At 39.3% G+C, this 144179-nt stretch overlaps 1 protein-coding gene across 1 annotated transcript; it reads right to left on the bottom strand.

Annotated features, from left to right (window-relative positions):
• Positions 1 to 53883: 53883 nt before the first annotated feature.
• Positions 53884 to 140593, bottom strand: PRDM5 (PR/SET domain 5; the record flags this gene model as incomplete). The annotated part of the gene is made up of 14 exons (XM_080627299.1): positions 53884 to 54048; positions 72056 to 72141; positions 90253 to 90346; positions 93481 to 93641; positions 97646 to 97739; positions 102936 to 103093; positions 104380 to 104464; positions 109947 to 110026; positions 112295 to 112416; positions 113771 to 113945; positions 114601 to 114784; positions 123466 to 123588; positions 135307 to 135390; positions 140501 to 140593. 14 exons carry the CDS (start codon positions 140591 to 140593, stop codon positions 53884 to 53886), a joined length of 1704 nt encoding a protein of 567 aa, XP_080483425.1.
• Positions 140594 to 144179: the final 3586 nt, after the last annotated feature.

Genomic DNA, 144179 nt, shown 5'->3' with positions numbered 1-144179 from the left:
TTATTCTATTATGTACATTTGCATTCAGTTTAGGAGTCTCATTTGTACCTGTATTTTGAGCCTGCATTTTTTGTGTCTGCAGTTGAAATTCAGAGAGAAGGTGTAAATAAAGGCACTGCTAACTATTTGTTTAGATAGTTCAGATACTTGGGTAATTGTGCTTGCATCTAACATTAGCAGTTCTGCACAAGAATAAACTATGTCATGCCATAGTTATTATTTGGTCATACCTCATGGTTAAAACTTAAACAGGGGAAGTTTAGATTGGATGTAAGGAAGAAGTTCTTTATAGTAAAGGTGGTGAGGCACTGGAATGCGTTGCCCAAGGAAGCTGTGAATGCTCCGTCCCTGGTGGTGTTCAAGGCCAGGTTGGACAGAGCCTTGGGTGGCATGGCTTAGTGTGGGGTGTCCCTGCCCATGGCAGGGGGGTTGGAACTAGATGATCTTAAGGTCCTTTCCAACCCTAACTATTCTATGATTCTATGATTCTATGTCATTCTGTGAGGGCATTTTTATTTGTAGAACTCACGTGCATGTAGAAGTATAGATTTAATTATGGTGGGTTGTTTTTTTTTCCATAAAATGGCACACAACAAAAAGGATATATTCCAACATAGGTATAGCTTTCAGTGAATTTTGCCAGCTTACCAAATGGCTAATCTGTTTACCATTAACACTGAATTGCATTTGCCATCTTTCAGTCTGGAAATTTCTCTATACAGATAAGGACTGCAAACCCAAGAGCTTAAATATATTAATTTTGGTGTAGGACCCTGTTTTTATTCAAGTTATGATGACATTTTTACTATTATTTTCTCACTGATTTTCAAAAATGTAACTTTCACATCCAGCTTTTTGAAATCTTTTCATCTAACAGTGGTGCAGTTGCATTTTGTCACACTGTGGTGTACATTTCAGGAGTTCAGAGCCATCCCATTTACCATTCAACAATGAGCAAGGGTAACTGTCATTCTTGAATACAACCGAGTACATTTTGAACCTAGGGAGTGGAATTTATTGATGCCATGTCCTGGGTTCAGCAGTAGCAGTCATTTTTCTCCTTAATAGCTAATGGCCTTTGAATACCCTTGAGACCTGCTTGCTGCTCAGCATGTTGGCACACATACAGAGTAGGTTTTACCCACTCCCATTTCGTCTGATCTTGAAAGTTAAGCAGAGTCGCGTTTGGGTCTTGTCTAGGGTTAGACGATGATATAGGAGGACCAAGAAATTTTCCCCGAGGCTGGACAGTCATGAGTGGCAGGGTGTGTGGGACAGTATAGGCAAGTATCTAGCCAAGTGGGCCCCTCCAGTGCTTTGGAACTTCACCACCAAACAAGTATAAAATCCAGAAAAATTAGCAAAACACTTAAATGAGGTGTGCTGTCATCCTGGTCATACCAGAGAGGGACAAATCATAGCAACGTGCTGGGACAACGGGGCCAACAGTCACGAACTAGAAGGTAGGAAAGCCAAGCAGCTGGGATCACTTGCTAGGGAAGGGGGAATTGACAAAACAATTGCAAAACAGAAACAGTCCCTCAGCCTTTGGAGGCAGCTCTTGGTAGCTGTGAAGGAAATGTTTCCCTACAAGGACGATGTTATGAGTTGTTCAGCCAAATGGACCAGGCTAGAGAAAGGCATCCAGTCTCTGAGAGAATCAGCCATTGTAGAGATGATGAATCGCAGGCCAGATGCTGGGAATGCACCTGTAGATCCAGATGAAGTCGAATGTACACATCACATGTGGCACAAAACTATATGGAGTATCATCATATGCCCACTCACTGGCAGCGATAACCTGGCAAGACATAGCACCACCAACAGTGGATGAACTGATTCGTCAGCTCTGAGAGTTTGAAGACAATCTCACCCCTTGCATCATTTCAGCTGTGGAAAAACTGTCCCAGGAGTTCAAACAATTGAGAGATGATCTATCTGATCTATCCATCTCGCCACATGTACCAAACTACATCTCAGCTATTAACAAAAGGAGTACTGCTCGAGAGAGAAGATATAGGAGGTACACGCAATGGGCCACCCTATGGTTTTACCTGTGGGATCACAGAGAAGACATGAGAAAGTGGGATGGAAAACCTATCTCAGCTCTGGAGGAATGGGTGTGTGGATTGAAGAGGAGAACAAAGGTCAAGGATGATCATCCTATGAAAGCTGCGGCTTCAGTCTCTGGTGAGCAGGTTCCCAGATGGAGCGGAAGAACTGATTTTACTCCAGCTCCTGTGATAATGAAGAATAATCCCTTTCAACACGACTTAGGTGTCCAATGTTGTGATGACTGTTAGAGGGGCCCTGCCTCCAGCCAGGTGGAGGTAGGGGACAATCAGATTTACTGGACTGTGTGGGTCAGATGGCCTGGCACATCAGTCCCACAGAAGTATAAAGCTCTAGTAGATACCGGTGCACAGTGTACCCTGATGCCGTCAAGCTGTCAAAGGGTGGAACCCATTTATATTTCTGGAGTGACAGGAGGATCCCAAGAGTTGACTGTACTGGAGGCTGAGATCAGCCTGACTGGGAGGAAATGGCAAAGGTACCCCATTGTGACTGGTCCAGAGGCTCCATGCATCCTCGGCATAGATTACCTCAGGAGAGGGTACTTCAAAGACCCAAAAGGGTACCGATGGGCTTTTGGTATTGCTGCTGACAGAGGAAATGGAGCAAGTCCACCCTGCCTGGTCTCTCAGAGGATCCTTCTGTCGTGGGGGTGCTGAAGGTCGAAGAACAACAAGTGCCAATCGTGACCACAACAGTGCACCAGGAGCAATATCGCACCAACCGAGACTCCCTGATTCCCATCCATAAGCTGATTTGTAGACTTGAGAGCCAAGGAGTGATCAGCAGGACTCGCTCATCCTTTAATAGCCCCATATGGCCAGTGTGAATGTCTAACGGAGAGTGGAGACTAACAGTAGACTATCGTGGCCTGAATGAAGTCACACCACCATTGAGTGCTGCTGTACCGGACATGCTAGAACTTCAGTACGAACTGGAGTCAAAGGCAGCCAAGTGGTATGCCACGATTGATATTGCCAATGCATTCTTCTCAATTCCTTTGGCAGCAGAATGCAGGCCACAGTTTGCTTTTACTTAGAGGGGCATCCAGTACACTTGGAACCGACTGCCCCAGGGGTGTAAATGCAGCACTACCATCTGCCATGGACTGATCCAGACTGCACTGGAACAGGGGCAAGCTCCAGAACACCTGCAATACATTGATGACATTATTGTGTGGGGTGATACAGTGGAAGAAGTCTTTGAGAAAGGGAGGAAAATAATCCAAATCCTGCTGAAAGCTGGTTTTGCCATAAAACAGAGTAAGGTCAAGGGACCTGCACAGGAGATTCAATTTTAGTGAATAAAATGGCAAGACGAACGTTGCCAGATCCCGACGGATGTGATCAACAAGGTAACAGCAACATCTCCACCAACTAATAAGAAAGAAACACAAGCTTTCTTGGGTGCTGTGGGGTTCTGGAGAATGCACATCCCAAATTACAGTTCGATTGTAAGGCCTCTCTATCATGTGACCCGGAAGAAGAATGATTTTAAATGGGGCCCTGAGCAACAACAAGCCTTTGAGCAAATTAAACGTGAGATAGTTCATGCAGTAGCCCTTGGACCAGTCCTAACTGGGCCAGATGTAAAAAATGTACTGTACACCGCAGCTGGGGAGAATGGTCCTACCTGGAGCCTCTGTCAGAGAGCTCCAGGGGAAGCTCGAGGTTGACCCCTCAGCTTTTGGAGTTAGGGATACAGAGGATCTGAGGCCAGCTATACCCCAACTGAGAAAGAGATACTGGCAGCCTAAGAAGGGGTTCAAGCCGCTTCGGAGGTGATTGGCACTGAAGCACAGCTCTTCTTGGCACCCTGGTTGCCCACTAATTACACAACAAGCTCGAACAGGAAATCCCAGTCGTCCAGGCATTCTAGAAGTCATCATGGACTGGCCAGAGGGCAAAGATTTTGGAATGTCACCAGAGGAGGAGGTGATGTGTGCTGAAGAGGCCCTACCTTATAATAAACCATCAGAAAGTGAAAAGCAGCATGCCTTGCTTACTGGTGGGTCCTCCCATACTATGGGAAAGGATTGGAGATGGAAGGCAGCTGTATGGAGTCCCCGATGACAAGCTGCGGAAACTGCTTAAGGAGAGGGTGAATCGAGTCAGTTTGCCGAGGTGAAAGCCATCCAGCTGGCCCTGGACATTGCTGAACGAGAAAAGTGGCCAGTACTTTATACTGACTCATGGATGGTGGCAAATGACCTGTGGGGGTGATTGCAGCAATGGAAGCGGAGCAACTAGCAAAGCAGAAGTAAACCCATCTGGGCTGCTGCACTGTAGCAAGATATCGCTGCCTGGGTGCAGAATCTGGTGGTGAAGGTACGCCATGTAGATGCTCACGTACCCAAGAGTAGGGCCACTGAGGAACACCAGAACAACCAACAAGTGGATAAAGCTGCTAAGATTGAAGTGGCTCAGATGGACTTAGATTGGCAACATAAGGGTGAATTATTTTTGGCCCGGTGGGCCCATGACACTTCAGGTCATCAGGGCAGGGATGCAACATATAGATGGGCCCGTGATCAAAGGGTGGACTTAACAATGGACGCTATTGCCCAGATTATTCATGACTGTTAAACGTGCTGCAATTAAGCAAGCCAAGTGGTTAAAGCCTCTCTGGTATGAAGGATGATGGCTGAAGTACAAGCATGGGGAGGCCTGGCAGATTGATTATATCATACTCCCACCAACCTGCCAAGGCAAGCGCCATGTGCTTACCATGGTGGAAGCAATCACTGAATGGCTGGAAACATACGCTGTGCCCCATGCCACTGCCCGGAACACTATCCTGGGCCTTGAGAAACAGATTTTGTGGCGACATGGCACCCCAGAGAGAATTGAATCAGACAATGGGACTCATTTCTGGAATAACCTTATAGACACTTGGGCCTTGAGCTTTTGCTCAGGGACCCAGATATACTTGATGGGTAATGCGGGAAGATGAGGAAGTCCAATGAGTACCTCAAGGGGATTTGATTTTAGGGAAAAACAGTCAATGAACTCAAATATATGCTGTTGCCTGCTATGTAGCACTTTTATAGCCCACCAGCTAGGTGTCTTCAGGTCACCAGTGACTGGCCCTGATTTCCCTCCAACCATCATCCCAACAAAGACTGAACTTTGACAAAACCAGACGAGTTCAGCAGTGACCAGATGAGTTCCGTGGTGTCATCAGCAGGCAACAATCCCACACTGCACACTGTCTCTCCTGCTCTGAAAGACTGTTACAAGAGATGGAGGTCAACATCACGGACCGGACGAACTCAGCAGCTTTATAGGGATTGGTCATGCACTACGGAATGATATCTCTTTGTGTGTGTGTGTGTGTGTGTATGTGTATATATATATATATATATATATATATGAGACGAGTGATGGTATATTGAAAAATGTGGGATTTGAGCATGATGTGAATGGTATGTGTAGTTTCGCACTACTCGTGTGGTGAGGGACGGAAGCACTAGTTCCCTCTGAACTAGGGTCAAGACATAGAGCACTCACGGAATGTGGGTCAACAACAATTTATTGCGCAGTTACAATTCCTTATATCTGTTGCCTAAGCACCTCCCTAGAGTCAGCTGGTTCCTGTCCCTCCTGGCAACTTCCTGTCCATGCACCAATCCCTACATCTCCCCCGCCTCAAGACTAGAAAACTCAGGGTTTTAACAGCTATTCCAGATAAGCAACTTATAACTCTAATTAACTAAGTAAGAAAGGTTTGTGCCACTAAGTATTCAAACATGGTGCGTATTACATAATCAAACAAGAAGGAAACAAACATCCTAATACTAATAAACACAGAGCGTCAGCCTAAAGGGACCTAGACGCAGGTGTTTCCGGCCTGACTGATGTCGTAGTCAACGGCTGGCTACAAAGCTCATAAGGCACGTCGTGATTGGATCCGTGAGTGAAGTCATCTGGACACATAAGGGCCAGGGATGTCATTTCACACCTCTTTCCATCACTCTCTCCCAGATACAGCCGAGCGTCAATCACCACCTGTAAAACATAGCTCAAATACAAACTTACAGACACAACTACAAATACGGTAATAAACATTTTTGCCGGTACCCACCGTAGCCCAGTCTCCCCCTCCACACAGGCATAGCCTCGCCCGTGAGGACATAGGGCAAATGGACCTATCTTACCCTTTTCCGGATCTTTCACCCGTACCTGTGGATATGGGGGTTTGTCTAGAGGTGGAGCAAAGTGTGAGCTCATCAGGGATTGTTCACTTGATCCACGCGAGAATTGATTTAACTAGTCAGAGCAGAAAGTTAAAGTCGGCGCACGCGGCTTGCGGGAGTTCCTCCAGGTACGGACTCCCCCGCCTCAAGACACACGAGGCGAGCTTTCAGAGTCCGGTGCGCGCGTTCGACGATAGCTTGGCCAGTGCTGTTATAAGGACAACCGGTCTTATGCTCAATGCCCCACTGTCGTAAAAACGAGGCTACCGGTTAACTTGAATATGCTGGACCGTTGTCGGTTTTGATCTGGCTAGGGACTCCCAAAATCGCCATGACCTCACACCAATGCAAAATGGCCGCCTTAGTGTCTTGCTTGCGTTGCGCCGTAGCCAAGATGACACTGCTACAGGTATCAACCGTGACATGTAAATAGCGCATAAAAACTGGAGCACAACAGTCAGGGACTGGCAGACCTTGCGCAACACGGTCTGCACTATTGTTACCTTCAGTTAGGAGTCCAAGGATGTGCGAATGACTATTTTTACAGTGTTTTGGGCAAATTTCAGCAGCTCGCTCAGACAAAGCCTGAAAAAGGACTTGCGCACACTCCGTTGTAGCCTCAATGGCCAATGGGGTCCGCAGACCACTGTCGTAGCACAGTAGCTACAGTATATGCTTCCAGAAATTGAACTGCTATTGGCTAGATGTAACCAATATCGATTCTGATTGACTCAGAAGTGCAGTCCACACGTTTCGAAGCAGATAACAAGCTAGCTAAAATTATCCATTCGCTACCTTTCTCACATAACTTGCAGTTTCACCATCCCACTCCCACATCTTGTTAACCTTGAGCAAACGCCAAGGTCCTTATTCTACTGCACATAACTGTCCTTTAGTAACCTAAGGCTAGGCATTGCAGCCTGGGTAACTTGAATTCAGACCTTGCAACTTAATTCAGAGTTTGGCTAAGAGCAAACAGCTGGGATTGCTCACATGTCAATTGTTCAGCTGTATTCTTCATAACCACCATCTCCTAAGGCTAAGACGTCTGGGTTGGTCACGAAATGTCCACCGTCCCTTAGCCACTCCACAATTCCCTCTTTTTGTTTTTGAGCAAACCAGACGGATGTTACATTTTTCTTAACCATAGATATCACACACCGCAACATAAAACTTGCTACTAATACAAATAAAACTAACAGACATAATAAAAATATACAGCAACAAAATCAAAATCGTTAAAATGACAATAAACATCATTAGTCCACCTTTTACTAGAGCAACCAGCCAACCTGTCAGTCCCCATTCACCTAACAAATTGTCCAGCCAAAAGGCTTGCCCATCCTCATACACCATGTGTAAGATCTTAGCATGTTTCCATATTTCTTCAACATAGGTCAATCACAGGCTGCTGGGTCTGCCCTTTTTCTCCTGGATGTCTCTCTGATAACAGGGGAGGCCATCCCCTCACATCAAGGTCTGGCATGGCATGTGTCCCCACCACTCCACGCCTGCTGGGTTGCAGCCAACAGCGGAGCTAAAGGTTCTTCTTGGTGGCAAACACAGAGGCCAACCCAGTCTTGCCCTTGACTGTGGCAGCAGGCATTTGGTCAACCTCAGTTCTTGTACCTCATTGTCAATGCAGAGTTTCACCTGCTTCATCCAGTAACAAGTTGCTACTGTGGCACACACAGATTTACATTACCAGAGTAACTATTACAGGTTACAACAGCATCTTGAAAATGCTGATGGCAGCAAGAAACCAACCAAAGAACTTCCTTACCAGTGGAGTTCTCCCACCCTCTTAATTTGTTCCATTACCTGCTTTATAACACTACCATTGTATTAGGATCTTTCTAGCTTTTGTCTTAGCATTTTCTAGCAGCTGCTGCAAATTTGCATGCTCTAACATCTTTTACAAGTAACAAGTCCACACAATACAAGGTATAGTTTCTCATTAGCAACTGGCTAGTAAATACAGGTGGTTTTATACACAAAATCACAGCCTCTAATAATAGCTACGTTACAAGCACACATATTCAAGTTGTTACTTTTCAGTTGCCCCCAAGTGATGTCCTGTAATCATTCATTTTTCTCTTCCTCTATCTCATTCTGCTCGGGGTATTCACTGTCAGCTCCTGTAGCTGAGGCATTGGGTTCCTCCACTTGTCTGTCCAGCTCATAGCAAGGCTTGACAAACTTTGCAGGCAGCTGCCATGGACCTGTAGGTAGGAGAACACAAACATACCCCCTCTCCCAGGCTATCAGCTCTTGAGAAGGAGGCCGGTTAAAGTGATTCAAAGGCATTCTGATGGGAAAGGAATGTGAAGCTACAGCTGCCTGCCTGCTTAGCAGCAGCCATAAATACCTGCCAGCAACAGCACTTTGCATTAACCTTTTCTTGTCCAAAATGTTAATCTGCTACCCATTAAAACTTTTACACAAACCCAACAACAAAAAATACACAGAACACTGTCCACCCTCAACACACACACACACACACGGGATCCCACAAGCACACTCCATACAATTACAATATTTGAAATACAAAACCTAGACAATCATTATTCCCACTATACGGTCCCTCATACAGAACGTGGCATAAGGACCCTGTGAAGACAATCAAGAAACCAGCTCCAAGCAGCATCATTACAGTGTGAGGTGGCAGGCTCAACTTTAGCGGGCGTCCCCGCAGAGGCTCTGCCTCCCCCACATCGCATGAGCCTTGGGCTTTTACACTGACCAAAATGCACACTCATTCCGATGCAGGTGGCCAGCCTACATCGGAAGAAGTGGTCAGCAATATCCATGAAAAGTCTAAGTACATGTGGATCACAGAGAAACTATCAAATGAGTTGTATATGGGGTCCCAAGTCCACAGTCCGCCACGGCACTCACACAACATGTTCAAAAGGCTATAAGGGTACATTAAATTGCTATGGTTTTTTCTGTTGTTTTTTTTTTTTTTTTTTTTTTGGTTTTTTTTTGTTGTTGTTGTTGTTGTTTTTTTGTTTCTGTTTTTGTTTTTGGTTTTTTTTGTAGAAAATCAAAACCAAACTGAGCACTCCAGCCTGGTAGCCAAGGATAAAGACAATGTCGTTAGTAGGGAGGATTCCCCCAGGGTAGGCTTTGAGGGTTGCTGTCGCTCGTTGTGGGAAACCCCCCTGTCCCCTGCCCTGTCGCACAAAGGGAAGTGTTACCAGGGATCACAACACTCCACTTCCCGTTTTCCTGCAGCTGCCGTTGTTGCTGTTGCCGCGGGCGCAGTTTCCGGCAGTAGCGCTGCAGCTCCGGCGCTGCCCGCTCGGCCGCGCGGCCCGGGAGCTCCGGCCGCGCCTCCCGAGGCACCTTCCTCCACAGCTCCTGCGCAAAGGTCTGCACCCGTGGCTCCTCCACTCGCAGCGCCTCCGTGTCCCGCAGCCGCTCCAGCAGCTCCTCTCCTGGAAATAACTTTCTCGATGGCACCCCACGTCTCCCCTAGATCTCCTGCTTTCTTTTCCCCAGGCAAGACCGCTTCCAAAAGCTCTTGGCGGATCCGTCCCCATCGGGAGGTATCTAATACGTCCATGGGGGCCTCCACCGCCCCCCAGCCTCGCAACCATTGGATGCAGTGGCCCGCTGGCCCGGCATACATCGCCTTCGGCAACCCAGCTTGCTGCGCGAGGGCCTCCAGTACCTCTACCACGTGGCTCCCATCCATCGCTTATCACGTTGGGGTCACCACTTGTAGTTTCTTGCTACTCGTTTGGTGAGGGACAGAAGCACTAGTTCCCTCCGAACTAGGGTCAAGACATAGAGTATTCACGGAATGTGGGTCAACAACAATTTATTGCGCAGTTACAATTCCTTATATCTGCCACCTAAGCACCTCCCTAGAGTCAGCTGGTTCCTGTCCCTCCTGGCAACTTCCCGTCTATGCACCAATCCCTGCAGTATGGAATAACGGGTGGATACTGTCCTGGGTTCAGCAGTAGCAATCATTTTTCTCCTTAGTAGCTAGTGCAGTGCTGTGTTTTTGACTTTCAGCCTGGGAACAACGCTGATAACACCCATGTTTTTAGTTGTTCCTAAGTAATGTTCACTCTGACCAAGGACTTTGTGAGTCTCATGCTCTGCCAGGGAGGAGGAGAAGCCAGGAGGAAGCAGAGACAGGACACCTGACCCAAACTAGCCAAAGAGGTATTCCATACCACAGCACACCATGCCCAGTATATAAACTGGGGGCAGTTACCCGGAAGGGCAAGATCGCTGCTTGGCTCGGGCTGGGTATCGGTTGGTGGGTGGTGAGTGGTTGTATTCTCTTCCCTTGTTATTTCCCTTATCATTACTATCATTGGTGGTAGCAGTAGTGGTTTGTGTTATACCTTAGTTACTGGACTGTTTTTATCTCAACCCTTAAGAAAGAAGGAGTTACCTTCTTTTGATTCTCCTCCCCATCCCTCCGGGAGCAGGGGGCGAGGAAGGTGGGGGAGGAGTGAGCAAGCGGCTGTGTAGTTCTGAGTTACCAGCTGGGCTTAAACCACGACATGCCAACATATTGTAAGAACTATTTTCCCCTGATATTTTATCTGTGAATACATCTGATTTTTGTGCCTGGCTTAACACAATCACGACATAACAAGTGTTATATGTGACCTCCTGTCACCCCAGTTTCTAAATGCAACAATTAACAGATATGTTCTTTCCCACAAGTGCACATTTGTGCAGCACTGACAACTCCCCAAGTCCCACCTTTCTTAGTATTTCTCTCTCTCTCAAAGAAGTCACACGGAATTACCTCATACTACTTGCAAAGCACTCCTGTCTCTATTCAGTTCACTTCTCCACCTCAAATATTTCCTTTTGATGTCTCAGGACACACAAGAATCCTTACTTAGAAAAGAGATCTGCTACCTGCAACTGTTAGAAGAAACTTACTCAGAAAGAATTAAAAAAATACCACCAGGCAGCAAAAAGTGTCTACGTAATTTGGTACAAGCAGCAAAATGGGTACTTGATAGTTCTTGGTGTCCTTGTTTCACACTCAGAGTTGTCTGCAGGTGTGCATATATCCCAGTTCCAAGTTGTACAGGAGGCCTCATTCTTGAGCGCATGCCTGTCCTGGAATCCTGTAACAAAAACTTCTTACTGTTAGCTGTTTGATTTCTGCAAAACACTTCTAACTACTGTCTTTTCTTATCTGCATGATAGTGAGAAGAGCTGGACTGCTGGGGCTTAGAGAAGACAAGCTCTTTCTCTGTCATACTGAAATAGAGAGTACACATGCATTTGACATGGCTATCTACAGACTTTACTTTGGAATAATGTGCCACTTCTATCATTTTGGAAATGTTTAATCCTGGAAACATTAATTCTAGAAACAGAAAAATGATTTTAAAAAAAGTGTCTTCAATTGCAATCTCAATATAAGAGAGTCCCAAGTTTGTTTTGAATACTTGATAATATTGGAACATGACCAGATATACAAATCTGTTTCTCTTTCTGGCACACGCCAGCAATATCTTTATGAGAGCACAAATTAGAAGTAAAATATTGATAGCGGGGGAACAGAAGAAAAGCCTCGAGAAACAATGCAAACTATACTTACACAAGTACATCATAATAAAAATACTATCTTGGACTCCTCTTAGCTCTTTTCCTTCCCCAGTGAATGACCACAGCTAGTGAGAGAGAAAGAGATAATTTCAGAGCTCTTCATGGTAAAGAAGGAGATTTGCTATGATCTTGAAATAAATGCATAAATACACGAGGTCACTTATGCTGGTGGCCAGACTGGCACATACATATGGATAGAACAGTGTGTCTGTATGATTTCCTTCTCTGCTAAAAATATTAAGAGTAGGACTCTTAATTGAAAAGAAGTAATACAGATGTAGGTAATAACATAGGATAAAAATCTAGGATAAAGTCATAGGACTTTATCCAGTTTACAAACTGGATGAAATAATGGAACAAAAAATAATACCACTGGAGAACCATTTAAAAAATCCTTTTAAAATCTGACAGCGTCGTATCACATATCCAAGAGATATTTACCGATGCTTTCCTTCTTTGGAGAAGCATGAAAGAAACTGAACTTCCAAAGCCACATTTAATTTTTCTTGTATAACTGTAATTAGATTACCCTACTTGGGTCTAAAAGATTTAGCTACACTATTATAATCTGCATCTGCCAACTACAGATTTTTGCTTTAGAAGATAAAACAGTACATTGAAAAGTTTATTAGCATATGAACTATATTACTTTTAGAAAGAACTGCCTCTTTAGGTGCTGTGTTTTCATATTTATATATAGATACCCATACACACAGTTTTAATTCCTCTGCTCTCTTGTTGTCAGCTGACAAACAAAAACTTTCTGAAGTTTTTCTGTTGTCTTGTTAGGGAAAAATACAATAACCCACGAACACCCTTGCACAACCCAGATTGTTAGTTACTTCAACACTTTAAGCCCAGACTTAGATTAGCAGTAATTATGAGGGGCAAAAAGTCTCTGACATTAGTGGGAATCCCACCACTAATACCACCGAACTGTGAATCAAGCCATGAAACTTGTTCTCACATTTGTTAAAGCCTGAATTAATAAACTGTCCATTAAAACTGCATAGAAAGAAGTCAAAACCAGATATGTACTCCTGATATTTACAGTTAATACAAACAATGAGAAATATGAGACACACAGTGGTGTCATTTTTAATTTTCTGATTGAATCCTATATTAAATCCTATATTAAAATAATATTATTGGTCAAAACCAGCTAAAACCAGCAAAACATCAGTGGAGTTTCCCTAGTCTAAAACAACCAGAAATGAGATTAGAGTAAAATCCAGAATGTGCTGGAGAAATTGGAAAAGAAAAAAGATTAAAAAAAAGATATTTCAGTGGCATTTACCAGCAAGCATGTACTTAAATGACCACTGAATCAGCCAATGCTTAGTCTGAGGTACAGAAACACTACTTCCTTTCTGTTCTCATTCAGAAGGCAACATTTACAAAACATTATGTTAATGGCTGTTCAGGGGTGCTTGTCACTGAACACCACATATATTTTTAGCTAGCTTCCAATGATTGTAAACAAAAGACAAAACAATGGCTGACTACTGAAGCCAAGAAAGATACTTTTTAATTTGAAGAATAAACTCTTATCTCATGACTAGTATAGAACTTGTGGAGCTTTGAGAGGTATCCTGAGAAAGCACAGATTGTGCAGATCATTTTTATTCAGAGATTGTTTTCTGTGTTTTTTGTAAATGACCCCATCTTCCCACTACATGTACATAAATCAGACACACACTTTCTTAATTATTGTAGGGAGTGGCATTATAAATCTCTCCTTTTCCTGAGATCTACAACCTCACAGAATTAGAATAACATGCATCATCTCTCTTGCATAGCTTCTGGCATGTCATTTTCACCCTCCTTCCAGCGTAACTGAATACTCTGTGGGTTGTAGCAATAGTCATCAGTCTCTCTAATGAAAGAAGCTTGGAAAAAAATATGTCAGCTTAACTATAAGATGCTATTTCATAAAAATAAATCCTAATGTTTTCCAAATACATATGATGTTTTTAATATCACTAGATTTGGCTGTATTTGTGAAAATATTTGTATATTGGGCCATCAGTACTGAAGCTAAAACTATTTGCAAAAAAGATAAGTGAGGCTATACATACAGTCCTAGAAGTTCCATTTTGCCAAGGTCTGACATCTTTTTTGTAGCCTAAAAGGGAATAAGCTGCAGAAGGAAATCAGTGGGAAGGTGCTTTGTTTGTCACCATTTAAATCACAAGCTACTGGAAGCAACATCAGGCAAAACCAGTGCATTTGGGCAGCCAAGCAATCATCCTCAGCAGTAACACACCCCAGAAAATGGACCAGACTCTCAGCCAGCATCAAGGGTCAACTACAGGACATGGGCTGACAGACCTTGGGCTTTGAGGAAGAGATCAAGGCTCCTACCAACAATACTAGCTTTCAGGATTATGCAATCGGGCTTATAAGGTCATATATCAGGAAAGGGAAGTGCACAGAGACCCCAAACCAAAGGACCTCTTTAGTTCTGCAGGAAATAAAAAAAAAAAAGGCTACATTAGTGCCACCCCCTCATCACCAGCACAGTATTTTACTACAAACAGGACAATGGCTACTCCATGTGAGCAGGAGCTTGAAACTCAGCTGGCTTTTAAGGAATTTGACAGCATGCCACTCAGTGAGTCTCTATCAAACATCTAGATAGGATCTCTCTTCTTGTGTGCCCAAGGCTCCTAACAAGACCCTCTGCAAAAAAAAAAAAAAAAGGATAACATACTCAATATAATCTTTAATCATAAACACATTGGACACAGTTCTTGCTCTTTTCTCAGTGCTACTGCTACTCTCACCACAGCTTTAGACTATAGAATATTTTAACACAGCAATGATCCTAACTGCAATGCAAAGGACACGCAAATCATAGAATCGTAGAATCATAGAATGGTTAGGGCTGGAAAGGACCTTAAGATCATCCAGTTCTACCCCCCTGCCATGGTGAGGGCAGGGACATCTCCCATGGCTCTGTCCAACCTGGCCTTGAACACTGCCAGGGATTTACCACCCCTTTGGGCAACCCATTCCAGTGCCTCACCACCATCACAGTAAAGAACTTCTTCCTTATGCTTGTCAAAAAATGCTAACAGAAGCCCACAGAGGCCCACCTGGGGCTTTCATCACCTCCACCTGCTTTTTTATTCATTTTTAATCTACAACAAATTTCTCACTTTTATAGGTATCAGTCACCAGGCAGACTTTATCCACAAACTAAAAGCTTTAGCGTAATGTTATTTCCTTTCTCTCCACTGCTATTCTCACAGTTTTGCAAATCTATTCTCGCTTCTAAACTTCAGCCATTCTTGCACACTGACTCACCTCCTCTGCTAACCCATTCAGTGAGACTTACATCAAGCTTGAAGGCCAATTTCTGTCCTGTTTCATGCAAATCTAGTTCTAGAATAAAGATTTACATTAGTAGGGATTGCCTACACTGTAAATCTGTAGGCACATGAACTTCTAATGCTAGGTGGTATTTATTTACACAAGTGACCTTACTGGTTTAAGTCATATTTAACATGGGTAAGAGTCTATTCCTCGGGTGCAAAATTTCATAGTCCAGAAAATAAATCACTTTCCTATTTTAGTTTCCAGTTAACAAGCATTTTATTGACTTGCTTATTGCTTTACCGTAATAATTCCACATGCATTGTGTTAGTATCTGGGAGCTGCTCTCAGCTCAGTTTAAGTTTCTATTTGAGTACACACTACTATTTTTATTAAGCTGTTCTTATTAGAGAAACTATAGAAAAAGTACTATTTACCAAATGTGGTAGTAAGCAATAAAGATAAATCTCAGGCATTAGGACAAACATAGTATAATGTAAGTTTGACTGCATTTGACTGGAGATGTTGCCACATGAGAGCTACTCTAGATTCTTGAGTAATTCTTCCTTAAACTGAAGAACAAAGAAACAAAAGCCCTCTCTTTGCATAGTAACTGACTTCCCTGAGGTCAGTTATAATGAAACTGCTCACGGGGAGAGTAAGGCACCAAAATACATACAGCTTTGAAATGTCTAAAATCCAGATCTAATGCTTTAGATATATATTGCTAGTAAAACTGTTTCTTTGAATAACTCAGCTTTGATTTCCACCAGAAGCACCCCTTCTTATCTCCTACTTTTACTGTAGCTTCTCATCATATTCATTATCCAGTATATTTGATCATGCAAATCACCACGCTCAGTACAGATGCAGCAGAAATTAAGGTAATAGGAAACTCATTCTTCCAACCTTTTCCATGACAAACACAATGTTCAATTAATATGTCTCCACTGCCCGACCTTTTTTGTGCTCCTTCTGAGCATGACATATTTTGCACCCATGAAGTCAATCAAATGCCAATGTTATTTTTTCTTTTATTACCCACAACTGGTAGAGTAGTTTCAGTAAAAATAATTTATACCAACTGTTTCCACTTAATGGAAATTCAAAGCCTTCAGACAGTGTTTTTTATTTCTGGTGCTTGAATTCTCAGAGAAATAGTGAAGTATAATTGATACCATATGCTTTTTATTGTTTTCCACATGAAAGAAGCATGATTTTCAGTGGAACATCAAATTATATTTTCAGCATTGTGCCAAATCATCAAACAGCAAGGTCACATGTGATGAAGGTACAGCGTTCAAAATAGAAATAGCATGTATCGTATCTTTTAATTGAAGGTTTCTCTGAGTAAACCCATCAACAAATTTTCTAGGGTTTTCCACAGTCTAAAAGGCATCTCCCTGCAAATTACTGGAGCAAGTCCAAGAAAATGTGCGAATATTCATCACCAAACAACAGGATTACAAAACACTATCACTTCAAAGAGTACATTACATTAGAGCTAAGCCAGTTGCTTCAGCCACTTCAGAAATGCTAACAGCTATCAAACACGAAAATACCTGCAGCTGCCATATAGCAGGAAGATTGCTGTAATACAAAAACAGTCTCTTTCTCCTATGGTTGTGCCTGCTGAAGCATTACATTCAGTAATTGTTTTGAGTATTAATTTATCTGTTTTACACATCTGCTTCACAAAATCACATCTAAAGGAGTACTTTTAGAAAATCCTGCAAAGTTTCGAACTTTTTAAAAAAAACCCCAAAAACCAAAACAACTCTTGCACTTCGCATGCAAGTCTACATCAGATTCAGTAACTGAATTTTTTTACCATTCTTTGACTCATTTTGCAATGCTAATTCACACCTTCTGTATCATTTCAAGCTGAAAACTTGCTGGAAGGAGAACATCACCTTCATGACACGTCTTACACAACAGACCAATTGGGCACACATCCAAGAATTACAGCACCAAGTGGCAGTCAAAAACTCTAAAGTTTGCAGCTAGTTACAAAGTCATTGCAGTACTTCAAGTTTGGACTGTGCTTTAACTTAGAGAATTCATCTTCTATTCTTGGAAAGTTTGCTCTTCACATTAGACAAGGAATAACACAACACAGTGAATCACCAGGCAACAGCTATAAAGTCTGAACTACTTACAGAGGTTTGCATGTGCATTTTCATTGCACAGCAACTTTTATTTTTAATCTAATATAAAAAGCTGTTTCTTAAAACATTAGCACATAGCACCAAAATAATTCACCAGAGGCTGATGAATTAAAACTCTCATTTAACAGTTCCAGATGCAAATATGATGGACTCGAGTGCAACTGGCATATTTTATCCAACAGTAGGATTTTTGAAGAGAAACAGGAAAGAAGGCAGATCTTATCTCTCAGTACATCTCAGGCAGGAAATTTAATTTTTCACCTTCTGGAACGGTTTCAGTTGTAAGGACTTCTGAAGGAACATAATGGCAGTATGATCTAAATTGATAGCTTCAAAGAGAGGAAACACTACATTTATGGCAGGGACCATGCTATAATCCACTATCTTGCCTTTGCTACAGACAGAACAAACACTGCCCTGGGGTCTGAATGACTTTGTGGACAATCTTCTTTGTCACCGTGGCTCTTCCAGGTCACAGATGAATTTATGAAAAGAGCAACCCTCCTTCAAAACCCAAGCAGTCAAGGAAGACTGAGGAAGAGGCTTCTGCACACAAAATACAAAATGGCAGTCTTGGTATTTTAAAGTTCTCCCTACATTGTGCCTCTGTAAATACTATCTTGTTGATAAATAAATCATCTATATTAAAAGATTCATTTATATCAGATTAATACCAGAACTCTTAATGGCACATCTCTCCATCATTTATTAAGCCCTTTATCTGCTGCTCAGACCAGAAGGAGAAAGCACAAATAATGGGATGAAAAAACCAACGACAAACCCAATTCTAACTGATGTTCATTCTACAGGATTTTTGGATTTGACTAACTGACCTTGAAAATCGGACCACAGTATGATCAATGATGTTGCATCCCCATCAGGATAACATCAGATGTTTGCTCAGGCTGTCAGTCCTCACTAGAATAGTGTAAAATATTTCTGGTCCATCTTGAACCAACTCTGGTACACCCTGGGTGCAGTGTTCGAAGTGTTCTGCAAACATGGGCTAGGACAGTTGCAAAGCTGTGAATCTGGTAGCCCTTCTTCTTCTCTACCTAAAGACCTTTCCTGCAGCCATCTGACATCCGGAGTGAAATGTGGGAGGGTAGGCCATGAGGTTAATTTCACAGAATCACAGAACATTAGGAATTGGAAGGGACCTCAAAAGATCATCTAGTCCAATCCCCCTGCCAGAGCAGGAATACCTAGATAAGGTTACACAGGAATGTGTCCAGGCGGGTTTTGAATGTCTCCAGAGAAGGAGACTCCACAACCTCCCTGGGCAGCCTGTTCCAATGTTCTGTCATCCTCACTGAGAAGAAGTTTCTTCTCAAGTTTAAGTGGAACCTCTTGTGTTCCAGTTTGAGCCCACTACCCCTTGTCTTACCATTGGTTGTCACCGAGAAAAGCCTGGCTCCATCCTCGTGACACTCACCCTTTATGTATTTATAAACATTAATGAGGTCACCCCTCAGTCTCCTCTTTTCCAAACTAAAGAGACCCAGCTCCCTCAGCCTTTCCTCATAAGGGAGATGCTCCACTCCCTTAATCATCTTTGTCGCTCTGCGTTGGACTCTCTCCAGCAGGTCCCTGTCCTTCTTGAACTGAGGGGCCCAGAACTGGACACAATATTCCAGATGCGATCTCACCAGGGCAGAGTAGAGGGGAAGGAGAACCTCTCTCGACCTACTGACCACCCCCCTTCTAATACACCCCAGGATGCCATTGGCCTTTCAGGCCACAAGGGCACAGTGTTGGCTCATGGTCATCCTCCTATCAACCAGGACCCCCAGGTCCCTTTCCCCTTCACTGCTCTCTAATAGGTTATTCCCCAACCTGTACTGCAACCTGCGGTTGTTGGTTGGACTGTTCTTAAATCCCTGAGGTAACATTGTCCAAGTGAGCTGTGTCAAAGGACAAGCGGATAAACATATGGACTGATTCCAAATATGCCTTTTGTGTAGTTCATGCACATGTCAGGGTTTTCCCATTCGAAAGCAAACAAATTTTGACTTTCTTTGGACAGGGGCAGACAGAAAAATGCATCCCCCAAGCCCAGACCGGCAAACCACCCTCGATTCTTAGTCAATCTAGTCAATAAGGTATGTGGATTAGCCACCACTGGATGAATATCCTCCACAATTCTGTCGATTGCTCTGAGATCCTGAACGAATCCGCAACTCCTCCCATTGGATTTCCCCACTGGCAAGAGAGGAGTATCACATTCTGATTCACATTCAACCAATAATCCGTACCCCAAAAATCTATTAATGATTTCCTTGATTCCCTTCCGATCCTCCAATATTAAGGAATCTTGTTTTATTCTAACTGGGCAGGCCCCCCTCCCCATTTCTACCTTAATAGACAAAGCATTCCCTGCCCCACCCGGAACCCCAGACGCCCACACCCCCAGACACACCCGGTTAAAGACCTCCTCCACTTCAGGAAGGTTCTCATTAATTTTCTGTTGGATCAAAAACAAACCCAGAATTTCAATCAACCGATCATCCCTCACCCTCTATTCCATCCCTCCCCCCCTAAACGCCATCACTGCCTCCAAATGTTCCAACAAGTCTCATCCCAATGTGGATTTCAGTGAATTTGGCACACACAAGACATTTAAGGAAGGTTCTGGGATTTGACAGCAAAATGGAGGTAGCTACCACAAACATTTTCCATTACAAAATGAGAACTTACACACCCTAGAAACATTACCTTTTCGTTTCACAGGATGATCAAGGCAAGAATGAGAATGCTTCATTTTTTTCTTGAGGGAGCAGAAAAACACCCAAGATAAAGAGAAGCAGTTTTATCCATTTGTCACCTCCACAGAGCAGTATTTGTTGCAAGACAAGATGCAAAAATAGCTATCTTTTAGTACTATGCATATATTCAGTGCAAATCAAAAGTTCACCTATCATATACGTACACGTGCAAGTACCTATCGAGTGCAAATACCTACCTACTAAGTTTTACACTGAGAAGACATTTTACATTTGCCTCTATCTTCTGGAACTGGTTATGAATGCAGGATTGCCCTTGTACTATATTCTGCTTTTCCTCCCCTATATATATTTTTTTTTAATTACACATTCCTGGGTGTCTGCCTAAGGGAATTTGGATGTTCTCAAAGAAAGGGAATGCTTAGGTCTGTCTCAGCAAGGGAAAATGCTGGAAATTGCTACAGGGAAAAGAAAAGGATTGGGGAGGAATATGAAGTATTAAAACTCATATAAGTCAACTCCCTGTCTTGAATTCCACAGCAGTTTACTGCCAGTTTTGATCTGTGCGTCCTGCCCTCATTTTCCAAAATAATTTGCATGTATGTTGAACACATACCAACTTCACCCTCTAAAAATGATAGAACTTTTCACAAATGAGCTTCTGTGTAAATACTTTTGGATAAACAAATACTCAAAAAAACCCAGACACTGTAACAAATAATTGGAGATGATACTACAGCCATGAAATGTTTTTGCCAGGGGCAAATAAATTAATAAATCTTGCTGTTGTACCTTATCTTCTGCAAAATGCTTGTCTTTGTCATGTGCAATGAGATATGAAGCTATGGTTTCTGTAAAATCCCCCAGAGGAAGCATCAGGGTTTTCTTTTGTTGCCGTGTTCTGTAATACCCTTTGTATGTGTTTCCCAGCTCTACATATATAAGGTTAGAAACAAAACAGATCAGTTCTCCAGCAGAAATTTTGTCATGTGGCTTGAGAGGTGGCAAGGCATTCCTTAGTGTATTGTCACTGCACATTTCCTGCCTTCTGGAAAATTTTATTTGGAGGTACGAACTAGCAGTAATGATACGCAATGGTGATGAAGCATCACTTTCGTAGCAGATTCCACTCCTCCAGGTGTATTCTGGAGATTAACAATGGGCCCCTATGCTAAATGTACTTCCAAACTATAGGTATACTCTTTGTTTCTCTATGTTGGCATGTATCCCTTCTCATAAAGTACATTCCCCACTTGTAACACACAACCCATCTGGAAACACTTCCAAATGCACACAGTTCCTATTTCTTTATTGAATACATTCAACAATATGACCAAACCAAATGGGAGAAAGCATAAACTTTTAAACATAAACAAAGCACAAGACTGTCCTTGAATTTGCATGGCTTGTTCAGCCCATCCATCTAAGTAGCTGAATTAACAAGTTTTACTGGACATCTAAGTACTCTCTGACTTTTCATCTACTCCTAAGCAAATGCAACTCCACCTTGTTACTGCTACATATCCATTATACACATCCACTATTTTCTTTGTATTTCTTGGTAGCCTGTAAACAACTCTGGACTTTGGGGCCAACAGCATTAACGTAATTATCCCTCTCCCTTTTTCCTTCATGCTTTCTTGTGAGAATATCCTCAGCCATCTGTTGTCAGCACTAGTATGTCTGCAGTCCCTGTAAGTGTGTAAATCAGTTAAGGGTCAAAGAATTTAAAAATCTCTTTTCCCAAATGTTGGTCATTGTGTTGCCTTGCAAGTCACACCTGTCACCATCCCATCCCAAATATGCTCTACGCCCACAACTCATCACAAGAGCCACGAGTTGCATGGTTCAAAGGTTTTTATTTTTTTTTTTTTATTTTTTTTTTAATTTATTTTTTTTAAGAGTTCTCACAGTGAGTCAGTATAAATTCTGAGTGAATGTTCTGTTCATTTCTAAAAGGTATGTGTTTCCTTGCTGAACTCAGCTTTAGTACTTAATTCACTTCAATGCAATTAACCACAGGAAAGAAACAGCCCTTTTAAGTATGAAGGAATGATTCCCAGACACCGCCACCACTGCTAATAGACGGAGCTGTCACCAAAGCAAGTAAGATTTAAATCCCAGCTGGGACTCCCCAAAGCAAGCCAACCAGGACACAGATGATGAACTAAATCTCCACTTCCCGCTTAGCCATGCTATGGAGGAGATACCCTGACAGCTTTTGCATTAAACAGCTCCAGGCTTCAGTCAGATACAACAGGTTTAGAAAACCTAAGCAAGGACTGAAAGCTGGGGCTATAGGTTGCCAGACATGGATTTTGGATTTCTTTTTTTTCTTCCTGACAGAGGTTACAATTTACTGCCAAAAAAGCCTAATGAAAAAATACCTAGGTGCCAGAGCATGCCTTGCTCACTTTTTAAGCAGAGAAACAGGATGGGACTTGGGAACAATGTCCTCTGACAAGGACTTTGAATCCTTCTTCAAAAACTCTGCTTAGCTTAGGGAAATATAGACTGTATATCAAAAATAAATCAAAATGTCACAGTTGTCTCTGGAATGAGATGGAATTAAAATACTATACTAAAATACCAATGGGGAAGATCAAATTCAGTTTTTGCATGCTAAACCTAACTCTGCAGCATTAGCACATTTTTTTGGCTCCCTTCCGGCTCATTTAGCCAGTAGCACTGACTCTGCAATTACATTTTTCATTATGGTAAAGTACTAATTATCTCTCCCTTTTTTATTTACATTTATCAAAGCAACTTCCAATCAAGTGCAGAAACTTTTTACAAGATAAATGTGACTGAGCAAATCTGAAATTCAGCATAACTTCTCCCTCTCTTTCAAGGCAGCAGACAAAGACTAAAAGTGCTCCTGGAAGAGTAACTTGATTAATAAAAACATCTGTAGGCCCAATGCTGAAAAAAGCAAAACTTGCTCCCTTATCCTTTTACCAGGAAATCTACCAATAAAGACTGATAAATATCCCATTTTCCTAATAAAATAACATGAATAAAACAGCTGAGATATGTAGAGAAGCTACAAAAAAAAAAAAACAAAAAAACCCAAAAAAACCCCAAAACCGAACAGATAAGCTAGAAATGTAATATTGTGTTAATGAGGAACTATCACTGACAAATTCTGATTATACTAGAATAGCTACATGAGAAATACTTAAACATCGGCACTGATCAAGCCATTTAAAAATTCATTTGATTACATTAATCCCAAAATAGATAAAATAGGAAACTCTACCACAGGTCCAGACAAGCAAGTATATCACAGGTTTCCAGACAAGCATTTGATAGCATGAATGGCCTTTTTAACATCTTGCAGCAGTTCTCAAAAAAATTCTGCTTGGAACTAGCAACATCCAAAAGGCTTGAGATACATATAAAGGGCACTGATATAACAGACGGATATAAATCCTGTCCCTTTCAACAAAAACCATGAGCACTTCAAGGATGTCTACTTCCTCTCCTTTTAACTTCTCCTTGGAGACAGGCACTTATGTATATTAAGTCCATATTACATTTTATGCTTCAGGTAAAATACTGTCTGGGCATCAGAATAGCTACAATCAATATCATAGCCAATATGATGTGACTGAGAGAAAACATAACGCACTTTCGGGTGTTTTCTCTATTCTGTTCTAGTTCACTTAGGCGACTTCCTGCACTATCACCATTCATATACTCATATATTGTATAAATTATATTATTATTTTTCAACCATGCATGATGCTGATTAAGCATATTGTGGAATAAATCATGGCAAAAGATGGGGAGATTGTAACAGCATAATGACAAGAGAATAGTGAAATCAAGTACACTTGTAGATAACAAACAAAACAAAGAGCAGTTTTCATCTTGGTTGTTTTTTTGTTTTGTTTTTTTTTTTTTTTTTTTTCTGTTGTTTGGTTGGGTTTTTTTGTTCGGTTTTGTTTGTGAAATTTTTTGTTGCGTTGGGTTTTTGACAGTTTTTTCAGCATATATTCTACCTTCAGTTTCCCTTTTCCCTCCAACCTTGCCCAGCAACAATGCTTGTCAAGCAACGCTTTTGGTCAGCACACACCAGAAACTACATTTCTCAGCACAGAATTCAGGCATACACGTCTTCTTAGCAGGTACTGACAGGCTGCCTGTATGCCAAGTATTTAATTTCAACTCTTCTGCCTGCTGTCTACAAAATTATACATGATGAGATTTTTAAAAACATCGATTATTGTTGTCCAGTCTCAACTTCCATCATACCCAGGACAGCCTCCCTGATGTCTTTAATAGGAACAGAATCTGGCCAACAGAGCACTTTTTAAAATCCTCAGTGACAGGAGGGAAGCACAAGCCACCATAATCACATTAAGAAATATCAGAAACATATAAGCAGTCTGTTTAGCAGATCGTTTCAAGATTAATACCCCCACCCGGCCAAAATGATAGACAGACAGACCTCTGCCCCATGTGGAGATGATCACAGGCATGAGGGCTGCATTTCTAAATGAATCCTTATGCACCCTCCGCAAAGACTGCATAAGACAAGGCAGAGAACAAAAAAACGGGGCCAGAAATGCAATTTGTTCCATATTCTCAAAAGGAATATATTCTCTTTTGTTTTAAAACATTCAAGTCCTCTTTACCCTCTCATTACTCGCTCTAAGACCACTAAGAAAACAAGACACAATCATTCAACTTCCAGATGAACTCATATTATAACCATTTAGGTTTATGACAGAAAGACAAATATCCCTGTTAATGCTTGTTATTTTGCTAATTGTTCCTATTTTGTTGGGGTTTTTTTCTTTTCTTTTTTATTTCTGGCAAAGAGCAGGATTCACAAAAAGTGGAAACCATCCTCCAAGCAGCACATTATTCCATTATAAATGCAAGGCTTCCTAAGTGGCAATAATGTACAACAGAGCACAGGAGTCACTGGTGTAAGCTGCCGCTTCTACAAAACTGGTTGAAAAATGTTTTAATTCCCCTCTGGCAGCATATGTGCATGCTGTGAGCTGAACAACCAAGCTTTCATCAGGAATTCTGCCTACAGGAAAGGCACATACCACACAAAAGAATAAATAAATCCCCAATTTTCTGTCAAAAAAAATCCTTAGGAAACTTTCTCTCAACCTTTGCACAGAGTGCAATGCCTCACTGCGGTCGAGATTCAGTTGCATAAACATAGGTGTCCAGTGGCATTCCAGCAGACTCAGGGAATGTGAAAATGTCTCCATGAGGCTGACAAATGAGAAAGGACCTCATGCCCTTCTGTGCAAATGCAGGCTCAAGTGAGTTGCCCTAGGGTATCTTCGGCAGCACAATGGTGCTTTGCACTTGGGCAACTGAATCCCACCCACAGTGTAGGCAGGCCTCACCAGTATCAGAGTCTGCACATTCAGATATGTTACAATAAATTCAATTTTTTTGCTGTTGTTGTTTGGTTGATTTTTGGTTTGTTCTGTTTTTTTCTTAACAAAACAATCTGAAAGCAAGACAGAAAAAAGCATTAGAGAGGCACGGAGAGACCAAAAAATTATACAAAGAGGAAAGGGGAAAATAAATAGGAAGAACATGGACTGAAGAGTAGAGTCCTGAGATATTCAGTCCAGACAGGTAGGATTTCCTGCCCCAGGATCCCTGCAAGGCTCTCTTTTCGCAGAATCACAGAATCATCAGGGTTGAAAAGCACCTTTGGAAATCATCTAGTCCAACTCTCCCTGCCAAGATAGGGACACCCAGAACAGGTTGCACAAGAAGGCATCCTGGCGGAGTTTTGATGTTTCCAGAAAGGGAGAATCCACAACCCCCCTTGGCAGCCTGTTCCTGTGCTCTGCCACCCTAAATGTAAAGAAGTTCTTCCTCATGTTGAGGTGAAACTTCTTGTGGTTTAGTTTATGGCCATTGCTCCTTGTCCTGTTGCTGGGCACCATCAAAGAGAGCCTGGCACCATCCTCCTGGCGCCTGCCTTTGAGATACTTAGATGCATTAATGAGATCCCCCTCAGTCTTTTCTTCTCTACACCTGTTTACAGGCCCAGCTCCCGCAATCTCTCCTCATAAGAAAGATGCTCCAAAGCCCCGATCATCCCTGTGGCCTGCTGCTGGACCCTTTCCAGTACCTCTTTGTCTGTCTTGTACTGAGAGCTCAGAACTGGACACAGTACTCCAGATGTGGCCTCACCAGGGTCAAGTAGAGGGGGAGGATCGCCTCCCTTGACCTGCTGCCACACTCCTCCCGATGCACTGCAGGATACTTGGCCTCCTGGCCACAAGGGCACACTGCTGGCTCATAGTCAACTTACCATCTACTGATACTCCCAGGTCCTTCTTGGCTGAACTGCTCTCTAGTAGGTCAGCCCCAACCTGTACTGGTACTTGCAGTTCTTCCTCCTGCAGTGCCATTCACATTTGCATTTACTTTCTATCTCACCTTGCAGAGTGGAACAGCATCTAAGTGCTGCACAGTGGTAACAGGTGGTGATAATCCTACAGATTTCATTGAAGATATTAGGGGAAATGAAGTTTTCACTGCCTGGCCCATGCTACTAATGTAAGAATTTGAGCAAGAGTACAGGGGACAGCTGGGAGGAGAGCATCTGCTTCTGCTTAGAAGAGAGAAATATTGTACACTTTGCTTGAAGGGCCCAGGACAGAAATGACCCTATGTCAATGCTGGCATCTCCCTCTGAATTTAATGTTACTGACTCTGTAGCCACTTAATTCCACCTGATGTATTTAGGGACAGCTGACAGCTGAAAAGTTCTGCTCTCCAAACATTTTGCACTCAGTAATGCTCAGCCTTTCTGGAGGCACTGTGCTCTTCTTCACTTGAAAAAAAGAAGTGACCCTTGTGAATGTAAATAATTTATTTCTTTGTTCCTCTAAGCATAGAGAACTAAGGCCTTGAAGATATGAAAAACTTATTTCAGGATAAGTATTTTCTGAGTTATTTCAGAGTGATTTTCCAAGAGATCACCACAGCTAATAGTAAAGATAAATCAACTTATAAACTATATTGTACAAATGTCCTCAGTTTAATTGCCAGCTTCATCAGAGCAAACAGGTATTATAGACATATATGCCATAAGTTCCCCAAAGTATTAAATTTTAAGCAAGGGCAGAATATTAGAGTCTCCATTCACCACTTCCGTCCATGTACACTGTGCATCATGACTAGATACTGGATACAGTGCAAAGCAGTAAGAATCGGTCCACTCATTACCTAGACTGGGCAGTCTCTTCAGGCTGCCTGTCACAGCTGCTTTGCACTGGAGGCTCTTCTAAACTAGACAGAAACATAGACAGAGCTATACAAAGACAGAGCCATAAATACAAAAGTAAAGTGCACCTAAAAGCCTCCCAGTGTAAGCCATGGATTTTACACTCATTTTGCAGTGGTATAAAGTGGTTACATCAAGCAAGCAATGAATGAGTTGTTTACTGCTGCATATGCACATAAACAACAAGGCCTATCTTATAGTCAGTGTAATCTCATTCTATTTTTATGAGCAGACAATGTTTTGTCCCTCCTGTAAGGAAATCACAAATGAATTTACACTGCAGAATGGACTGGCAAGCAAATACCCAAACCCACAATGCACTGAGCTACCTTCAAATCTGGAAACCATATAGTTGAAATTAAACAGCTCTTTCCAAATCTAGATGACCTGAAAAGAGGGTTTGCTAACTCAGGCCAACAGCTAGGCTTTGGTGCTTCCATGACAGTGTACCTACATGGTATTGAGTTGCACTTTATGGCCTTGCCAACTCAGATCTAACTTAGAAGTCTTTACACTCCTTTCCAGTTATTCTAATTATTATTATCCTTTCCAGTTGTCCTAATTATGAGCACAGGCTTATGAAGAAACCTAAGCAGCAAATGTATAAGGTTGAATGCCATGAAAACATCAGGCTCAATAGGTACGCATCCTGCTTAGTTGAAGAAAAAAGATGATAAATTCATAGCATGCTCATTTGTAGTGGTGTTAACAAACACAAAATGAATTTGTGCATTTTAATACAACTGCAACAAGCATTCCTGCATGCAACCTCTATAGCCCATTCAGGAGTAAAAAAAATCAAAAATATCAAATAAAATGGGATTTCATTCAACACATATCATCAGCCACATATGTAAGAAATTTGATCACAAAGGTTAAAAAACAAGCAAACAAGTAAACCACCCCCAATTATTTGCAACTGTGTCATTAATGATAAATCTCCTCAAATCTGAACCTGTTTTAAGAGGCTGAAGTTCAGACTGTTGAAATACAATATATTCATGTATGATGCTACAGCCAGAAAAAGAGAGACATTACCAGTTCCATGTCCTTATCTCAAATGCCTTTCATCCAGAACTTTGATGTGGATACAGAATACATGCTGCTCAATTTCATGTCAGTGTTTCAGCTTACTTTGCTCCTTGCTTTACATACAACATATGTTCAGTTATTAGAGGCTTTCCGCATATTACATCACTTTTACAAGTGACCTCATGAACTTGCACCACTCATTCAAAAGGATTAGCAACATTTGCTCAACACTTCTTTGAACTTACTTCTACTAAAGTGTGGGCTGTTGAGCAGAAGTTCATCCTCCTGCAAAAATAATAGAAAATAGGCTTTGGTATTTGTTAAAAACATGTGTATCAGCAGGCAAACTCTTGTTAAAACAGGGTATTACTTTTGATAATGCACAGAACTTTGATCAAACATTTATACTGTGCTGAAATACACCCACCCCTATTGTCTTAGGCAGTTCCAGTGGCTAAGGTACTTCAGCTTCAATTACTGCAGTCTGGCTCTGACAGATGACGGAATAGAGTAGCCACAGTAAATTATTTAGAGTTCTAGATTAGAGCTGTTTCCACAGTACTCCCACTGAACTTGAGGCTATAATGCATGCAGCAGTTTACAGTTCTCAAACAACCCTTTACACTGAAATTTTTTCTTTGTTTAAAAAAAAATAGATTAAAAAGATGCTTTTAGTAATTTATAGAAATCCACCTTTAAATATCAGGATAAACAAGCCATGCAGCCATTTTTCTTTTTTGATTTCTAATGTGTTACTCCCCAGTGTGACAAACATCATGAGGTATGTTTTCTTGTTCAGGTTTGTAAATGGAGAACATTTATAGACAGAAGGTAGGACCAGATGATTCTTGAGGTACCTTCCAACCTCATATTCTATGAGTCTATGATTAGTATCAGGAAGAGGCAACCATAATTCCAGAAAGAAATCAGAAAGGAAGCAACAAGAATAGGAAAGTTCATTTCCACACGTATGTTAGAAAGGTAAAAAAACCCCAAACAAACCAACAAACAAAACAAAATCAAAACCCAGAAAACTACATTCACAAAGCACACACTATGCTTTCTACAGTTGATCTTCACATCCAGTGCTCGTCTCTCCCTTCTTCAGCTGCAGGGAAGACCACTTTCTTACTATGCATGTACAGCTCTTAGCACAACTGTCAAGGACCTCCAGACTTTACTGAAATAAATAATGGACAAATAAGACGATGGAGAACAAACAGTTTAATCTCAACAAATCTCTGAATAGATAGGACATTTTCCCTGAAACAATCAGCTCTTTAAAGAAGCATGCATCTTTCACCTATTTGCTGTGTTTTTATAAAATTCAGTTGTATATACATGAGGGTGTTACATGTTAAAATTAACTGTCATCTCAGTTCAAGAATTTGACACAAAACAATATAATCCACTGTTATCCTATAAATCTAAACTGGGTTGGAGATTGGCCAGTGCTGCACCATTTGAAATACAGTTTGCATATTGTCATATATTTTAAATACAGTGGTAATAATATATATTAAGAGCAGAATTTTTTCACATGGGGAAAATAAAATAAAATGAGAAATAATTATAAAAACATAGCCAAGTTTTAAGTTAACCCAAATCCAAAGAATAATCCCCAGGCAATCATAAATTACGTGGTGTCCTCACTTGACTGAAAAACCACTGCTGCATCTGTGGCTTGGGGACAGGGACAAGAGAGATGGGAGAGCTCTGCTGATCAAATAAACAACAAACTTCATGCATACTTAACATTACATAGTTTAAATGAGCACATAATATAGGCTGAGAACACTAGCCCCACATATACAGCAATTATATCCATTGTCAGGTTCTTTCCTTCAACTACCCTGAGATCCTGCTGGCAGAAAACAGTCAATGCCACAGGCAATGCCTGAGAAGACGGAGATCCTCTGCAACTCTCACTTATCCACTGAAGGCTGACCAAACTAAAGAACATCCCTGCTGAAGCTGACACTGACCAGATGGCTATTAATTTTAATGATAACAAACATAACTATAATGAATTACCTTACAATTTTGTTCAGTTCAGTACAAATTTAAAGTTTACAACTCCATGTTGTAAACACACGTGTGCCAGCACAGCACCCTCCTATCTTCTCCTGCTAATAAAAGCCAAAATAAAATTCACAATGTGGCTGTCCATTAATAATTCACATGTGAGCCAGTATCAATCTGATGCTCAATGCTGAGCAATCTTTCTTCGGTCAGCAATGTCTGTGTCCCTTCAGCTGTGTCACAGAAACAGATCTTCAGCTAATGAAAAGTCAACAAAAGTCTCTTGAACTTTGTGCATGACTTAGTTTACACACCATTCATAGCAAGAGCTGACAGGTCCATTTTGCAGTTCAGTTTTCTGTTTTTTCAGTCTTTAAAATCAATTTTTACCCTTTTTTGCCTGAATGCAATTTCCTTCAAAAACTTTTTAACAAGATAAACTTCTACAGACTGTAACTCATTCTAAAGAAATCTCTCATCTTGAAAGTTGAAAAATATCAGGGGAGGACTTTTAAAGCTGGTAAGAAATGTTTCAAAATTGAACACCAAAATTTTGGTGCAGGTCACTGTTTACACACTTGATCCTCATGGGAATTTAACACTTGAAAATGGCAGACCTTGTAAGAAACAGTTGAAGACTGTCTTGATTGATGGTCTTCTCAAATCTTACCAAGTTTTGCAACTTAGCAATTCTATGGTGAGATATAGCTGAAGAATACTATTTGAGGGCAATAACTTTGTCTTGAATGTACTGGCATTGAAACACACTGAACTATATAGCTAGATAAAAAAAATATCAAGCAAGTTCTGCAAGTTATTGGGTTTTCCTGAGTTTACTGGAGCATAAGTTTGCTTATCACAACATGTGACTCACTGTTTTTACCTTTCAAGAGACTAACTGGTAAGCAGATTTCAATGTTACATGCCCAACTGCATAACGAAGATGAATTTTCAATCACCTACAAATCCCAACTGCAGAGCAACTGTACACTTCTCCAACAGGAAACAGAAACAGTGCCACATGACTTATCTGAAATTCAATGCTATTTGCATTTCAAACAGATTAACACACTGAAAAATGAGATCACAAATACCAGTATTGGACAGATGAGAAGGAATATATTAAGCCTCATAGATACTCCTTCAGAGGATAAACTACTCAAAAAGCTATTCACTGTAGACTTTTCATTCAGATCTAGTTAAAATGTAAACAACCCTCAAAAATTTTGTTTTTCCAATTCCTGTATTATGCAATGTACTCAAGTTATCTAAGACTGTTTTTTCAGCTGGATGACAACATCGCAGCATTTGCAGATCTGTGCTGATGTTTCATTAATGATCTCCATAACAAGAAGATCATTGTTTTCTTTTTTGTAAATGCTGGCGAAGTTACAATTGCATGAAAATTTACTACATTTTTTTTTGGTGGCCCAGTATCAGACAGAAGGTCATGCTTCCTACCAGTAAGGGCACTCTAACAATGTGTAGACTATTTTGGGTGAGTGCCCAGTGATGTAGAAACGCCAAATAGTTAATGAAGTCTGCCAGCACAAGAGGAAAGAGGAAATCTTGGTTGTTCATGCCAAAACAAGGGAATTTGGTTTGTAGGTGACATTCAAACTGCTCTGTATGAAGAAAAAAAAAAAAAAGTTTTGTACAGCTGAAACTCTTATTAGTCAAGGAGTCCTATCTAATAGCTGATTCAGAATACAGTTTAAAATTCTAGCTTTGCCACAGACTTCAGAGCATGGTCAGGCCAATTCATCATTTCACTCCTCATTTATCAACCACATACTAGAAACAGTATTTATCTTCCTTTTTCTTAACTACTGATCTAAACCATAAGCTCACAAGTCAGAAATAACTACCTAGGTAGCTGCAAAACAGTACAAAATAAAATAGCATCCCAGGCTGTAAATGAGAACAAGTAGAAGACCACAGGGCACACATCAAATAAAACTGTAATTCTTAGAGTAACCTTTTCAATTAAGAGTGAGGTTTCAGTTCACAAATCACTCTGCAAACACCTTTTCCCAAATCAAAATCTTTTAGCATAGTAATGAACTATTACTATTATCATATTAATGAAAAAAACATCACTCTATGCAGAGTCACATTTAGTTTCAGGTACAAATGGGCAGGAAAATGCTTACCGCTTGTGTAACACCGGTATTCCACACTATTCCAAGTGGAAAACAAGGTTTTCAGAACAAATGTCCTTTTACAGTATTAGTACAAACTTTACTGAACAGAAAACATGCACAGAAGTCCACCCTGTGCCCTTCTCACATGCAGACTCTGACTGACACTTAGAAAAGCAGCATTTATGGAAACTGGAGATGCTTTCAGGAAAAACCACCTGAATGAATAGAGTATCTGCAAAAATCAAATAAAATCTTTACATTAAAAAAATAATAAAAACCAACAAAAAACAAACTATGACATCACTAACAAATGCTTTCAATAAATATGCCACATTTAATTTTGTAATTGCCTTTGCTATCTTCCTGAGGCAAGAAGTCACATTAAGAAAATGCTGCCACTAGCTGCAGCCGATAAAAGGACTGCCACACCATGGGCTCCTTGTCGTGTAAGGTAGGCCACAGAGAAGTACTCCCAGAAGGACATGACACCTCATCATTCAACAAAACACCTTCTCCTCTCACAAATACTTGTGGGTCTTATTTGGCTGCTTCTTTTGGAAATACTTACATTTAGGTAACTACAAATACAGTAAGGAACTAAGTGTCTCAGTATCTGTATTCCCAGTGACTGCTTGGACACACAAGTGTCTTGGGTTCAGCAGTAGCAGTCATTTTTCTTCTTCTTAGTTGCTGGTGCAGTGCTGTGTTTTTGACTTTCGACCTGGAAACAGCACTGATAACATCGATGTTTTTAGTTACTGCTCAAATGTTTAGTCTGACCAAGGACTTTCTGAGCCTCATGCTCTGCCAGGGAGGAGGGGAAGCTGGGAGGAAGAAGAGACAGGACACCTGACCCAAACTAGCCAAAGAGGTATTCCATACCACAGCACGTCACGCCCAGTATATAAACTGGGGGCAGTTACCCAGAAGGGTTAGATCACTGCCAAGGTCAGGCTGGGTATTATCGGTTGGCAAGTGGTGAGGTGCTGTATTCTCTTCCCTTGTTATTTCCCTTATCATTATTATTATTGGCGGCAGCAGTAGTGGTTTTGAGTTATACCTTAGTTACTAAACTGTTCTTATCTCAACCCATAGGAGTTACATTCTTTCGATTCTCCCTCCCATCCCTCCAGGAGCAGGGGGAAGAAAGGGGGGGTTGGGGGGAGTAGACTGCATGGTTCTGATTTACGGCCTGGGCTTAAACCATGACAACTCAGAAAAGCACTTTGATACTAGCTGCCTGTAATTAACTTAACCATGCTGCCTGCCTCTATTCATGCAGCTCTGAAAATGCTAGAAAAACAAAGAACAGTACTTTAGCAGTTCAGTAAAACAGCTATAGCATGCAGGAAACAATGACAGCTTCATTGGATCAAAGTTAAAAATACATCATAAGGTGTGCTCAGCATATTAGAACATAGTTTTCTAGGGACCTTGAACTCTGTATAATTACTGATGTTATAGCAAACTCAGATGCAAACGAAGCGTTAACTTTTCTTCACAAAAAACCACTCCTGCTTTTATCACTTGCAGTTACATTTTCCTAGGTCACATCTTATCCTAGTAATCCACAGCAGTGCACAGCCACAGCAATGAGAGTCTGAGCAGGGATCAGGATCTGGCAAGTGCCTCTGAATGAAGGATGCAAAAACACTGTGAAAAGTATTGGTTCAACTTGTGAAATCAGCAGTGAATACACCACTCATTTTGCACTTTTGTTCTTCTGCATCTTTCCAGATTTCTTGAAGAAAGAACTAAACACAGAGAAATAGCAAGGAAAGGAAGGGTTGAGAAGTTGACATGTGTAACAGCAACAATAACCTAAAGAGAAAATGCAAAGAGGGGAAAATATCTTAGAGTGAAACAGATTTTGTATCATACCTAATCTAATCTAAGAATTTTACTAAAATAAGACAAAAAGTTCAGTGGAATTGAGAACACAACCATAAAATAAATTGTTCAGTGAAAGACTCCTGGCAATTGTGAGGATTTCTGCAACATCTAGAATTCCAGTTTCCTCTATTTCACAGGCAAAACCACCTCAACTTAGATGAAATTATGAGTTCCTTTTGCATCTCATTTACCCTGTTCCTAGTCTCCATTATATTGTCTCATAAATTTATATACAAAGCTATGGAAATCTACCTAGGGTTCCAAAAATATCTTTTCTGCAGCCCTTCTGCTTGTAGCCTACACTTACCTCAGCGTCCTTCACCATATACACACAAAAATGTAGTTTTACTAAGAGCAAGCACACCAAATCCAAAACATCCCATAGAAATTGTGAATTCCTGCTGTTCTCCCTCAAGCACAACCATATAAACACTTGAGGTCTCTCTGGTACCAGACAGAAAAAGCTATTTCAATACAATCAGCAATTTTCAGCAATTAGTGCAGTAACAATAGCAGACAGTGCAAATAACCTGAGCTCTAAGAAGAAAAGCCATTCTGTTATAATGTACCTTCTACTAACTCTGATGTAAAATACAAGGTCAAAAGGATGTTGTCATTAGGTGGCAGACTGGAATAAACTTCGTCAAGATGGGCTGGAATAACACTGGCCTTCTACTACCAAGAAATTCTCAGAATTGCACTCAAACTTCTTAACCTTTTTTATTTTTTTAATTTTTCTGTGTTCAGAAAAAGAGTTTTGTTCCTTCGTTGTAAACAAGTATGATTTCACTGAATATTTTCTTTACATTGCCATCAGTTTCCTCTTTTACTTGCAATTCCCTGCAAGTCCCACCTTTTGACTATTTCTGCTAGAGAAGAATAATGTTCTTACAGTCTGTTGCTAGCTACCTAGCTCACTAGGTAGAGCAAGAGCATTCTAGCAAGAGCACCACAATATCAGAGCAACAAGAATGATGTGAGGAAAAAATTCAGGCCCTAAAGAGGTAAATCTGTGTTCAAAAAGCAAATATGGCCAAATGGAAGTAAAAAAAATATCTGCTGCTTAGTCACCAATGCCCACAGCACTTCGAAACTCCGGAGAGAAGCTTAAAAGAATGGGAAAAAAACTCACAAGCTGGAAGAAAAAAAGCCAAAAAAACCTCCCCAAAACCAAACAAAAAAAAATAAAAGCAGGAGTTGGAGATCACACATAAGGAAGTAAAGCATCATTTAGTGTTTTCAGAAGAAAAGGCTGCATGGAAAAATAACGCATGGTTCGTTCACTTTAATGCTTAGAGGATATGATGCATGCTAAAGGACTCGAAGGCTTTACAATGCTCTCTGCCAATCTAAAGATAAATCCAGAAGTTTGCAGTGTGTCCAAAAGTGATCATCCACCTTTCATACACCATCAGCAAGATGAGAATTACTACTGCCCAATCCTCAACACTGCATTGAACAACGCATCTCCATAGGCACTATCAGACGTGCAATTCTATACATCACTGCTTTAACTACAGGTTTATTTGATGGCATGGCAATACTATAAGCCCACTATTCAGCAGAATGAGTTAAGATTTTCAAGACTGAAAAAGGCCCCTGTGACTGCACCTTTCTTGGCATACCCATGCTTTGAAACCCTTCAGACTAGACACAGACGATAGTGCTTACGTATTGAGGGTGGTGTCAGCACAAAATCATGAAACAATTTAAGTAATGAAATATTTTAAGAACTATTTTAAATAATTTAAGTAGTTACTGAAGTCCTTGTTCCACAAAAGGAGATTGTACATCACCTGGAAAGAACTTGCACGAGGAGTTGTCTCTACACAATATTTTCACTGATGTTGACAATTTGTCAAGTGTCCAGAAATACTGCTGTGCTGTGATTTCAGTAGTTCTGAGACCACAAACCTGGTGACAAAGATGCAAACAGTCAGGTTGGTAAAAGCAACCTTTCAGTGCAAACTCATTTATACCTGTGCGAAACACGCATTATCCTCTGAAATGTTGCAGGGCTCTGGATAATTAGATTGGAGGTAAGTGCAGTCCCAGACAACATGGGAGCTACCTTTCTCCTCAGGTCACTTCACATGCAGGTGACTACATCTGTATTTCTCAGCTCTTTGAAACATTTTCGGTTCTCTGGCTCTTCCCATTAGTCATCTGGCCACAGAAAAACTGCAGCGCTTAAATAGGAAGGTCTAAATTGCAAGTGATTTTAGTGTAAGGAAACACATGATGCATTAGCAGCTTGCCTCTTCTTTCTTTACCTACGCTTCCATTCTGTTCTGCTGCTCAATCATTGCAGAGGTTGGGCAAATGAGATGTAACAAACTTGGTTCATAAATTTCTGCAGCTCTTGTTCCAGTCAATGGAAGATGCAAATACGTGGATTATCAGCAAACAGGGCAATCAACTCTGCTTCAGTCACCACATCCATAAAATGGGAGCGATTACTCTTTCTTTCTAAAGTGCCAGCAGAATCTTACATGAGAACTGCTGAAAACTTCCTCTCTCCCATAGAACATAGTGGTCTGTCATCATGCCAGTTCCTTTATCCAGTGTTACCACCTGACTAGCTGCCCTTCTGTGCAATGAAACAACCAGAGCAAGGAGCTGGAAGTCCTCAACTCCTTCCTACTCACCCATCTTCCCACAGTGCTATTTATGCCACCCCTATCTGACTACCTCCTCCTTTTCTCAGAGCTGGGGAAACCCGTTCTGCTGCTGCAGAAAATTGTTAAGAAAGCGGAAAATGAAGCCATCAGAAAGCACATTCAGGAGTAACAGGGATTTGAATACTATCTTACCTGACCTGATAATTACAAGGAAATGGCAGCAGATCTAAATCATGATTGGGTAGGAGGTGGCCCTGTCAGCAAATATGATAGTCCTAGCAGGCTCCATTCAGCAGCTCTTTTGCTGTACGAATATTATTGCACTGAAGTGAAATATTTTGGCCTCACTCCAGTAATAACCAAGGCAGGCCATTGTTGCTTTGGAAGTAAATTTTGCTCCATGTGATGGAAGCAACCACTGCCTACTAGAGAGAAAATTCAGCAGAAATATCTCTTTGTTCTAGTATCTGGGTTAAGCATTGATTTCTCTTGCTGCTGTCAAAAAAAGGAATACTTTGCAAGCAGGACTTTAGCAGCCAGCAGTGGTTTGAATATATGTTGCCTTGGTCTGGCATACTGCCTATTAAAACAGTTCGACATTTTCCTACAGCCATAAGACCTGGGTTTACCCTCAGTCAGACAAGTTCACCTAAAACAAAAGACAGAGTGCAAGATAGATCTAATCAGAACACACATATTTTATTGCTGAGATCTACTGGGCATCTTAGAAAGCCTGACACTACGGCTTAAGAGTATAAGACGAAAATAAATAATGAAAACATTTTGATAATTAGACTGTCAAGTAGGAAACCTAACAGAGCATATTTAGATATTCAAATGCACTTTAGATGCATGTGCATCAGCCCTTTCATGGCCAATATACTGAAAACACCAATAGTTTTCAGGAACAGAACACAGGCAAGACTTAGCCAGACAGTGATCTAACTGCTTCCTGGCTTGTCACTGACACTGCTACCTCCTAAGGCAACGCTGGGCAGCAATTAAGTAGGGCTTGTTATTCACCACTAGCTTAGGGAAGGAAAAGAACTGAATGAGCTTTCCCAGGTTGCAGGAGTTCCAGACTGTCTCTCAAAGACTTGCATCAATTACCGTCACTTGTTTGTCAGCAGTAGGCCATGATTAATTGGCAAGATGTACATTTTTGCGCACCTTACGTCATACACGGCTCTACTCCCCCATCTGTTTTTATTGGTGTTACAGACCAAAAAGTTCCACACCATGTACCTTATCAATGATATATTAATGTCTCACAGCGGACACAAGCTAAAACAACTTAAAACCCTACAGATTACCTAAATGTGCTGAAAATAAAGATGTAAAGAGGACTGAAATATTTAGTAGACTTGAAAGTTGAGATGCAAAAAAGAGCTACAGACTTCAGCTTTCTTCAGCAAAATGAGAATGTTATGTTGGCAGAATATGGGAATTTGTTGTCAGTACTAAAATATGTGGAAAAGTTTTTATCACTAATTCAGAATAAGTAGCACTTTACAAAACAACCTCAAGATATTTACGAAGTAAATTGTCACTTAGCAAGAACAAGTGTGTCAAAAACAGCCTTAAGTTTCAGTTCCTCACATCCTTACTTTCCTATTTAGGATAGAGTTTCAATGCCTCTTCCTTATTTTCTAAAAAAACCCGCATTCCATATGCTTTAACAGAAGTTCAACATGTATTTTAATGTTTCCTTGGAGTCTTCATGAACACATACACACATGTACGTGCTAGGTAGTGAGTAAAAAACCCCAGCACAGCAGGACAACATATGATAACACAAACTTATGGTTAGAACTACAATAAAGGCTTAATCATCAAAACCATTCAACATTTATGTGATAATTCTCATGTGTAGAGATCAATGTGCTTTAAAAGAGAAGTAATTAAATGAAAGTTATTTGTGTTCTAGCCTTAGCAGCCATCAGGACTTTTTACACACCTTGTGATGCCTGTCATCTTTCTGAGAGCTTCTACTCAATATTGTGCCATTCTGAGATTCCAAATTTTGTTCTTTTAAAATACACTTCTCTCTCTCTCCCCTAGCTGGAAAAAAGGTAAAGTATCAGAAATCTTTATGTTCAGCCTCCAGAATCCATCCATTTTTAGACTCTGTCTCCTTAGAGCAACATGACTGATTTCAGAAGATGCTGTGAGGGATATTATTGCACTTACATGGGAATTATGCTTGCCCTTCCACACTTCCTGCCTCTCTAATGAACTGAAGCACTCAGCAAACTCAGTTCAGAAATATGAAAACAGTACACTGGGTAATTAGAAGTCTCATAGTCATTGGACCATCCATCAGTAATTCTGCAAGTATGGCACTTGTAAATAGTACAAAAGGAAAAAACAGCTGGTAAGTGTCCCTAAAATTGCACATTTTTACTCTCAATAGATACAACCTCAGTTTAAAAGCATATAGGAATTAGAGATGTGTGAATGTCTATGGGGATATAACTGGTATCACAGAAACATGGTGGGATGGCTCCTATGTGTGTTGGAATGGAATGTTACAGGCTCTTTAGACAAGACAGGCCCATCAGACAGGGAAGGGGTGTTGCTATTTATGTCAGTGATAGGCTGGAGAGCATGGAACTCTGTCTGGGGACAGCTGAGCAGTTAACAGAGAGTTTGTGGGTCAGGGTCAAAGGGAGAACAGCTATGGAGGACATTACTGTGAGGATCTGTTACAGACCGCTTGATCAAGAAGACTCTGTGGATGAAGCGCTCTATAGACAGATAGGAACAGCCTCACGCTCACAGGCACTTGTTCTCATGGGAGACTTCAACCACGCTGATACCTGTTGGAGAGATGGCACGCCCTGGCACAAGGAATCCAGGAGATTCCTCGATTGTGTGGAAGACAACTTCCTCCTGCAAGTAACAGAGGAGCCGACAAGGAGAGGGGCCATGCTTGACCTTGTACTCACCAACAGGGAGGGGCTGGTTGGAAATGTGATGCTCCAGGGCAGCCTTAGTTGCAGTGATCATGAGATGGTCGAATTCGAGATCCTCACGACAGTGAGAAGGAGCATGCAGCAAGCTCACTGCCCTGGACTTCAAGAGAGCAGACTTTGGCCTCTTCAGGAGCCTGCTTAGTAAGGTTCCATGGGATACAGCCCTAGAGGGCAGGGGAGGCCCAAGACTGCTGGTTGATATTCGAAGATCACCTGCTACAAGCTCAGGACTGTTGCATCCCAACTAGAAGGAAGTGCAGCAGGAGGGCCAGGAGACCTCCTTGGATGGATAAGGAATTGCTGAGGAAACTTAGAGGGGAAAAAAGAGGTTTATAATAGGTGGAAGCAAGGACAGGCAGCCTGGGAAGAATACAGAAATGTTGTCCGGGAAGCTACGGACCAGGTTAGGAAAGCTAAGGTCCAGCTAGAATTAAACTTGGCTAGGGAAGTGAAAGATGACAGGAAGAGATTCTATAGGTACATTGCAAATAAAAGTAGACTAGGGACAATGTGGGCCCCCTCCAGAAGCTATCAGAACTGGTTACCTTGGATTTGGAGAAGGCTGAGATTCTTAATGACCTCTTTGCCTCAGTCTTCACTGGCAAATGCTCTGACCACACCACCCAAGTCTTGGAAGGCAGACGCAGGGACTGTGAGAATGAAGACTTTGGGCCCACTGTAGAAGAGGATCTGGTTCAAGAGCATCTTAAGAACCTGAATATGCACAAGTCCATGGGACCTGATGAAATCATCCATGGGTCCTGACGGAGCTGGCAAATGAAGCTGCTAAGCCACTGTCCATCATATTTGAAAAATCATGGCAGTCCGGTGAAGTTCCTAATGACTGGAAAAAGGGTAATATATTCCCCATTTTCAAGAAGGGGAAAATGGATGACTCAGGGAATTACAGACCAGTCAGTCTCACCTCCGTGCCTGGCAAAATCTAGGAGCAGATTCTCCTGGAAAGCATGTTAAGGTACACGAAAAACAATGGGCTGATTGGTGACAGTCAGCATGGTTTCAATAAGAGGAAATCCTGCCTGACCAATCTGGTGACCTTCTATAATGGGGCTATGGAACTGATGGACAGGAGCAGAGAAGTTGACGTCATCTACCTGAACTCGTGCAAAGCATTCGACACTGTCCCACCTGATATCCTTGTCCCTAAATTGGAGAGACATCGATTTGATAGATGGACCACTTGATGGATAAAGAACTGGCAGGATGGCCGCACGCAAAGAGTTCTGGTCAATGGCTCGATGTCCGGCTGGAGACTGGTAATGAGTGGTGTCCCTCAGGGATCGGTGTTGGGACTGGCCTTGTTCAACATCTTTATCGGTGACATGGACAGTGGGATTGAGTGCACCCTCAGCAAGTTTGCTGATGACACAAAGCTGTGTGATTCAGTTGATATGCTGAAGGGAACGAATGCCATTCAGAGGGACCTTGACATGCTTGTGAGGTGGGCTGATGCCAACCTGATGTTTAACCATGCCAAGTGCGAGGTCCTGCACCTGGGTCGGAGCAATCCCAGGCACAGCTACAAGTTGGGCAGAGAAGAGATTCAGAGCAGCCCTGGAGAGAAAGACTTGTGGGCATTGGTTGATGAGAAACTCAACATGAGCCGGCAGTGTGCGCTCGCAGCCCAGAAAGCCAACTGTATCCTGAGCTGCATCAAAAGAAGTGTGACCAGCAGGTCGAAGGAGGTGATCCTGCCCCTCTACTCTGCTCTCGTGAGACCTCACTTGGAGTATTGTGCACGGTTCTGGTGTCCTCAACATAAAAAGAACACAGAAGTGTTGGAACAAGTCAGAGGAGGCCACAAGGATGATCAGGGGACTGGAGCACCTCCCATATGAAGACAGGCTGAGAAAGTTGAGGCTGTTCAGCCTGGAGAAGAGAAGCTGCATGGAGACCTCATAGCAACCTTCCAGCATCTGAGGAGGATCTATAAGGATGCTGGGGAGGGACTCTTCATTAGGGACTGTAGTGATAGGACGAGGGGTAACAGCTTAAAACTTGAGCAGAGGAAGTTTAGATTGGATATAAGGAAGAAGTGCTTTACTGTGAGGGTGGTAAGGTACTGGAATGGGTTGCCCAAGGAAGTTGTGAATGCTCCATTCCTGGTGGTTTTCAAGGCCGGGTTGGACAGAGCCTTGGGTGACATGGTCTAGTGTGAGGTGTCCCTGCCCACGGCAAGGGGGTGGAACTTGATGATCTTAAGGTCCTTTCCAACCTTACCTATTCTATGATTCTATTTCAAAGGAACTACGTTTTAATACACTTTTGTTGCTTATCCTTTAGTTAGCAGAAGTGATTGACAGTCCAGGCTAGACATTAAAACACCTGCATATCCTCCTTCAGTTTCCCCACAACTCTGCAAAATTCTATCTGAGTTTGAATTAGAGTGCTTTTGAGTGAGCTAGATGATCTATTACTCTTCTCCTGAAAAGGCTTATTTTCTGTCCCTTTGTCAAAGAAATCATGCAGGGAAGAAGAAAGGAGCTCTTAGGAAACTCAGTATTTCACATCACATGTTCCCCTAGAAACACTGCCAGATATTAAAAGTTTCCAACTGGAAGAGCAACTGCTCCATAATTAGCTGGGATACATAAATTCCTCTCAATAAACGGTCCCAGAAGGCAGTTCCCCGCTTCTGTGGTGCAAAAGTTGTCCATGTCTATCAGGTGCTCTCAGCACCTTGGACAGTGTGAGCCTGGGCAGAGCCAGTGGCACGTCCAGCTACCCACACACAAAATGCAAACTCAAAGTTTCTGTGGACACCTACTCGCAGCCCAGGATGGCTTAAGGATATCTCTACTATGGCTTTTTGCCCAAATTTTCACGGCTTGTACCAGAGATATGTTGAACTTCTCCAGTAGGTCAGTTTGTGTGCATCCAGAAAAGAACAGGATTCCAACAAAACAGCACAACTGATGCAAGCTCTTGCCAGAGAGAGTATTCCTGCTCCACTGCCTGCTGTGCTCGCTGAGCTGCTGACAGCAGCAGCGTTAGAAAACTGAAGAGATAAAACGGAGTATTAGACCGGGCTTTTGTCTTTACCTCCATTTTGTTACAAAGCCTGTCAAACTGCTCCTCCAAAATGCTCCGTGGTGCAGTATCTTCTCCTTCTAGGAAGCCAGCAACCTATTTTAAATTTCTATCCCAGAATTCACTTTTCACACTTATTATTTAATTCCCAACTTTGACCCCATGCTACCTATTTCTCCTTTCTTGTCCTTTGACTGTTACATTTTACAAGATATAAGCCAAGAAGCTATTTAAATTATTTTGTGTCAACCATTATATTGCCACAACGATCCTGTCTGAAAACTCATTTTACATTAGCTGTTTTTCTGTTCCCAGCTGCACACTATGAACATAATGCACATCTTTCTCTTAGTTCTGTAGCAAAATTCAAAACTGCATTGGCATAAAAACCAGAAACACAGTGAAAGTGACAGATTGTTTGAATTACTTCAAAACCCATGGAACATATAAATAATGTTTTGAATATCTGGGCCTAGATTCCCATTTTTATATATTGCTTATTATATTGTACCTTGCAGGCTTATATACACTAATCCTACTGGATGTATTCAGCACGGAGAGTGATCCCTGGCCTCCAGCTTTGAAGCAATTTACTACTTCTGCACACACAGCAATATTTTAGATAGAAATTACAAGTAGTATTGGCAAAGCGCTATGCTGTAGAAGGCTCTGTTCTGTTCACCTTCTGACCTTATAAAAAGTTCTCAAAGCTTTGAATAAATTGGTGGTATTTCATATGCCTTGTCATTATCTTTCAATTTATGGGTTCCTGAAAGAGTCAAAATTGAACAGCAATTGTGTGACAGTAGGGGGATGAGAAAATGAGAACAACATGTAGAAGATCTGGCAGCTATGCCTGTGACAAATATAGTTTAAAAACAGAACAAAAGAACTTCTCAAACAAGAAGGTAGGTAGAACAATTCTTTCAGGCAATGCACTCAGAAGAAATACAGCAGTATTCTAGAATGCTCCTTTTCTTTTTTCTTTTTGTTCTAGAGAATGCAAATTAGTCGTAAGATCATTACAAAGACCTGTAGCCTTAATGCCTGGATAATATAAATATACAGTATTTAATACATTTAAAATCCACAAGAGGGCAGAAACACAGGTAAACTGATGAATGTAAAAAAAACCCAAGCATGAGCAGAAGATGAAAAGAAGCTCCAGACCCTAGTGTTTTGAAACATGAGTGGTTTGGCTTTGTGTTTTGGTTTTGGGGTTTTTTTTTTAGGAGAATTTGACATTTTGGTAGGGGAAATTAGATTTGTAATTGCATTTAGACTCCTGATTCCATTTACTTAAACATATAACCTTGCATATGGTGAAAATATGATTCCTATTTCCTAGGTCCAGGCAATCCTTCATTTGTTCTGAAACTGGCCTGCTTTGGTTCCACAGATAATCAAAATGACCACAATTCAGTCATTCATATTTGTTCAGTGATTTCAGCTGGAAAGTTATTAACTGCTGTCAGTGATATAATGGCTTTTAAAAACACACAGACAAAGCCTGCACCCTCAGCTTGGCAGTGATATGATCAGTTTGCAGAACTGACTGTTCCGAATTAGATGCCAAGATCCATCTTGTAAAACACATGGATGTATATAAAAACAAAGCGCAAGACAGAAGTTTGCTCACACACTCAGTATAAAGTCAGAAGAAAGACTAGGCTTCGTTTCAAAGCAGGTAAGCCCTGCCTGATTAGGCACTCTCTATTCTAAATTGTGTTCTCTGAGATGTCCAAGTAAAGATACAACTAAACATGAGAGAAACTGCAGCCTCTCTACAAATGTTATCATTACACAGAAGATGAAAAATTTGGTTTTGGTTTTCACCTTTTCCATTAGAGTAAGGACTCCAGTGTAGCTATATAGGGAATCCAAGCCAATGGGTCAATACAAATTAGACATGCACCTCACACTTCAGAGGACTCTATTAATTTACAGGGATGCTACTGAGCAACCATATGGCTGGTAGCTAGCACACTGAAATCTAAGTAGGATGATACTTTGGATGACTTGCCAACTAAAAAATAAAATAAATAAAATAAAATAAAATAAAATAAAATAAAATAGATAAAGACAACTGCATTTGAAAGGGTAGATAATTTATATTATCACTGAAATATACAGCAGAAAAGTACAATTCTGGTACAAAGCAAATGCACTAAGTTACATATGAGGGAAAGCCAACATTGTTTTTATTTTCCTTCTGAAGGGCCATAAAATGTTTACATTTAAAAAGAAACCATTAAACCTGTATATCAATCATAGTAGGTTTTCCATCTGACTGAGAAAGGCTAAATTTCTGACCAACAGGCAGCCACTTACCATCTGTCCAGTGATTAGCTGAGTGATGTTTAGTTTTGCGGTGGTATGGAAGGCCAGCTTTCTACATACTGATTTTTAGAATCAGGAAAACAAAAACAAAGTCCAAGCCATCGTTTCATAGCTTTTTCCACTCTGATCCTCATTTGAATTCTGAGGCCACATTCAAATCTTACTTACCTTATACAATTGCTAAGCTGATGAATAGTATCAAAGCAAGGAAAAGAAATCACTGCTTCTGGCCATCCCTGCTGTGCTGTAAAGGAGTGGGCAGAAGAATTTAGAGAACCTTCGGTTTGCAGGTCAATACACCTGGCCTCATTCATAGCTCTAACAGAGCTTGCTGATCTTATGGCCTAAGCCTAGCCCTGTCATCCTACACAAACAACTTGAGGAGACAGTTTAGAAAGGGATAACCACCTGACTTGGTGGCAGGTGTCAAGGGATAACCTTGGCTGACTTGACAACTACCTTCAAGAGAGAAGAAACTTTCCATTGCATGCATCTGAGAAATACTCTAGGCCAGGTCACGAAAAACAACTGCCAGGTTTTCTCTCAGACACAGAGTGAGTTTAGAAAACAGAAGTATAGGAAGAGATTTAACAGAAGATTTGCTTATGTGACTCAACGCTGCTCAAATCACAAGAAAGGGTTTGAAAGCTCAGGCCTTAGCACTCCTTACCCAGCATAACTGAGTAATTAAACAGCCTTTTCTTTCTGTAAAAGCAAAACAGTAGAAAAGGTCCTCTGCATAAGCTGTCAGTGTCATCTGACAAGATTTAATCATAAACTGAACTCTGCTTAAAACCAGAAGGAAAAGCAGTAAGTGACCCTGGTTAGAAACAGCAAGCTTCAATAAACAAACACAAAAAACATGCATCTTGTCTTTTTTGTAAAGATTGGTGTAGTTTTTATGTAATCATTCATCCCCTTTTGCATTTTCTAGATTGCATTTGATTAAACAGATACTTTCAATCTTAGTTTCATTATTCGAAGTTTTTAATAATTTAGTTCTAAGTGACAGAGATAAAGGAAGAAAACGAAGCTAAAGTGAGATCTGTAATCACAAATGTTTTCTTCCATGCCCAAAGGGCTTTTACTATTTCATCTCAGCAGATTCAATCCCCAGCCTATCTACTATGTGACTGAATAAATTGTATAGAGATGTACAAAATAGAGACAAATCCTTCTGAGTTGTATCACAGTATAAATGACCTATGTTAAAAAAAGTCAGCGCACATCAGACAAATGGACTTCCATGTTTTCAAACATTTAGAAAAAAGATGACATTTTGTGAAAAAAACTTTGATGAGCCTTCACTTGCAAAGCAGATTTATGATCTAATTTGAATTTGGCAGATAAAATTTGTTACAGAATATTTTAAAGTCTGAGGCATGGCTCAAAAAATGACCACAGTATTAGTACTAAAGAGTTAACCTATATAATGCTGCAGTGAAGGTCTCTAATCCAGCAGCAACATTACCTGTTGCAGTACTTCCTCTCAGTTTTGTCTGAACAGCTGTTAAGCTGGAAATGAACTTGTGGATTTAAGGGCTTACAGTCTTCTAGTTGTAAAAGGTTGCCCTGGGTTCAGCAGTAGCAGTCATTTTTCTCTTTCTTGGTACCTAGTGCAATGCTGTGGTTTTGACTTTCAGCCTGGGAACAACGCTGATAACACCCACGTTTTCAGTTGTTCCTAAGTAATGTTTACTCTGATCAAGGACTTTCTGAGTCTCATGCTCTGCCAGGGAGGAGGGGAAGCTGGGAGGAAGCAGAGACAGAACACCTGACCCAAACTAGCCAAAGGGGTATTCCATACCACAGCACACCATGCACAGTATATAAACTGGGGGCAGTTACCCAGAAGGGTTAGATCACTGCCAAGGTCAGGCTGGATATTGGTCGGTGGGTGGTGAGCGGTTGTATTCTCTTCCCTTGTTATTTCCCTTATCATTATTATTATTGGTGGCAACAGTAGTGGTTTTGTGTTATACCTTAGTTATACTGGACTGTTCTTATCTCAACCCGTGGGAGTTACATTCTTTCGATTCTCCTTCCCATCCCTCTGGGAGCAGGGGGTGGAATGGAGGGGAGTGAGCTAACGGCTGCGTGGTACTGAATTACCGGCTGGGCTTAAACTATGACAAAAGTTAACAAAAAAAAAAAAAATCCCAAAACCAAACCCACAAACCCATAGCAACTGCTACTAATGGCTCCATTTTGCTGAATGCTCTTCTCAAAGGAAAACAGAAATGAAAACAAGCTCTCCTCAATTACTGTTCACCATGTTGTTTTGCCATACAACAAAAAGAAGGAGAAAATTGTGAACCACTTATTCACAGTTCACTACTTGCTAGATCTACCTGATGCTATCTGCTGTATAAATATGCTGAGAGACACATTCATTACTTCAGGGATTTTATAGTGAAAAGGCATGAACAAATAATCAATGATAACTGAAGTACATTAACTGTATTGTTCAAAAGCTGAAATACCATAGCTAACCATGTATTTGCTTGTGATGTGTATGTCTCATGGGAAATTCATCTTACACAGAACTGACATCACGCATTAATAAAAGGTTACAGTTTTGTCTGCTTGCTGGGGTGTGGTTTTTTTTTCTTTTTTTTTTTTTTTTTAACAAAAGAAATATCAAATTAAAACTGAGACATACATGCATACATTTCTACGAATTGGTAGAAATTAGTTTAGTTCCTCCATCCTACTATCTCAATTTTTCTGAGGTGATCAGGCCCAGGACACACCCAGTGATGGAGATCCAAGAATATTTTCTTGCCTACCTCAGCTGTAGTCCACAGAAATAAATGGACCATCAAGTCTCTCTTCCACTGTGACACGGTGGTTTCTTTCATCACTGGAGGGTGATGACAGTTTATATATCATGCACAGCCTCTGATCGAACTCCTGTTGCAACATGAGAGATAGCTGAGGTTAGCAAACTCAAGGAGGCATGCTACTTGAACATAACAAATAGGGTTTGGTGAAAGTAACACAGCAGACCAGTAAATGTTTGCAAACACCAAATTTGCCAGTATACAGTCTGTCCTTGTTCACAGAGTGTTACGTATCCAGCATCAGGGTACAAGGGAATGGAAGAAAAAACAGACTAAAAAAATAGATAATGACTATTAAATAAAATCAAAACTGGCAGTCCCAGGTTGAACTGCTCAACAAAACATTTCCCAGGTCAAGCAAACTGTTTATCAGTGACAACTTTTCAGTCATTACTGCACATCCTAAATTACTCCATCTTCTTGATGTGCCACAATATGTACAAGACACAAAACTAAGCTGTCAGAATTCAAACATGTCCAAGATTCCAGCTTTACAGCTGGAAGTGCTATCATATTCTGAGCTAATACTAGCCTAAAAAACCAAATGGACAGATTTCAAATCTGTGTGAAGGGAATCCCTATAGTTGTGTGCAACATGTATGTAACTGAACTTAAAACATTCTATTACTACCTGATCATAAACTGACAACAGCACACTGAGCTCCTCCACCTCCAAAAGTGATGCTTTAGAGTTACTATTATGCTATGTCTTTTAAACTGAAAAATTAAAAAAAACCATAGTCAAAGGTCTTTGAAGAATAATGGTATTGGTACACATGCAGAGAACGAAATGTTCCAATTTAAAGCACAGATCAGAAGCATAATCAACATCATAAATTGATTCACAGAATATACAAATTGCTCTCACTAAACTATGTCTGTACATTCAAATATAACAACATAAAATGCCCAGCACCATGTTAACTTACACTGTTTTCTCCTTTGTCTGATTTCTAATTAAGAATTGCTGGTGGAAACGAAAAGATGCATCAAATCCCTCACAATCATATAGACAAAACAGGACTATAACATTAGCAAGTGCAAAAGGATATTTATCATATTAATGATGTGTATCAGCTTTTGGCCAGACATCTGATCAGAATAGAAAGCAAAAGGAACTAGCAAGACTGCTGTTGTTCTTAACATCAGAGATGGAGCTCTCTCCAAGAGGGGCCAACTGCGCTGGAAAAATAAAGAGAACAAATTGAATGTTATGATCTGCAGAAAATCCTACAATGTAGAAGGGGTAAAGAATAACCACAGCCTTCTAAAATTGTAGTGATCGCATGTTATTTCAGGATTATCTCTAGCTTTTCATGTTATTCTGCATGGCACAATTTACGATGTAAAAGTCAGTATTCTCATCAATGATCAATTTTGTCCATTTGCCATGGTAGACAGTACAGCAAAACAAACACACACACACTAAAATATTAACCATTACCTTTAAACCAATGGGTTTCAAATTCTCATTGCCCAAAATCATGTGAAGGGAATGCTCTCTATCTTTTCCAAATGTTATACTAACTGGGAGACTGTCAACGGAAATTCCCACTTAAAGAAGAAAGTTTGTTGGTTTGGGGTTTTTTTCATTGTTTTTGTGTTCGTTGTTGGTTTTGTTTGTTCATTTTTGTTTAAAAAATAAACACAAACAAAAAAAACTATAACCAAATAGAAATATATTGCATTGCATATAAAAGCAATTATACAGTTCAGCAACATGAATTCATGTGAATCTAAATCATATTAACTCCGACTGCAGTAAGTTCAAGCACCTCATGTAAAGAACTAGGCATTTCTTGCCACAGAAACACCAGCAGCTGCTGAGCCAGGGGCTGGACCTGTAGAAGCTCAGGCAGGTCTGCAGCCACTTTAACCCTAACAGAAAGTTCCTGGAGGACACAGTCAAAGAGTCATCACCTGCAGCTGGCCTTCAACCTCCTGCACCTACTTCCTGTGTTTCCCATGAAGGTGTTTCACTCGCACGCTGATGCTGTCTATTCTTTGTTCTATTGAAGCCATTATCAAGATCAGTGCTTCAGTTAGTTAACTACTGCTATTGATTATACATAGCATGATTAATCTTAAGAGGTATATTGTAATTTATCAAGAAATAAGTAAAAAAAAAAAAAAAGTACATTCTCCTCTTCATGTACTCACTTTCAACAACTAGCTATTTTTCTCAAAGACAGTTATTAATCCTAAACATGTAACACAATTTTGCAGCAAAAGTCTCTAAACCCTATGTAGAATACATGTTCAATTACCCCTACCCCTCCCTCTCCCCCCAAGGATTTTCTTCTTTGTTTTTTAACAGCATCATCACTCAAAATGCTCAGAAAAAATCTTCACTTTTTGTTTGCAGGGTTTTTTTCTTTCTGTGCCTTACCTCGCACTGACCAAATGAAAGAATGAAAAATATAAAGAAATATAAAGGAAGAAAAATATAAAAAAATGTGATCTCAGTTTTTCTAACACCAAACTCTTGGCTTTTACAGATGTCAAAAAGGCAGAAAAACAAACAAACAAAAAATCACCTTTGCAATGCTGTCCCACCCCAGACATGTAAAAAAAAGCTGCTGAACTATTTCTCCTTGCAGATAATTAAGAATACTACAACTAAAAGACATGCATTGGTAGGGATTGATTTTGCTACCTGAACACTTAAATTATATTAATTTAATTTTTATAACAACTGTAGCAATAAGTTAAAGTTCTCTGGACTTAGAAATACACTAGTCTGACAAACTCGGTAACAAAAGCTCTCCTAATAAGGAGAGGAAGTATTCTTTACTCAGCTTTATAATGCCTATTTCTATTATATTTGTCTTGCACACATACAATATATTTTATTTATATGAACAAATGATTTGTATGGAACTGGCAAAGACTCCAAGTTTTACATACCTCTCAGGAAACAAAAAGAGCATGAAGACAACTTAGTACGCTATTACACATAAGTGGTTGTCACAAAGAAATGAAATACTCATAATTACACTTCTCCTTCAAAATCTGCAGGAATCCTAAACAATTTAGAAAAGTATATGCATTTCAACATGCAAACTGAATGCAGTAAAATATTCGTTACTGAATAATTATAAATCGTGAAACATCAACCATGCAGTTTCCCTTCAAAACTAATACTGCAAATAATTACTGAAATTATAGGAAAATAAGTTTTATATATTTAATTAACAAGAGCATAAGCATTATTATGTAACACCATAGCAGCTACAACATAATACAAAATTACATAAAGCATACAGGTAGTGATAAACTTTACTGTCACATGTCAGTGTAACAACTAAGGCACTTCTTCCATGCTGAACCAACACATTTCAGAACAAAATTAAATGAAGTTGAGTTCTCCATATACAGGTCTTCTTCAGGATCCTCCTCATATGGATTTACACATGTGTAACTGCTGTGGCCTACTAAAGTACAATTACATTATTGTCCAGACCTTATGTCTGTTGCTTTACTACACTTTTTTTTTTTTACCAACTCAGATCAACTTAAGGAGACACTGGATTCCAATTTCAAATCTGCAGATACAGCTGAAGCTCACCCCTTTGCCTGCAGAAACCTTGCAAGTGGCTCCCTTCAAGCCTAACCAGTCCTACGTAAATTGAACCAAGGGCCTTTGAAATAAACAGGAAGATACCACTTCAAAGTTTTCTGTATCTGAAAGCAGTGATAGTTCCTGTTTGTCCCTGATCAACTCTGTTATAATCGCTAGCAGGAAGTCACCTGGCTTCATTAAGAAAGAGAACCTGGAAAGCTGAGTGTACAACTTCCTTGTAAATGGGAAGGAACCTATAAACTTGTTAGTTTGTTGTCATGGAACACTATAGGCTTACAAAAGAAAAGAAAAGAGGTTGAAGACAAAAAGTCTCATAAGAAAACACAGCGAAAACTAAGACTTTCTGATATAGACCCTATAAATACAATTACCCCTATTAAGTGGCATGCCTTCTTCAGCTTGTAAGAAAAACAAAAAGTGTCTTCTGCTTATTTCTGGAGAAAAGCAGTGACTTTGGCAAAGATTACTACTGGGATCCAGTGCTGGGTCTCAAAATTGAAGATGTAAAGTAGAGATGTCCCTGCAGAAGAGTGGAATCCAAACTATTAGTAGACAAGGAAGGAACTGTTAATCACTAAATATACTAACATTTTCTATTGCTAGTGATTTCCACTGCTAGCAATACTCCTATTTCTTTTTTGCTCTTGAGTAGAAAAACAATATGATAAACAGATTTGAGTAAAGTCTACCATGAGAAAAAGATAAAGAATTATGGTGTTCACTTCAGCATAATTCTCCCTACTGCAGTTGATAAGGAAGCTGAATTATTTTTTCATGAAAACCTGAAGTAAGATGTCCCAATTCAAGTTCATTTTACAAAACCTTGACAGGTCCAGAATGTATATGAACTTATGATAGTGTATATGTATATGTACTTATGACAGAACCTTAATATTAACTGCTGATAACTCAGGAATTTCACATGCAATCACACTCAGAAGTTACAGTTTTACAGTCCTTGTAGATAAAAATTTCTTGGTAACCTAGTTGTAGTACAAGAGGGCCTGTGGGAACTCTTCAAGAGTTCTACTGCAGCAAACAGCTCAATCTGATAACACGAAGAATCTGATTGTTACTTTGTTGTAAAGCAGTATTTTTCCCAGTGTTCACTAACAGAATTAAGAGAAGAAAAGTAGTTAAATGGGATGTAGAAATCCGGGGCATCTGATTCAGCAGGAAGGAACACTGGGAACCAGCCGTTCATCAAGAAACCAAATACATGTTAACTAGGTAACCAGCTGCTCAAGCCACTCTATTCAGATGTCTTCCCAGTTCCCTTACCAGTCACAATGATGAGTATGAAGACAGTACTTAAATTTTTTCACTTCAGTCTTGTCTCATGTAACCAGAATAAATCCTTCTTAATGCTCATACAAAAATACTTAATGTGACAGATTTCCATTGTTTCTGTACCTGTACATTTGGCATCTCAAGAACCAACTCAAGTTAACGAGCTTCATGTAGTAATGAGAAAGCTGGAAATAAAGCAAGATGCAATCATGTTACAACGAAGTGAAGAAGTAAGATCTGGATTAAACATGCCTGGATGGAATCAGCAGTCAATCAGAATGACAAATTCTGCATGGTTTCAAATTAAAGAATTTTAATGGACTCTTGAAACTTAGATACAGAAATACAGCTGCAGACAGCCAAGGGTTCAGTTCCAAATGTTCACTATTTGCAGGTAACAGTACTAATATCTAAGTTTGTAAGGCTGTAATTGAGAAGGTGAGGTTTGCTTACAGCTTTTTTTTTAGTTTCATTTTTATGAGGATAAAATTTTCCCAAAGTTCTTTAATCTTCATCTTTTTATTTTCAAGCTATGCTTTACTTTAGGTAAGTATCTTTCTTTGTTTTTTATCCTACTAGTATATTAAAAAAAAAAAAAAGTAGGAAAAATAATTTGCAAACACATAACCATTGTTTCTCTTGACTATGCTTACAAGTCAGGTGATAAGTCTGGAGTTTGTACACACGCAAAGGGAGCATTTCAGAGCATGAGATCCTTTCCTCTCACATATGCCACAATTAGCTGTCTGTTTCACCATGGACATTTTCCATGTGCACTTTGAGGTAGTCATTTCTAGTAAATTTCTTGTGGCAAAGCTGGCATTCTGCCATTGGTCGATTGGGGTTGTGAGTCAGCTTGTGTCGGATCAGCATCTTCTTCAGGCTGAAGGACAGATCACAAACCTAAGGCAGTGAAGACAAGACAAATTAAAAAGAAGCCTTAAAATTTCAAGCATGTATAGAACCCTTTATGTTCTATCACTGAGGCCACAGACACATGTAACTGCAATACTTAATAAATGAGCTGGTCTTTGGAAGAATAACTGCTTCAGAAAGCACCTTACTCTGTCTATTTCAATGTCATACAGTAACAGTGTTACCACAGGCACGGGGGGTGGTAAAGGAAAAAGATCTAGTCTTCAAAATATCAGCACACTGAGGTGTCCCAGTTATACTGTATTGTGTGTGGGTTTGGTTTGGGTTTGGTTTTTTTTTTTAACCTATTATTCTACCTGGCATGCAGTACTTCAACGTCATCTGAAGTATTTCCTTCCTGACTTCCAGAATGACGTCTGTGTGTTTCTAAAAAATTAGTTCAACTTGCTCAGCTACAAGGAGGGAGGAGTGAGGAAAAAAAGAAGCTCTGAAGACTGCAAGAAAGGTTAATACTTATTATAGAGGACTCTGCCATGCTAAAAACATCACTTTTAAAAAAATTCTCGTGCTGAAGACAAAATGAAAGGTTAAGAACAAGTTCAGCCAAGAGAAGTTAGAATGAACAGTTAAGAATCTGTAGGGGAAGACATTACATCAATTGAAAGCATGCAGTTACATTGTCACGTTCACCTTCCATCCAGGTACATACGGTATGCATGTATTTCCTGGGGGGTGGGGAGCAGAAAGGAAGCATGCTCCTGATTTGGCAAAAGAAATAGGAAAGAATCACATAATTAAATAAGAATGAACACCCACAGGCTTGCAATCCTCAAATTCCAGGTGCATTCCAGGCAAAATGTCTTCCACAGAGAAGAAACCCAGCACAATCTCTCCTTATGAAAATAAAGTTTTAAATTCATATTGGTACCAATCTAGTAACGAAAATGCTGAATTATTACTGATTCCTTTTGAAACCAGGACAAATAGTGCTGACTAACCAAGTAGATAATGCTGACCTACAGTATATGAATTTTATGCCAATTAAGGCAAAAACATACAATAACCATAAAAAGCGCAATAGCCAGAGGCAAATTTTGTATCCAAAATAATTTTTCCCCAAACAAGAACACTGCATGTGCAGTTGCCATCAAATAATTTTGAATTTATCATATGATCAAGTACTTTTATATAGCAAATGTAACTCTCCAACCTCTTTCAGACCCAAGCAACAGTCACCCTTTTGTTATGTGACAAAGAATATCACCTACAGCATCCACTGGTAAGGTCTTAATACTGCTTTTGCCAAATACCATTTTCTGTTTCTCTTCCACAGAGCACAAAAAGTGAACTCATAATGCTTATCTAATTGTAACAACATGCTTGCTCACAAGACTCAACGTGTTAGAAGTATCATACACTTGTAAACACAACGTGTTTCTTGGAAGCCAGAAAGCCAATCAAGGATATACACACATACAAGGTACGTACGTGATCTGCGTATCTTACACACGCCTCTCTTATTTTTCAAAGTAAAGAGCTTCTAACAGAGTCCTAAACTACATTTTTTTCATTTATAATGCTCATGTAACTAGTATAACATGCCCTGATGTTCCTTCAGGGCTCTAGCGTGTTCTACTACCTAACTTCTTCAAAAAGAACACGGAAAGCACAGGATCATATCATATAATACATCTTGTGCTGTGCTTATGCACAAAAGTTTTGGTTTCTGGGTTTTTTTTAAGAGTCTGCTTCAGATTTCAAGTTTATAAGTAAGACTGACATTTTTAGAGATTTACAACCATGCCTGCTAATGTGCACCTGAAATCTAATCAATCTCTTCAAAATGATCAAAGTTTTGATCAAGTAGGGAGGATCGAAGAGACTGACATTTGAAAGTAAGTGTAGGGTCAACTAAAGGCAGAGTGGAGGGAAACACTGTACTGGAAAGAAACCAGGACAGGCAGTACCCTGACCTTTCTGCCCCCAAAGAATAATCTGTGGTCTCTGAGGCAAATGAAAGTCAGTTGGCCTTCCAGTAAAAAACAGGCTGGTCTTCAGAGGACAGAAATCTAATTTATTAGGGAAAAAAAACCCAAAACATTTTCTATTTCCATACTTTAGTTATTTTCACTTTCCTTTGTGATAAATATGAGAGCTTTCACCTTAAAATAGGAATATTCAATTTCTACTATCATCAGTGGATATGTGAGCTTTGAGTCCTTGAGTTCTGAAAATGCTTTTGATGACAGAAATAAACACATAAATAAAGCGTAGCACCTTCACCAAACAGGTTTTTTTTGAAATAGCCAAACATTTCCTTTTTCAGTTCTTTGGCATTGAAAGCAATTCCTGTTTGTAAATGCAAATGTACTAAGAAACAAAGAAAATTCTGACAGAAAATGTTCTTTAATATGTTATCAATATTTAATTTGTTAAATGTCGATATATACTTAGAGAGCTGAATAGCTTCTATGACTGCTTCTAATGCCAGGTAGGAAACAAGAGCAGACAACTCTCTTACAACTTCTGTCTTTCAGTATGGCTTCATGCATGATTACAGTTATGGATATGCTAATAAATGAAAACACAGCCTGTTTTTCACCTTTAAAGGATTCTTAATAGGTCTGGGCATTGTCTTACGGACTTTCCCAATTACTTTAATGAGTAAGGCTATGCCAGTAATATTATTACTTCCTTAAAACATCCAATGGGAACAGGGAAAAAAAAATTCAGAAAATAGTAACAAAAATTATTATGAACATGGGAAACCATCATGGAAAGCGCTGAAAAGAGAAAAAACTTCACAGGAGTTGACTAAGAAGGAACATGGCACATGTACAGAGAACAATGAATGGAATAGCTATTAACCGTTTCTGTTAATGAAAGAACTAAAGGACAGGTATTGAAATTCCATTACAGTAACCTGACATACACTCTCCTCCCCAAAATCCACAGTTAAGAATTTGTGGAAGTTGTGCCATAAATTACCACTCAAGTCATTATAACAAAAATAATGAGCACACCTACAGGTATCTGTAGCAGGACAAAAATTGTAGGTGAGAATACCTGAGTGTATAAAGTATTGGAGAGTCAACAATAAATGTTTCCCATAGGTATATTTTTCTGTAACTGCCCACTACTGGTTTTCCTGTAACTTCTGCTGAAACATCTGGTAACATGCAATGTGAGAGCTCTGGAGGAACGGTTTGTTCTGCATAACATTTTCTATGTCCCCAGCACCTGTGTAACTGGAGTCCACATAAAATAAGGAGTAACTACTGAAAACAAAACTTTCAACACTCTTCAAGTGTGTATTAAGCAGCACACCATGATAGGCACCTGGACAACTGAAAAGGGATGAATGAATTGTAGAAGCATCTGCTGTTTATGTCCAAACCCCCAAAAGTCAGCAATCTCTGCAATGTGCACTGGCAAAAGACTAGTGCTAAAGCATAATTTTTTGTGAAACATGGCAGTAATTTAAAGTATTAAAATAATCTCTAGTAAATGAAGGCATATATATAAAAATTCTCAGAGAAGGACTAGGACTAGATACAGATTACAGCTGTTTCTAGACATACTATGGTTAGGAAAATACAGTTCTATCTAATAATGAGGAAATGTGAAGGAATAGTTGAAGCAGGAAAGTATGTTTTCATATAGCTCCTATTTTCGATTAAAGAAAGAAAAAAGAATAAAATAGAACCATCCGCCCAAACTGATCTGAAAAAGCACACTGTGAATCCAAGACCAGTGAATTTTGGATCCACAGTGTCGGAAAAATTTCATTTACACTGCAAACTAGCCAACAGCTAATAAACAGTACAGAAGTCTGAAAAAGTTATTGGCAATGATTTGGAATTAGAAAAATCTTCAGGGTCCAACCAAGAGCCAGGCTGAGATTATCTCAAAAGAATATAGAAAATCTCCTGACTTGTAGACATCAGCAAAATACTGAAGACAAAATTTTTCATACATTTTATTCTTAATGAAATCTCACCAGATTATTTCTTAAAAGACAGATCAATTAACAGACCCTTGTGACTTTCATGCCAAGTAATTATTCTAATTTTGCATCTAATACTAAAATTTGTGAACAAATTTACAGCTGTTCAGACTGAGTGACCTAAGATGTAACTGAAAGCTGGTGGTTCACTTGTGACTAGTTTATTAAGAGCTAGTATCACAAAACAAAGCACCAGTTCTATATCCTAATCTGATACCCTCCAACTTCTTGAGCAACAATTTATCTTCTGGCTTTTGCTAATTCTCAACATTTTTTTCAAAAGTCTCTGCACACTCAGCATCCTCATCTAACTTCCAAAAAGTTGTGAGATATGTTGTATACACAATGGGATATGCTGAATGAAAGGGACTTGAGAGTGATCAATGAACTGTAATATAATATGCTGCATTTCAGTAAGCATATACAACATCCATGTTTTCTCCAATGAACAATTTCAAAAAAAATAAAGAACAGATGTTGAAAATATCAGACCAGATTTCAGTAAATAGAAACTGGAAATTCTGAATTAGTATTTGTGTCATCCAACATCAGAAGCATTCAGATTACATGTAATGAATTAAATACCTTTTCCTGTATAAGCTAATCTCCAACTATTAACCTGTCATACAACACATACAGGAACCTAACCAGCATGAATTTGTAACTTGCAACATCCAAATTGCATTAATGGTGAAAATAACTCTTAAGGGATCCAAAACCATAAAATAACAGGGTGTACAAAGTTTCTGGCAAGTGGAGAAGGTACATAAAATTTCCTGAATGGTCTTTTATTAGTTAGGCAATCAAAGACTCTACAAAGTGTAACTTTATGCCACAGCCAATAGGTGCAAGGCTATAGTCTCACTGCAAGTAAGTCCTGGTGCTGCGTTGAAGTCAAGAAGACAAAGGGACAGACTCACATCACACTGAAATGGCTTCTCTCCGGTGTGGGTTCTCATGTGCTCATCTAGGCCACGCTTCTGACTGAAAGCCTTGTTACACTCTGAACACTGGTACGGCTTTTCCTGTATGAAATGACAACAGTGAGTGAAAGTGAGTGAAAGTGAGTAAACACAGAGCCCAAGTCATTAAAGGAGTGAAATTCTATCCTGGATGGTGCAAGTTTTATATTCTCTCTAAGGGATTATAGTCAGTGAAAACAACAGAAAACTACTTTCAAATGATTAAGGTAAAGCTGGGAAAGCCGTGGCCTGACAGTTTCCACTTTAACACCCACTTATGAATTAATTATCTGTTCCAGTCTTTCAAAACCAGCCATTTTGGGAATCTGTTTTTTGTAATGTGAAAGGTACAGACACATAAAATTCCAAGGTACTTTCCTGCATTGTCCACAAAAGCTTAAAGCGTAAAGACAAGTAAGATAACTATAAAAACCTCAGGTTTGTTAGCATGTTTCCAAACAGGGAAAGAGGTAAGGAGAGGAAGAAGGGATACAAGGAAATCATGTAGTAGAGAAAAAACTAATTTGAAAAGTGGTGACAGAAGGTTGATCACATATTCATTGCAGAATCTCAAAAGAAAAGCAGATGGCAACCAAGCCATCTGTATTTTTATTAGAACTATTGGTTAGCAGCTACTGTAATACATGATGTTATAAAAGTTGCAAGCTCACTAGCCTCAAATAGATATATGTACGGATAAACCACTTATATAAAGCTTTTCTTCTTTAAAGTTCTTCCTTAATATAGAAAATTATGTAAGGTACAATTCCTCCTTAATTCCACTGAAGTGATAAAAAAACTGTATGCAAAACAACATTTAAATAAATCAGTTAAATGTAAAAGTTAGCATTATGGCACTGCACATTGCCTCATTAAAATTTTGATGCTCTTAGAGGCACTTTCATTTTTGAATCAATCACACTTCTTTCATTCTTATTTTTCTTTTCCTGTGGCCCCTAATTCTGTATTGCTTAAGTTCTAAAGATAGGTATTTTAGGCAATGATGTAATTATTTAGTAAAATTTAAGATTTTACTAAACTCAATTGAAACCAAGACTGAAAATCAATAAGCAATAAAAATGCCAGGACTATGAATTAACAAATAATAGCCAGCAATCTTAATGGTCCTTTGGGAGATAACGTGGGATCCAAGGATAAGTGAGAAAGAACAACTCAGCTTAGGTGTTGAAGCTACAAAGTGAAAAAATTCTCTGGTTATTACTGTTCTCAGCTTATAGGGGAAAATCAGGTCTCCGTATCTTGCTGAATCCTGCCAGGTACTCAGCATAAACCGTACACATAATACAATGGACTACAAACCACTGTTGTTCTGGGTATGTCCCAGGCTCTCTCTTTAGTAGGGTAGGTTTTTGCAGATCCAGAGATCACAGTGCGGGTGAACACTGGGTTTTTCATTAGGTAGTACCCTCCCATGAGGTTTCCTAGAAAAGGCAGTGTCACAGACAGAAACTTCTCATCTTGTAGTAGCAGGAGTCCTCGAGCTCACTGAAACCACGTCCTAAGTAGTGTACACAGGAAAAAGCATTTCTCCAGCAGTTTCAATTTCAGACATGAGTAAATCATGAGACAAATTAAGTACATTTCAGCATGATGCAAGACAAATCTTTATACTGACAGAGGCTGAATATACGATGCCCTGCTGCATATAATCAAACTGGCCTAACGGGAAGCCACTAATGAGCTTTTCTGTGCAAGATTCTCCCTACACATCTTTATCATCTTTGTGGTTTTTTTTCATCATTATCTTTTTGTAATTTCCATGACTCTTCAGTATGGAGTAAAACATAACAAATTACCTAAAGGACATCTGAGCTGATCTTAAAAAATCATCAACTAGGCCAAAAAATTCAAATCTCAGGGAATTCTGCTAGACTGACTAAAGACATCATGGAGCAGGTTTGTAATTTTTAAGGAAATGTATGAATATGCAATAGTGATATGCAAATATGTAAAGCGGGTTTCTGCAACACCCCCCTTAATTGATTTTGCACTGTGGTTAACATAAACTGCATTTTCTGTGAGTTCTTTGAAAACAGCCTTTCTCTGTGTACGTTGTTCCACAGAACGTGCAAAGTAAAGTACATGATGAGTACACCTTCAGCACCTATGAAAACATTCATTATTGCAAACTGTACCAGGTGTACTTGCTCCTTTTTATCATCTTGTTCTTCAGGTATTATTATGATTGATTATGATTATGTTATTGATTTCAGAGTGCAATGGACTTCAGGATTCCATTTTGGAGGAACAGCCATTCTAAACTCTGGAAAGCTGAAATCACAAACCTGGGCTGTAATATCTTCCCCAAAGTTATGTTTGACTATTTTTATTATTCCCTATGGCCAAAAAGGGTATATCTAACCATCTCCTTGGCATTTGTATTCAAATTCACATATGTTGTGTGCCTAAAACACACCCAAAGCTGTCTTTGACCTAATTCTATATTCCTTACATCTGTATATTCCAGTGACTTCAGCAGACACAATTCTGATTCACATTAGCTGCCTCTCCCCTAAGCTATGCTGCCCTTCATTCACATCTGTGTTCATTTCAGCAAAATCAGTAGTGTTGTCCAGAGCAAAACCTGGCTTTACCTCTCTCCCCAGAGAAAAAGACTTATTTGTCAGTTTTGAAGAAGACATCATTCTCTAATTCTAATTCTATTTCATCAATCTCTAATTCTAATTCTAAGACTGATTTCTTCAAAACAAAACATTCTGTGCTTTTCTTCTCCTCTCTCCCACTTCTTACCCTCATCACAAACTTCCATTGCACAATACGTGGAGAAGGCAACATTTGTAAATGGGAAAGATCCTGTTGGCTTGGCATAAGCACCACTGCTCTAAATGCGAATAGAAAATAAACCCCAAACAGATAAAATCCACAGCAGTAAGTCTGAAAGAAAGTTAATGCCACCGCAGAAGGACAATAGGGACCAGTGATAAGATTAGAAGAAAGTTGGACAAATTTAAAAAATCAAGTGCCGTGGTTTAAGCCAGTTGGCAATTCAGCCACGCAGTTTCTACTCCCCCCCGAGGGATGGGGAGGAGAATCGAAAGAATGTAACTCCCACGGGTTGAGATAAAAACAGTCCAGTAACTAAGGTATAACACAAATCACTGCTGCTACCACCAATAACAATAATGATAAGGGAAATAACAAGGGAAGAGAATATGATACCACCCGCTGGAAATGAGCCCGACAGAGAAGAGGATGTGCCCTTCAGGGGCACCCCCAGGTACATCCCCGGGCATGAAGTGCTGTGGTATGGAATACCTCTTTGGCTAGTTTGGGTCAGGTGTCCTGTCCCTGCTTCCTCCCGGCTTCTCCTCCTCCCTGGCAGAGCACAAAAAAAAAAAAAAAAAAAAAAAAAAAAAGACTCACAAAGTCCTTGGTCAGAGGAAACATTCTGACCAGCAACTGAAAACATTGGCTTTATCAGTATTATTCGCAGGCCGAAAGTCAAAACCACAGTGCTGCACCAGCTACTAAGAAGGAGAAAAAGTGACTGCTGCAGCTGAACCCAGAATATCAAGCAAAGGGAAAAACCTGCTAATTGTCAACAATTAGGTCATTGGAAAGACCATTTAAGTCTGACCTCAAAGGAGTTAGCAACTGCTAGTACTATAAATCTACCTTCTGTTCAAAAAGCATCTGCAAGGCTGTGACTATGATGGCAGCAAAGCCAAAGGATTACATGTTTTCTTTTATTGATGACATAAATGAGGAAGGGAGCAGGGAGAGTGAGGAAGACAGGATGTAGCTGATACTGCAGTGATTTAATATTACATTTTAAAGTATATCAGATATAAATAAGAAACATGTAGATCAGGATTTTTAACATTCCTGCTTCTAAAAAAAGAAAAGCCAAGGAGAATCCAAATGGGACTTGGTATTCTGGGAGGTGCTTTGCCATAAGGTTGGTATACTAACTTAGAAGCTCCCATCTCTGACGATTTTCACTTCACTGTGTTAAAACTGAGAGGAATTCAACATTTTAACAAATATGACAAATAAAACAGTGCCTGCAATACACACTTCATCTGTCTGTGGATAGCTGAATCATAAATTACTACCTTGGATTCTATGCATATTGTGCTTTGCATTAGAAAGACATCAGAACGCAACATATTCTCAAGATCATCTGACAGCACCTTTAACAGATTGATAGAATGCCTACAGAGTATCCTGCAATCACAGTATATGGAAATACTTAAATCCAGAATATCTGAACTGCTAATTGTTGCTGTAGTTGACCGTATCTCACTTAAGAAAATATAAATGCATTATGTATATTAGTTTAGCACTACTGCATGTGTTTTTTTCTGCATACCTGGTAAAATTGATTACACAGGTAAAACATGAATTACCTTGGTAGGAGTATCTCCAAATAACCTTTTAAATCTGAATTTAGAACTATTACATGAGAACTATTACAGCAAGAGCAAGAAAACATTAGCTACTACTATAATCCAACAAACCATAGCTCAAGATTCAAATAAATGTGAGTTAATAACAGTTGTAGGAACTCCTTCCAAAGTGGCAGGAGCAAGTTAAAACTGGGCTGAACCTATACTCAAGAGAACTTATTCTTTACTCTTTTTTTTGTTAGATTAATTATTGATTTCCTACTGTGATTGCAGACTTAAACTACTCAGAAAGTCAATTTGTTGACAGCACAAATGTTAATCAATAAACCTTTTTAACACTTAGGTTTTAATTGACATATAGAGTACACTTAAAATCCCACATCAGTCTAGGAACTAATCTCTCATAAGCTCATTTTTTTTTTATGCTACTGAATTCAGCAGATTTAATTCTGATTTACTTGAGAATTTCACATATTGCACGTTTGTACTTTCAGACCATGTTCATACATCTAAGCACACATCTAATTAGAACTGCTAGCATCTTGGGGTAAGACATACTGGTCATGTTAAGTTTCACATGACTATCAACTTGCTGTATCTGCATTTTCTATATGCTGAAAACAGAACATTCAAAGAAGTTCAGAAAAACAAGGAAAAGTACACAGAATCATATATTACTTGTAAACATTTACACTTGTGACAGAAGTGTGAAAATTGCCAGGCATGAGGTGATGATACAGGACAGAAAAGATAATTTTTTTTTTTTTTTTTTCCTTTGGAGACATATGGGTATCTGTGTAACAAGACAAATCTGGAGACAAACATGATATATTTGGGAAAAAAAAAAACAAACAGTAAGGCCCAGTACATACATGAAGATTCCTGGTAAAACCTGAATAAGCCTGAAAAGGTCTCAACCTAAACTTCTCGGAAAACAGTAGGTATGGAACTTTTCTTGAGTGAGATTTATTCTCACAACAAGAAACACAGAGCTCAAGAAAAATACCAGCCTGTATTTTTGATAGCAAAATATTTTAAAATACATAGCTCATCCTTTAGCTTACTTTTCTTTCTTCTTGTTTTTCTTTCATTATTCTAAAACAAAGAGCTTTTCTTTGCTCCCAAAGAGAAAGTCTTACAATGCCATGTACATGAGATGCAGGTGTAATAACATCTGCTTTCAACCCTTATGTGGGGAATTGGAAAATATTTGTATTACTCTTAATGAATATCATTCGCTGCTACATGTATTTGCATTATCACTTGAACACAGGGTTAGAAAAAAAATCCTTTTGAAAAAAATCAGCAAGAATGGAAAAATGTGGCCCAGAATGAACAAACATGACAAGCCAGACAATATTAAAATACACTAGTCAGGCTTGCTGCTACCAAGAGCTAACTGCTCCAATAGAGTCCTGGAAATCCTATAGCTTTGCCAATTCAAAATGCAGAAAAGACAGTGGTGATCCCCCCTTACAGTCCAGGATGACAATGACAAATACATACTTCAGGAAGCATTATCTAAAGGGCATCTTAGGCACTGAGGCAATGATGCTGAGTTTATGTGTATTTCATATAAACCCTTTGCTTTGTGTGTTTTAAACCTTTTCTAATATCAGTAAAACTTTGTTGCAATTATTACTAATTATTAATGTTGATGTGTCCCTCAAACCACTCAAGGGGTCTCTAGCCAGTTGCACATGACAGGTATCATCCTCTCCAAAACTCCACCTGAATGTGAACTGAAAGAAGGTTCAAGGCTCCAATAGTCTGAAAAGCATGACCTCAGGAGCCTGGAAGAGTCCAATCAAACGCAGCCTAAAACAGGGCTCATGATGCACAGCCCATATGCAACCTGCAACCTAACTTGTAGTCACCCACTAACAGCAAAGTTCTACCAAAAGTTAAACAGAACAGTGACGAATGAGTAACAGAAGTCCTACAAAATTGGATGGATCTTTCTGCTTGGTCTAGAAACCCCACAGAGATAGCATCAGAAAATGCTGAGAGCCAGACCAAGTGAGTAATTCTTTACAAGAAAACCTGTTAGATAGCAGCTGTGGTAAAACCTCCGAGCCTCAGCAAATTCCAGTGTCAATGCACAGGTTTCTTCTACATTTAAGAAGAGCGATGGGTAGTATCACTATCAAGGAAGTGGTGACATGCAATATATCACTCAATTCTTTTAAAAATACCAACTTTCATCTTAATTGAAGGGCTGGGAATTAAGGTATAATTCAGTAAGAAAGACAGTAAAGCGCCTGCTGAAACAAGGGTGGCTTATGTAGCTGATGTTTAGTTACATTTAGAATCATAGAATAGTTAGGGTTGGAAAGGACCTTAAGATCATCGAGTTCCAACCCCCCTGCCATGGGCAGGGACACCTCACACTAAACCATGTCACCCAAGGCTCTGTCCAACCTGGCCTTGAACACCGCCAGAGATGGAGCATTCACAACTTCCCTGGGCAACCCATTCCAGCGTCTCACCTCCTTTACAGTAAAGAACTTCTTCCTTATATCTAATCTAAACTTCCCCTGTTTAAGTTTTAACCCGTTACCCCTTGTCGCACCATGTTTCTGTGATGCCTATTATATCATACCTCTGTAGACGTGCACACATCTTTAATTCCTCTTGTTTGTTCCCCATGCTATGGGTGTTTGCATAGAGGCATCTGAGCTGAGCTCCAAATGAAGCCAGCTCATTGGCTGGAGCGGTTGGAATATCTCTACATTGCTCTGAGCATTTATTATAGGTGCTGGTGACTGACTGGGTGTGTTGGGATGGAATGATGCCCCCCCCCCCCAACACATCTAGTTTAAAGAAACCTTGACCAGCCTGGTAAGCCTCCTATCAAAACTGTTCTTCCCCTTCGTCATCAGAGCAGCTCCACCAGCCTCCAGTAGATCTGGCCTACTAAATTAAGTCCCATGTTCTAGATACCCAAACCCCTGACTATGGCACCACCATTCTAACCATTTATTAACCTGGCCAATCCTCCTAGCCTTTTTAAGGTCCTCCCCTTTATCCTGGAGAATTGACAAAAAGACTATCTGAGCTCCAGAGCCCCTAACCACCTCTCCCAGGGCTCTGTAGTCCTTCTTTATGATCTCCAGACTACTGCCATCCATATCACTAGCACCCACATGGATGGCTAGAAGTGGGTAATAGTCAGTGGGGCTTACTAAAGCAGGCAGCTTCCCTGCAACACCCCTGATCCGTGCCCCTGGTAGGCAACACACCTCTGTCAGGCTGACAGATGGCTGCCTCTGTTCCTTTCAAAGTAGAGTCCCCTACTACTATGACCCGTCACTTTTTCCTGGCAGCACCAGTAGTGATCTTCTTTACCAGTGCATCAGCCAGTTGTTCATGGTGCGAGCGCGTTTCCTCATTAGTCCCCTGCAAGACAGCAAAGTGGTTCTGGGTGGGGACAACAGATTTAGGAGAAAGCCCCTTGCTTTTAATTGTCCTCTTCTTCCTTTTTTTGTTATTTTTTTTTTGTTACTATTTCCCATCTTCCTGGGTTAACGGCCTCCTTCTCTCCTCCATTTCAGCCCTAAAAAAAAGGACTAATCTGATTAATGTCAGAGAACAACCATCAGTGATACTTTCTGCTAGGTCATCACCACTAGCAACACATCCCCCAATGAGAAGGGAGGCTAAGGCACTTCAGATCACAGATGGTGTGAGTTAATGGAGTCCAGTTTCATATTTCAGTGTCAAAAATGTGCAAGAACTAACAAGATACTCTCTTATTAACTGGGAGGGGTTTGGAAGTTACAGCAAGTGGCTCACCCACAGACAGAGGCCTACTTAAACTTGCATTAAAGACTTGTCTACTAACACTTGCATTAAATTACTAAAATAATGTTGACACAGGAAGATAAAGGCTGATAAGAATTTACAACTCTACACAAGTAGTAGGGACGTGAATCTTACAATGATTAAAACTCAATAAACAATCACTTTACAAGTACTTTTCCTCACTTGAGAAGTAAAAGCCTTTAGAAAAATATTTCCAACAACTAGAGCAGGCACAGAAACAATTCAGATAGGATTTGGCAAATGTACATAAAAAGTCACTTTTATTAGAAATTGACATTTTTGTTCAAAAAGTTCTCAATTCAGTTTTGGGAGTTTTGAAAAAATACTATCTGAAATTCTTGCAATAAAACTTGTAATGAAAATAAACCCACATATCTTAACTGAAATGCTGCCAGAAGAAAAAAAGGATTATTTGTTCAAAAGTTGTAGTATATGCAATTATTTGGACCTTACAAAACCATTAACTTCCCATTTTCCACAGTAGTTCTACCTATTTGATACCTACAATCTGTAAGATTGTTTCTTTGGCATTTTTTAAACCACTGAAATAACTGCTCTTCCTAAGATTTAGTGATGGAGGGTTTCTTTAAGTCAGCCATGATGAATATTCAACAGATGCTGATCTGCTCTTGGAAAAAGAACAGTATCTATATTAAAAAAAAAAAAAAAACAAAAAAAAACCCCACAACATTTTCAATCTATGAGTAAAAGATGATCATCAGTCAACATTATGTAAAAAAAAAAGTGTTAAAATATAGCTGCAGTGGGATTAAAACCTTCTGTATTCTGTACACAAACACAGATTCCACAGTCAAGGAAAACAGAGTACTGGCAAAGTCATCATCCTCAGACAGATGTTTGGAACTCACTCATGCCTTACCAAAAGGGAAATATTGAAAAAAATTCAAAATTCAATCAACACCTCATCTTATTTCATTACACACTGTCATGTGCATAGAGGACTATATTTAGTGCCCAATACAGTTGGGGAGGGGGGGAGAGGCATAGCATAGTATGATGTTTCTAGAACACGTGACCTTTGTTAAAACTTTTTGAAGCCCAAATATCTCCTGGGAAACACAGAACAAGGGAAATTATGTCACAATCATCAATACTGTTCTTGCATCTTTTTTCCAATATTTTATTTTAATATTCTTCTGAGTTAAAAAAAGAAAAGAATAGAGGGTGTTGTTTAAAGTTCCAAATAAGTGCCTTGGAAAGGCTGTTTAACTCAGGATCTGGAAAAGGATGATTTTCTTTTTGTACTGTCCCAGCAGCAAGATGAAACACTGACTTCAAGACAAGAATCTCTACAGGAGACTGCCTAGCCTCCATACCTATTGTGACTTATAACTATTCCCATGAAATTCATAAATAAAACTCAAAATTAACAAGGTTGGCTGTCATGTTTTAAACCCATCTGGTAGCTTAGCACCACGCAGCTGCTAGCTCATCCACCACTTCCCCCTGCCCCAGGCAGGATGGGGAGGAGAATCGAAAGAATTGTAAACCCCATGGGCTGAGATAAGAACAGTCCAATAACTAAAGTATAATACAAAACTACTACTACTAATATTGATAATAACAATAAGGGAAATAACAAGGGAAGAAAATGTAAAACCAGCTACTAGGAGGAAAATAAACTATCCCAGCCAAAATCAGGACACTAATTCTTACATATACTGCATCAGGCTTTAGGTCCTTAGCTTCTAAGGCTATCTTTATACTGAAGTCATTTTCATGACAGCAGACCATAGAATCACAGAATAGTTAGGGTTGGAAAGGACCTTAAGATCATTGATTTCCAACCCTCTGCCATGGGCAGGGACACCTCACACTAGACCATGTCGCCCAAGGCTCTGTCCAGCCTGGCCTTGAACACTGCCAGGGATGGAGCATATGCCACTCGCTTGGGCAATCTGTGCCAGTGCCTCGCCCCCTCACAGTAAAGAACTTCTTCCTTATATCTAACCTGAACTTCCCCTGTTTAAGTTTTAACCCATTACCCCTTGTCCTATCCCTACAATTTCTCTAATTTCTCTATGTTTAAAATATTATCTTGGCAACACACAATTTGAGCATTACAGCCAGCAGCCTTTCAACCACCAGAAATCGGGTTTTTAAACAAGCTATAAAAATTACATGTATCTGTTATACCTTCAAAGTAAAAATATGAAATATTCAAACCATGTGATGAAAAACCATTTGCAAATGGCTTCTACTCTTTCTGTTTTCCATCACCACCATGTATTTAACTGAAATAAACTGTAACTAATAACTGTACCATTTTCAGAAGTAATGAAAACATCAATTTGTGTGACAATAATTCTGGGCACCTATCAATGATCACATTTCCAAATATTAACAGTTATATTGCAGTAACATACAATAATTTCTCTACATGTTTAAGCTCAAACTGTATAGTATTATGTCAGGCACTGAATAAAGCCTCAGGAAAGAGCTGAAGTTTACTGCCCTGTGAAGGTCAGAAGTATGCATGTACTTCCTCAAAGCTGATATGGCCTGTAAATTGATTTATCAAGAACTTCAATGAGTTCCTCATTTATGCATAGCTTTCTTATGCTGTTGTATTTCTTCTTAAGGAAAAAAAATAATAAATCGAACAAACCCCAAACACATCTACTTTCATAGAAACAAATATTAGGTGGTTGGTATTTTTTAATTCTTACATTGTCAGTAGGGCTTTTGCCTTACCTTCTCTGTTTACTCCAGAGTGAGCTGACACCTGTGGCCACCCAGGCTGTACTCAGTTTAGCAGCTGCCAGACCTTAATCAGCTTTCTAAAATGATTTTTCCAGCAGCCCTCCCTGATCCACAGGATCAGGTTTGGCATTTAATCCCACTGGTAAAATACATCTACACTACAATGACATTTTCCTTGTTGAATGTCATATTATTACTTCTATGCTACTTCACAATTTGTCTGACTAAAAGACCAGACTCTTTTTGCAAGATATTTACACAAGAATAGCCCTTGAGGAAGAGTGCTATGATTATGTTATTTCCACATTGCTAGGCTCAGCTGACACAAAAGTGCCTTCTTGGTTTATATATCTTGTTAATTTTCTTTGAATAATTATTTTGCATGCAAGAATAAATTTTAAAATAAAGTTTACATGTAGAAAAAGGTAAGAAAAGGCATAGCCAACATCCTCACAGTGTGGAGTTTTCACCTTTAGCTATCACTTTTGTGTTCAAAGAAACTTCAAGGCAGGCAATCTTACAGAAGTATTATAGAACCTACCTACTCAGTAGCTGTTTCTCTACTGAAAGAGCTGGGTTTGTTTCCTGATCCTGTACAATAGCTTTGCAGATTTTTCTTTTTTTCTCAACACTCTTACTAAGTTAAAAATTATGCATAAGCAACACCAAACACACAAGGATGAATTCTGAATTTTTAATGTCTCGTAATAAAATCCTGCATGTTAACCACTACATTCCTGACAAGCATCAACCTACTACAAACATTAAATAGATCTTCATATTCCTGCCAACCACACAATTGCTCTGGTAAATAACAGGATTTGTTGATTTTATTCCAACACTATGACAAATCAGGGAAAAAATAAACTCGCTCCATTTCAGAGCAGGCCTTGTTTACTACTCCTCCCACTCAGAGCCTTGTAGAACATACACAGTAATGAAATTTCTCCTGGTGCAAAACCAGTAATACAGGACAGTAACAACAGAAAAGTACTTTATAGCACTTTTTAAAGTTATTTAATAGCTGCAAAGAAGAATAAACAACCTATAATATGGGACTAGTCTGCTCACAATGAACCACCAGGAAGCACTGCACAAACTACTAATTACTTCTAAGCTAAAGTTTGGGCTAAAACCCCCAGTTAATACCCTCAAGTCCTATGTAGAATGGTACAAAATTAAGTAAATAGTTTTGATCATATCTTCACTTATTTAGAAAACTATTCTGTGCAGAGAGTTGAATATGGAGACTAGTAAATTAACTATCATCCTTCCTATTCCCTAACAGATAAACTTTCACTGTTTGGCCTCAAGACTGCCTTGACTCCTTTAAGCAATAACAGCTCCCAAGGGATTACTAGTAGAAGCTACAGATTTCTTTCAACTTTTTGTTTGTTTTCTTATGGTGGATGGGGAGGCCAGAGGCAGGTAGTATATGGAATGCTAGACCAGCTTAACTTCACCTGGACATCTCCCTTTACTAAGGGAATTCACATCTGGCTAACTGAAGCCAGCTATCCATCTCTATGCTGGCTGAGTGGGGCCAAGATCTCACTTTTATCCTCTAGTAAATATATATACATTACAAGGCTTTTCCCTAAAACAGGGAACCTCTGTGCTGAGACTAAAGGTTCAAAAATAATCCTGGAGACATCTGCAATTTGCCTTTTATTTTGCCTTCAGTTAAATAAAATTTAAATACAGTAAATTTGCAGCTTAATATTTGTCATCCATTAGAAAAGTACAGGCTCTAAAAAGCTCACAGTGACTGGATTTTAAAGAGATGGCAAGAATCAAAACACTGGATATTGAAGTTTCAAGAACTTTACAGAATTGTTTACTCAGTAAACAATCACAAACATTATATTAGATCTATAAAACCCACAGGTTAAAGGAAGAAGTTTGTACTGATATTTCAACACGCAAGAAATCGAAGACAGAAAAAAGGTCAGTAATTATAATCAAACAGTTAATTACTTAAATCTTTGCCTCTTATTATACACTTGTAAGTATAAAACATCTTGGTTGGTACAACCTAATCTCTACAAAAAACAGTAATTATTTACTTTTAGCCACATGATTCATAGACAATTCTCAAGTAACCATAAAAACTAAGCTACACTTACCCTTGTGTGAGTGCGAATATGCATCTTCAATCCATCATTCTTGCTGAAAGCTTTGTCACAGTAAGGACACTGGTAAGGACGCTCACCTGAAAACAAGAAATACACCAGTCTCCATAAATAAGGCCGCAGTATATGAAGGCCTTACAGCACGGTTATTTGTCAAACTGAGGTAAGTTTTTTCTAGCCTTGTCTTCACGCTCAGTTCAAACAAGGAAAGATCTAAGCATTAGGAAAATTACAAATAAAGGTTCATCTGAGCAGGATACAGGCTGGGTCAAAATATTCCTATTTGCTGCTTGATTTTTTTCTAGGAATATATGAATACACACAGAGAGCCTTGGGGGGTAAAAAGATAAAAAGCAAAACCCAACAAAACCAATACCTACTGCCCTTGCTCAAACCACATTCTACAGTGATTTACACATGGTCACTTTTACGTTCAGGCATTAACTGCTCCCAAATATTTCTTCTATTTTACATATGGTCATTATTAGAGTCCTCTGGGTGTCAGGATCCCAATGAAATAAAAAATTACTATTTTTTAATGCTGTATCTGAACTGTATTAGAACCTAGTTAATCAAAAGTCTCTGCAATTTTTGTATCACAATTTATGACTGAAATGGAAACAGAATGTTCTTAGCATCTTCCTTGCAGCATCCCATATCTTAAAGGTATTTTGTTTAATGCTTCATTAAGCTGGTGTCATTTAACATCAATTTTCCCAAACTCACATTAATGAAATCTGCATACTGAGCTGTTCAGAATCAAAAAGTGAAGAGTTTCTAAACTAACTCCATAATTTGGAAGAAATAATAAAGCTTTATCATTCCCTAAAGGCATTTTAATTTTCAGCTCTCTAGGCAACATAGTGGAATCTGAGTCTATTGCCTCCTCTACCTATACACAACACTTTAAAAGCAAATATTAGGTTGTTTCTAGTACAAAACCATAGTTCAACAAACTAAGGACAAAATAACTATTTTTCTATTAATAAAATGGAATTTGTTATACACAATCATAATGCTGAAGGTGTAACAAACCTTTATTTGAAAATATGAGTTAAGCAAAGCCTGTTCCAATAAGTTAACACACTGCTTTCCACTCACAAAACAAGCTTTGCATGTATAGAGAGATTAAACATAGTACAAATGTCAAACAATTAACAACACTCATAGTCAATCCTGGAAAATAGGTAAGTAAGAATAAATACATTTTACAATTAATTCCCACCCCCTCCCCCAATATTTCACTGATATGCCAAAGATCAGAGTGTAAGACAGCGGCAGTAACAGAAATAAGCATTTAAAGCTCCACAGTGCCTAATGACATCTTGACTTGAGGGAAGGAAGCCTCATCCCAACTCATCTTTTCTTCATATGAGGTATTCCTCCATGACTGCTCAGAGGGAAGATACTGGATGTTTTATTTTTTGGGAACAAGAAGTCAAAGGATCACAAAAAGTATTTACTGGAGACAGCTTACAGAAACAGCTCTTCAGAGGGACTGACTCCAAATATAGTACAATACTGATAGTCACTGTCGTACATAAAGTCTCCATATAGTCCCAAGTTGTGTAGAGATTTGAGGGCAGCTGAGATTAAGCGTCTTAGTAAAATAATCATCTAAAGAAAAAAAACCCTATTTAGTAGATAAGCTATCTTTCTCTTTTGTGTCTTTTACTCCTGTTTAGACAGCTCAGTTAATGATAGTAGCAAGACACTGTGTAGAAAAGTACTTGTGAAATACGAATATTTTTCTCTTTTGTATTCTGCCATCTCTCAGAAAGCACAGTTGTATGAATTTGGCTTTTTTTTTTTTTAGAACAACGGCAACAATCACTGTGTTGTAGCTGTGTTTTCACTAAGCAGTTTGAAATATGATACTCTCTCTCATGACCCTTGATGTCTTTAATTCATGCTTCAAAATTCAAACACTATGACAGTTGTCAGTACTCAAACATTTAACTAATTCAGCTGACATTTTTATGTTTTAGGGATTTTGAATGCAGAAGCTAAAGCTTTCAGCAGTTTGTAAGCAGATGAGCTTTGACAGGTAGGAGTTGTGCTCCTTCATTTCTCCCCCATCCCCGAGTCTCTTTAAAGAGAAAAACTTTTGCTTGCAGAAGATGGCGTATTTTGAGTTCGTCTGAAATGGATTAACTGCATCCTTCAGAACTTAGCCATGGAGACCATGGTATTGACGAGTAAGGTTTTAAAAGCTTTTAGCAGATGCCAGTAGAGGGCAACAGTATGACTGCATATCAACATGCCACACCTGAAAAAGTCTGGCTTCAAGCCAGTTATGTACTGTAAATTTTTCGAAGTCTTCACTGTTCCAAAATAACAAGTTTACTATGTAACACAGACTGAGACTCCCACTTGACATTGATGGCTGGTGATACCCTGTTTTTCTAAATTATAGAAACAAGTTCTTATGCAGTAGTACATTAATAATTGCCAATAAAACAACTTCAGAGATCATTTCCAGTGATTTTACTGTTGCTCTTACTTTTTTATGTTATTTTGTTTCACCTAATCTTTGTGGCCTGTATGCCCAAAATACACGTAAGTGCGCTTGCACAAGCAACTGTTTCTCCTGTGCACACACATCTTTTAACTGTGTAACTACCTTCTACCTCAGAGTTTTAAAGATTATACAAAATTAACTGTGGGCTATTAAAAAAAAAAAAAAAAAATCTGTGCTTGCAATAGCCGAGTTTCTAGAAAAAAATTCTTAGTCTCTCTGTAAGCAGTCCAAAGATGAGTTTGTTCCACTGTGTAAGAAATATATGGATATATATAATGGCTTTCAATAAAAAATAACTTTTATTTAAAAATTAATCTATGAACAAGAGTCAAGATTCCTCTCATTTTACATCAGCCATGTAAAAATATAACATGTAATTTTAAGTAGTTGTTCTGAATCCCAGTGAAATTAAGGATAAATGAAAGCTAGCAGTAATCACTCTCCAAAAGTGGCCTCTGTTGCCTGAGCACTGAAAAATCTATCCTCAATCAATGCATCTTTTTCACTATTTACTGTATCAGGAACCTAGGCAATTAATTCAGATTAGATGTCTGAATTTATGGACAGCAGATTTTGGCAAGATTATCACCATCCTACTTATTAACTACTTTATCTCTGGTAAAAATTAACTTCTTGTATTGCTTCAGAACTAGACTAGGCAAACATTATTCATGCTAATGGTCAGTTGCTTGTAATAACGGTCCTAGGAACAGATTTGCCACTGAGACTACTGGGAAGTAGGTGTTCCCCAAGAGAAGTCTTAGACACTCTATCCCACTTTAAGTCGTGTGAGACAAAAGGGAGCAGTGGATCCTGTCTCTAATACTGCGAAATGCAAATGGCATTAGATGACAACAGAGAAAAAACAGATCTGAAATAACAAATGCTAAATATATTCTTCCCACACAGGAAGATTTGCTAAAGTGCCCTGTTTCATACAGAACTATTGCAAGTGTCCACAAATGAGAAGGTTTTGTGCTTCAATAAAGTTTAGAATTGTCACTAAGAAAATTTGGAAAGCAAGTGTGATGTGATAAAAGTTCCTGGGAAAGTGACATTATACATCAGTGCTTTCATGTTCATCTGCAATCAAGCAAAGGCCACCAAAACTCAATTATAAGCACTGGAATATTAAACTTCAAATCAACTCACACACAATAAATACTTGGAGATTTCCAGATGTAAAACTTCTCTGATCATAAAAGGAATGGATCTGTTATAGGAGATGAAAGGAATGGCAAAGATAAGCAAACAACACGGTGTTGTAGGTCATGTATCTCTATTTCTCTTGTCCTTACAAAAAGGAGTTATTAAGCATCACAATGAATGAAAGCTATTTTCCCTATGACAAACAATTTCTTCTTCGATTTACTGCTAGAAGCATGCTTAGGAGATACAGTGTCAATATGGAATATAACCATTCTTACGAGGGGGTACACCAGAGATAAAGCTATAAATGTCGACTAACATTTATGCCATTTGCACTCTGCTTTTTATATAAACATATATATTTTAAATATCTATATATATCTATATATCTATATCTATATCTATATCTATCATTTCCCATCCTGCCTTTGGAGAGGCCGGAAGGAGGAGATTCAGTGGGGCTTTTAAGCGGGCCCAGAGCACAGAGACTTCATTTCCCATCCTGCCTTTGGAGAGGCCGCAAGGAGAAGACTCGGCGGGGCTTTTAAACAGGCCCAGAGCACGGAGACTTCATTTCCCAGCCTGCCTTTGGAGAGGCCGCAAGGAGGAGACTCGGCGGGGCTTTTAAACGGGGGGCTTGGCTCTAGTATTTAAGGCTAAGAGCTTCCAGGGAGCACGGCGAATAGGAGTAGGCAAACAGGGTTGTAATTGGATTATAGAAGAGGCAGTTTGTGCAGGCAGGGCAAGCAGGGCTTTGGAAATAATGGTTCTTACGTGATCAAAACCTGTAGTGAGCAAGAGTGTAAGTAACTTAATGGAACCCTCCAAAAAGGATGTGTCTGTACAGACCCCTTCCTGTGCAGAGTGTTTGAGCTTATCAGCAGTACCAGGGGCAGAGGACATTTGCCTAAGGTGAGAGCAGGTTAGTAATCTCTTATTATTGGTGACTGAGCTGAAGGAAGAAGTTGAAAGACTAAGGAGTATTAGGGAAAGTGAAAAGGAAATAGATTGGTGGAGTTCTACCCTTGAACCTTTGAGGGAGGCCCACCAGGAGTCAGAAAACTCCCATGCCTCCAACTGCCAAGAAGTAGAAGGGCACCTGGTTGACGAAGGGGAGTGGAAATGGGTCTCTGTTCGGAGAGGTAATAATAACATTTTCTCCCGACCCCCATTACCAACTCAGATACCATTACAGAACAGATATGAGACCCTGGATCAGGAGGATCTAGAGAGCCAACTAGATGATTTGGGAAACAATAATTTACTCAGTGAGCCTCTCAATTATGCTTCATCTGTAGGGCGAATTACCACTTCTACCATCAAAAAGAAAAGAAGGGTAGTCGTAGTGGGGGACTCACTTCTAAGGGGAACAGAGGGTCCTGTATGCCGACAGGACCCAACCCACAGGGAGGTCTGCTGCCTCCCTGGGGCCCAGATACGGGAGATCACCGAGAGACTTTCTGGGTTGATTAAGCCCTCTGATTATTATCCACTGCTGATACTCCAGGCTGGCAGTGACGAGATTGAAAGGAGGAGTTTTAAGGCAATTAAAAGGGACTTTAGGGTACTGAGTCAGGTGGTTGATAGGGCAGGAGCCCAAGTGATCTTTTCCTCAATCCCTTTGGTGGTAGAAAAATTTAATGAAAGGAACAGGAGAGCCCACATTATTAACAAGTGCCTCAAGGGTTGGTGTCGTTGGCAGAACATGGGGTTCTTTGACCATGGGACAACCTTTACGGCACCTGGCCTACTGGACACGGATGGGTTGCATCTCTCTGTTAAGGGTAGAAGAATTTTTGCTCATGAACTGGCAGAACTCATTGAAAGGGCTTTAAACTAGGTTTGAAGGGGGAAGGGGATGCAGCTGGGCTGACTGGAAGCAGGTCCAAGGGTAATCAGCCTGGGTTGGTGGTGAAATCGGTGGATCAGCTGAGGTGCATGTATACTAATGCATGTAGTATGAGGAATAAACAAGAAGAGCTGGAAGCCATGGTGCAACAATATAGCTATGATGTAGTCGCCATCACAGAAACGTGGTGGGACGAGTCAAATAGCTGGAACATCGTATTGGATGGCTACAAGCTCTTCAGAAGAGACAGAAAAGGGAGAAGGGGTGGAGGGGTGGCCCTTTATATTAGGGAGGTCTTAGATGTTATAGGTATTGAAATTAATGATGATGAAGTTGAATGTTTATGGGTAAGAATCAAGGGGAAGGCCGGTAAGGCTGATATCCTATTGGGGGTCTGTTATCATCCACCCAACCAGAAAGAAGAAGTGGACAACTTGTTTTATAAGCAACTGGAGAATGTTTCTGGATCTTCAGGCCTTGTTCTTGTAGGCGACTTCAGCCTACCAGATGTATGTTGGGAATTTCATACAGCTCAAAAAAGGCAGTCCAGAAAGTTTTTAAGTGTGTGGAGGATAACTTTCTGTCACAGCTGGTGAGTGAGACTACCAGGGGAGGGTCTACGTTAGACCTGTTGTTCACTAATAGAGATGGATTGGTGGGTGAGGTGCAGGTTGGAGGTTGCCTGGGGCACAGTGATCATGAAATTGTAGAATTCTCAATACTCAGGGGAATCAGGAGGAACATCAATAAGACCTATACTTTGGACTTCCGGAGGGCAGATGTTGGCCTGTTTAAGAGACTCATTCGGAGAGTTCCTTGGGAAACTGCCCTTGAAAACAAAGGAGTTCAGGAAAGATGGGTGTGCCTCAAAACAGAGATCTTGAGGGCGCAGGAAAAGTCTGTTCCTGTGTGCCGAAAGATGAGCCGATGAGGCAAGCGTCCAGCCTGGATGGGTACTGAGGTTATGAAGGAACTTAGAAATAAAAAGAAGGTGTATCATCTTTGGAAGGAGGGTAGGGTTTCTCAGGGAGTGTTTAAGGAGGCTGCTGGGGCATGTAGAAAGAAAATTAGGGAGGCCAAAGCTCAGTTTGAACTTAAATTGGCAACTTCCGTGAAGAATAATAAAAAAAGTTTTTATAAATATATCAATGGTAAAAGGAAGGGTAAGACTGATCTTTGCTACTTATTGGATGAGGCAGGAAACTTAGTAACTAAAGATGAGGAGAAAGCAGAAGTGTTTAATGCCTTTTTTGCCTCAGTTTTTAGTAGGAAGACACCTTGCCCTCAAGATAACTGTCCTTTGGGGTTGGTAGGTGGTGTTAGGGAGCAGAATGGTCCTCTTGTTATTCAAGAAGAGGAAGTTAGAGAATTGTTGAGGCACCTGAACATTTACAAACCAATGGGACCAGATGGGATCCATCCCAGGGTGATGAGGGAGATGGCGGATGAGCTTGCAAAGCCGCTCTCCATCATTTACCAACAGTCGTGGCTCACTGGCAAGGTTCCAGATGATTGGAAGTTGGCCAATGTGACACCCATTTATAAAAAGGGTAGGAGGGAGGATCCTGGTAATTACAGGCCAGTTTAGTCTGACCTCAGTGCCGGGAAAGTTAATGGAAATGTTCATACTGAGTGCTATTAAGCAGCACTTAAGAAATGGCCAGGGTATTAGACCCAGTCAGCATGGGTTTATGAAGGGCAGGTCATGCTTGACCAACCTGATTTCCTTTTATGATCAGGTGACCCGCCTGGTGGATGTGGGTAGGGCTGTGGATGTTGTCTATTTGGATTTCAGCAAGGCTTTTGATACTGTCCCCCATAACATACTCCTGGAAAAGCTAGCAGCTCACGGCTTGGACAGGAGCACTCTTTGCTGGGTCAGTAACTGGCTGGATGGCCGGGCCCAGAGAGTGATGGTGAACGGTGTTGCATCCAGCTGGCAACCAGTCACCAGTGGTGTCCCTCAGGGGTCTGTGCTGGGACTGGTGTTGTTCAATATTTTTATTGATGATATGGATGAGGGTATTGAGTCTTTCATTAGTAAGTTTGCAGATGACACTAAGCTGGGAGCTTGTGTCGATCTTTTGGAAGGAAGGAAGGCTCTGCAGAGAGACCTGGATAGGTTGGATAGATGGGCAGAATCCAATAAGATGAAATTTAATAAGTCTAAGTGCTGAGTCCTACATTTTGGCCATAAAAACCCCTTGCAATGTTATAAGTTGGGGACAGTGTGGCTGGATAGTGTCCAGGTAGAAAGGGATTTGGGGGTATTGGTGGATGGCCAGCTGAATATGAGCCAGCAGTGTGCCCTGGTGGCCAAGAAGGCCAATGGCATCCTAGCCTGCATTAGGAATGGTGTGGCCAGCAGGACCAGGGAGGTTATTCTTCCCCTGTACTCAGTTCTGGTGAGGCCGCACCTTGAGTACTGTGTCCAGTTCTGGGCTCCTCAGTTTAAGAAGGACGTGGAAATGATTGAGCGCGTCCAAAGGAGGGCAACGAGGCTGGTGAGGGGCTTGGGCCACAAGCCCTACGAGGAGCGATTGAGAGAGTTGGAGTTGTTTAGCCTGGAGAAAAGGAGACTCAGAGGTGACCTTATCACTCTCTACAACTTCCTGAAAGGAGGTTGTAGACAGATGGGGGTTGGTCTCTTTCACCAGGCAGCAACTGACAGAACGAGAGGACACAGTCTCAAACTGCGCCAAGGAAGGTACAGGTTGGATATTAGGAAGAAATTTTTCACAGAAAGAATAATAAAATATTGGAACTGTCTGCCCAGGGTGGTGGTGGAGTCACCATCCCTGGATGTGTTTAAAAAGAGATTGGATGTGGCACTTGGTGACATGGTTTAGTCGAGGTGTAGGGCATGGGTTGGACTCGATGATCTTGAAGGTCCCTTCCAACCTGGTAATTCTGATTCTGATTCTATATAACAAAATAAAGATCTTTATGTTTGAAGACTGATAAATCCTTATCAGGTGATAATAACTGAAGTAAATCAGTGCACCATTTTTTTTTACTATAATGCCTTTTCATTTCAGTCAATAGTAGAGTAAGTTTGCAAAGGTATTATTTCACAAAGTGAGGGTTATCGGTTGTTTTTTCCTAGATTTGATTTATATACAAAAATATGGAGAATGTGGGGGGAAAATCTTTTAACTTCTAAATACACTACCAAGCCTTAATCCTAACATTCCACATTAGGAAAATATCTGAAAAAAGCCCTGGCCTTCTATGCTACTGTTTGCAACTCTGCCATTAAACCGCAACAGAGACTATGATCTGCACTTTTCACTAAAACATTGCATCAGGCTTTCTACTTTAGTACAGTATCAAAATCCAGTACGCATATTAAATACATCTTATTTTGACACCTTGTCCAGTCAACTTGCCCAGAAGTAATGTTTTGAATGCAACAATAACTAAGAACAACTGCTATAATTAAAATACCAATACACTCAAGTAAGACAGACATAATAAATGCTATGTTCACCCTCAAGTTACAGCTGACTGTCGTGTCCCTGCTGACCAGCAACGAACTGCTCAACACATTAGTGGTACTTCCATATAAATAACCCTAAATAAATAATCTTTGGATAAACTGCAGTGGATTTAATATAAGTCTAGACTTATATTTAATATAAGTCTAGACATTCTAGTTCCAGATTTTTCTATGAACAAAAAAAAAAGCTTTTAACATAATAAATTTTAACCTTAATACAAGGATTATGAAAAAACAATTCCATGATTGAAAACCATATGGGATTTTGGTCTGAAAATATGTCATGACAAAACTGGTATCTTTTTTCCCTCAAGTGTGTAAATCTCTAGTTTGAGATCACAATACCTACTGGACCTTAATGTACCATAACAAGTTAAACACCAGATTCTTCCATCCCTGTTCAATTTGGGATGGGCACTTCCCATAAGACATTTGCAATCCAAGTGCTGTAAGATAGCATTTACAGTGAGTTCAGCACCCAGATTTCCAAACTCAGATATGCCTGTGAGCAAAACAATTAAGAAACAAAATGAAATACACATTTCTGCACCAAGTTCAGTGGCCACAGTCAGACATGTAATAAAGACTCTGAGACACAGTAATTCAAATTAGTCATATGTGTTGCTGTTTTCACACTGTATTTTGCATTCCCTATAGGCAGTTTAGCCACAAAAAAAGCTAATTACAAAATCAGGTGGAAACATGATATAAACCCCAATGTTAGCAATTACTTAGAAACAGTGACCTCAAGTTAGATCTACCAAATAAGTAAATTAGAGGTGACAAATGTAATCCCATCAAATGAGACAAACGAAACATGCAACAGGAGAAACAGTCCTAATCTGAAGAGACTGCAACAAAGCTGTTGGAAGAGATCAGCAAACTGAAAAAGGCACAGAGACATTCAACAGCACGCTAAAGTACACATGTGATGAACGACCGTATTTGGTTTTGGCAGCAGCCTCACAGAGCTCTTTCAAACCATATACAGACATTACTTCTATTTCATTCTGTTAAATCTGGGGTCATATTTACTTTTGCCATTCCCATGTGGCTTAGTTGTTCACTTGTGTACAATGTTACATGTATGTCAGTCATCATGTATAAATCCCCTGGCTTTCTGTCTTCATCGGAACTAAACTGCTGTATTAAGGAATGAAAAATTTGAATTATGCTGTGAAATTATCAAGGTGGAGGTGTTATACTTTTAATATGTCTATGCTTGGTGCATTGGGGTATTTAGCACCACTGGTCTAGGCCAACACTCACAAACATCAGAAGACTTATGAGAGACTGCACTGAACATCAGATCATGTGCAGTGTATGCAGCTTAAAAGGAATGGTTTTCTATAAAAAATTGATGTAATGTGATCCCTTAGAATCTTCCACAGACCATTTACCACCTTCTAGAATTAGCTCCTTTTCACGTGTTGGATTACATAGTACAAAAATTAGAAGATTATTTTTTAGAAGAATAAACACATATATGACCGTATTATTTAAAAATGTCAATTTTCAGGAAAAAAAAAGTCCTTTTTAAAGACATAACTTCAGACTGGGGTAGGGCAGAGGGGAAAAAGAGACTCCAGCATTGACCAACTGTGGAGGAAAGACAACAGTTCACCTGGGGAGGAATTCAGAGGCAAGGAAGCCATCTGGATCACACATGCAACACTCCACACCAGATGATCAACAGGGCAGCCCAGAATGGGAATTGCAAGAATTTTTTTTTTAGCGAGAGATAATCTGGGGTGATGACAGCATTCAACAGCAAGTAAGGATGGGCAAAAGGTTAACGGATATAACAAAATTATAATTTGTGACATATGCTTTAGAACACTATCTGTTCATATAGAGCACTTGACAGCTTTACACATTTACCCTCAGCTGCTGCTGCTCTGTATATGGTGTTTCCATGAAATTAAGAGAGAAGTTTGTGTCCTTAACTTCACAGAATTCAGTTAAGGCACTATACACGCATGTCCACACACAAAGATCCTAAGATGCAAATAACTGAATTTCTCCTACATGAGAAGAACTTCATTAGGAATTAAAATTAAGTTAAATAGGAACTCTAGGAACCAAGTGATTTCAAGAGAACTTACATTAGAAAATGCCAGAAAATCAATTATTGAATGAAAATTAAATATTCACACTTTAAGAAAATATTCAGTATATTTCACCACCTTGGTGGTACAGAGCATGTCAAATGGCCCTTGAGGAGACAAACACTTCTTCAAAATATTACATTTCCTCTTGTGTAGACATGGCAGTTTTCTAGTTACCAACTATCATTTTCAAAAGCATTTAATACCACAGGTCCCTTAAGCATTTTTATAATTCTGACCAGGGATTCTAGCAAGTGAAAATAATGGAAGAGCAACTGAGAAGCTTGGCTAATTCCAGCAGCTATCTGCTCTCTTTACAACACCTGGACCAGACAATAAAAATAGTGATCTGGCCTATACAAAATTCTGGGTTGCCAGATTTTCAACCATTAAACACTCAAAATTTAGCACTGCAGAAGGTACAGAAGTACCCACACAGGAGTAGCTTTCTCATTCCAAGAACCAAACAACTTGGTAATTTGAAAGGTAAAATACTTGTGAATGTCAGCTGAGACAAAACCCAGAAACACCATACATACATGTAATGCTACAGTGTAGAAAGGGATTGGTTTTTGACTGATCTTAGAACAAGCTTGTTGCCTGAGAAAAATGGAAATACAGTGCTCATGTATGGATCAATTAGAAATTTCTTTCTTCACTTTAACAACCATTCAAACTTGGCAGGCTCTGAAGACAGGAAGTAAAATATTTCTGCTTTTTTTTCCCTTCACCAATGATCATAGTGTCAGTAAGAGTATGGATTTCTGAGTGTTTTCTAACAGAGCTCCAATACTTGTGTATTTTCCAGGCACAGGGAAAACCAGAATTGCTTTTATGTGAGTAAACCAAATGCATCTGCCATTCATTAAAAATAGTCATATATTTAATAACAAAAAACTTGATTGCTATTCTTTTCAAAGTAAGAGAAAACCAAATTGCTTTAACCATTTATTTTTTTCTATTAATACGTCCTTGCAAGTTCTTATCCAGGCCTTATTCTTTGAGGAGCAGAAGTAGTATTTTGACAGCTGAGAAGGTTTGTTTTCTGCTAATTTTTAGGTTTATTCAGAGAATTCATATTACCTAGTCAAGACCAATACTGAAAGTGATTGTCTATTCGGCCCAGAAAAATTATCATTATATAATTGAAGTTTTAGCTATCTGTAACTAAATGAACCATAAAGACTGGTAAAGGACCCTATGAAATAAGTTGGCTGTCTGAATCTATACAATAAAACATCAACCTATTATTTAGCCTTTCATCAGTTACACAGTGATGTTGAGATCTGAGTCACAAGTAAAAACCCAACAAGCTTACTTTAAAGAATAAAGCAGTTTCATTCTCTGCATCAGTGGAAATAAACAATCTGGTTTCCCTATGAATGGTGCGTTAGTATCTATGACTTCAGTGAACCAAATGGTCAACCAAACCTTTCAAAGCAGATGCCTCAATCAATCACTAATTCTGTGATCTAAAGATGTCACTAGCATTCAAATGATCTATCCCTTATAAGAACATTTCTTCATTAATGGAAGCAGAAAACAAGAAGCTGACAGCTTTATGAAACTTTACAGGTGCTTTTAAAGATTTAACTGTTGTCTGGAGATAAAAAGGACAATGATGTATAAACTGAAAAGTTTAGAAATGCAAAATCCTTACCTTTGAGGTCTTCTGCAAGCTCCTTTTTAAATTCAGTAGACAAAAGAGAGATCATTTATAAGTTACTGAATAGAAACAACCTGTTTATCTGTAAACATCTGCTAGCTGTTCACTGACTAGACACAGATGCGTTTTTCCACATACTTCAATGTGGTATGAGAGGAAGTTCCTTTAAGCTTCTCTTTTATCTTTTTTTTTGTTTTTAATGTAACAAAACATATATTACTTACAAGGTAATTTGCCAGAAGATTTTCTAGAATAAGGATCCTGGCTGTACATTATTTCTTATGTACATGAATAAACAGTTGCTTCCTTAGCTATTAAAACTTTGAGGGCATATTTTACACAGTACTGAACTGAAGTTAAACTGTTCTTCAACTCCTTCCTTCAACTACTTTGAAGTCTTTTGCTCACAGATGATTCAACTACTGTTAATAAACAAAGATCATTATTATAACTTCACAACTAATATTTTATTGTTTACTCAGAAATTTTTACATAAAAGTGCAAAATTTAGGCCTCAATTTTTAAACAGTTGGACCATAAATATGATCTTAAACATGCTCAAATGACTAGTTAATCAAACTGTAGAAATGTGACTACAGTGGGCAAAGTGAGGATCATAACATCAAATCCTCAATGCAGATGATGACAAACATCTCAAGAAGGCAACCAGCACCTAAAGTTACAGTGAACAAGTAAGATGAAATGTTTTCATGAGCTTATAAAGGAGTCTTTAGTTATGAAAATGGAAATTGAAAAGGTAAGCTTAACCGTGTTGACACAAAGGCTATGGAAGTCTATGGTCCAAATGCTTTTCACTGTTCTAATGCTATCTCTTGGCATTATCTCTTACTCATGTATATGGAAACAAATTAACAAAGAACCTTCTCAACTCACTCCTACAAAATAAAGCAGCTTTTTCACATACCAGAGACTATAACATGTAAGAGTGCCACATTAAGTCATGGCTTTTAAATGACATAGAATAAAAACGTTCATCTTTCCAGAAAACATTTAGGACAAAACAAAGTCATCATAATCTTAGTGACTTTTTAGCAATACTTTGACTAACTGTGGTGAAAAAAGCAAAAACAAAGGTTATGTTTTAACCTATATTTGCATGTATAAGCATTTTCTGGAAGACATATATGGTCGGTCATTAGTTGTCCCTCGCCAGACCCCATGTAATGTAGTAGAAAAAGACAGCATGCAAAGGATGGAATTCCAGTTCAAACACTTAATTTTCTTAACACAGGAAAAAGTTTACCTGCAAATATAAACTACCTCAACTACTACTACTAGTTGTTCTACTAATAGAACAACTTCTATTGTAACGACAACTTGATGTGCTACATCACAACGACGGAAGGGATTAGGACACAACTAATTAGGAAAGTAACAGTATAAGTATCAGACAGATAAAATGCATGTGCATAAATCCATTACATAGGCACACACAAATACATGCACACACAAACACACAAGATAGCAACTACTAGATCTAAATAGCTATGCATGAGGAAACTCAGAAGTTGCACAAGCCACAGCCAGTGACTGCTAACACTGAAGCTGCTTTAGGCAAAAGTTTAGGGAAGTAATTAACCTCCTGGCCCCTAGTTTTCAAGCCCAAGGAGCAGACCATAGAATTTCTTTTACAATTTATGAACAAGCTAAGGAATTTATATCAGTCAGAGGATTCTTTTGTCGAATTTACCCCAGTTCCCTCTGACCCTAAGAAGTCATAAACCAACAGGATACAGCAGACAGAGAATGTGCTATAGTGTTTCAGCTGACCTACAGAGCGCTGTCTCTGTCATGCCAAGGCTGAAACCCAGATGATGAATTACAGAGCAATATGCTAGGTTCAGATGGAAACATCAACCCCTTTCTTCTGTACATGCACATGCATACATGTTCACTCACCCCAAACAAGCTCAGTTTCTGCAACAGGCCAAGTACTGTTAGGGCTCATTTACAGACTCTTACTCTAAGATAAAAGAGGGAAGATAACTGCTTATCAAGGAAGCAAGCATACATCTGTAACAATACCAAAGAACATGTGCTGTGTATTAAATGTAAAGCCAAAATTCCATTGAGCTTCTCTTTGTATATGGATTATTAAGCATATGAAAATACAATTCCAAAGCAGAACCAACAACCTTGACTTTTTATCAAAAACAGCTTTGTCCTGGGTTCAGCAGCAGCAGTCAGTTTTTCTCCTTCTTAGTAGCTGGTGCAGCGCTGTGGTTTTGACTTTCGGCCTGGGAATAATACTGATACAGCCGACGTTTTCAGTTGCTGGTCAGAATGTTTACCCTGACCAAGGACTTTGTGAGTCTCATGCTCTGCCAGGGAGGAGGAGAAGCCAGGAGGAAGCAGGGACAGGACACCTGACCCAAACTAGCCAAAGAGGTATTCCATACCACAGCATGTCATGCCCAGGATGTAGAACTGAGAGTGCCCGGAAGGGCTGGATCACTGTGGGGTAGGGGGCGAGGTACCGGTCAGTGAGCGGTTGTATTCTCTTCCCTTGTTATTTCCTTCATCATTATTATTGGTGGTAGCAGTTGTGATTTGTGTTATACCTTAGTTACTGGACTGTTTTTATCTCAACCTGTGGGAGTTACATTCTTTCGATTCTCCTCCCCATCCCTCTGGGGGGGGGGGGGAGTAGAAACTGCGTGGTTCTAATATACGGCCTGGGCTTAAACTACGACAGTTCTTTTTGGCGCCCAACGTGGGGCACGAAGGGTTGAGATAACGACAGATCTGACTGAGGCACAATGCTGATTTATTGGCTCTCAAAGTTGTTTCTCTTGATGTCACAGTTTCAGTATGCTGTAGCTTACTTAGAGCCGGTATTTGCTTTGTTAATGTTTATCAAGTGTGGGCCTTGGGCTAAGGTTCTTGTTTCACTGTACTTTATGGTAATGGCTTGTAATATGGGCGGGCTCCAGCAGCAGGGCGGGATGGACGTGGCCGTGGACTTGTACCTGGCCGTCCCGCTGCTCTTCACCGACCAGGATGTAGAACTGAGAGTGCCCGGAAGGCCTGGATCACGGCGGGGTGGGGGTGAGGTACCGGTTGGTGAGCGGTTGTATTCTCTTCCCTTGTTATTTCCTTTATCATTATTATTATTGGCGGTAGCAGCAGTGATTTGTGTTATACCTTAGTTACTAAACTGTTCTTATCTCAAGCCGTGGGAGTTGCATTCTTTTGATTCTCCTCCTCGTCCCTCCATGAGCGGAGGGAAGAAAGGTGGCAGGGGAAGTAGACTGCGTGGTTCTAATTTACGGCCTGGGCTTAAACCACAACAAGCTTTATTAAAAAAAAAAAAAAAAAAAAGGATAAAACCTGATACACAACTCTCTTTAAAAAGAACTCTGCCGGCTTTACTTTTTAAATACAGACCCAAGTAGCTAATAAAACAAAGTCTAGCTGACCACATGCACAGCGGTGTAACACACATCTCTGCACCAAGACCTCAAACTAATCAGGTGTAATCACTAAGACACGAAGGTCTTTGCAATATTTACACTTATGGTGTACTGCTTAGCTGCAACAAAGTTCAGCCCCAGCTGAAGGCTTATTCACAAAGATGATCCATCTCTTGAAAGCAGACCATGGCTGCTGGTTGTTCCACTTCTAGGTCAGAATGAAAAGTGATACTTTGAAGTCACAAAAAACGAAAAGAGAGCACAGTTTTTAATTGATCAATTAAAAACTGCAGAATTTAATAGGTACCAAGAGCATGAACTATCCAATACCATTTCTCGTGTTATACTGCCTACAAATTTTGCGAGGCTCTATAGTCAAGGTTAGAGGTCTCTGGTGTGTGGTTTCATGAACATCAGCTTAGCCTAACTTCTAAATTTAGGAAAGCCTGCTTGAGAGCTGAAACATTAAGTGTAACTGCAGCACATGTGTGAAAAGCATTTTCAAACAGCTATAAAGCATTTTCCCCAAGAGCTATCTGCACTATCAACTTGAAAATCTAGGACCTTTGTACTCTGTGCAAACTGATGTATAACATTCATAGTACACAGAAAACATACCTGAAGTTTAAGGAAAGGGCCTGTGAAATAAGAAAATACAAGTGTCACACTAGCGAAGGCCATAAAGCAGACTTGACTGCAAAAAAATGTTGAAATGTGAATCCAGAGATTTTAATGAAGAATTAAAATAATGTTTGATATGAATCTTCAGGAAGTAAAAAAAAAAAAAAAAAAAAAAAAAAATTTGTCCAGGAAGGGCTTTGAAAGCAGTTGATAAGGTGCGTAGAAGAAAGAATGGCAACTAAGTGGAGCAATAGACAGATTTTGGGTCTTGCCAGCTTTGACCTTCTATTTTTTGTATCAGTGATTATACAGTGTATGTAAACAACATGAGCAGAATGCATATACAGAGGCTTCTATGTATATCATTTTATATTGCTGCTAAGAAGGATAGATGTTCCAAAAATGGAATTTAGTAAAGAATAAGAGCTAAAGATAGAAGTCAATTTTAGACTTCTATCCTGCAGGAACAGGATAAAAAATTGCTAGTGTCTATAGCAGCCAAATCCAAAAATCCCAATATATCAAAAACGAGTAAACTTGTAATCTTAAAGAGGTGGTCTTGACAGATTGAAGTGACTCAGACTTTTCCAAACACAGTAGAAAGCCAAATGACTAAAAGCACAAATTCTTGTAATCTCCCTGGAAACAAAATTTGCTTATGCCAAGTGAATGGAATGTCATAGGAAGGCTACTTGTTAACTGATGCTTTGACTGCCAAAGGCAAATCTATACCATTTTATATCGGAATCAAATTATCACAATGAAACCCCTTTCAGATGCTGCCACTTACCTGAATGAAAGCATAAACTCACAAAATGAAACCTGTCAACATGACTAATTTATTTTCAGTGTGTGTACAGATGTACATATATAACACAACAGCATTACAGTAATGCAATCTGGGTGGCAATAAGTTGCATGTATCAGACCCAGGAACATTAGGAGACCTGCAGAATTAATCCAATGTTGCAAAAGAAAATAAATTTTGAGTTAAAGCATACACAAGGTAAAACATTCTAATTTGGGTAGCGTGCAAGTTGTGATAAGGTCAGAAGTTACATTAATATGAAGTCAGAGTGTCAAAACGCCTTTGCTACCAGAAAGATGAACTCACATTGTATATACATATAAACATTCGTACACACTCTCGTACATAAACGTAGTTGAGAACAGAAACTGCTTTTACACATTAAGCAGGTAAAATGTCTGAAAAAGTTGCTGTGTTAGGCCTACCTGTAAATGTGCATTTCTATTCCTAGATAGACAAATTATGGACATACTTATAGATACCTTGCCACATATTCAGAAAGTCATCTCTGCCCATTATAATAAACAACACTGTACCTGTATGGCTTCGAATATGAACTCTCAGCGTTCCATTGCTTGCAAACTTCTGTCCGCAATATGGGCAAATCTTCTCTTTTTCTCCTGTGTGAGTCTACATGGGGTGGAGAAAGACAAGAATGAAAGCTTCAACATAGCTTTAAAAGAAGTGGAATATGGAATATTTTAACCGTATTGACATTGACCACTATTATCTCCATTATACATGTTACACCATCATTACTAATGGCAAAATAATCTGCCTTTTCAGTTCTAAGTTTACTATTTCTTAAAAATAGTTACTATTAAAAATGTCCTATTCAACTCTATTTATTTTCATGATTGCAAGAATAAGACACCTATTTTTCAGTTTGGTATCTGTGACAGTGGTTTCCAACAAATGTTAATTTGGTTACTTAATAAAATTAGTCTTCATAAATGGGTGCATTTCTAACAGCTTATAATTTCACAGAATTTTATTACATTATGAAATGTAGTGAAAATAGTTTACCTAACCTAGCATTACTCTTCCTGTTGCAGACTTGAACTAGAACTTTAAAAGGTCTCTGTGGAGATTTGTGCATATGGTTTCTGTCTCATACAAATGAAACACAGCCATCAGTTCATCTGAAGTATGACAGACAGCAATCCTTCAAAGTGCAAGTTCTCAATGATTCAGTCAACACAACCCGCATACTGGACACTGCCTAGCTTGTGTTAAATTCTAGAATCAGACTGCATTTAGAGAATTATCACAAGAATAATGTCACTAATATTAAATCATACACTGAACTTGTCTTACGAAATCAAGCTGCTCAGGCTATAGCACCTTGCTGCTAAGAATTATTTCAAAATAAAAAAAAAATTAAAAAAAAAAACCCACAAAAACAAAAACCAAAACCCTCAAACTCTCCCATCCAACCTGGGAGTTCAACAGCAAGAACATCTTGAACTAAGTTACAAACACAGCTTCTCATCAGTTTTGATATTATATTTTCTACGCCCTATTCTGAACTGAAGATTTACCAGCCTATTGAATAATGTTTCCTTATAAATGTGATTGCTCCTTGAGTGGAGACTTTTGAATCCCTCCATTTACAAGTGCTCATTCAAATGGGATAGCAAAGATAACACAGTAAATCATATGCACATTTGACTATTTGGGTTTCAAGCTTCGCACATGACTCTCTTCAGATACGGAAATGAATTCTTATTTTTGTGAAAGACACTGAAGTGACATAAAAGTCTTCATTACGTCATAAAAACCTTATCTCACATCGTACATATTAAACTGCAGCTGAAGGAGAAGTAAATGAGATGCCATTTCAACACTGGATGCACTTGCACAATTTTTATTCCCTAACATTAGGGGTATCAATTTTAAATCCTTCTTGATTAGGATAGATTTCTTTAGAAATCATTTCTCTCTCTAATAGCAATATTAGGGAATACCATATTCACTTAATATATTTCAAACTACCAGAAAGGATTTCTGGGAGCAATACAGTACAACTAAAAGGCTCACAAACTAGTCCTAGTCTGACAGCAGCATAGAGCAACAGCAACTACAATTAAGAAGGAATGCCAAAGAGAGAACAGGGATAAACAATAAACACCAGGTACTTTCCATTAAAATACAAGTACACACAGTCATTTTTAATGTGAAATAGTAAGTCATACTGAATTTTTCAGAAAGGACTTTAGGGAAATTTTTTAAAAATAATGCAGAGCACATCAATGATTCCAGGTAATACTTTGACTTTTGGATCTTACAATCCATCCTTCACAAAAAATTGATCTGAACTCAATGTATCAGTATTATAAGCTAGGTCTGTTAATTCAAGTGATTAAAAGAAGTAGATAAGGATGAAAAGGACTGTGTGTCTGAAAAGCAGTCTTGTTTCCCGAAGAAATCAGTTTGCCTAATGAATGATACTATTCCCCCCTGAAGTCTTGCTCCCCAAGAACACAATGAGAAACAAATGACAATTTTATTTTGCATACCATTTGGTTTTTAGTTCCTTGGACAAATATATTCAGACTTGAAAAACAAATGTGTTTTAATACTCCGAACAAGAATATCTTATTAAGTTCTCTCTCTGTTACAGCAAAACTCAACTCATATAACAGGCTGAACAACTAATGAACCTGGTTATTTGAATCTCAATTATCTTACAGTACATGTACTGAAGTCTACAAACAAGGCAACCCATGTCATTTAAGCTCTTCTGAAGAACAGGCAAAAATCTTCCACTAAACATATCTGAGAGGAATGTATCTTGTTTACACAGTTAAGTCACTCAATCACAGCAAACTTTATTTTCCAGCAACTATAATTACTAAGTAACTTAACGCATATTAAATATGTGACAAGCAGCACTTAAAACAGACTGAAGGCAGACAGACAGCAAATGCATTAACATACATTTAATGGAAGATCAAGATCTTTAAAAGACCACAAAGAGACTAAAGAGACCTCATTCATAGTTGGTTCCAATACTTTTTGCAAATACTTTTTGCACATTAAGGAGACAGTGCCATCCATTACCTTCAATAGTCTACTATCTGCCAGTAACTTGGTTTAGGCTCTAAAGATGTGTACTAGTTCCCACAGCTGTAATACATAGAGTTGGAGACACTGGAAGACTCCCTTACTTTTTTTCCTGAATTTTGAATATGTATTTGTGTTGTAAAGCATAGGACTCACCACAATTATGTGCTGACAATATTGTACTAAGTAATTCAGTTACACTCAGTTTTCTTACTAAAATTTTACATGCATATATGAAGGGCATACTACATGCCAAACAACGTATGCATCATGTTTTTCAATAAACTCTCACAATCTGCATTTGGTGGCAATGCCTCAGCTGATTTGTTCTTGATTCAATTACTTTCTTCTCATTTCTTTGCTGTAACATAAACCTGACCTCACGCACAACTAGTGAGCAAGTTTTCTTTTAAAGTTTACCCCAATTCCACCACAGAGATTAGTGGGAAGGAGTATGACAAGAGGAGTGCAGCAAGTCCAGCCACACACCGGATGCTGGAGTACCTACACATATGCACCCACTACAGATTCTGCATGCCACCAAGAATCCCACTACTGCAATAAGCATTTTAGGATGTGAAGCACCATCATAGCTTTCCACTGAAAAGCCAGAAATGCAGAAGCATCTGGGGGTTTTATGTTTACTACCATCTTAAGGACACAGAACAAATTAATATGACAGAACTTATTCTACTCACTTTTTTATGACTCTTTAGGACTGAGGGTGTCACAAAAGCTTTGTCACAGAGATCACACTTGTATTTCTTATGTCCATCATGTACAACTTGAATATGAACATTTAATGTGTCCTTCCTTTTGAAAGTAGCATCACAGTGATCACACCTGAAAGTCCTTTCACCTTATAAAGAGAAAAACAGTGCTTAAAGATATCATATTTTTGTGGAAATACACTAATACTTACTGTTTCAGAATAATGAATAAAAGCAGCAAAGACAAATGAAAAGCTGGGTTCTGAGAACAGAAAGAACATCAAATCAGGTAAAAATGTCATTGGGAAATTAAGGAAGTAGTCCTGACAACAATGTAGCCAGAAATGTGAAATTAAACTCTATAGCCAAAGGCAAAATGGCATCCAGTGGAAATGGCTGCCAGTGAGATGGAGCACAAGTTTTATCAGAACCTCTTTAACAGACTCTTTACGGTAACAAGCAAAAAGATGCAACAGGCTTAATCTTTTGAAACAAATGGTAAGAGACATCTTCCTGAATTTATAATACTCTTCAACCATATATAATTACTACATCAAGTATGTATTTCACCAACTTCTGGCTAAAAGTTTAGCAAAATTCTTCAACATGCAAAGCAATGGGAAGCCTAGAATTTGCTAATTTTTTAAGTGCTATTCTAGATGAAGGAAAATAATTAGTGTTTCTTCTCAGCTTCCTTATTTAGCAGAAACACTATATCTCATTACAGAGGAGCCACCTGACATTGCACTATCTCCATGCAAAGCTGGCTCACTGAACAGTCTTTACACCTTACTGTTTTGTTTTTTTTTTCTTTTAAGCCATAAAGATACATGAAAACTTAGTTTAAAAATACCATTAGTACACAACTATGCAAGGAGGTTTTGAAGGTTTCCAAACAGCATAAAGCAATATTCAAAACTTCTTGCAAAAAGATGTACTAAAACTTCCTGAGCAGCTCTGGAAGTCACAGAATCACAAAAACGTTAGGGTTTGAATGGACCTTAAAGATCATCTGCTATGCAACCTACTTCATAATACCTCATTGTGATAAAGAACAACCATGTTTCAAATCATAAATGTTAAAACATGTCTGATGCTTAAGAACAATCACTGCCAAAAACAAACTCTCTGGCAGATATGAGTAATACTAAAGATTCCAAATATATTCCTAATATTAATGTATAAAAATAAAGAATTTCCATTTTGTATTTTCAGTCAACACGCTTGCACTGTGATAGATCTAGAGGTTTGTTACAAAATAAAATAGCAAAACATAGACATAGATTCTCTTCAGGCCTAAGCACCCTAGACAATGGAAGTAAACAAGAAAGTTTATCATTGACTCAGCTCCTGAAACCATTGAAGGCAGGAAACTTTTTCAGAGTACCTAACATGAAACTGTTCACAATATTGATAAATGTCTCCCCAGATGAAAACTGAGCACTACCATAATATATCCTACAGTGCTTTCCCCCAGGAATACACAACATAATGTATCTTTCCTGGGACTGGCATTATCTCTTCCACTGATGCAGTCTCTTTATGACAAAACAAGAAAATGAAAATCAGGACTACACATTCTTTACTTTAAATGAGTGATCTTCAGTGCCCGCTTCTGCTGACCCCTGTAGCAGTAGCTAATTAGTATTTCTCCTATTAACAAACATTCCGCATGCAGATTTTTACCCTGGAAAGCAAATACATAATGAGAATTATGTCCTCCTCAACAAATGCAATCATGTTCATGCATGTCTCCACAATCCTAAATAATTAAATAATCCAAGTAAAAATGCTCAGGACTACTCATTCTTGTTAGCCAAGTCTCTTATGGCCTCACCAGCTAGTATTAGCCAGGTGTGAGGTACTATACACTTACATACCTTATATCCTCCCTAAACACTACAGCTAAGAATAAAGGGTTAGCCCCAACATTGACAGTGACATAATGCGAACACAGTTACTAAAAGTATTATCAGCAGCATGCCTAGGAGAAAAAATCTGTCTGACTCTCAGAAGATGGGTTACATTTCTACAGCTAGAGCCTGGGGAGGTAGGGTAGAAAGAAGAGTTTGGATTCTTATTATTTGTTAGTTAGACATACTTGATGTTCAATTTGTAAAGTTTTATTCATGATGCCTTTTCCAATTTCAAGACAGGAACACCTGAAAAATTAGTTTACAAACTATGAATTTTTCCAGTATATTTAGTTTGTAAAATAAAATTTAAGTTATTCTACATCATTCTGCAGAGGGCCTACCTCTAAACCAACAAGGGGATACTGAATTAAAAAAAAAAAAATGATGTAGAATGACCTTCAATTTTTCCTTCAAGATTCAAGCTTCACAATTTTTTTTCTTTCCTACAGCACACAACAGTAAAGTCAGATAAATACATCAAGAAGTTCTGATTTGTTTCCCTCCTGTTTTTTATACAGCAGGTATATTTCAGAGCTATGAGAGGGACTACCATCCAGCTGTACAATGACAATGCCAGTAACTCTGAGTTACTTCAAATATGAAAGGCTCATTATGTCATCACAACTTCTCAGTCTCAAGAGTTAGGTCATGAGGAGAAGACTTCTACATTTCTTCTCTGGGAACACAAGCTCTTTTCAGACAACAGCAGAGCCCCTTGTTTTAATCATAGCCTTGAACTAAAAACTGTTTATTCTTCCGTTCATCCTGGTAATGACTTTCACCTCGCTATTGGTCTGTCAGTACTTCTTTTTTTGGACTCTACAGGTGAGAGATGCAGTATGACTGTAAAAATTTTGCTTATATTCTGCTGTATTAAGGCCTCCTTATTAAGTTGCCCAGTTGTTGAGCCTTTTTTTTCAAAAGTAAGAAAAAAAAAGTTTTAAAATCATTCCTGTGATTAATAAAAATGCAAGTCTTTTCAGTTTAAGGCTTGGACTCATTTTGGAGGCGGTTTTACCTATGATGGCAGAAGTTACCACCTTCAAACACCTACTCTGTACTTCAGCAGATATGTCTCCTTTCGCATCAAGGAAGACTGACAAGACAGTGTCTGTGCCAGTGCAGTTCACAGTCTGATATATTTTGTATTTGCTTAAATACGGGTGGTTCAGGAACAACTAAACCTGCCACAAATCATAACTCTAGCTCCATGAACCCAAATTTGCTGAGATCCCATCCTCTTCAAAAATAGTCATAGGATATGTTTTTACCTTTACCAAGGCAGACTATTCTGTGCACTGTGAATTACTGCTTTTGGATGTTTTGCAAATGCTTGGTTCATTAGAAAATACATTGCTAAACAGGTTTTTAACTACCCCACCCCCTGCCATCATTTTTAAACATTTAACACTAGAAAAAATGTTTAAATTCAATGCTTTATGACATCGCAGAATTTCTGACAGATAATTGTAAAATAACAAACTAAACACATCAGTCTAACAATTCATCTAATATAAACACTATTTACGGGACTGACAAATGAAAGTTTGGTGGTGTTCTTAATTATACCAACATAAATATTCTCCAAATCAAAGTACTGCCTTCTAAACTACAAGGATGTTAGACCATGAATATTTTCTAAACTCTAAATCGCTGATATTCACATTGTTGAATGGTAATCTTGGGCTCCGTCAATATCAAAGACAGAGAAAATTCCACCAAAAATAAATCTTTATGCAGGCAGTTAAAATATAGTTCAGAATGCCAAGAACAAGTTACTCATTAGGGAAAATGGCCACAGCATTTATCTCAGCTGCAAGTTCTACGTAGCCACAGGCAGGAAACATTAGCCTGATCTGGCACAGGACAGAGAATCTCAGTTTCAAGCTCTAAACAGGATTACCTACAAAAATTGAGTAAGCCACCAAGTTATCTCTGCCTCCATTTCTTCTTTCTTAAAATGGAGGTAACACTATCATGCTTTATGCACAAATAAATCTGCCATCAGACCTGAAGTCATTGCTAAATTTTATACAGAATATTTGGATTTGCATTTAAGTGCATTTAAAGACAAGTTTTGAACTTGGCTCTGTATCTTCTAACTCCCTGGGGCTACAGTTGAATCTCAATACTAATTTAATATAGCAAATTGTATACTGGAGCAAGGTGCCATACGTCTGCTTTACACAGTCAAATGTGAGAACTGAGGAAGTTCTTTTTCCTCTCTTAGCACTTACTGTTATGAATTAACAGATGTCTTTGTAGAGAGAACGGGGTTCGGAACAAAGCTTTACATTCCTCACACTGGAATGGTCTCTCTTCAGAATGGGTCTGCAGATGAAAGACAACATGTAAGAGGAAAGGTCCAACAAAATCAATTAGATCTCATTACAGTAATTATAGCTAATTCACTAGTCTGGATTCAGGAGGGAATATCACAACAATTTGAAACATCAGGGGATGAAGAATCAACAATCATTCTGCTATTATCGAGAATCCCGAAAATCAGCGTAACAGCCAATGAATAAATATGCCTTTCCAGTCCTCAAAAAGTGTTTTCTGAGGTATACATGTAAACAGAAACAAAATATAGAATAACTAGGAAAAAAAACCCCAAAAGCTCAGTTGCACTGTGTCATCAGTACTCACACTGGCCTTAAGTACTTACTAATATGAACAAATGCTTGAAAGCCTATAAGGATGGTGGGGAGGGACTCTTCATTAGGGACTGCAGTGGTAGGATAAGGGGTGATGGGTTCAAACTGAAACAGGGGGAGTTCAGGTTAGACCTAAGGAAGAAGTTCTTTACTGTGAGGCTGGTGAGGCACCGGAACAGGTTGCCCAAAGAAGTGGTGAATGCTCCATCCCTGGCAGTGTTCAAGGCCAGGCTGGACAGAGCCTTGGGTGACATGGTCTAGTGTGAGGTGTCCCTGCCCATGGCAGGGGGGTTGGAACTTGATGATCTTAAGGTCCTTTCCAACCCTAACTATTCTAAATAAACGTACACAAAAGCCTTTCTCTCTGTTAAGTCTGAAGGTAAATCTGATCTGATTATCTCAAGACAGTATCTAAAATCTGGCCAAGAAAATTTCTAAAATCATGAACCTAGTCTTACAAGAATCCTTGTGTCTGCTTCTTGTACTAAAAGACAAAAAAAATAAAAATAAAAATAGAAGTATCAGTACTGAGGGTTTTGTTTGTTGTAGAAGAAGTTATCATAGTTGAGAAACAGCCTCAAAGCCATACATAAAATAAAAGGGCCTAAGCTTGGATGAATCTCTCAAACTGCAAAGTTGCTGAAGCAGATTTCTTTTCTGGAGCTTGTTATACATACAGCTTCATTCTACTTCTGTAAATTTCAAAGCACTTTCCCTGTTTCCTAGTGTTATTAAGTGCTGTCCCACTGCAGATAGCAAATTAAACCATACAATTTATTATCTAGCCAATTTCCTACTATTTTTGCAAAGGAAATCAAGTTTAAACTTTGCATTAGCTCACTTTGTATTAGATCTTAAGTAGAAGCTGCTGTGCCAAGAGGAAAAGGGATAGTAAGTGTTTTATAATATGCACAAAATTAGGTAAAAAAGTTAAGGGTACATATTAGCATAGTACATATTTAGATAATCTATGTCTGCTATTCATACTACTATACAACATTTATAGCTATCCCTTAAACTATGGAGAAAAAGGGATTTGTGGGCAGTCAGTGTAATTATTTAGATGTAGACTGAAGGCCTTGAACCTAGATTTATTTTAACACAAATGTCCTCTTACATACACAACATTACAAAAACATTAGAGTACTTGCAATGGCATACAAGAGGCTTTGGATTCAAAGTAATTTCCCGGACCTCAGCCTATGTCACTTAAAGCAAAAAGGCAACTGAAGCATCATCAAACGTGTGGAATGTATCACACATAAAATCTGCTGAATTATTCAGTCCAGATTCTACAGGTTTATATCAGTTTGCATCAGATGACACCCTGCCTGGCAATCTCAGAAATCAGGCCAAGGATTGACAGTACATGAAGAGACTGAACTACCTTCTCACCTCAAAAGGTGGTTCCTCCAGAACAGGGTTGAGATATATTGATGAGACACTGTGGGGAAGCTCGCAGTGCTGCTGTCTTTGCTGTACCTGTTCTGTGGATAAATAGAAGGGTTCAGTCTCTAGGGCTGTCAATCTGGCATCTTTCACGAGCGCAAAATTCCTCTTGCTTATTTAAAAAATGCCCTGGTTTAGAACACTCACCACTCGAGTGATAGTTGAAGACTGGAGATTTGTACAGAATTCCTCATCACCTCCTTGACAGTTCTCCTAGTCTTTTGACCAAAATACAATATTCACCTGTACACCTTAACTTCAGTACAAACACCTACGCAGGCATACCTTCATGCAAGGATACAGAGATCATTTGCCTCTTTTGTGAGTGGTCCAAAATCAACCTAAGTCTATCACAAAAAGCCATGCAAGTCCTAACAAGGCAAGGTATCCCCACCAGACAACCATATTGCTTGTAATACTGCCCCTTTTTGTCCTACTACACAGGTTGCAGATCAGAGACGGCTTCCATTCAGTCAGAGCAGAAGACAGGTGTACAACCAAAGCAACTGAGGATGGGCTCTTATGGAATATTTCATATCTGCCATTCCTAACAAAACATTTTTAGAAGTTTAAACCCAGCCCAATTATTCTCAATAAAGAAACTGAGGGAATATGGTTGTTCAAATTCGTTATGCTCCCCAAGACCAAATAACCCTGGATTAACCATAAACCCTTTAAAATCCTGTGTCTGCTGACCTGTATCTGCTCACTGTTATATCCTCATATTTTATTCTCTGAACTCATCCTCTATACATAGCATAAAGGAGCAGATGGAACAAAAACTTTGCTTTCTCCTGTATTGAAGTAATCTGGACTATATGGCACAGAACATTGACTACTTTCATCTGTAGCATAATCCAGTACTACATTTGCCTGAATTTCAGATACTATTCTCTTCCCTTGTCACAAAAATGGAACCATATTCTTCATATGATCACATGGTCATATTTTTGAAAAGACATCTGAGCTAGTTCCACCTCACATAACACTTCCCAGTGCTGACATCTCCAAGGAAGCGACAAAGCAAGTTCGCACATGTACCCTACACTAAGCAGTGTAGTACTTGTGTGCAGAATTAGCACATTAGAGAGGTACCACAGGAAGACTTAAGAGAGCGGTAAAGTTAGGGTTCCTGTTATAACGCTCGACTGAACAGAGTAGATATACTCTTAGCAATTCCACTGTCTACCTCCCAGTGAGATCCTGTGAAATGTAAGGAACTAATCTCCTTCTGATGAAATGACTCAACATTCGTCCATATCTGAAAGATGCTTAAAAGCACGTTGTGGGAGTCATTTTTACTCTGATACTCCCAACATAAAATAACCCCCATAAAGGAATCCCAGAAACAACAGCAACAAGTTTCCAGCTAAAACACAAAACAAAAATTCAAAGGCACAAAATGAATATGTATCTTGTTTCTTATTATAAATAAAAATTACGTGGCTCTACTGTAAAACCCAAAACAATTTTTCAAGTGTGTTGCTATCAGACTTGAAAGCATGTTTTCTGTTAAATACGGTTGATTTAAGTATTTTTAACCACTATACCCATCATTCCTAATGCAGGATTCTAAGCTCCCTGCTACTAGCACAGTAGCTGCACCCTTGTAACTCAAAAAAACACTGAAATAATTCAGAGTACAACTTTTCTTCCTCGAAAAGAAAATGGAACCTAGAAAGACGTCTTAACGGAATACAGATTTCAAGAATCACTAAAAACCTAAGTTGAAGAAATACACAGCAGTATGACACACAGTAAAGGTTTAAATTTCCACTGTTACTGAATCGCTATTCCTATGAATAAGCAGAACTATCATCCTCTTCCCCTAGCAGTAGTGCAGCCCTTCTAAAATTATGGCACTTAGAATTACTTTGGCATCCCAAACTACCACATCCTTAGCTTAAACCTTACAACTGGTTTTGTGCATCCATGCTCCCCTCCATCATCTACTACCTGTCTTTGATTACACTGTTTACTCAACGGAGAAAGGCATGTCTAAAAAAGCACATCAAGACATCTATGTCAGTCTCCTGGCTCTCACACTCATCTCTTCATTTAGCAAGTGAAATCAGAGACCTAAATATGGATGGGTGAATATTCACAGCTGTTTGGGTAAACTCTATGTAAACAGAGGAGTAAGTTCCTTTCATTATAAGGACAGGGTTGATTTACAGCCAGTACTATGTGTCAATAGGTTCAGGAAGTATTCCAACATGCTTAAAGGAATTCTGTCAAAATTAGATACTCACTAAACCTGTCTAAACTTTAATATTATTCCTATTAAGTGGAGCCTCTAATCCTTCCTTATGCTACTGGTGATGCTGCTTTAAACACAGAATTGGGTCACAGTGTTTACTCATTCACACTTAATCCTGAAGTCCATTTTTAGCCCAAACTCCCTACCGGTCATCAACTGCAAATTAACGTAAGGAAACTTGTAAAAAGTATTCATTTAAGATATAGATGTATCTTTCCAGTTAGTATTTCATACATTTTCCTTAAAATAGACCCAACTGGAAAGATTCTGCCCCATTTTCTTAATAAAGTCTAAAACATGAGATACAATCACAGCATAATACGGGGTTCAGCAGGCTTCTACATGCTTTCTGTATTAGACAGTCATCACCACTTCATCCTGCAAGAGGCATTATTATTACTCTTACATGATTTATGGTGGAAAGTGCAAGAGATGGTGCAAAGATCCTGTGCCAAATTCACAGATGGCATAGAATATGAGCTGAACTGAGAAAGGCTTGTGAGTGTGGGTATATCAGGAGTGAGTTTTCTTCCTTTTTACACAGTGTCATATTTCTGAAACAGCAGTCATGGGTATAGCCTAGCCATTAAAAAATCTAACCCCAGGTTAAAAATAATGACAGGCATTACAGAAATTAGGCCACGCAGATTTGAGCTTAAATCAACAGAAATGGAGCATCCCTTCATCAGCCTATTTTTCAGGTAATGTTTCTTCTGATGTTGTTTTAATGTGTGAACACTACCCGGTGCAAATACACTGTAGTTTGAAAGCATCTGCTGCAACAGGGCTATACTTAGTTTTATTCAAATATGATATTAAAAAAAATACAAAATTGAAGACATTTTAGTTCAGTTACATTAGAACTTGATAAAAAGCAGGGGAAAAAAAGTCAAAATGGGATTTATTTGATGCTTTTAACCAAGCAACTGTGATACTCTGCTTATTTCACTGGGTTGTTGGTGGGTTTTTTTCTTACTAGAATTCATTCAGTATTTTGAGATTTTGGATATAACAAAAAAAAAACCCTAAAAAATACATTCTTCAATAAGTCAATCCCATGTTTATAAGCATGCCAGAGCTTAATGATGAACCACTTAAAAGAAAAAAATCTGCAAATCTGAGGCTGGCAGACCTGTAAACAACAACAGCAGAGTGCTTTACCTTCTTGTGATTCTTGTAAACATTTCTGTGGGCAAATCCCTTTCCACAAAGCTTGCATTTATAAGGTTTATCTTCACTGTGTATTATTTTGTGTGCAGTCACTTGATCAAGTCGTTTGAAGGACTTATTGCAAACCTCGCAGGTGTAGGGGCGTTTTTCTGCAGAAAATGAGTGCGGGACATTTAATCTCCTGCTTACACAGGGGGAGAAGATGAAAGGCAGAGACAGTCATCTCCTCTGAGAGATTTTTGCAATTAAGTCAACCCAATTAAGATTAAACCAATTAGAAAGACATCTAATGCCCTTTATGTTAGACAGTTAAGTCACTTCACAAGAGATGAGCCATGGTGTATCTCAAGAAATTGGCACATTCTCTGCAATAATTATTGCTAAAACTAAATTCTGATTAATTAGCTTAAATCAAAAGAGAATGACTTCAAAGAGGAAAACTCTGTTTTCAGATTACAAATGTGAAAGAGGGCATGACAGTTTAAATGTTTTAAAACTTAATTAACAATATACATATTAGCTTCCAAACCCAAAAGTTCCTACGCAAAAAGCCTTTACGCTTCAACTGGTGACTGCAACTTAGCTATATTAATGCTCATTCAAAAGTGTCAAAAGAAAGCTAGAAGCCTCTGAGATAGAGATTATGAGAAATGAGCTTTTGGTGCGGACTGATATCAAGAAAATAGTTCAATTCTAAGTCTCTGCAGCTGTAAAAACCTGTGTATTTTAAATGCTAATGTATTTGACAAAAAAATGTTTGTGTTTCCATTGTGTTAGCTGATGTTTCTAATCACTAGAAATGTTAGACTGCAGTGATCAGAAATACCAACCAATTTGTATCATACTGCCAAACATATGGACAGGCCACTCCCCGCTCACAGCCACCTGTTCCAAAAGAGGACAGGGACAACGAAACAGTTGTGTGTGGTCTGTGAAATGATGTGGAGTACAAGCCACTTTCCTTTAACTGGAACCTAAGTGCATGAGTCCACTAATATGTATATGTATGAATGAGTGTTTGTCTTTTTGACACAGATCTCTGACTGACACCATATCCTAACTCCCATTCTCCTCAACACGAGATTATACCCAATGGTTCTTCACCTCCTCTACAAACTAAATAGCAATCTTTTGCCCCAACCCAGCTAACTGACATCATCTATCCCAGCTAGCATGAAAAAATAGCTCGACAAAACAGCAACAGCAAGAAGACTATAGTATTACACTTGGTTTTTGAAAAGCTAAGGAAGATAGCTTACATGGTTTCCTTGGAACCTGAGATTTTCTTGAGCAGCTCAGGGCAACACAGGATTCACCAAGTCTTCTATCAGGTAATAATTCAGATAAAAGTCTAACTAATTCAGGTAAAATGCAATGTATGTTAAATACATATACATACACATATACATATGTTTGTGTTACCTTTGTACGTTACCTGAATGAGTTATCATATGGCGCTTTAGTTGGTTAGCTGAAATAAATTTCTTTTCACATTCCTGACACTCAAAGGTCTCATGGACCTGCAAAATAAGTGTTTAATGGTAATTAAATGTGTCTCCAACAAGATCACATATCTTACATATATGATATTCTCTACCAGACCGTAACTATTTCTTAGCCAGCAGCTATACTCACACTTAAGAATATTCTGTGATTTCCCCCTTGCTAGTCCCTTGGTGAACAATAGTATCTCTCAAAAAATAAATATTCATCATTGCAAACAAAAAATTATCACTAAAAGTACATACAGAAACATGGGTCATGCAAATTTGCAGTATGATATTACTATTATGAAAGTATGAAAAAAATAGATGCAGAATACCTTTTCAGAACATTTCATTCTAGTCAATAAGACATACGTAACATTTTTTACTTAGATGGTTGTCTGAAGTTTATATAATTGTGCTACCTATTAGAATCCCCCCAGACACAATTACTTGAAATAACTTGCAAGGTATTCTTAAACACAATATTTAATACATCAGAACCCAGACTGTGCTTTAACATCATACAAATGTCTGATTTCAACTTACAAGCATGGTTTAAGAGTCTCATTGAACACATTTGCATCACAACAGAGACTTCCATGCATGTACATTCAAAAGCTATAGCTATTAGGTATATACTCTATAGCTGCTACTCTTTAATCAATTTTTCAGAAAAGAATCAGACCTGTGTGCACATGCATTAAACAGCTGTAGCTATCATATTCTATAGCTGGCACTCTTTAATCAGTTCTTTAGAAAAGTGCACCATTACATGGTAAAACAACAGTAATAAAATATAGCAAATATTTTAATTCATAATTATATTAATATTAATATTTAGTTCAATAATTATATTCTATAATTAATAATTATATTGATAATTATATTAAAACAGATTTACAATGTAAGAAAACTTGCCAATAAGACGATTTATGAGCATCCAGGCTGTAATACCACAGACAAGTGCTCATGCAATGATTTATTTGTGCAACAAAATTAGTCTCCTTAGAGGGCTGTAATAGCTATCAACATAAACCTTTGCTACATTAAAGTCAGAACATACTTACAATAATTTCACAGGCATTTCGAGAGCTACACCTTCAGATAACTACTAGCTATACAAAACAGCAAGCATCTGAACAAGATTAACATATGCACAGATAAATACGCTCCTTCACTTACAGGAGTGATGATCTTAAAATTTTCATGAGGTCTATTGAAAAGCAAAAGGTGATTTAAAGAGTTTTGGAGGAGCAACTGAGCTAAAACTTTGAAGATGCAAGTAATCAATGATTAGCTTTTCCAGAAACTAATATGGATTTCAATCTACCACTCCAAGAACTGGATGAGACTCCATATGCTGGAAGGCAGTGCTTTGAGAGAGCAAGGATATGAGAATATTGCACCCAACTGAAATTATGAAATATTATTGATTATTTTAAAGCAGTGTTCAAATTTTGGTTTCTTCTACCTTTCTATAGCTCTTATAGTGATTATGAAAAACAAAAATTGGGGAGTAGAACTAAACACTGCCCAGTGTTAAACAAATAGGCAGAAAAACCCCAACACAGAGAGACTCAGAATTGGCAGATGAAAAAAGGTGAGAGGGAGGGCGGGAATCACAGATGATGTTTAAGAGTGACTCTCCTCACCATAATTCTACATTAAGCCCAGCTCTACAACAAAGAAAATTAAGAAAGAATCAAGGATTTTTCATCAGCAATAAAACGCTCTCAATCTCTGATTGTTGTTCTAACAATGAGGAGAATCCTTCTTTGTTCTGTCATTTTCTCTGCAGCAGACAATGCTACAGCATGCCTCTTACTGGAAGCTTATAGATTCATACAAGAAATCTGCTAAGAAATCCAGAAGGCCAACAGCACAAACTAGTCTTACCACTGAAGCACAATCCTGCATTTCATACAGGCATTCATTTTATGACCTTCTTCAAAGTCAAAAAAGTTTTCCTGTCTTACACTCGAAGGTGTCCTTAGCCATAAAGGAATTTGCTACTTTACCATTCAAAACACCTGCCTACAACTACAGTCAGAAACTCATCTCACAGCTCTAGAGCCAGAAAGAGACATAACCCCACACACACCCTACAAGTACTGAAAGTGCAGCACTATCCATTCTGACTGCATCATCCTGGGAAAAGAAACCACCAACACCCAGAGTTGATTGAATTTTAATTCCCTTTGCACTTAGAGAACAGCAGAGCCTCAGCGGAGAGGCCTGACAGCCTGTGCTATTCACATGTACACGCTCGCTTTGAAGTTTAAGTTCCTGTGCACAATTCAAATCCAAAACATGGCGGCTATATTCAAAGGTACAAAGGGAACCCTTTAGCAATAATCTGCATCAATGAAGACAACACTCTCCTCACTTGCTTATTCACTTTTATCATTGTTCAATGAAGGAGTTCTGCATTTTACCTAAATTTCAGAGCCTAGTATCAAAATATAATTCAGATGGTGTTGCATTTTCCCTGGCAGTAGAAATTACAAACCTGCAGAAAGATTTTACAACAAACTTTTTCACTCTATTATCCAGTCTTCCGTAAGCTCCTGTACAGCATTGCCTTAGTTGTGTTTGCTGAGGGTTCATTTGTTTGTTTGTTTACACTACCATTATCACTCAGCACAGACTACTATAAATACCAGATAGAAGGATGTTACTTTACAATTGGAGGATAAGACAAAAGAGAATAGGTGGATAGACAAAATGGAAATCAAAAAGATACTGATCACCAAAAAAAGCAATAATCAGTGGATCAACATCCTAACCATTCAAGTTCTGTAGGTATCATGCATCATAATTGTTAAAGTTTTGTAGGCATCATGCAGGAGGGTAGTATTATGGTAAACCATTTTGGAAATCAAATATAAAATTTAAAATGTAGATGAGGCTGTTCTGGTTAGGATTGTAATCAGTAAGATGAGAATTCAAAACAGTTTTTACACTCTGAATGAAGCTCCAATATACTCAATATTTAAAAAGCAGAAATCAAATGCACAAATGATGACCAACAGTTTACACATAGCACCACTACAGAAAAGATTAATGAATTCAAAAGTATGAATAATGAGATTGAGGCTACTGTCAGAAAGCACTGTCATTCTGTATTAATAAACATCTTCTATGTGTTAATAAACTTAGGACAATCATTCTTCTATTCTTGCCACTACCAAAGGCTCAAGTAAACATCAATGCTCTTCTTGTCTGTGCAGCTGATTTCAAGAAACACATAGGTGAAAAAAAGAGAATCCACAGGCAGAAAAAGCTTACTGAAAGAAAAAGCAGTTTGGAAAAACAGATGCATCAAGAAAGATTGAGATAAGTGTGTTTGTACAGCCTAGAAATTGCAAATGAAGTTCAGAACAACTTTGCAATGTGCTGTTACAGAGAAGACTGTGGTGAATTTTTCTCAGCATTCTCTCAGGTAAGACAAAGAGCAATTAATTTGCAGTAAAGAAGATTTTAGTAAACACCAGAAAAAACAAATACTGGACTAATAAATATATTGCAAAAAAGTTGATGGCACTAAAGCTGAAAGAGAGAATACAAAGAGACATCTATGGGGGTGGTAGAATTTCCTTTAGTGGAACTTTTCAGGAGATGAGACAGCAGGTATCTGGAATGATTTAGGTATATAGTTACTCCCCTCTGTGACCCAGAGGGCTAGACAACCTCCAGAGATCTCTTCCAGCCCTGTACCACCTTGAATTTATCGAGGTTAAACAAAACAAAAAAAAAAAGGTCATGTTACCAAAAATTAGCATGGTACAAGCAACAGCCTAGAAAACAAAGTAAGACTAAGGACAGACAACGATGATAGCAGAGTTTAATTGTGCATGGCTGAGAAGAGGCTTATCTTTAGACATTTAAGGTGCAAGCAATCCGCAGGACACACATAAGTAAAAATGGGTTTAAATTAAAGATGACATGAAAGATAGTGATCTGAATGACCATCTCTTCAGAAAGTAAACAGATTTCTTAATCTTCCCTATAGCCACCCTCTTTACCTTCTTTCTCTGTCAGAATTCTCTCTCTGCTGCTTGGGCTTATTTTCTGTTATCTCCTATACTTTACCTTTATATTCTCCACTTTTATTTCTTTACATTGACAGGAAATAGCTGAAAAAAAATCTCTTTTCCTATCTGTTTCACCCATTATTTTCTTACTGGTTTTTTTTTGCCTGTCAAAATATTTATGGCAATATTTGTGATGGACCTAGCCCCAATACCTAGAAATGCAAAGTAAATCAAGCAAACAGAAGTCATAAGTCCTACACGTCATCTCCATCACTACCCAATGTAGGTGTGTGAATCCAGAATATCTATTTACTGGATGTCATAAAAGAGGAGCCAATAAAGAAGCGGCGAAAAAGTTTTATGCATAAAATCTTCATGGTGATTCGTAAGCTGAGTAAGTGCTCACCTGAGCAACCATCAATGCTACTTGAAAAGCTTGTTAGTGTGTGTCAGAGAATCTGCACAGAAACAAACCAAACATTTTAGTAAAATGCACACCCTAACAATAGTATCTTTCATTTTCAGGACCAACATAAGGTGCACTGGACGTGTAAAAATTGCAATTATGTGTGGCAAAGCATACCAAGATTTGGCCTGAGGAGTAATAAAATACAGCTCTGTTACACAACAAATGCAGTTATAGTAATACAAGCAAGAAGAAAGACAAACTAAAAAGGAGGGGGCCACCATTTCCTTTGCAACAACATATTTTAAGTGATATCGCACATATCCTCAATGGATTCAGGTTATAACAAGGGCATTATTAAAGACTTACAGTTAATCTGATAGACAGTACAATGTAGCTTTTTGTAAAAACAGAATCTCCCGGGTTTTAGTCATTTATCAAATTAACCTTGCAGAGACTTCCTTTGGGTACAATGGATTCAGAATCTCATAGTCATAGTCCATCTATATTTATCTGCAACAGATGCTTTTCAAACTGTTAACCCCTCCTGTTCTGGTTATAAAAGATTAGGGGTATAAACAAGAAGACAGTAACAATTGGTTTTGAGGAGAAAAAAAAATTACCACTGCATAACTAAATTACAAGTAACCCTTTCAATGGTATGTCACAAAGTAATATGAAAGACTGTATTTTGTACAAAACCTGAAGGCTCGTGAACTTATTTTATGGTCTGTATGAATCCTGGCATTATATAACATACTTTTACATTTAGCTTAGCATCTTAAGAATGCTTAAGAACAGCAGGCATCTTTGACTTAATGATGGAATGCATAAATGATCCAAGCACAAATGTCTTTGGTTTTGGTAAAAGATACATTAAAACTTTAGGAAGATTTTGGTTTAACTGATTGTGATTACAAAAATAAATACCTGCAATAAAATACATTGGTTCTGTAACCATGAGAGAGATTACGCAAAGGTTTCCATTACAGCAGCTTTCAAGTGACCTAAGCACCACAGTCTCACATCTTAGTGAAGTTAAAGCCTGCTGTGAGTTAGCCTTCATCTTACTGACCTTTCGATGCTCTTGGAGATTTGCTGCTGAGGAACATTTCTTATTGCACACTGAACACATCAGCTTCTTCCTAGAATTTCCTGAAACAGAAACAAACTACCACCAACATCTAAAAAAGGAAGTGCTAAGAACGAACCTGAATATTTCTACTGAGTCTGTGACTTTTCACAGGTCATCTGACTGATACAAGATTTTTATGTTTGTATCCCATCTTCAAAGCGTTTCAAATCAGGAGTTCTCTGTGGGTGTTCAACAAACCAGTTACTGATGGAATGTAAATCAAGAAAACTAGAACAATAAAGAAAAAAACCCTTCAAATAGATGTTATCACACATCACCAATCCAATATGAAGAGCATAATTCACAACTAAGAACAACTCACTTTACAACTGAACAGTTGATTTCTTCCAGAAGTCAATCCAAGAGTTAGTGCAGCAGTGACAAAAAAAGTTCCTAAACTGAAGTCAAAACCACCATTTCTTATTTTTTTCTGTATTCAAAAAGCATTAAGCATTCTACTATATAAAATAATATTACTTTTAATGGACTTTAACTGAACAAGACAAGGAAATTGCACCATGAATTGAAACCTCTAAAACCTCACCTAAAATGTAAATTACAAAACAAGCTATAGGTCAGCTACTGGATGTATTTTCCTTCCCTTTTCACAGTTGTTTCAAAAAGTGACAGAGCTTATCTATTACTTACACTTTGAAATTCATTTTAGTAACCACAAAGCTGTTTTATTACAAGACAAAGCCACCACAAACCTAATTCTTTGTTTAGAATTACATGACCATGCAAGATATTTCCTAACTTATATAAACAAAGGTAAAAAGAATGGATATAGAATGGAAGATGAGTCAAGCACAAAGGAAGTATGGATCAGAAACTAACTCATTAGATGACTTCCAGCTCAATTTTCAAGGCTCTCAGCATCCTACATCTTTCCTCCTCCTGCTGTCCTAAGAATTCATATTATGTTGTTTCTTCTTGCTACAATCAGTTGGTTCAATACTTAAATTTGTAGTATAAAAAAACCCAACTTAATCTCACATACACTTTTGCTGTTCTAAAACTTATGACAAGTATTTACATATACTGATATACCCATAAATAAAGGAATACACTTCAACTTACAAGAACATTTATAAGACCTTTTCAGAGGAGAGGAAGGTGATAACAAGTATCTGTTCATAGCTTTGTCTAACAGGCAACACACGTAACAATCCTTTCTACTTTCCCTTGCCTCCTGGTGACACAAGGCAAGAAGGGGTTCTGTAAGGGTCCCCCAACAGCAGTAGGTTACTTTCCTTCCTGCACAGACACCAGATGTGATTTCTATGACTCCCAAGTGGTAAAATAAAAGCTCTGCTCATTGTGCAGGCAGAGCAAAAATATCCTTCAGGCGTCTGCTCTCAGTCATGTCTGAAGTGATCGTTCAAAAGAATTGTGGAATTTGTATACAACCACATAACTGGCCAAAGCTAAGCCTAAACATAATAATGCTCATGGATTAAAAAATACGTTACTGATACTGAAAAAAGCGGATAATCTTTTGTAAGGAAAGTAATGGAAGAGGTTATTTACACTGGAAGTTTGGCAGAAAAAAGAGTTTTCAAGTAATGAAAATCTTACAAAGCATCTCAGTGCTGTCATCATCAACTAAAGACTGTTTTCTTTGCACTCTGGTAATTTGCTGTCCCCATAGATACTGATCTTCCATTGATATTGAGAGGGGACATACAGAGAGAGCAGAATGCCAGAACTGAGATCTGCACTGTGGACCTGAGAGCAGTATTTTGCCCTTTCACGGAAACAGAGTGAAGTTTGATTGAAAAGTATTGATTCATAGTGCACAGATACAAAAATGCTAGGGCCTAAAGGGACTATTGGATTGTCTGGTCTGGCTTCCTGTGCAACAGAGGCTACAGAATTTTATGTCATACTGTCATTGAGCCTAATCGTTTGTGAAGCATGTCTTCCAGAAAGGCATCCCATTGTGTCCCGAAAATACCAAAAGATCAAGAACTCACCACTTCCTGTAGCAGTTTGTGCCAGTGGTTGATTTTCCTCACTACTGGAATGTTTTGCTTTATCTATTATTTGCCTTGTTTAAACTTCCCCAGATTCCTATTACATTTTCTGCAGTAGATTAATGATTCATCTGGTATAGAGTAATTTCTCCCTGGGGGAGGAACTCTTGCAATTAGTTACTTTCTATTTTCTTTTTGAAACAAATGAATCCATTAAAAAAGAAACCAAAGACAATGTTTACTCTGATTTGCAAATTTAAGGCTAGTTACATGTTAAGAGAGTTCTTTCCAAAGAAATGTTACATGTCTTACCACTATGAACGTTTTCTTTATGTTTTTTCAGGGCATCCTTACTCTTGAACCTCTTCCCACAGCTATCTGCCTTGCATATGAACCTGGCATCCCCTCTGCATGCCTCCTTGTGCTGTTCATAACTATATGGGATAACCAGTAAAAAAAAAAAAAAAAACAAAAAGGCAACACATCAAGCAGTATCTACAAAAACCAGACACACAGCAAGTACTCCAAGCTTAACACATGCTGCACTGCAGAGTTATGAGGCCACCTCATGCATTACTTACAGCAAATAGAAAGGAAAGCATTTGACTTCTTTCACTGTTACGATTCACAGAAACTAACAAGCTTGAAAGCTAACATGCAAAGGGAGGCCAGCAATGATATGACAGCAGTCCAGTAACTCAGACACAAAACCTCGATTCTGAGCTGAAGGAAGTATTGCAAACAGAGCACTGAAAACTTCTTGAAGTGTCTCCTGGGCTGATATTCTCTGTGCACTGAAGTACACTAAGGAAAAATAAAAACAACAAAGTAAGGGGAACATTCTACAACTTACACAGGCTTGCAGTAGCTAAAAAAATATACAGCTCTACAAGCACTCAAGTAGGTGAACCATCTCTTTCATATGTGAAGTCTCCTGGTACTTAGTGGGACTAATGAAATACATAAACAGCAAGAGTCAGGATCATACGGCTGTATCCTCATGCAGATCATTCTTACTTCACATGTTGTAAATATTTACTTAACTAGCTATACAGCACAAATCCAACTTCCACTATAGATGAGAAGGAACAAGTCTAAGTTCAAGAGAAACTGTTTAACTGCCTCCAACAAATACTTCTCTGCTACATGATTTTTTTTATTTTCATGAAAGAACACAGAGCTCAAGTATTGCTGTCAGTTCTGGGAATGTTCACATTATTCAGATGTAAGGAAGATCAATTTATTACAAGAGCAGCCTAAGGTACATTCTATGCAATATGACTCTGGTTGTTCCAATGTAAGATAAATTAAATGTACTACCCATAATCACTTAAGCATTTAATGTACTAGCTGTAATTAAATGTATAAGTAATAGATCTATTTAAATGCAAGCAGAAAAATATATATACAAAAGACAAACAGTTATGGTTTTGTACAAAAGTGTAACTGTAACACATATTACATTAGTGACAAAACTGCACATTTACACTATCAAGGACAGTAAAGATGTGCTTTTAAATCTCACGTCTTTCATGTTTCAATTTGAGGTTTTTTTTTCAATCACCCAAATAATTAAGCAAATATGAAGCACTGTTTCCTCCTTTTTTTTTGTCCTTCTAGATCATCATCTACTTTTTTCTAAATTGTTCTTTAGTTCTGTAATGACATCCACAGCTTAAAAATTACATCTCCTAAACTACTAACTAGTGATTAAGCCCAGACAAATAAATGACTGAATGAAATTGATTTAAGTAATCCCTGAAAAAAAACACTCCTAATTTTACTCACTGTCTTTGTAAAGCTTGTTTCACAGGGAATTTCTTTCCACAGTTTCGGCACTTAAATTCCTTTTCCTCACTGGGTTTTTGGTGCAAAGTCTGAAGATGCTCAGCTAGAATCTCCTGGCTAGCAAAACTGGATTCACAGTTTGGGCATGCATGCTCTTCTTTACAGGTGAGGGGATCTGCATGATTGGAAGCAAAACCAGTAAAGGAATAGTTTTCAGGGAATGTTTTGGTTACATTACATGCAAAATGGAATCACAAAATTCACAAAAGACATTTGTCTCTGAATAGATCATAGCCTATCTTGAGTGGATTACCACCAACACAATTGCGAATGGATGCAAAGTATTAGGTTGGGTGTGATTTAGGCTGTTAGCCTGAGTTAGTTATCCAGATTGTCTCTACTTTGGTAAAGATGCCGAGAACTCACCAGACAGCTCACCTTTTCTTAGACATTTTACCTTAGGGTTGGCTGAAAAGTTTTATGAGAAGTTTTATTGCTCTCCCACCTAATAAAAGGGAAACTACCCCTCTTAGAGCAAAAGCTTAACTTCCATAAACTTGTATGTCAGATGAAATGAATTCTGTCTTTAGTTCCAAAATTAATGGTAGTTTCTCATGAAATCTAGGCTCACTCACTCACTAGTTCACAGGACTGGCTGATTCCTATTAGGTAAAGAAAAGAACCTCAACTCAAATCAAAATAGACAGATAAAAGTCATACAAGAGCTCAGACTAAACCTCGGAAGCCTTCCAGTTCCCCAATCCTATGCAATTAGCGTTCTCTTTCTTCTTTTAAGATCCCAAGTTACCCTTTTTTTAAATATTGCTCACTTGCAACTTTTTCATCAGCTGGTTGCACTTCTTTGTTGTTGCCACTGCCTTCATCTTCCTGGATAACAGTTACTTCTTCTGCCTCCTCCTCCTCTTCTTCCATGTCACTGTCCAAGTACCCAATTAGAAGTTCGGTGTCTGTTTCAATATCTTCCACAGCCAGATAGAAAATATTTTCCCCTTCCTGTGGCAAATAGTAAGTATAAGCAATAAATAGTTACGTCAGAAAAAGTAAATTCTAGAGACAAGTATGGGACTCTGAACTAATATTAGCCTTCAACTATGGAAGGGATGGCTCAATTCCTCAGGGAGCACAATGCTAGAATTGCCTTTCTAAGACTTCTTTCCTAGGGTGGCTGCATGGATAAAGCACCCTTGTATTCTGGAAGTATCCCCCTGCCTTACCTTTGAGGCTTTTCCAATAGGTACTGTAGCCCACACCAAGGTGAAGGTGGTATTAAAGTCCTCCTCTCCTGCCACACTCTGCCTGACAAGAACTTTGAAGTTTGAAAATGAAACATTTGAGTATTAGAAAAATAACCAAATTTAAATAACCAATACAGCTTTAGCTCCGTTTGCTGCTGGCTGAATAAATTATATAACCCAGCTTTCAGTAGCATGTTCACATACTTTTATTTACTTTGTCTCTCTTCCCCTTAAGATTCCCAGCCTTTTTCATGAAGAGGCTTTCACCCCTGGTCCATTATCTTCACTATCAAGTTAGCAGGAACATCTGTAAAACGCACTTTAAACCACTAGATCAAAACCCTCTGCTGGTTTAAATCAGTGTAGATTCACAGATCCACAGAAGGCCAAAGATTCAGCCCAGATTCTGTACAAGAGGACAAGCTATGTACTGATAAGCTCCAAAACCTTCACCCCAAAGAATAAACAAGCTTGCAAATAGATACATAAGCTAACAACTTTGGTCTTTGACTATTTAATTAAAGTTACCAAGGTTGGCACAGGGCTAAGTTAGGGACATGTGAGGGGCTTCTACAACAAAACTGTCTCCTAAACTGATACACATTGCTGCTTTTTTTCCTTCCCATATGCGAATCAACTCCTCTAGGTACTACCCAAAGTACCAAGGGAGACTCATTTTCATGCAATGAAGGTTTCAAAGTTCTATCATAAATCCTAAAGCTTATCTGATTAGCATCCAGAAAAGTTATCTGACGCTTCTTCACATTACATCTAGCCATACATTTTGCAACAAGCTTCCTAGAACAAGGACACGATAATGATTTTTAATTTTTACAATATCCTAAGAGTAATTTAAACTGTTAACAGGGATGTAGTATCCCTCAAGCTTTAGGTTTGTTGTATATTACACTGTCACACAAGATATTGTCACACAAGAGTGAAACCTATTTAATTCAATAGACCTGATACAACTGCTGCTTTGAAGGACTCACCACTTCCCTGTCCTTATCTCAACAGCAGCTTTTGAAAAAAAAAACAAATTCTGCATTTTTTTTTCAAGATATATTCTGCAGTCCAGATATCTATCAGCATGCCACCCTAACTTCTGCATACGTTCAAGACTTGCTGGTTTTCATATGCCTCTGTCAAGTTGCGCAGACCCCTTAATTTGCTACAGTCTAAACTCAAAACAAACCACATAGTGAAACTCTTGACACGAGGAAAAGTAAAAGGTCTTTCTACACTCAGTCTCCACTTAGACAGGATAAAACTGCTGGAGTAAACCTCCAGTACATCACTGTTTAGGACAACCTTATGCTAAAAGCAAGGCAACCTTATAAATGGAAGCATGCACCCATTAATGGCTTGCCAGAGGGAGGAAAAAAAAAAAACTTAGAAGAAAAAGCCACATATCCCAGGCAAAAATTAAACCCCAAACTTACTCTTTTAAAGAACCAAATAGTACACCTTTCAATTAAGTCATATGTGACACATCCTACACCACACAGTAAATCTGGAAAAACAGCAACCAGAATTATTCAGGTTAACCTAGACCAAGTGTAAGAACACCAACAACCAAGCTGTTATCATCATGTTACATCCTCACCATCTCTGCACTTCCCTTATGTGCATCCGGGGCTTATTTTATAGCTCATGCCTAAGAATAGACTGTTTTTTTGCCATTTGCATACTTTTAGTTAGTAAAGACAGTAATAGTAAAGAGAGTAATGGAAGAAGGACCAAGGACTCTCAATGCTTGAGTGCTCTGGGTTGCATTCCCATTGAAAATAAATCAGCTCTGGTACCAGCCCACACTAAAACACAGCTCAAACTCATTTCTTCTTCAAGGCTAATTTGTTTGGGTGTTCCAGCCAAACAAATGCTAATAGTCAGGTATTCAGAGCATTAATTAATCCAGATACACCCACACTGTAGTAGCTCCCCAAGGCAGCATTTTCAGGGAAATCACGGAGTATCTCCAGAAACCACAAAGGAATAAGTCTCTCCTCCCACCAGCAGCTCCTGAATGAAGCACATTTACCTACATGCATGCAGAGACAGTGAATGTAGCAAGAAATCTTTTAAATAACTTTAATAATCCTCCCATTTCTAAGAACACATCTGCAGTTGTTCCCCCTGCCTATCTGCTTAGGCCATGCTGGTTGTTACACTAGTTATTTTGCTAACCATGTTCATCTGCAGCAAGCCACAACGGTCCTTAGGAGAAAACTCCAAGTGCTGGTCATGATGGCATCACAACCTCCCTTCATGCTTTTACTGGTTTATTGTTCCACTTTGGTTCTCTCACCCTCTGCCTTGCCTGTCATCTTCTAAGCTCTGAGCCACACTGACCTGCCCAGCAAATAGTTTTCTTGTTCCAACAGCTCTGCTAGCCCATTTTTGCTCCACTACGGGCATATCTCACTCAGGTTCTTGGCTTTTTCAGTTACACACCTTCACATGTGCTTTGTAAGAGGGGAGACTGAAAGGGAACATGGGCCAGGAAGCATTCACAGCCTGTCACACTTCCATCCAAAAGTGTAAGACATATGTCATCACTCCTGAAAGCTGAAAACACAGGAAAAGGAGGAAGCAGATAGTCTTGTGTTACTTTAGAAAGAGTAGGGCTTGTCCATCCTCCAGAGCTTGATCAGCTTGCTCCAACCCAGCCTTCCTAATCCTTACCAACTTTCCCCTGATCTTTGCCTACAGCTCCAGGGTGTCAGGCTGCCCAGAGTAAAACCAACCTCGGCAATGTCTGTGAGGGCAGAAACCTCAATCCAGGAAATACGTGGAGGTGACCTCTTGAGGGCTGTGGCAGAAGACTACAAGCTCAGATACAGGAAAGGTCAAAACCAGCATGCAGTGCCAGGAAAGACACTATTAGAATAACAGTGCTTTCCCAAGAGGGAGAGAAGTTCAGGTGCCCTTGGGGGAGAGTAGGGGAAGCAAACCAGCCTCCCAAAGGTGTTACTGAGGACCAAAAAGCCCTAGTCCCTCTTGAGCAAGTAAGGTAAAATTGATGGCACAAAGAGACTGGGAGAAGTTTTTCTTGTTTTCACACTAGTTCACACATGGGACAACGCTTGACTGTTAAAAGCACACAACAGAAGCCATGTTTATAAGTAAATAGCTAGGAATAGCCCAGGGCAAAAAAGATTACAATTCATACAATTCATACAGCTGTAATTCTAAAGCTACCTGAAATATAGTAGCAGATGAACTCATTCAATTACTGCTTGAAATAAGTTAGAGAAGCCTCTAGTAATTCAGCTGTGCCAAACACTCAGAAAAGCAACTGATACATACACAGGTACCCATCAACCTTTCCATCCTTCTCTAGCAGCAACACAGCTGTGCTGCTCACTGCACAGCTCTTCAAAACACTTCCTACATCTTCCCAGCCAAAGACACCCCGAACACCACAGCTTTCCCCCCCGGGAGCACAGGCAGAACTCAGCATCCAGAACATTCCCCACATCACCACCAGAGCTCCCACCAGAACCAGGGTGGTATTACAGGGAGAAAGGGAAAAAAATAAACAAGAATAAAGAAACCCACAAAAAAACAAAAAACAAAAAACAAAACAAAAAAAAAAAACCAAAAAAAAAAAAAAAAACCACAACAACGGAACAACAGAACCTCTAACACCCCCTACTTCCCCAAAAATAATCCAAACAAGTAACTCCACCAAACTTACTTCCAGATAAAATCCCATGCCCCCTAAGTCACTTTTTCACCACAGGCAGCACAGCGTCTAAACATTTAAACTATGATGAAGTAATCATATTCTGCAGTCAACCCAGAATGTGGTTTACTTTATTTGCATACAGAGACATACACATTCACTTCATCTTTTAAACTGAATACTAAGTACTAGGCAGTAAATAGTAAACTGATTATCAATCAGTACTTTGGATATGAGATTGTAACATTTATCGCTACTAGAGTGATTGGAAATGTTCTCAGAGCAGACCAAGAAGATCCTTGGAGTATTTGGAGAGTGGAAAGAAAACTAGTGGGAAAAATAATTACTTGGCATTAGCATTAGTGGGTATAAACAAAAAAAATCATTATTTTCCCTTCATGTTTTTGTTAGTTCATATGAAGTCTTCTAGAAAATTGCAGAGGGCCAGCTCTGAAGCACACAACCAGCATGAAGCTCTTAACCATTTGTCGAACAGACTTAGGACAAGCAAGAGAAGCACCTGTTCTACCACTGTGCTTTATTTTCACATTTTATAGGCTATCATATCATCACTCTCAGTCAGACATTCTCAAGGAAACAATTTTTAACTTGTGAGATTCCCTGATAAAGATTCACTTTAAAGAGTAAGCAGGAGAACTGAGACAGAAAATTCAAATACTTGTTTAAAAATTTAGGCAACATCACAACAGTCTTCATAAAATACAAATGTCTGGAGAAAATTTGCATTTCACAAAGGTAATTGTAATGTGCTAGTGTCCTGGGTTCAGCAGCAGCAGTCATTTTTTCTCCTTCTTAGTAGCTGTTGCAGCACTGTGTTTTTGACTTTCGGCCTGGGAATAATACTGATAACACTGATGTTTAGACTGACCAAGGACTTTGTGAGTCTCATGCTCTGCCAGGGAGGAGAGGAAGCCGGGAGGAAGCAGGGACAGGACACCTGACCCAAACTAGCCAAAGAGGTATTCCATACCATAGCACGTCATGCCCAGGATGTAGAACTGAGAGTTCCCAGAAGGGCTAGAATGCTGCGGGGTGGGGGCGAGGTACCGGTTGGTGAGCGGTTGTATTCTCTTCCTTGTTATTTCCTTTATCATTATTACTATATAGTGATTTGTGTTATACCTTAGTTATTAAACTGTTCTTATCTCAACCCATGGGAGTTGCATTCTTTTGATTCTCCTCCCCGTCCCTACATAAGCAGAGGGAAGAAAGGTGTGGGGGGGGGGAAGTAGACTGCGTGGTTCTGATTTACGGCCTGGGCTTAAACCACGACAGCTAGTTAAGACACAAAGCCTCCACCCACCTCTAACTATTCTATTTTCTCCTCTTAGTAAATTAGCCCTTTTTATAAATATGCAGACATATTTTACTTGATTCAGTTAGTTTAAGATTAGGAATTTTTATGTTTGATACAAACCATTTTTCACAGCCACGTTAAACTGAGTAATGCTAATGAAACTAGAACAAGTTGGCTGATGTAATTCATAACTTCTTGCTCTTTGTAAAATGTAATTTTATCATCTTGGTGGCAAGCAGACAAATCTCAATTCAAATTAAAAGGTATCGTTAGTGGAAACATTCCACCAATGTTTTGCCCACTTTTTTTTTTCATAAAACAAAGTGCCATTGCACCAAGAGGCCTTAAATCTGCTTATCATTAATGGAAAAGATTGTGGAATTAAAATAGTGAAGGATTTGTGGGTTGGGTTTGGGTTTTTTTTCCTTCTAAAGGAATAAGCTTTGGGATTTGCATTACCATCTACTGAATGAGATCAAACCTTGCAAAGAAATACACCCATACTCAGCTTTTTTAAACACAAGTAGTACCTATTCTTGTTATATGCAATTAAATACTTACAAGCATATACATATCTCTACAGCTTCAAGGTCAGTCGCATGGAATACACAAGTTACTTTGGCAGCTGATTATTGACAATACTAAAAAACACTCTATGAAATAAATTTGTTTGTTCTCCTAAGTTTGCCTTCCCCATCCTTTTCATAATTTTGTACATGCTGATTGTGTTTATTCTATTTTTCTCTGTAATTTTTCTAAATATTTTTCTGTGGAAGCTTTCACAGGACTAATATTCTTGCCGCTCTTTTTCCTTTTTCAACTATCCTTTAACTCCAGTATGATCATAGAATCATAGAATCATAGAATAGAATCACAGAATACTTTAGGGTTGGAAAGCACCTTAAGATCATCTAGTTCCAACCCCCCTGCCATGGGCAGGGATACCCCACACTAAACCATGTCACCCAAGGCCTCATCCAACCTGGCCTTGAACACCGCCAAGGATGGAGCATTCACAACCTCCCTGGGCAACCCATTCCAGTGCCTCACCAACCTCTCAGTAAAGAATTTCTTCCTTAGATCCAATCTAAACTTCCCCTGTTTAAGTTTGAACCCGTTACCCCTTGTCCTGTCACTACAGTCCCTGATGAATAGTCCCTCCCCAGCATCGTTATAGATCCTCCTCAGATGCTGGAAGACTGCTATGAGGTCTCCACGCAGCCTTCTCTTCTCCAGGCTGAACAGCCCCAACTTTCTCAGCCTGTCTCCATACGGGAGGTGCTCCAATCCCCTGATCATCCTCGTGGCCCTCCTCTGGACTTGTTCCAACACTTCCATGTCCTTTTTATGTTGAGGACACCAGAACTGCACACAATACTCCAAGTGAGGTCTCATGAGAGCAGAGTAGAGGGGCAGGATCACCTCCTTCAACCTGCTGGTCACGCTCCTTTTGATGCAGCCCAGGATACGGTTGGCTTTCTGGGCTGCGAGCACACGCTGCCGGCTCATGTTCATTTTTTCATTGAACAACACCCCAAAGTCCTTTTCCGCAGGGCTGCTCTGAATCTCTTCTCTGCCCAACTTGTAGCTGTGCTGGGATTACTCCAACCCAGGTGTAGGACCTTGCACTTGGCATGGTTAAACTTCATAAGGTTCTCATCAGCCCACCTCACAAGTGTGTCGAGGTCCCCCTGGATGGCATCCCTTCCCTCCGGCGTATCAACTGAACCACACAGCTTGGTGTCATCGGCAAACTTGCTGAGGGCGCACTCAATCCCACTGCCCATGTCACCGACAAAGATGTTGAACAAGACCGGTCCCAACACTGATCCCTGAGGGACACCACTCGTTACTGGTTTCCAGCCGGACGTCGAGCCATTGACCACAACTCTTTGCATGCGGCCATCCAGCCAGTTCTTTATCCACCGAGTGGTCCACCCATCAAATTGATGTCTTAAAAGGCATGCAAAAAGCACTAAGCACACTCCAAGCAATGTACAATGTTACGTGATACAGCATAACAGTCTCTTTCCATTTCTTTACTTAAATAATTGTTTCCATTACCAAAAAAAACACTGGTTTGCACTGGATATTCCATTATGGCTTCTATTGAGAATGTCAGGTCATTTTACTGACTGCTTTATTTAAAATATAATAATGAACATTAATTGTTCACACTGTTTAAAAATTTAGGCAACATCTTGTGAACCTTACTTTGCATTTGCTAACATTGACTGTAATTTGCTATCACACTGCCTGTGTGCTAATGCCATGCTAACCACTGGGTAATGCCTGGGACTTCTCATGTCTGAGGACCTCTCATTATCTGGTACTATAAGCAGGACAACAAATCTTTTGATAGACCATGGTATATCTGAGTGACCAAAACAGAATGAAAACATACAGAAATAATTGCATAAGCAGTGGTCGTACTTCAGTTATTAACCATTGATTTGTCACAGACATCAGGAAAAGCATAATAAAGCAGTCAGCATAATAGAAAGCATAATAAAGCTGATGAGTTTTTGCTGAATGAATGGTGAACACTTTTCCTTTTCTGTTACTCAAAATTCAACTGTAGCCTAGATGTTAAGACCTAAAGAGGTCCGACCCAAAGTCAACCTAGAGTACAGGCTCAGAGGAAAAGCAGATGACAAAGCTGTCCAACAGTGACCTAAAACAGGAACAGCAACAAGGTCCAAGAAAACAGTGTAGGCAGCAAAACTGCAGTCATGCTCAGCCATCAGTGACGGAATGTCACAGACTGACATTCAGTAATACTAGAGCTTTGGAAAGTAGGAGGCACAAATCAAGCAACAGCTGGCAGATAAGCACATAGGTTTCCCAACGCTAACAGTAGCATTCAACTGTGATAATGGAAGAAAAGCCAGGCAGAAGAGGCATAGTAGGAAATACAACAGTGGAATGGAAATCACAGGAAAGCTCACAGCCAGGACAGGAACAGAAGCTGATACTAGGTCTGCAGGGTAATTGGCAGCACCCACCTCACTGGGCAGTGCTTGCTTAAGATCCAAATAAGCAAACCAGTCACTCTGGTGAGCAGCAGGTTTAAGGAGTTGGACAGGTCATCAACACAGAAACTGAAATTACCAGTGTTAAGTCCCACTGAGTACAAATAGAGAGGAAGAGGCAGGGCAAAGAACAGCAGGAATGCAACTTTTACAGAAGTACATGCTAGGGCTTCATTAGCACTTTTTCTAAGGACCTCTTTGGTGCTTTAATCTATCAGTCTTACTTATGGTATTATATTTAAGCACAAGAGTCCACTTCTGAAAAGTAAGGTAGGAAAAGGAAAGCAGTTTGCTACTTCTCTTAAATCTTGCAATTTTACTGCAGGAGATAAAGACCAAAGAGGAGATCAAATTAGTAAATCAATTACACAAAGCAAACAGTAGGAATTCACCAAACCTACCTGGATGGCTGCCAGGTTCTTCTGTTCCTGTGATGGAGCCTCATGGACAAACCGCAGCCAATTAGAATGGCGTGGATTGCTTGCATCCAGAATATAAAGGACCTCACCTTTACTCCCACAAACCTGAAACATAAAAACAAACAAAATTAAAATCAAGCAAAATTTAAATTGTTTAACCAAACACACATAAACGTCCAAAATGCTACAGGCATGCTTGTTTTCAGTAAGTGAATCTTGCATTCAACAGGTACTCAACAGCTGTGGTGCACAGTCACGTTCTCCTCTAAGCATGTTTCCTCACCTCAGAATCAGGGGGACAACTCAAATCTGGCAACTCATGTCAGCTTCCTTTGTTGAGCTCCACTCTCTTTTACTGGGCCATTCTTTTAGTGAACAAGTATTATAACTGACTTCTGGGTCTCCCTAATCTGATCATATGGTCACTGGTGCTCATGTTGTTTCCTCTCTCCTTGTTCCTTCAAATCCTCTTTTTCTCTATGATCTTGCCAGAAACAAATACAACTGGAGAGGTCCTTTCCATTCCATCCCTATGATCTCTTTTCCAGTTCTCCTTTCTGAGTTCTACTCCTTCATGTGTTCTGATGCCAGCATTTTAATCTTACAGTCTACTTAATTCTTCTTATACTTTCCTGTCTTTTATCATTCAGTCTGTCTTCACTTCCTCCAAATTACAGTTTTAAGTTCTCCTGTCTCCAGTTCCTCACAATTTAGTATTATTGTCCTACCTTCCTTCTCCCACACACTGTCCAAGAGTGGACCATTTTCTTCTGTAACTTACACATCCTGTAACTCACTCCTCACCTCACTTTGCAGCGTTTCTCTTTTGCTGACACTACAGACAAGGCTATCAGTAACTTTCTTTTGGACAAAAGAGATAGGACATTCTCTAATCCTGCATTGTTCCAACTGCCATTTTAGTTCCAATATCAAGGAGTTAAGGCTTTTTTTCATGAGCTTCTGTATTCCTGCAATCACCCACATCTATTCAATAATAGTTCTTCACCCTTCACTTTTTTCATACTTGATATTCTTCTACAGTCACTTGTCCTTTGCTCATTATGTTCTAACAGATCCTATTAATCCTCTGCAGCAATTCCTAAATCCACCTATTTCTGTCTACATTCATATTTCTAGAAGCATCTCAACTTAACTGACACTCATTGCAAACAGAGTATGTCCATATGTGAATTCAACTTCTCCACTATCTTTGCTGCTTCCCTCTTCTATAATCTTATCAGTCACTCAACAAACTCCCAACATGAATTATCAGTTCTGTTTCCATTCCTATCCCACTACTCCATCACTAAGTTTTCTTTTTGCTTCTTTATCACCAAATATAACTTTTCTTCTTCAAATTCCAAATCCAGCAGATATGCTTTCATTACTGTTAATTCTTACTGCCCCACACCAACCCTAAATATCCCAGAAACTTGTAAAACTGAAAGTTTACTATTGAAAATCATAGTCCTGATTTCTCTTTCAAGTGTTATGTGGGTTTGGGTTTCTTGCTTTGGGTTGGTTGTTTTGGTTTGGGGTTGGGCTTTTTTCCCTTTAGCAAGGACAAAATACATCTTCCCTTGGATGGAGAACAATCTCCAGATCAAAGACCAATATAACCACATTTATTCATCCCACAGATCCCGTTTTACAGTTCATTTGAACACCATTTATATATGCCTTTCTAAAATAAATTTAAATATGTAGCAGTGAATAGCAAGCAGCCTTAACTATGCCTGGCTGAAATTCTACCAGAACAGATTATTTCAGTAAACAAATTAGTATACTATGTAAGTAAAGGGATGTAAATTACACAGTAGAGGGAACAAACATGTTCAGGTTTTGTCCACAAAGCAAAGAAGCCACATTAAAAAAAAAGGAACTGCACACACAATTTTGGCCGTCACTACAGAGCCACAGAATTTCTATGGCAAAATTCCAGCTTACACTGAAAAAAAATTAAAGTAATAGAAACTTAGCATTTACCAAGTCATTCTTTCTCCTCAAAACAAACAGACACACTGCTGGAAAAAAATACAGCTGCCACTGCCATACAAAAGATGGCTTATTTTATTTTAAATAATAGATCAGTTGAATCTCCACTGATATAGAAGATAAAAAGCCATGCAAAAAGGTCATACAGCCACACTATTATTCCATGTGATTTATTTATATAATGAACATATTTTCTTTTTCATCTGTCAACAAGAAGTATCCAGAGCAGGTATTCCCTAAGAGCTAGGGATTTCAGCTATATAAGATCAAAATGAGATTGTCTTCATGGTTTTGTATTTAAATTGCTCACATTCTTGCTGTATTTGTTTCTAATAGATGCAATATTGTATTTCTTCAGTACAAATGCTGGAAATTACCTAAACACTTAAGATATTATTAGAAATAAAAAACTGTATGCCACTATAATAATAGCTGGTTGTTCTGAGATTAAACAACAACAAAAAAATACTGTAATTCTGCAAACTACAGTAAAATAAAAGTCTTTAAAATTTATTACTGTTCTTCTAAAGGAAAACATCACATCTTAAGGACACACCATGGAAAAAGTGCCAACTTGGAAAGTTGTTTCACACAGATTAACCACAGTGAAAAGTGTCAAACCTACATACTTACATGCACCTGGAAACAGTATTATCTAACACTAACCACTAACACACTAACACCCTCACTGGGGTTTCCCAGACAGGGTGTGTAGTCTCCATCCTCGAAGATGTGGATACTCACAAGCTGTTCTGGGCAGCTGGCGTTAGGCAGCCCCGCTTGAGCAGGCGCATTGCACCAGGTGACCTCCAGAGGCCCCTTCCAACCGCAGCCATTCTGTCATTCTGTGACTGTCACCTTGGGAAGTAATGCCTGCTCAATATTGGAACCATTGGTTTTCATTAGGAAGATGGGCAGAATAAGTGCAATCCAATCATAAAAGCAAGCGTTAAATTTACACAAAAAATACATGCTAACAGTGTATGCACCCCTTGGAAAGCCACCTACAAAGCAGAAATGCTGCACTAAGTATACTGTAACAATCATCCAGTTCCAAATAGGTAATCCGCAGAGCAGAACCTCACTTTGAGCATTATGAAAATGATTAACAGATTAGTATATTGGGTAAATAAAGTCAAGCTAATGGCTTTGCAATTCAGCTACCAACGTATGGGTTTTAGAAGCCCACCAGGTAGGTCCTGTAAAGTTTCCATCAGATCTTGACTTGACTTGGAAAGAGAAGCAATCGAGATCCTATTACAAAACCATATGCTACACTACCTACCTTTTCATCCATTCTTCTTCATTTGCTTGATCCTTAAATTCTACAAGAAAAACTTATATTCACTTCAGTGATACATGATCATCTCAGTTGTGCTTTCTTAGTCTCTGCCAATCCATAAAGAGATATCAAACACAAAGACTTAACACATAAGGAAACTATTGCTAAAAGAATACAATAAATCCCTTAAAGTCGTCCTATATTTTCTATTGCTTTCTTCATCTCATAAAGAAATAATGCTGCATCAAATACACACATGTGAGGAAGAGAAGTCAAGAAAAACAGTCAAAACTCTCTACTTAACATAGACTAGACTGGTGATATTCACCAGTCCTTTCCTCACCGATTGCATGGATAGGCGAGTTTCTTAAAAGAGCAAGGTATCTTTGTGCACATACAGAACCAGAACTCAGCATGTACATTTCTGGAGCACAACAAAACAACTCCCCATATTGGATAAGGATTCTGGGATTTCTTTATCTCTGAGAACCCTCTTTTATAAATATTCCCACAAACCCTTACCAGTTACTCCATATGAGACCTGGAGAACTGAACAGGATTTATTCTGCAACAAAGCTTCCAGTCTGCTCCCAGGGGATTTTTTTCCAATCACTCAGCCTCTCCAGGAATCTTCGGGACAACCCACCTACCACAACTACTGCTGTTTGGAAACTGCTGGAAAACTGAGCATGCATTTCAAGGGGAGGAAAAGAAAAATGCTTTTGCATATGACAAACTAAAGCAGAAAATTCTTTAAGGAAATTTTTCTTAATGTTTCTGCAAGCAAAGTACTGCATTTCCCACACACACCTGAACTAAACCACATCTTTTATGGTTGTCAGTAAAGGGAAAAGATTTTTACAGCACTAAGGTTCCCTGGTAATTTTATGAAGGAGTATGAATTTCACAATCCTAGTGAACATATTTTAAAACTGTGATATTTGAACCTGTCACCTAATTTAACCTGACACCTACATGAATAATGCCATGTTTGAATGTTATTTTCCCCAGTTTCTATACAGTCAATATTACCTGAACTAAACAAAAACATTCAGTTAGCTTGAGGTGTGGTCCTTAAGATCTTCAAGCTACAGTGGCTAATCCAGAAAGGAATTTAAAAATTGTTTTAACAGGACCTGAACACAAGTACAAAAGTATTTGATGTTCTAAGGCCAACAAACTAAAAATGCCCTAAGTCATGAGAGCACTGCTCAATAATAAAGGATTCGGTCATCTTCATAAGTTAACAGAGACCTAGAGAGATTGTATGATATGCCTATGGTCAAAATGGAGGATCAGTGAAAGAGCTAGAAATAGACTTCAAAAGCCTAGCCACCAGCAGGTGATGTCATTCTGTAATGTTTTGTTTAAACACAGCAAGACCTTATCCCGATTTCCTCTGAATAAGGGGGTAAAACCAAAAAGTTGAGGCTGCCTGCTGTAGTTCAGTCGATTATCTTGGTCTAGGACCCATTTATTGCAGAGACCCTTTGACCACTGAGACCAAGAAATTTCTGTAGTTTCTGTAAGCGATGGAGGTAACTTGATGTTTCTACTAGTGACTGATGTGACCAGACATGCAGTCAACTTTGATTTCCCAGGCTAAGTAATTAGTAGCAATTAGTTCTATGCTTAAGTATAAGCAGACTTTGGCATGAGCCTAGAACACAATGATTCAAATTTACACCTGATAAGCCCTGGCAAGATATCTTTCAATTTTTCTACCATGCCCTCAATATTTGGTCATTCACCACAATCAAACGCCTAAAATGCGTGTACACATCCAAAGCACACACCAGTCACGAGAGCACCTCGACTGAAGTGCCTAAGAATTATCTTCTGCAGAATCAGCACAAAAGGTGGCATTTAACTGATTTAGTCAAATGTCTTCAGAGTAAGATGAAATACCTGACACTCACTGTTACCACACAGGGGTTTTTACTTCTAAGATCAGTCAGGACACCACTGAATTATGTTACATTAACAAGCACCACGTGACTATATAAATATTCAGAAAAAGAGACGTGTCCTTAGTCATTGCATAAGCTACCATATGAAACCCTAGAAAGGCCTAAATAATGTCTAAGCTGCTTGTAATGTCCACCAACAACATGCACTACTCCATCTGCTAGTCTTTTATATTGCAATGAAGTTATCTCCAGATCTTCAAAATACATCCAAAGTTGTCATGTATGCTACTTCAAAATGCTCACGAGTCCAATTGCAAATGCTCTGCCACAAACACCTGGCAAAAGAAGAGAAAAAACTTCACAGAAACAAGCAGATAGTTATCTTTGCTGAAGGCAATAAACACACTGCCTGCTTTCTGGAAACCATTTTCTAAACATTTACAAATCTAAAAATCTATATTCATTCAAACAATCACATAAAGAAAAGTACTGTTTACTGCAATTTTTTTTATTAGCTGAAAACATGATTTTTATTGTTAATGGCACAAAACAGCTAGCTGCAATGCTTCTGCATCCTCAGTTTCAGACTTCCATCACAGAGCTCACTGCAGAGTAGAAACTCACATTTTAGCACTGCTGTAGAAAGTATTAAAATAAACACTTGGAAAGGAAACCTGAGGCAGCTACTGTTGTTTTGCTTACTCATTAAGAAGTGTTGAGACAAAGCAGTGTGTGATGCTTTTCTTCAGACAAAACATACAGCAACAGCTTCTTATGCTAATGAAACTCCTTCTGGTGCATGAGGTTATCTGACCTTGTCAGAGACAGAACTGCACAGAAGGTTCATTCCTAGACTTCTGCTAACATTATGCAAAGCTTTCATAAGAAGGGTTGAACTTCATGTTCAGTGGAAGGATACCCAACTCTACTTAAACAAACTGTGTGTGATCTTCTATAACTAACTCAGATTAGAGTACTAGCACCTCAACCTATCAACACCTGCTTTCTAACTCCTTAAGTAAATCACACAATAACACCTTAAATAAATCACATAATTGAAGATGTGAGGCTAACAATCTCAAGTCACTTTCAGGAGTAGATTGTTTTCATCAAAAAAACCAGAAGATCATCAAGGTGCTTGGTTCCAAAAGTCACTAAAATTAATACAAAGTCATACACTTAACATTAACAAAAATTACTAAATCAAACTTTGAAGGAGTTCATTAATGAAACTTAGCTAAATAAACAAACTGGTAGGAATATTAATAACTACTTTTGACACCTATCTATCTATTAACAAAAATGGAAAACTAGGATGCAAACTTGCAAATGAGACAGGGAGGGCACCAATGTCTGACTTATGTGTGGCAAGTTATTTTAAATGCAACTTGTGTAAAATTGCATCCAGATGCATTTGTCTAAGAAATGAGAAAAAAAAAATTACTGAAAAGTAAACAAAGATTCCCACAAAAACATTACAAGCAAACAATTGTAAATGTGAATACTATCTGAGGAGTAGTAACTGGGAAGGTTGTCTTCATACAGAAAAGGTAAGAGATTACATTGCTAAGAACTAGATTTCTAGTATTACATTCATCTTGAGATCAAACGGAATTATTCAGATTAACATTTATTTTATCATGAAACTAAAGACACAATTTGACTTAACGCATCATATGACAATGCCTTCCTATGCAAGAACCACATTTTACAGGCAAGATATCAAAGAAAACAAAAAAAAAAACCCCAAAAAAAACCAAAAAAAAAACCCAAAAAAAGAGACAACACAACCAAAAAAAACCCAAAAAACCCCACACCACCATTACATTAAAGCATTTGACTTCTCATACCTCAATCTTAAATATTAAAGTACTGATCTAAAGTGAATTGTACCCAACAGCAGATTTCATTTTGCCTTCACTAGTTTCCAGGCAGGCTGATTTAACTGAAAACAACTGAACAACTGTCACTGCCAAAGCAATGAGAGTTAAGTAGTGGAAACATAAGTGCATTTTATTTTCTGATATAAATAAACATGAACATTAGCTTCCATAGAAAGACTTATTTAGAATCATAGAATAGTTAGGGTTGGAAAGGACTTTTAAGATCATCTAGTTCCAACCCCCCTGCCATGGGCAGGGACACCCCACACTAAACCATGTCACCCAAGGCTCTGTCCAATCTGGCCTTGAACACCGCCAAGGACGGAGCATTCACAACTTCCTTGGGCAACCCATTCCAGTGCTTCACCACCCTCTCAGTAAAGAATTTCTTCCTTAGATCCAATCTAAACTTCCCCTGTTTAAGTTTGAACCCGTTACCCCTTGTCCTGTCACTACAGTCCCTAACGAAGAGTCCCTCCCCAGCATCCTTACAGGCCCCCTTCAGATACTGTAAGGCTGCTATGAGGTCTCCATGAAGCCTTCTCTTCTCCAGGCTGAACAGCCCCAACTTTCTCAGCCTATCTTCATATGGGAGGTGCTCCAATCCCCTGATCATCCTCGTGGCCCTCCTCTGGACTTGTTCCAACACTTCCATGTCCTTTTTATGCTGAGAACACCAGAACTGCACACAATGCTCCAAGTGAGGTCTCATGAGAGCAGAGTAGAGGGGCAGGATCACCTCCTTCAACCTGCTGGTCACGCTCCTTTTGATGCAGCTCAGGATACAGTTGGCTTTCTGGGCTGCAAGCACACACTGGAACCGGCTCATGTTATGTTTCTCACTGAACAACACCCCCAAGTCCTTTTCCGCAGGGCTGCTCCGAATCTCTTCTCTGCCCAACCTGTAGCTGTGCCTGGGATTGCTCCAACCCAGGAGTAGGACCTTGCACTTGGCATGGTTAAACTTCATAAGGTTGGCATCAGCCCACCTCACAAGTGTGTCGAGGTCCCCCTGGATGGCATCCCTTCCCTCCGGCGTATCAACTGAACCACACAGCTTGGTGTCATCGGCAAACTTGCTGAGAGCGCACTCAATCCCACTGCCCATGTCACTGACAAAGATGTTGAACAAGACCGGTCCCAACACCGATCCCTGAGGGACACCACTCGTTACTGGTTTCAGTAACGCATTCATTTCCAGCATGTTCTTCCTGGTTTTAACATAACAATGAAGAAAACATAATCTTGGCAGATAGATAGAAACCAAACCTGAAATATGTAACATTCAGCATTATACAGCATATTATATGCCATCCAATCCTGATCAACATTTCTTCATGGTATATCAGAGTATTTGAAGAAGGACTAAGTCTTTCCAGCCTTCCCTCTTCTAACAGTTGCCAAAGTCATCACCAAAAGTACACACTTGCCACAATCCAATGCATGCCACTTTCTTGGCTAGCAACAATAAAGAACATAAACTGAACAGATACCTTCCCTTCGCAAAGAGACATCTGAACCTTCAGAGGCAAAAACTTCTGTGAACTTTAACACCTAAAGATTATTTTGGTTTTGCCTTCAAGCACTTGCTCTTCCAGCAAATATATTAAAGTTTCTATGCCAAGTATACTAATACATACCAACAAACCAGTATTTAATCAAGGTGCTAGTGGGATACTAAGAATAAGAACAAAACTCATCACTAGCAACTAGCTGTTTGCTTAAGTAGCGTTAACATGCATTTCAGGCTGAGAGATAATGACATAGGGGTTGAGGGATAATGAGAAGGTGGGGTTTTGACAAAAGAAATAAAGAAAGAAAAAGCACGAAGCCATTTGGACATTTTCTTGGCTTTTTATTACTACTCCTAACTTTATGTTTACCACAGGTTTGTGGGGGTTTTCCCCTTTCACATCACTCGTAAGTAAAACATTTCAGCATGTAGCTCTTTACAAAGATAACAGCAAGATCAAAGATACTTCCCTCCACCACCACCGGTCCTCTGGCATCTGTTAAACAAGCAAGCGTAAGCCTTTGATTTCTTCAAAACTCTGCAAGTTACAGCCAGGCTAATGGCATTCTGCTAGGTTTAATTCAAACAGAAACTCTAAAATCCTCAGAACTTCATTTAACAAAATCACTGGACACAATAAATTTGTTGGGTTCTATGTTTTTCTGAAGACCAAAAGAAAACATAATGTGTACAATTTTGTCTCAACAGGACATCTTAAAGATGCCAACACAAAATGCTGGTCTTGGAGAAAAAAAGAACATCTTGATCAAAAGAGACCACATCACAGACCATTACTCTACACAACTAGAAATGCATGTGGTAAACTTCCTCACAGAAAACTATTCCACAAAATTGAAGCTCAGATCCCAGGCATCACATGCCAAGAAATGAAATGTTCCACTAATGTTCACTTTTACTTGACTTAGAAAAAGCCTCTACCACTTAGCTTTCCTCCTAAAGGTGTCCTCTCTGAAAATGCATTCTTTTGACTGCCATCAGACTGTGAGGCCAGGCTTTAGCATGCCTTCACCCAACAGCATTCAAATTAATTATTTTTCATATCTTCAGTATAGCTGACTACCCAAAAACTTGTCTAGTTGCTGTGACTGCCTCCCACAGCCTCTGCAATAACCATCTATTTGCAGTGTTCAGCTTTTTACCTTCCGCATTCCTGGTCTTGATTTTCAAGTTAAGACTATTCTCAGCATGATTTACATTGTACTATAAAGCTCACGCTCAGATCAACCTCAGTAAACATGAACAACTTCAGTTCAAACATTCAGGAAGTCATAAAATTTGGTATGCAGGAATCTTTTCAAGGCTCTCAAAACTAGGTTACAGTAAGATATTATGAAATTGTTTTCAAACAGCTCATAAAAAACTCATTTTCTGGTTTGCTGTTGATGGGGTCATATTAGTGTCACCAGTACATCCATGTATTTGCTTTTTATTTTCTGTCTTACATGAACAGGTAAATCTCATTTAATCATCAGCAATGAGGAATCTGGAAAATCATATGGCTTTCCAACAAACTTAAAGACCTTGTTGTTTCTATAATCCACCCACCATCCCTTCTGAAAACTTTGTTCTAGCTCAAGTATTTTATTGATTCCAAATAACCTGCAGAAACCATGAAAAGGCAAGTGAGCCAGGGCACATTAACATGTACAGCAAATATATCTAATAAAAGCACACCACATTGTTTGGTTTTCAACTGACAACAAAGGAGATGAAGCCAGCTGCTCTGAGTACATAACCAGAGAGGGGAACAAATTGTCCACACCTCCTCTCTGGGAAAGGATATTTTGGACACACCGTAAGATTTAAAAAAAAAAAAAAAAAGAAAAGAAAAAGGGAACGGGGGAAAACAAAAGCACAGGGATTCAAAGACCTAACATTCATCTAGGAATATTTTGCCACTCATTATATTTCTATTGAGTTTGGGTTTAATGTGACAGGCTTTCAGCATTCTCTCACTCATTGTTCCAGAGCATAGAATCTATTTACAGCTCTACTAAGACTGTATCAGTACTATGCTCTTTATAAGCCACTCAGCGATGTTAATGCTAGAAGGGATATTTTTTCCAAATAAACATTTGTTGTGTAATAAATGCATAAACAGTGCTTCAAGCCACGTGTCAAACGTAAGCATTTTTTGTACAGTGCTACACAACAGAAAAATAAGTCATCCTTACACTTCTAACCATAGAAAGGTTCAAAAACAGGAAGTTCAAAAACAGTCCCCTTCTTGGTGTAGACCAGGACTAAATATCATTCAATAGAAACTGCTGGGGGAGTATGGGAAGAAAAGGAATTCTGCTCAAAGAACTACAGCATAAAAGAAAGACAATAAAGACAGAAGCACTGAAGAGCAGATGCTTCTAACAAGTTGGAAAAGTTGTTATTACAAGTATTTTTCAGTTGGTGTAATTTCTTCAATCGCTCAACTGACAGATTTTTACGACGGGCAAACACAGCTATGATAGGAAATAGGCTGGGTTAGGGACCTAATTACAAGTTCTAGTTTATAAACTACTGTTGCTGCCTAACATGTATAAAATACTTTCAAAGAGTCCCGAAACTCACTATGCCTTCCTCTGCCCACAACACCAGGTTTTTGTTTTGCTCAAGATCTCACAACTACACATCGCATTACAAAGTCACTAACATTCGAGAACTTCCCTTACACAATTGCCAAAGCCTAGAAGAAGTGTTACAGCAGATGTTTTATATTACACTTGGAGTAAGCCATGAACTGAGACCTGTTAATCAGCATATATCAGTATTTCAGTAACTTACACTCATCTTCCCATATTTAAACTATTTTAATCTTTTTTCAACATTTTTCAATAATTTTCACAATGTTGTTATATTTTTATGGTTTGCTTGGCTTGATATTTTTCACACTTCATTGATAGGCTTTGAGCAACCTGGTCTAGTGGAAGGTGTCCCTGTCCATAGCAGGAAGCTGGAACAAGATAATCTTTAAGGTTTATCTTGCAATCCAAATCATCCTCTGTTTCTATGATTAGAAACTATCATTTGTTGTTTCTTTATAGTTTTAAGTAAGTCAATCCCCCTCCACCCAAAAAGTGCTTTTTAAAAGCATCAGTAAGTACAAAATCTCATTACAGTATCTTTAAGCTAGGGAAAAAAAAAAGAAAAAGGACTTTTTATGGTAAATCTTAATTCTGAAAACACTTCTGGCTAGGTGTGCTAATGTCATTTTAGACTACTCACTTCCCACATGAGCCTGCAGTCTGTGCTCTCATCCAGTTCCCCAGGCATCCGCTTCTCCCCTGCAAAAGGGCCAAATTTTTCACCCTAAAGGAACAATTATAAAAGAAAAAGAATTAGTGGGGAAAAAAATTGAATAAAGACAACTGAATTACCAAACTCCAGCAGAGGAATCACTTTCAGCTTCAAATGGCAAACGACAGTTTTCCTTTGTCATCCAACTACATGCCACAAGGGTGCACACCCTTCAGGGTTCAACTTCAAGCTCATTCCCATTCTTTTCATAGCTTGGAGAATCTCTTAAAACCATACCTTTTATCTACATGCTTATTTCCCCTTTGGGAAACAGCAGTTTCTTAATTTTAAACAAGGCTGAAATTTACGGGTGAAATTTCTGACATTTCTCACAAAATTTTCAAGAAATACCTTACAATAGACAGCCAACTAAAGCACGAAATATTTGGCAAGCACAAAGTTTACATTAGATTTGCAAGATTATTTGCAATATTACTTTTTCAAGTGCCACAAATCAAAACACTGAATAACTGAGAGTTTGATCATACAGAGATTCATTTAAAAACAAAAGGAGTATGCACATGTCTATGAATTAATTCAAGCTTTCATAAATAAAATTGTCATACCACCTGCTAGTCATAACACATGCTGTGGAAGCATCCATTGATATGTTCTTCCTTCACAGACATCACATTACCAGAAGGGTAAATTATTTAAATAGGAATTTCTTCTAATACAGGCCTAGCTCCTCCCCATTCCCCCAACCTTGTCTTTATTCCTGTGAACTGGAATGCTCAATGTTCCTTTAAGCAGTACTCAAGTCTAAAAGCTCTATATACTTTTAAGCATTACAGATTATAAATGTATAATGAAAATCAACTTTGGTGTTTCTTTAAAAATAATGCTATTATGGCTAATAAAAGTACTGATCTTGTCCACTTGTCCCTTCCCCCAAGCACGATCCCAGTAACAGCCTGCTACATGTTTTGTCTCTTGCTTAGTTTTTACAGACTGCTTACAAGTAGAGTGGAAAGGAAGAAGAATGCATCATTCCTCTGAGAAAACAACCAAGCAAAAAAACCTAGAAAAAACCCACCAAAAAACCAACCTTGTATTTCAAATTGAACCTGAAAGCCAATAAACAAAGGAAAAGCAAATAGGCATTGCAGGACAAACAGAATTGAGGGCCAATATTTATAAATGTGCACAAAGAAGGTTTCATTAGAAAGAACAAAGCAGAAGGTAAAAAGACAACAACCAGAGCCCTTCTGGAGACACAGAAAAGGGCAGTGACAGCAAAAACTGGCACTATGGGTCTTCACGTCCTTCACCTCTCACTGATCTCCATATCGCCTTTGACTGCTTTGCTAATCAAATGAGGTCAGAGTTCTTCCCCTGCCAGTCATTTCCCAGTTCCATTTCTGCCTGCCTGGGATTTAATACTCAAACTGAAATTTTCTTCTTCATCATAGAATGGTTTGGGTTGGAAAGGACCTTAAGATCACCTAGTACCAACCCCTCTGCCACGGGCAGGGATGCCTTACACTCGATCATGTTGCCCAAGGCTCTGTCCAACCTGGCCTTGAACACTGCCAATGATAGGGCATTTACCACTTCTTTGGGCAATCTGTTCCAGTGCTTCACCACTCTCACAGTAAAGAACTTCCCCTGTTTACATTTAAACCCATTACTCCTTGTCCTATCACTACAGTTCCTGATGAAGAGTCCCTCAATCTTATCAGTAATGAAGGTGAAAATAGGTCAATACACTTGCATGTGTACAGCCACAAACATTCTCAGCTGAAGCTGAGTGGCACCCCAGTAAACATACTAATATGTGCTATGCAAGTGTTACATGAAAGGCAATTTGCTTAAACTGCATTGTTTTCTCAGATTAAAGAGGAGAAAGAGTCAAGGTGATGGCACAGGAAAACTTCTCTGGAAACAGTAAGGTCCTATCTAGCTCGGTAAAGATAAGGTAGGCCCTTTCTGGAGCAGATGCCTCCTGCCAAGCTGAGCTGGCTTTCCCCATTCACTCAGAAAGTAAGAAGCTTGGTGCAACACGGAAAGCAGCTCACGACAACTGCTGAGGTCTAAAATGGCATAATTTTATCTGCAGAATCTTTCATTACTCATAGCAATTATCGAGATGGAAAGAATCCTATTGGACTATAATCTAGATTAGTTCTATAGAAAGAAAATAGAAACAGTAACATAAGTTTACTCTGGAAACTATTTAAAGACATAATAAATAAGGAACCTAAAAAAGCTAGTCTCCCACATTCACTTCAGTGGCAGAATAACACCTTTTAAGACAACCTGAAGAGATTAATTACTTCCTTAAGTATTTTGGAGGTTTCCACAACCCTCATCTCAGAAATACCTTCATACTTGAAATCCAAAGGATACTTAGGTACCTTGTAAAGCATCTGCAGTGTTAATTTTACCCATCACCGAAGCACGCATCACCTCTGGGATGAAGCACAGCAATAGCTTAATACTGCATACTAACTCAAAACAAGGAACACCATACAGCATTCCTATCTCAGCTCCTCCAGACACATAAACTTCTACTGTAGTATGTTTAAGACCTTCTAGAAGCTCAAAACAACAGGAAAAGCAAAACGCAAGATGTCCAGCTCTAAATGTAAAATAAATGTAACGTAAATACAAGGTGATTCAGAAGCTTTCTAGCTTCTCAAATTTGAAAAGAATTCAGAGACAGCAAAACTTCATGTCTTGGATCACGAAGATCCATGGGGATAAGTGTAATTATTCATTTAGCCTTTCAGAGGATTTTCTTCATATGTGTATGTATTAGTCCTAGTTAATAAACATGCAGTCATTTGTCGTATATTAATCAAAACTGCACTAAGACTTCAAATTCCTCCCTGATGAATAAAAGTGAGACATACAACACAGCCTAAAGTCAACCACATTAATTATTCAAGACATGAAGGCACATCATTCAAATGTTAAAAAAGCTATTTTCAACAGTTGCTTTCAAGAAAGGAGCAGTGATAAATCTTCTTCCAGTCTTAGCAAAACACTGAGAAATGTAGTAGCTCTCTGATGATTATACCAAGGTCCTTATAATACTGATGCTGTAATCAAAGGAGAGCTGCTGAAGAAAAAAAGTTACATGAGAATCACAGCTTGGGTAAAAGTAATGAAACAGAAAGTTTCCACATTTTATGATTACAGATGAAAACTTCAAAGCACAGTGTAATACCTAAAGGCACAAAAGCAGGTGGCAGACAACAGCCATTCAAAATGTATTATCACCAAAATTTTGCTAATAGCAGAACTTTCAGAGGCCTAATTCATGATTACTTAGCACTTGGAGAGTTGGCACTGCAATTTCTGATTATAAAATAATTTGAAATGTGTTTTACTTTCAGTCAAGTCATATTCAACACCTCCTCCCAATCCCAAAGCTTCAAAGAACTGATTTACCTGCAATTAGCTACTTTATCACAGCCATGAAGTGTAGTACTGCTGCCTCATTACCAGAGAAGAAAATATGTTGAGAGCACTTCAGATGTGATTTTTCTTTTTGTGGAAAAGAGTTACAGGCTGGATATATCCAATATGTCATCCATGTCACTTACACATCCACCCTTCCCTGAACAGCTGTGTTGGCACACAGTGCTTCAGTCTCCAATCATTTTAGGAATACCTGTTTCAACCACTGCCCACACAGCAACTCAAGAGCTGGTTCCTCAGCCTATCAAAAACCAAAGTCTGGCTGTCAGACACAGATTTCTGATCAGAGATTTGCATACCACAATCCTGTGTGCTACCACCAGGGGATTCATTGTCAAATAAAGGACAAGCCTGTAAAAGACACTCCTAATGCAAACAGATCTTCCTACAACTGCCTCTACCTTTACTTTCTGCATTCCACAAGCTATACGTGTCACATGGGCACCATTTCAGGTTTGCAGGATGTCCTGTATGATGTGTTCACACTGGTGGAGCTCTGATGGCGTATACTTTGCCAGTGTAACAGAGTTCAAAAGCAACATGGAGTAATTCAGGTAAGGAAATGGTCCAACTGACAACAGTGTAAAGGAAGGGGGCTCAGGCCCTGAACTGACATTCAGAACCATACAGAGATGATAATTTCCTTGAGCTTCAGTCTAGAGCTCTCTCTAATTCAGAGTCCAAGGATTAATAAGTGGTAGTAGCATAGAGACTTCCCTGCTATGTGAGTCCCAGTTTCCAAAGTAAAGATCAGAACACCTGCGGAAAAAAAAAAAAAAAAAAACCACCCAAATATGCCCAGTGATATAAATTTTTTCACTTCCACCCCCTATTAATACTGAGGGGCACCTTAAAAATGAGAGACCCCCTACTGATGCTCTGTTGATGAAACCACTGGAAAATTAGGCAGCCCTCCCAACCCACTCAGAGCCAAAACCAGGACTAAGATGAAAAGCAAAACACAGAAAATACATGTAAGTGTATACTAATGAGGGTTCGTAACTTTAGGTACGCCTTTATCTGCACTAACAAGCCACCTGGGCAGTTATAATTGGGATTTCAGGTCATCAAGAGACTTTTAGTTCAATTATGTGTCAAGGTACAATACCTGGTTAGGGTATGAGAGTAGTGCACCACAACTGAACGGTATTTTTCACAGGCCCGGCTTTATTACCTCGAAACAACGGACTCAAACACCGTTCCCGCAGAGCCCTCAGGTGAGGAAGGCGGCGGGAGCCTGCGGCCGAAGGGGGCCGAAGGGGTCCGCAGAGGGGCGCCGCGGACCGAAGACGAGCGGTGATTACGGAGCCAGCCCTACCCTCACTCCAGCTCCAGAAACACCAACGGAGTTTAAACAAAATGGGTGACACAGAAACGCACAGAGAAAACCTTCCGCCGACCGCACAGGGTAGGTCCCCGCGCCCCTCCCCCCTCGGGCGGCAGCTCCCCCAGACGCACCCTTTGGGGGGAATGAGGGGAGCGGGCGGTGCCTCCCCCGAGGGGAGAGCGCCCAGGACAACGGGAAGTGGAAGCAGCGCCCACAAAGTGGCTCTGAGGTAAAGTTAGATCGCGGCAGCCTGGCCGGCGGCGGCAAAGAGGGGAGGAGTTGCCCCACTCTGCTGTGATACGTGGCAGCCGCTCCCCGCCCGCTCGGGCCGGGCCAGGCCGCTACCCGGCTTGCCCGGCCATCACCCACCTTCTTAACTCTGCGGGCCGCGTAGAGCCCCATCCCGTCCTGCACTTTTGACGATTTCAGGGCAAACCTATCCGGCACGTACATGCCCAGCATTTTGCACCGACTCGGGCCGCTGCCTGCTACCGGGAAGAAGGATCACCGGGGACTTCCATCCCACCGGGAGAGCAAGCGAGACCGCCGGGCCGGGGGAGGGAGCAGGAAGAGGGGCTGGCTGTGGGGCTTCCCTGGCTCCTCAGGCCGAGGGGAGGAGCGAAGCCGCCCGCGAGGGGGAACAGGGCGGGGCGGCGGCAGGGGGCGCGCGCGCACGGCGGGGCAGAGACCGCGCGTGGACCCGTTGGATAGCGGCGCGTCAATGTCGCTACAAGAAGTACGAGGCCTTCGGGCTTCCAACGCTCCCACGGCTAAGGACTGGCCCCAGCGAGGGTCACGGCACCCGGGGCCTCCTCACGTGTGCTCACGTACAAGCAGTGTGCTCTGCAGAGGCATGAAGGCCTCCTCTTCACCCGCGGGCTGGTTTTCGTGTCCAGAGCAAATGGCTGTTCATCATACAGTCGTGGCCTTATGGTCCAGCACCGGCAGGCTCATCCCTCGGGTTGCTCAGTCGTGTAACTCAGAGGCAGCTGGGAGAGCAGAAAGGTGGGCAGGCAGCATGGGGTCTTGAGTCCAAGAGGTGGAGTTCATTGTGAAGGCCAGCAGAGGCAGATGATCTGCACCCTGTCACAAAAACCCAGAGGTTTTTGTGTATTTAAGAGCTGGGACCTCTCACATACATGCTTAAATAATAGCTGCTGGCACTTACAGATATGAGTGCTAGAGAGAAGGGGTATTCTCACCAGAAACAATACCCACACTTCAATCCGCAGTTACGTAGTAACACTTTCCACAAACACTGTATTGTCTCAAAACAGCACCCATTTATCCTCATCATTTTTGTATTGCAGGAATAGGCAAATCCAGATTTAGATTCACTTTTGAAACCACATAATCCTTCCTTTTTGGAGACATTTTTTGGTGGAAAAAGGAGGGAATGACAGAAATCTAGCACTTCTAAAGGAACCCCAACATTGTGTCTAATTGTGTTTATCTGTCTGAAGATTAACATATGTTTTCACTGTATACCTAGCATGGGCATTGTGTTCCAACTAATACTGCGCACTATCTAGTTTGAACAGGGAGAAAGAAGTTACATTTTAGCAGGTTGATAACAGCACACCACTACTCTTTTTCATAAAACTGCAATATCCAACATTGAACTTTTTCTAGAAGACTGAGAGAGCTAGAGTTGTTCAGCCTAGATAAGAGGCGGCTCCAGAAGACCTTAAAGCAGCTTCCAGTGCCTAAAAGGGTCCTACAAGAAATATGGAGAGGTGCTTTTGACAAGAGCATGTAGTGATAGGACAAGGGGGAACAGCTTTAAGCTGAGAGAGGGGAGATTTAGATCAGTCTCCTTTCATAGCATAATGGGTGTTATGACATTAAACTTATTTACAACTGTCTGGCCACTTGTACCAGCATTTTTGTTTATTTAAATTAATCAGCCATTGACCATAACCTCTTATAAATGGGTTTCATATGCTGTTGGTGTCAGCATTTGTCCTTTCTGGTTTATACAAAGGTCAGTGGGGGTAATAAAGTCAGCCTTGTTGAGCTGAGAACTGCTACTCAGGTAGACATGTATGTTACAGTTCTGTCGTGTTTTGTCCTAGCTGCAGTGGCAAAGAGGGTGAGGTCCAAATGAAGCAAATCAGACAGTACAGAGATGAAAGACATCATGGGTTGCTGAATGTACACTGATCATTAGCCAGTGGTAAGACCGGAGCCTGGTAAGTTTCAACATAACTCTTTTGTGTTTGGTACATACACAGCTTAGGTGTGTATAGCCTCTCTTAGTTCTCTGTCATGAACAGAACTGATTGCAGTACATACCTATGCCAGCATTGCCTTCAGCTGAGGACACAGCATACACAAGTGAAAAGAATGTTCTTGCTGGCATAGCTCTAAAGTGTCCAGTTGAACCAGTGCATACAATCTTCTGTTGCAATTGGTGCAGATACACCAGGGTTTGCTGGCATAGCAGCTTGTCGTGGCTGTAAATTAGAACCACGCAGTCTACTTCCCCCCCCCCCACTCCCCAGAGGGATGGGGAGGAGAATCGAAAGAATGTAACTCCCACGGGTTGAGATAAGAACAGTCCAGTAACTCAGGTATAACACAAATCACTACTGCTGCCACCAATAATAATAATGATAAGAGAAATAACAAGGGAAGAAAATATGATACCGCTCGACGGAAAAGAGCCCGACCGAAAAGAGGACGTGCCCTTCCGGGTAGCTCCCAGTTACATCCCCGGGCATGACGTGCTGTGGTATGGAATACCTCTTTGGCTAGTTTGGGTCAGGCGTCCTGTCCCTGCTTCCTCCCGGCCCCTCCTCCTCCCTGGCAGAGCATGAGACTCACAAAGTCCTTGGTCAGTCTAAACATCAGTGTTATCAGCTCTTCCCAGGCCAAAAGTCAAAAACACAGTGCTGCAACAGCTACTAAGAAGGAGAAAAACTGACTGCTACTGCTGAACCCAGGACACAGCTGAAAAATCTCTCCCCTCCTCAAAGAGCAAACATTGAGCTGTAACTCATTTGCAGTCTAGCACAGAGAAACTGAACATGCTCAGCACTGTTTGTTTTGCTCCATAGTTGCTTGTTTAGAGCTACATGGAATGGTAAGGAGAAATACGAGAGCATCCAGCAGCCTTCAGGTTTGAAGCCTAATGGTGTCGAACTATTTACATAACTTCCTTGGAGAGAGGAAGAGGTATTTTCAGAAGAAAGCTCTTATGTAATTATGGAAGCTGCTGTGCCCAAAATGAAAATCATGGTAGGAATCCACGTGTGGTGACAAACAAAGTAATTACAAGAGTTACTTGTCTGAAGTTACAATATTAGTTGCAACACTATACCAGAAGCAGAGTATGATACTCCCTCCACCAGAGAACCAGTTAACTGAGGGTCATACTTGAGTTATGTGTCACATTCTAAGGAACAGAAAGATTGAAAACAAAAATGGTCTTGAAGATTCTGAAAGTAATCATGCCAGCCACTGAAGTATCCAGCAGCTTAGAAGGAAAATGTTCTCCAGAAGAAGGGATGCTGTTTCATAGCTAATCCCTTGTTTAAGATGGTGTAATATCATCCTTAAAAGTTTTCAGGGACTTAACATTTCTTTCCTCACTCCTCCTGCCCCTCAGGCAGCTGGACTGAAATCAGACAGGCAAGTGGTTTTTTTATCCTTCTGAGAGTTCCTTGCATCCCTGAGTATTAGAATATTAGCTTTTGCAGCATCCATATTAATATCAGAATTTGATTCTGGCATCTCAGAAAGGGTGTTCATGGTAATGACTCTCCCAGTTTGTACACTCAGTGGTCCACAGAACATTTCTGCAATGCAAATTAATAAAGTTTGCTGCTACTGTTTTGAGAACTTCCCTCCTGGATCTACGTATCTCATTCACAGCCATATGTACTTCCTCTTAACCTGACAAGATCAGGAGGAGTACTTGAAAAACAATCTTTGGTTTATCTGGATTGTATCCCATTTGCAGGACATATACAGTATCATGTCAGACTATTTCCTCTTTGTTCTTGTGTATCTGCACATTTCCAGTGTGCAAATAACATTTAGCTTT

Source organism: Psittacula echo (genome assembly GCF_963264785.1).
Source record: "Psittacula echo genome assembly, chromosome: 1".
Classification (NCBI taxonomy): Eukaryota; Metazoa; Chordata; class Aves; order Psittaciformes; family Psittacidae; genus Psittacula; species Psittacula echo.
This window is presented reverse-complemented; position numbering and strand designations above follow the sequence as displayed.